The 134,229-nt window shown below is 47.5% G+C and overlaps 1 protein-coding gene across 1 annotated transcript; it reads left to right on the top strand.

Annotated features, from left to right (window-relative positions):
• Nucleotides 1-27,000: 27,000 nt before the first annotated feature.
• On the top strand, nt 27,001-89,396 carry LOC135915220 (uncharacterized). Its single transcript, XM_070528696.1, has 6 exons — nt 27,001-27,678; nt 31,479-31,760; nt 32,554-32,874; nt 67,699-68,542; nt 79,176-79,470; nt 88,913-89,396. Exons 1-6 carry the CDS (start codon nt 27,067-27,069, stop codon nt 89,268-89,270), a joined length of 2,712 nt encoding a protein of 903 aa, XP_070384797.1. The 5' UTR covers nt 27,001-27,066; the 3' UTR covers nt 89,271-89,396.
• Nucleotides 89,397-134,229: the final 44,833 nt, after the last annotated feature.

The raw sequence follows: 134,229 nt of genomic DNA, 5'->3' as shown, positions 1-134,229 counted from the left end.
CCGGCGGCCATATTGTTAGAGGAAAAGGAGCACGGCTACAGTACGTGGCTGCAAGCACGCGCGACGCACCTGTGCTTGCAGTTCTGCGATGAAAAATCAAATGAGACCCTTTTAGGAAGTATATCAGTCCGGCATTGTGTGTCGCTGTTGTAAAAAAAAAAGAATGTCATGATGGTGGGTGCCTTGTGTTCTGTGTACATTGTGTTGCGAGAACTGAAAAACAGTCGTTTCCTGTTTTCTTCATTCAGTAACCTGCCGCGTGCATCGGCACTGTGATGCCCTTTCGTCGATACGTGGTGCCGGGCCGTATTGACAAAACATGACCTTGAAATACAGTATCCTTACGCCATTTCTTAAACAAATCACTATTTGTGTTAATGAGCATTTTTGCTTTAAACCTTGAAAATAAGAAAAATATTCAACGATAGGTCTCATTTTTGTCTGGCGTTTCAGTTCTAGCTGAAAAGAGTTGGTGAAAGCAAATTTACATTAAAGCTAAGGCGACCCACAATCTGCACGAAGCCGCAAGCCTACATGCGATCCAATGAAGGTAACCTGCCAAAGTTAAAGTCATGCGTCACTGGCGGCTCAAGCAATCTTTACTTCTTTTTTCCGTTTCTGCATCCGTTCTTCCTGCGTCTGCGGCAAAAACGAGAAGTGGGAAGGCAGATAAACGGAAATTGGTGGAGGCAGGTGGTAGCGTAATGGTTAGAGTGCCCATCTCCCAAATGCAAGATGCTGCATTTGGGAGATGGGCTCGAATCCCGGTGGTTTGTTTGGGAAGACAGCTTTCTGTGCACTCTGGTGACTGCGACGCTCAGAATTAGGCGGCAGCCTGACGACAACGGTCGCCGTCAACGCAACAGAATAAGCGGGCGTGCAAGGTCCCACTTAAAGCGGAAGTACATTCAGAGGAGATACGCTATACTCTTGTCGGCAAAAAAAAAGTGATGAGTAACGAGCGGTGTTGTTGAGCGAAGCTGTAGACCGATAATGTCACCATAGACATGACCACGCTCCAATCCCGGTGCTCAGCGGAAATATACGTCGACAGCATGTCAACTAGCGTGTTATAGATACTTCATTAAGGTCGTTGCGTGTTTGTGTTGTGTCTAGCAGGAGCGAGTAGTGTAAGAGATGACACTGGAGGGAAGGCGGTGAGCGAAGTCCGCGAAAAGTAATTGAGGATAGCCGTATTGAACGTCGACGCCGTGTTGAAGAAAGCCTGCGACTTCAGTTGCTCTGCCCTTTTCAAGCTCTGCTTGAAAAATGCATGTGGCGAAGTATGACGCACCAAATAGTATATGCCAACCCAAATGAATCAGCGCGGTCATACTTGCGCGACATGCCATGGTGGCCTGCCACCAGGACATCATGAAGTTGCAGCGATTACAGTTTTCATTGGATACTTGAAAATAAAAACGAGCACATCAGAGAGGTCCGAGGGATGTTTCTATGGTATAAGAATACATCGCTCTCGCCCCTTCCCCCCCCCCCAATAATAATAATATTTGGGGTTTTACGTGCCAAAACCACTTTCTGATTATGAGGCACGCCGTAGTGGAGGACTCCGGAAATTTTGACTACCTGGGGTTCTTTAACGTGCACCTAAATCTAAGCACACGGGTGTTTTCGCATTTCGCCCCCATCGAAATGCGCCCCCCCCCCCCCAAGTAACTAAATCACGAATATAAGCTTACGAATAGGGGCATCATAAGATCGAGCACTAGGGCGCTTGTTGATCTTGTTCAGGATGACGTCAGCGTTTCATTCAGCGTTTATTTCTGAGAAAATGAGTTGGAGTTACGTTTATTTGCATCACAATGGTGGGCGTAATCAGGCAAACATTGACAGCATTTCATTAGAGGGTGCCCGACTACTCTGTGGAGATTACGTTTAACAATGACAACAAACACAGAAAGCTTTGCTTACATCGATTCGCACATACGCGGGATCCGCATAATTTTGTGACTATCAATTTAGGTCCCTTAGAATGGCGCTCATTAGCGCAACATTTCCATCCACAGTGAGCATAAGCGGCTGTCGTATCCACAGTAGAATTGATTTAAATGGCTTTCATCCCATGGACATATCGTCACCAACTTCCGTGGGAATGGAGTCGTCAAAATGGAATACAGGTGACAGGGAAATCAGGAGGTTGAGGAACGGCACGAAGGCGGAAGCTTGCGCATGACCTCAGGGATATAAAATGACTTTTTGAGCAGCTTGGCCAGGGGGCCATGCAATGGTTTCCACGTCTATTAAAAATCCTCCAAAATATTAAGAGGCCGATGAAAATGCGGGCATTTTGGGAAAGGTGAAACCGCTGGAAATTTCACGACAGCCTTAGCCTAAATATTGTCACGTGGTCGTGACGTTGAATAACACAGTAGCAGTACTGTGAACGACAAAACTAACTTTTATTGGGCGAACCTGTGCCCACAAAACAGGCTACACTTATAGCACAACGATAGCGGCGAACACGCTCGGCGATCGTCGAAAATATGATCAGCGGGTCAAGCGCGTCGGCTTCTTTAGAGCAGTCATCGAATGTTCCAGACTAATCGTTCGGACCCGCGTGCCTTCCACAAAGTTCTGCACCATTCGTGTCAGGTGATGAAATCAGATAACATAACGTTCGGCGACAACAGACAGCGGATAGAAGCATCGATAACGTTCCAGAAACTTCGGATACATACAGGCGCGTCCCACGCTGTGCGATTACGTTTTTTAGGCTGCGAAACGTGGTTGCCCGATAAAGATAAGTATACGTGTCACTATAAAAGATGAATTAACATAAGAAACCATAACGTTGACAGGGTGGCCAAATTCTGGCACAAATAAATCGGCTGTTGAAGCAGTTAAGCTGAAACGCAAAAGTGCGAAATAAGGCGAGAATGTCGGCAAGTGTTAAGAAATGGTCAAAGAGGTCCTGTGGCCGACGCCAGCGCTCGGCAGCTGTCAAACGACTGCACGTATTAGCGAGATGCCTGGTCGTCAGTAATTACAGTATGATTCGGGTCTGAAATATTGGACGCGGACTCCATCACATTGAATACAGTGCATTCTACGGTGTCATTCTTGGACAGATGGTACCCATTCTCCAGCAATGAGGATGGGAACAAATTGTCTCACGGGCCGGCCGTCACCTTCCTCCTACTGCCAACATTCCTTTCCCTCCGTAGTTGCTTAGCTTTTATTGTGTTCGGCTGCTAATCACGAGGTCTCGGTATCGAATCCCATCCACGGCAGCCGTATTTCAATGGGTGTGAAATGCGAAAACCCGCGTACTTAGGGTTAGGCGCAGGTTAAAAATCCCAAGTGGTCTAAATTATTCCCGAATCCTCCACTACGGCGTGCCTCATAATAAAATCGTGGTTTTGGCAAGTAAAACCTCATAATACGTTATGTAACATTCGTTGAGGATGTCCTGGGCAGTCGCACAACTCTTGAATTTGAATACAATTAAGTGTCAGGAGTTGCGCGTGAGGTCCTTGAATATGTCATCATCATCATCAGCAGCAGCAGCAGCATCATCAGCATCATCATCAGCCTGGTTACACCCACTGCAGGGCAAAGACCTCTCCCATACTTCTCCAACAACCCCGGTCACCTACTAACTGTGGCCATGTCATCCCTGCAAACTTCTTAATCTCATCCGCCCACCTAACTTTCTGCCTCCCCCTGCTACACTTCCCTTCCCTTGGAATCCAGTCTGTGTATAATAGCTGTGTCTTACCAGTACTCACCTACGGGGCAGAAACTTGGAGGCTTACGAAAAGGATTCTACTTAAATTATGGACGAGGCAACGAGCTATTGAAAGAAGAATGATGGGTGTAACGTTAAGGGATAAGAAAAGAGCAGATTGGGTGAGGGAACAAACGCGAGTTAATGACATCTTAGTTGAAATCAAGAAAAAGAAATTGGCATGGGCAGGACATGTATTGTCAGGATTGGGGGCTCAATCCCATCGTCCGTGGTCCTTTGCCAAGATTGGAGTACGGCATGAATTCGAAGGTAGCTGGCCCATGCCGTCGTCCAACTTATTTACGCTGAGATCGTTGATGAAGTGAAGAACTGCTTCTCATCGAGAACGAGGAAAAGGGTTTATTTACAGAAATTAAATCAGTCTAACATGACTGCTTGAGAAAAGTGTCCTCAGCATTCGCACAACCACAGTCTTTATACACTCGATCCGCCGGTCCTACGACGCGGCGACTGTTCGTTTACTCATCACCAACGCGCCGCTGCTCTGCAGACCAGTTTACGTACACAAAGGCAACCGCGCTCTGATGCCCGACGACGGCGTTGGCGGGTGCCGTTCCGGGAACTATCGTTGCCGATCGAAGGTCGCTCGTTGTTCCGTGCCACTCCGAACCGTGAGAAGCACAAAAATACGTCGTTCCCGCGGCATCTTGTCCATGCGTGTCAAATCAGCTCCGCGTTAGGGAACTCCGGAATCATTGTTCACGCACCGAACTAGTTCCGTCACAATGTCGAAGGGGCTGGAGGAAGGCGGCGGATTCCAGCGCAAAGGTCGCTTCTTTGAACGCCTCCCAGCTGCAGCGACGGAGAGGGAGAGGTGCGCGTCGTGTCGCCCTGTCGTAACTGTGTGGCAATCATGTTTCGCAACTCGCCATTCTTGACAGCGCCTCCATGGCCCCGAAAGTCTCGACTGTGTAGCGCTGACAACCGCTAGGCAGGAAGAGAACGGCTGCTGGTCAGGGGGGGATTGATGTCTAGGCTCGCAGCGACCACTTGTGCATTGATGTCACCGCCCCAAAACATCCAACAAGGACAGGCAACTGCAAAATGAACCCCACAACACGGCTCTGCGCCGAGATGACGTGCATTGGCTCTCACTTTAGACTCGCTAGGCTTCAAAAAAAAAAAAACAACATAAGTGCAGAAACAAAAAAAATGCTACATTTCACTATGCCAATTTCTGAAGCAAATTCCTGCTGACCAATTCAGCAATCATGGAGGGAATTCTGCTAAATGAGAGGGGATTTTCTTCGCCTAAAGAAAAGCTAACACTAGTAACCCTAAAATTTAGGTGGGACCCTCAAACGCAGAATTCAAATTAGCCTGCTCAAACCATCCGCATTGCTATGCAACTTTCCCTTCTTATATCTAACAGAGAAGTTGTACTCTTGGAGAGTGAGGCTCCATCAGAGCAAGCGGCCGTTTTTGTGTGACATTTGATTGAGCCACGTCAGAGGACAGTGGTCGGTCTCGAAGATGAACTTCGCTCCGTACAAGTAACACGACAACTTCTGGGCGGCCCAAACCAAACAAGCGCATTCCTTCTCTGAAGCGCTGTAGGCTTCCTCTCTTAGATTTAGTTTACGGCTGGCGTAGAGGATAGGATGCTCCTCGTTATCGTCGCCGACCTGACTAAGTACCACGCCCATACCTCTGTCGCTTGCGTCGCATTGAACTATGAATTCCTTTGTGTAGTCTGGCGCGCGAAGCACAGGGCGAGAATGTGTAACCAATAGCGTTTTCAAACTTTGAAAAGCGTTCTCTTTGTCCTTATCCCAGTGTACGTTACTCGGTGCTCCCTTTCGGAGGGCGTCTGTTGATGGACTTGCCAATTGCGAGTAATTCGGAATGCACCGTTGATAGTACCCCACAAATCCCAAAAATGAACGAAGGTCCATTTTCGTGCGCGGCTGAGAAAAATCTCCAATCGTCGCTATTTTCAGCTCAGCCGGCCGTCTCATGTCCTGACCGACAACATGGCCCAGATAAGTAACCTGCGAACAACCAAACCTACACTTTTCCGCTTTCACCGTTAAGCCGACTTTAAACGTACGAAGCCTCGCATTCTTGTCGTAATCGAATTTGGCGTTCCTTTGAGCTATTTCCAAGTTCTTTCCGACTAGTTCTCGGGTTGCGCTTAGCCGTTCCAGTAAATTTAGCACGTATTCAACCACTGTTGGACTCTCCCCTCTTTCCTCCCACATCTCTCTTAACATTCTCAGTGGAGAACAAAGTGTCCTCCCATACACTAGTTCTGCTGGTGAGAACCCTGTCGCCTCATGTGGAACCGTTCGCAAAGCAAACACAGTTGCCGGCAGACAGTTCTCCCAGTCCTCCTTGTGCTCGTAACAGAGCGCACGCAAAACTCGCTTAAGCACCGAATGCCACCTCTCTACACTGTTTGACTGAGGGTGATAGACAGAACTGTGTATTAACTTTACCCCGCACTTTTGCAAGAATGTGGAAGTCAGTGCGCTCGTGAATACTGACCCTTGATCTGCCTGAATTTCGGCTGGAAACCCAACTCGTGCAAACACTGTCAAAAGTGCGTCTACTACTTCGGTGGAGCTGAGCTCTTTCAAAGGGATTGTTTCTGGAAACTTGGTAGCCGGGCACAGCATGGTAAACAAGTACCTGTAGCCTGATTTTGTTTTTGGAAGAGGCCCTACCGTGTCTATTACCCGTCGTCTGAAAGGCTCTGTTATTAAGGGCACTACCTTCAGTGGAGCTTTCCATGTCTCTCCTGGTTTACCAGAACGCTGGCAGGCGTCGCATAATCTTACAAAGTTTTCTACATCCTTGAAACAGCCAGGCCAGTAGTATTCCATAAGCAATCTTTCCTTTGATTTGTTTATGCCTAGGTGGCCGGACCACCCATTTTCATGACAAAGACTCAAAAGGTCCTCCCTATACTTAGTAGGTATGACTAACTGATCTAAAATCTTACCCTTTCGATCTCTGTAATGCCGATACAACAATCCTCCTCTCTCATGTATCGTTACGTTGCGCCTAGCAATGCCTTCTTTAGCTGTGTCACGTAATTTAGCTAAGCTCTCATCATTCTTTTGCTCAGCTGCCAGTGACTCTCTATCCACGCGTAAGAGTTGATCAAAGTTCTTTGAGGCCGGTGATAATAACGACCCTGTCTCGCTTGTGAGCGCGTCTGCTTGCTCTTCCTGCAGGCTAGAACTCTGACACTCTAGTGCTACGCTCTCATTGAGCTGGCCAACTGGCAGGCTCTCCTCAACTGTTCTTTTGTCCCTCGGGCCTAGCTCGGATTCGGGTATTGAAGTTATCCCCTTTTCTGCTTCCGCTGGAGGAGCTTGAGCATTTTCAGCCGAAAGCGCCGCGATCTTACGAGCTTGGCCTCGGGTCAATGCCTGTACTATGCCCTCTCCCAGTTTGAGCCCTCTGTCACGCAGTAACTGATTCGAGCGATTCGAAAAGATGTAGGGATACTGCAGTGACAAAAATTTGGAAACTGCAGCCTCAGTCTCTAGCTCCCCGAATGGTCCACTGATTTTGACTTTGGCCATGGGCAGACACACGCTGTGTTCTTCTACAACCTGTTTTATCCACGCTACTTCTCCGGTGAAGTCATCTACCATCACGTAAGACGGATGGACAATGTCCAGCGTGGCGGCACTGTCTCTTAGCACACGGCATGGTTTTCCATTAACTTGCAGGTCGTGGAGATATGGACTTAAAAGTTCCATATTCTCATCCTTTTCCTCCACGTAGGAAAAAACTACGCTAGACTTCTCGCAGTTTACAGCTATATGTCCCAGTTTGTGGCATTTGTAACAGCGAATTGGTCTAACAGATTCGAATTTTCTTTTCTGTTCTTTTTGTGCGGTTTCTCCGTTAAGTTTCTCCTCGCTATTTTCTGCGGGCTTTTCCGCCATGTCTACAGGCTTTGATCGTCTAGTTTGCGCACCCTTTTTGAACGGAAATGGTTTCCGCGGTCCATTTCGACCGTCCCAGTTTCCCTCCTCGGCGTTCAACTTTCTACGGGTTGCGTACTCTTCGGCTAATTCAGCCGCCCTTTCCACAGTGTTTACATTACCTCTGTCTTGCACCCACAGTTTCACAGCTTGGGGGATGGTTTTGTAAAACTGCTCTAGACACATGCATTCAATGATCATGTCTCTGCTGTCGTACGCTTCCGCGCTTTTAAGCCACTCGATTAGGTTGGCCTTTAAGCTATATGCAAACTCCGGATAGCCCTCGCTATCTTTCTTGCCTGTGCTCCTAAACCTTTGCCGAAAAGCTTCGGCTGAAAGGCGGTATTTCTTCAGGAGACTAGCCTTAACTTTTGCATAATCATATGCATCCTGCACACTCAGTCTGGCGATTACTTCCGCCGCCTCACACGGCAACATAGACAGCAACCGCTGTGGCCATGTACTCGGGCCGAAGTTCATCTTCTCGCAAGTCCTTTCAAAATTGCTTAGGAACAAGCCTATGTCGGTCCCGACCTCAAATGGCTTTAATAGCCTGTCCATGCGGTACGATTCTGCCTCACTTGATCGACCCAGAGCGCCTTCACTTCCTTGAGGCAACTCCAAACGTTTGCTTTCAAGTTCAAGTTGCATTTTCCTTAACTGAAACTCGCGATCTTTATCGCGTTCCTCTCTCTCTCGCTTTTCTCTTTCTCTTTCCCGTTCTTCTCTTTCTCTTTCCCATTTCTCTCTCTTTTTGAGAAGTTCCATTCCCATTTCAATATCTTCCTCACTGGCCTGATTGGAAATTAGCTCCAATAATTCCAATTTGAGCATTTCCTTGCGTACATCTAGGCCCAGTTCCTCACCAACAATCAACAACTCGTCTCTCAGCAGTGTCCTTAACTCCATGACTGCTGCTTTACTGCCTTGATTCTGCTCTCTAAATCTAGCTAGGAAAACACAACCTAGCTAACACACAACAATCTAGCTTCCCTTCTGTTCTAAACAGAACAACCACAAAATGAAGCCTAGAGAGTCAAAGCAAAAACCAAGCACTCACCGCAGATACAGCACCATGTCGCAAAGTCCATCTCACCGCTGTCAGCCAGTTGTCAGGATTGGGGGCTCAATCCCATCGTCCGTGGTCCTTTGCCAAGATTGGAGTACGGCATGAATTCGAAGGTAGCTGGCCCATGCCGTCGTCCAACTTATTTACGCTGAGATCGTTGATGAAGTGAAGAACTGCTTCTCATCGAGAACGACGAAAAGGGTTTATTTACAGAAATTAAATCAGTCTAACATGACTGCTTGAGAAAAGTGTCCTCAGCATTGGCACAACCACAGTTTTTATACACTCGATCCGCCGGTCCTACGACGCGGCGACTGTTCGTTTACTCATCACCAACGCGCCGCCGCTCTGCAGACCAGTTTACGTACACAAAGGCAACCGCGCTCTGATGCCCGACGACGGCGTTAGCGGGTGCCGTTCCGGGAACTATCGTTGCCGATCGAAGGTCGCTCGTTGTTCCGTGCCACTCCGAACCGTGAGAAGCCCAAAAATACGTCGTTCCCGCGGCAGCTTGTCCATGCGTGTCAAATCAGCTCCGCGTTGGGGAACTCCGGAATCATTGTTCACGCACCGAACTAGTTCCGTCACAATGTCGAAGGGGCTGGAGGAAGGCGGCGGATTCCAGCGCAAAGGTCGCTTCTTTGAACGCCTCCCAGCTGCAGCGACGGAGAGGGAGAGGTGCGCGTCGTGTCGCCCTGTCGTAACTGTGTAGCAATCTTGTTTCGCAACTCGCCATTCTTGACAACATGTAATGAGGAGGGAAGATAACCGATGGTCATTAAGGGTTGAATATGTGGATAGCCTTTATGGCGTTCGATAGCTGCTAGTCTACATTGCGGTTATATAATAAAGGTGGAACGGCAACATGGTAGAAAATGTGGAGAACATACAAATCCCGCATATATTATTCCACAATAATTTTAAATAGCGTTCTTGCTTCACACACGTGGATAGCCGCCATAGGAGACTACTTTGGAAACTAACTGCAAGTACTGTATATGTCGTACCCAAGGGTGTACCTGGCCTGGTGGCCAGTAAATGTGACGTAATATTGCGAGCAGCTTCGGCCATAGCATGCTAACGTATGACGACACAGACTGAAGTGACTAGCGCAAGAGTGGACAATAGAGAGACGCTACAAGGACAAGCGCCCAGTTGGAAGTTTGCGCTTATCCTTGTCGCCTCTTTAGTGTCCCGTGTCCACTCTTGCGCTAGTCACTTTAGCATGGAATACCAACTAGCCCCCTCTCACACCCTGCGACGACACAGGGACAGTTTGCTGAACTCTTGTTTCGTGACTTTTGTGTCAAGGTGAAAAACCGACATATCCATGTATATGTCCTGATACTTAAGCACATCTAGATTTGCAGCTGCGTCGATAGCCCATGAGTGCGCATTGCAAAGTCGCTAGTGAAATAATTGTGTGCACCTTAACGAATTCGATAAGGGAAAATCAAAATCCATCCACGACGGCGTCTCTAGTAGGCGCGGTGCGATGTTCGGACGTTAGCAATGTATGCCGATTGAAGAAAGGCTGCCGCGAAGTGCTTCTGACGGTTAGGCTATCTTCTTAACTCCGTAGAATGAAAAAAAAGAAAAATAAAAGGAAAAGAGAAAAAAAGAACCGAATCAAAAGCCCAGAATCAACAATTGCTCGTCGCGAGTAAACGCTGGATGACGAGCAATTTCCAGGCGACGAGCGAATACGCTTGATCAAGAACACTGATAACGCCGGCGGGACAAGCATTGTGGCGAAGTTCAATGCACAGGGATAGCTTTTACTTTTTTTATTTTTGTTTGGTTGACGTCATCACGCGTCACCGCGGGAAGTTTGAAAAGTTTAAGGTGAGTACGCCACGTGGTGGCATTCACGCGAACTAAAGCCTCGTGTCCAGAAAAGCTGGATACGATCCCCGCGGATGAATCTCTGCATGGCTGCCATTGGCTGTTTTGAAGCCTACGCTCTTTTGACGCTAGCGCCAACGTCCCCTTCAGTTGCGGCCCTAACAGAAGGGCGATGCTGTAGCAAAATGGCGGCGCACACGATTGTTTACGTTGTCATGGCAACAGGAACAGCAGCCGCGCGGCGTCTTCTCTCCCTAGCGTTTTTTCTTTTTGTTTTTATTATGCCGACCAGCCCCGCTCCTTCTCCACCCTTCCCCATGTCCCATGCCCCCTGCGCCTTTACTTTTGCTTTCTTTTTGCCTGTCCACAGCATGCATTTTTTTTATCGCGCGTGTGTATTGTTTGTATTGTTTGTGAACTGGCGAGTAGTGCGCCGTGGCTTCTTTATGCGTTCGCATGCATGCAGTCTTGTCCATACATGTAGTATATGCCAGCATATGCCAGAACGTATGTCAATTCCACTTCGAACACAACAGATCTTTAGCCTCGTTTTATTGACTTCCGTTTCCGAAAACAAATATTTTTGTATAACTTGGTATGACACGCTCATAAACTGAACGTGAAAAAGGCATGACATGTACATGACTACCACACAAGAGAAAAGTTCACAGACAGGGGAATAACAGTACATAAAACTCGAGAAAACGCGAAGGCCTTTTCATGTACACACATATAACATATTTTTATACAGGGTGTCCCAGCTAACTTGGACCAAGGTTTCGAAAAATTCTATGCGTTCTTCAGAACAGAAATCGCGTGGAGGTTAGCGTTTATCTAAACTTACCGTACCATTTTTTGCTCGTATTTTTTTATTAATTAGCCGAGATAAATTATCTTTAAATATAGCTTGAAACGTTCAGGCGTCAATAGGAAAGTTGTCGAGCTCCATAAATATTGCCCAACCCAGGCACATTCAACGAGATAGACTTAGCGTAGCCGTTTTTATTCGGGAAAAACGGAGAGAGCGTAAACTTTTATTTCAAATCAGCAAGATGTGAGTCCGGCGTCTTTTAGTGGGTCTGGGCACCCGCCGCGGACGCGGTTCCGAGACCTTGTCTCGAAGCGGCTTCCTCGGCTCGCTGGACGGCCCAGAGTTGTGCTGTCAGGTCAGAGCTGAGCAGTGCGGTCATCCAGCGTGACTGGAGGCTGGCGGTGGAAGAGACGGAGGGGTCGGCACTGCCCGACTTGTTTGTTAGGTCCCGACACTCCCATAGCATGTGATTTAGTGTGGCAACCTCGCCACACGATGTGCATCTGTTTGTAGTGTATATGTCTGGATACATGGCGTGCATGAGTCTGGGGTTTCTGTAAGAGTCTGTTTGTAATTGTCTGAAGTGTACTGCTTGCGTCCTGTCTAACCTAGCGTGAGGGAATGGGTATATGCGTCTTTGTAATTGATAGTGTGCCGTGATGTCGTGAAAAGTGGTCATACGATCCTCCCATGCCCAGACGTTTGCAGTACCCCGCGGGGGCTCTTCCTCCGATGCTGCTCGGTGAGTCAGGCCTCGAGCAACGCCGTGAGCCGCTTCGTTGGGGGTGTTCATTCCAGTGTGTGCCGGGATCCATAGCAAATGCCTTCGTTTGTCAACGTCGGCCTCTCCCTGGTGTATGGGATGTCGCTGGAGTATCTGATACGCCTCTTGCGAGATGCGCCCATTTGCAAAATTGCGAATTGCCGTTTGCGAGTCACAGATCACGTATGTAGCTTTGGTTTGTGTGAGGGCGAAAATCTTCGATTAGGCCTTCCAAAATGTCGTTCACGTACCGCTTAGCAGTGAGCATGTGGTAAAAAAATATGGGGCCAATTATTCTTCCGTCAAAGGTACCGCACCACACACTGAATGACCATTAGTACTAGTATCTGGTCTACGCCACCTAATGCGGGTTCGTATCGATCCAGTAAAGTGCATTATTAATGTTGAGAATTTCTGGAGAAGGTTGTCTCATCTGTCCAGAGCATTTTGTTAACAAAACCCGGTATTTCGTCACTGTTCACAAGGAGCCAATTTGAGAAATCAAGCCGTCATTGTAAGTTTCTTGTAGCTTTTGATTTGGAGGTGATACGGATGCATTTCAACCTTCCTAAGAAATCGATCTTGACTCTGAAGGCTTTGAAATGCCGACCTCACCACTCACATCACGCATGCTGGAATGAGGGTTTGCAGTCGCGAAAGCCGAAATGTCTCCTTCAGCCTCTTCATTGATGGTCCCCTTTCTGTGCCGCGTCTTCTTGAAGCTACCTTTTTCTTTCGGCGTCAAGTAACGCCTCATAACTGTGTTCACGCTAGGTCTTCCCCCACATTGTCAATTTCGGTATACCTTAGCATATCTTTCCTCTTGTCGCCCCGCGCCGTTCCCAAGGCTAGACCATGTTCGCTTTCTGCTCGCTTGAGTACGGCATGCTTTAAAAACTTATGGGGTTTTACGTGCCAAAACCACTTTCTGATTATGAGGCACGCCGTAGTGGGGGACTCCGGAAATTTTGACCACCTGGGGTTCTTTAACGTGCACCTAAATCTAAGTACACGGGTGTTTTCGCATTTCGCCCCCATCGAAATCTGGCCGCCGTGGCCGGGATTCGATCCCGCGACCTCGTGCTCAGCAGCCTAACACCATAGCCACTGAGCAACCACGGCGGGTTCACGGCATGCTTTGGGCACTGCAAACAAATTCTTCGTGGAGCCCTGGAATAGGGGCCCACCCTTGCTGAAGAGAAGTCTCCAGTCGCCAGCGCCAAGAAGATGAAGACGACGGAGACCTCATAACCGCGAAACTCTCGAAAGACTCAAAAGTTTTCCCTCCCCTCCCTTCGAAACAGTTGCGCGGCGCGACAGTAATAGACAGTCGAGCTCACAGGCATCTAGCCGCTGGCACAGCATGGAAGAAAGCGGCGTTGTAACAAATGATGCTCTCTCAAACAGGTTCCAGATGTATGATGCATGTTTTGTGTGTATTTCTTCTATTCCGCATCGAATTGAACGCTGGAAAAAAAAATTGCTCTTCTCGTCATATCGGAACAAACGGCTGATGACGGCGCGTTCTTCGGTGACAGGCGCGAGAGGCTGCTGACGAAGCGCTTTTTCGGAGCACCGTCGCCAGCCGCTGCCGCTAATGTCAGAGCCGAGCAAAGGTTGAAGCCCATTCTCGTAAGCATAGAGTTTCTAAATAAATACCCTAGAGGGAAATGTGGCGCTATTGTCTACGGTGGTTCTCCTGAGCGTTGCCTCAACCTGCATGGGAATGATGGGAAGTACAGGCTTCGGATTGACTTCGATCTTTAGATTAGCGGCGTTTGCTTGCGGCGCAGTAAACAAAGCCATACTCAAATATTATCGCGTAAAATGTAATTTTATTTCTGCAGTATCTTATATAATGCACAACACGTTACATAAACTTTGTATGACTTTCAGATTGAAGCACGCTTTATTATGGTTTACACCAGGACTATGCATTCTTGTGCAATCCTGTTCCAGATTAAACGCCAGAGAATATTTATTTATTTTTACAACAGCAATGACAAACGTGCATGTACTTATATAAAAATGCTCATCAGGTATTTATTTAAATAGCAATTTTGTATTGTGAGAAAATGTTGCGCCCTTGAGAGGAATGCTACAAGTGTCGTCTTCTCCGACGCCTGCTCGCTATAAACACAAGACTTCTCGCAGACGACAGGATCTTGCGAACTCTCTCGTTCTTTCGAAAGGCTGCGTCGGTTGTCACGATTGCTGAACGTCTTCAAGTACTTTTAAGCACATCTGCTGCACTGCTAGCAGGGATGCTTGAGGCCTCCTACGAGTATGCTTCATTTTATTTTATGTTGGTGTACCGCTTTAGAAGCCTTACGGCGTGGCTTCGCACTTACTCATTTTGCGGAACTAGACTGCAGCCAGGAAGCAGCAACCATTCCTACCACAAGTAAGTTTGTGTTCTCAAAGTCCTAAAACAGGCATTTCAATGAGCACATAAACGAGCAATGCATAATGAATCCCTAAAAATTTTGATTATCGAGCCACTGGAAGTACAAATGTCTATGTCTTCTATCAGTAGTGCCCTCGTTTTCTTATTCTGAAGTTTCATAAAGCACGTAACGCTACAGCGCCAACCTAACACACTTAACAAACCAAGTTCCAAACGGTTAAATCATGTTCTTTCAACGTTTACGATGCCGTCGCTTTCTCGTCAGGGATCGACACCACACCACGACACAAACATCGTCCCAGCCGCTGGCCCAGCGCGCTATCGCCACTTCGAGCAACAGAACAAAGGCACAGAGCTTTGCGTTGCACTGTCCCACCGCAGGTTACAGCAATTGCGCTTGGAGCGAAACCAAAACTGCTAAAAAATACTTGTAGACTAGTTTGCCAGTCAACAGAATGCCAATCCGTAGCCTATACTTCCCATCATTCCCATGATGGGTGAACGATCGCAGCGCCAGATTTCCCTCTAGTTATACTACTATCAAACTCTGTGCTCGTAAGTGAAGAGAAGGCGCGGCGCTGGCAATGTTTTTACAAATCACTCATGCGAGCGCTGTAATCGCGGCGCATTCAGGCGCACAGAGCGCGCTGTGACGTAGTATTTTTTAAACTCTGCGGGGTTTCGTTTTTCCCGAATAAAAACGGCCACGCTGTCTATCTCGTTGGAAATACCTGTGTTGGGTAATATTCCTATAAAAACACTGGTAGTCAATGACCCATCTCCAGACCGGTGTCTACCTGCTTGCTCCCTTAGCTACGACGAAGTTTATGGAGGTCGGATAACCACAGTGTGAAAAAAAAAACAAAGTGTTTCATAGGTTACGATCACAGGATGAGGGTTTGTATAACCTTTCCCGCTGTCCGCTGGTCCTCAAGTGCATCTCCATTACGCTGAAGCCGGGCGTTTGTTTCGTGAGCTTTATCTCCGCTGTTGGCGCATTTCCGCCGGAAGTCCCCCATCTGCCGCAGCGTGGCGCACGTCATCCCACACACCTAGAGTTACTGTATGTGCTACCGCAGGTAGCACATACAGTAACTCTACACACACCGTGCCATTACGACCATACATCAAGTTGTGTTGTGCCAAGGGCACGATTGTATCTCAGTTTCATTCGTTGCGCCGGTGTTTCGCAACCGTAGGGGCTTCTTTGACGCGCAAAATTGCACACCGTCACCGCAGACGGGCTCCCGCACGAGACCGGGGCGCCACGCACGCTGGCTCCACCGCCACCTCTCGGTGATGCGCACCACCACCACTTGTGGGTGAGCCCGATTTCCCACTTGCGCGCTCTCGAAGGCACACGGGTCGTGCGAACGACGGTGCTCTCCCTCTTTCAAAGGTAAGCCGGGTTCTTGAGCACGCAAGCGGGAGTCGCAGACACTTGCACATCTTTGTCCAGGGCCGACAATAATCCTACGCGGATGAGCCGCGTGGAGTTTAATAGTGGATTACTTTTTTTTATCGAAATGAAAATAAAAGACAGAGACGTAGTCACCTTACAATGGAGACGGCTACTTCTTTTCGCATAGCGGAAACAACAATATAACAATATATGTGAGAAGAAAGAAAAAGAAGTAGTTTAATGATTGGAAAATGGAGAGAAGTCGGCCGGGAAATGGAGCATCTGGCCTGCTACTCTACGTAAGGGAAGAGGAAGAGGAGAAGAAAAGGGATGACAATGGGGGATGATAATGGGAGGAACGAGGTGAAGGACACATTGCATAGATGTTATCACAAGTGTGAGTCCAGGCCCGTGTCGCATAAGAAACGGGAAAGAGCACGCATTGTTTCTATCGTCTGCCAACTCTGTGGCCATGCGCCTAGCAACACGTCCTCCGACAGTAGGTGAACGCGACTGATATACGGCACGCATAAGTTTTCCGTTTCGCTTAGCGTTGCGCCAGCCGAGTGGACGGGCAACTTGCGCCGCAAATAGCACCCGTACGCCAGCCTGCAGCGTGAACCTGACATTCTCCGTCAGATGACATCTAAGTAACAGCAGAAGCGTGAGCCACAGCGGTTTACTGGAGGTCACATGCAGTTACCTATTTTCGTTCCTTCCCCCTATTTTACACCCGTCCGCATGTCTCAAGGTAGCTGCCATTGTCAGTCTTACGCGCGCATATTCAGGGCACACCACGTGCACATGGTCACTACAACGCCACACACTGAACAGTCCGGGGAGTCTGTCCGTCCAATGATGTCCGTCCACAGACTGCGATTAGGCCACGCCTAATCGCAGTTTGTGTATCAGGCATGTATGAGGGCGTGTAATTGCACGCAGAACAGGAAATTGCATCATCATCATCATCATCATCATCATCAGCCTGGTAACGCCCACTGCAGGGCAAAGGCCTCTCCCATACTACTCCAACTACCCCGGTCATGTACTAATTGTGGCCATGTTGTCCCTGCAAACTTCTTAATCTCATCTGCGAACCTTTCTGCCGCCCCCTGCTATGCTTCCCTTCCCTTGGAATTCAGTCCGTTATCCTTAATGACCATCAGTTACCTCCCCTCCTCATTACATGTCCTGCCCATTCTAATTTCTTTTTCTTGATTTCAACTAAGATGTCATTAACTCGCGTTTGTTCCCTCACCCAATCTGCTCTTTTCTTATCCCTTAACGGTACACCTATCATTCTTCTTTCCATAGCTCGTTGCGTCGTCCACAATTTGAGTAGAACCCTTTTCGTAAGATTCCAGGTTTCTGCCCCGTACTTGAGTACTGTTAAGACACAGCTGTTTTCCTTTTTCTCTTGAGGGATAATGGCAACATGCTGTTCATGATCTGAGAATGCCTGCCAAACGCACCCTAGACCATTCTTGTTGTTCTGATTATTTCAGTCTCATGCTCCGGATCCGCAGTCACTACCTGTCCTAAGTAGATGTATTCACCTACCACTTCCAGTGCCTCGCTACCTATCGTAAACTGCTGTTCTCTTCCGAGACTGTTAAACATTACTTTAGTTTTCTGCAGATTAAATTTTAGACCCACCCTTCTGCTTTGCCTCCCTAGGTCAGTGAGCATGCATTGCAATTGGTGCCCTGAGTTACTAAGCAACGCAATATCATCAGCGAATCGCAAGTTACTAAGATATTCTCCATTAACTCTTATCCTCAATTCTTCCCAATCCAGGTCTCTGAATACCTCCTGTAAACACGCTGTGAATAGCATTGGAGAGATCGTATCTCCCTGCCTGACGCCTTTCTTTATTGGGATTTTGTTGCTTTCTTTATGGAGGACTACGGTGGCTGTAGAGCCGCTATAGATATCTTTCAGTATTTTTACATACGGCTCGTCTACACCCTGATTCCGTAATGCCTCCATGACTGCTGCGGTTTCGACTGAATCAAACGCTTTCTCGTAACCAATGAAAGCTATATATAAGGATTGGTTATATTCCGCACATTCCTCTATCACCTGATTGATAGTGTGAATATGGTCTATTGTTGAGTAGCCTTTACGGAATCCTGCCCGGTCCTTTGGTTGACGGAAGTCTAAGGTGTTCCGGATTCTATATTCAATTACCTTAGTAAATACTTTGTAGGCAACGGACAGTAAACCGATCGGTCTATAATTTTTGAAGTCCTTGGTGTCCCCTTTCTTATGGATTAAGATTATTTTAGCGTTCTTCCAAGGTTCCGGTTCGCTCGAAGTCATGAGGCATTGCGTAAACAGGGCGGCCAGTTTTTCTAGAACAATCTGCCCACCATCCTTCAACAATTTAAGGAAATAGGAAATTGCACATCGGTATCCAGCCTTTTAAGCCGGACGGGACGAGCGTCTGGCTGGGCCCAGTATCCTCTTGTCGCACTCATTAATTCCGACAGGAGGCATGTGACGTCCGGTCTGGAGAATGGCACTACAGCTCGCAGGCCATTGCTGAGGGCGCGCCTTGCTGCAGCATCGGCCGTCTCATTACCATTGAGCCCACAGTGTCCCGGGATCCATTGGAACACTGCGGTGGTGCTTTTATTGAGCGCATGAAAGTAGCTCGGTGATCTGCAGTGCCAGAACCTGATATGCGGTGTGGGGCCGGAAGCATCCCAAAATTTGCAGCGCGGGTTTCGAGTCCGCTAAAATGCACCACTCTTGAGGTCTTTCTCCGCAGATGTGGTGAATTGCTTCCCGAATAGCCACAAGCTCTGCAACGGTTGATGTAGAATTATAATCTAGAATGAAACCTCGAGTTATCTGTTGGGCGCGTGTATCACCACAGCTGCTGTTGATGCCTTTGGTGACCCGGATTCGTCTGTGTAAACATGAACATATGTCTGGTATTTTGACCAGATGTGTGCCAGAACAAGTAGTTGTAGTCCGCTAACGGGACAATGCCGGGGGCATTCACGCAGTATGCCGGGGACATGCACGCATACGAAAGGTTGAACCATCACTCACGGTGGTTTGACGGGGTGATATGGAAGGGCATAGCCTGATGTTATGTTGGATAGATGACAGCGGAGTGCACTTGTGAAACTGCTGTCCGGCCGCTCATGTAGAATCAACGTCAATGGATGGCAATGGTGTCGTGTCAGTAAGCGTAAATATACACGAAGTGATTCGTGGGACAGGTATACTGATAATGGGCATACGCGGGCTTCCTCAATTGTGCCTTTGTTGGAGGCACGCCGTGGCAACACGAGGCATATTTTGAGTGCCTGTGCTTCAACGCCTCTAATGTCCGTAAGCAGGAAATGCTCAAGTTTGAGAGTATCGGGAGGCTGTATGGAATGTAGCCTACGAATAGAGACTCATAAAGTCATAGTAATGAGCCTTCCGTGGGGCCCCATTTTATGCCTGCCACGAAGCGAAGAACATGGCAAAACAGATTAAGTTTTGCTTCAACAGATTAGCATGCTTCGACCATGACAGACCGCGGTCAATGATAATGCCCAAGAATCTGGGTTGGGAGACATAAGATATTATAACACCACTAATGGAGATCGGGTAGCGGCAGGCGGATTTGCGCATGAATGCAATCACAGCACATTTTCCAGCAGCTAAGAGCAAACCCTGGCGCCGTATGTATTGTAAAGTAGATGACACAGCACGTTGTAATCTCGCAGGTTGTTGCGGGCGTGTTGTACTAGAAGCCCAGATGCAGATTTCATCTGCATATGCACTGATGTGGATGTGAGCTGGAAGTTTGCTCACCAGGCCAATCAGTGCCACATTAAATAATGTTGGGCTGAGAACTCCTCCCTGAGGAACTCCACGGCGTACCTGATGACGATTAGTCTCTCCGTCAGGCGTGGACATGTAAACGAAACGGCCGCTGAGGTAGCTCACAATCCACAGGTAGAGCCGTCCGCCAATACCCAAATCATCTAGGGCATCGAGAATGGCTTCATGAAGCATGTTGTCATAAGCCCCTTTGATATCTAAGAAAACAGCGGCGACGAGTCGGCGTCGACGTTTTTCATGTTCCACTGTCGTAACGAGGTCAAGGACGCTGTCAATCGAAGAACGACCCCGCTGAAAACCGGTCATCATGTTCGGATAACGATCATTTCTCTCCATCTAAAACCATTCGAGCCTCGCCACGACCTTTCGTTCCATAACTTTTCCAACACAGCTGCCTAATGCAACTGGCCGGTATGAGGTAAGCTCATAAGGAGTCTTTCGAGGCTTCAAGAGAGCTGCCAGGCGGCTGATCTTCCACTGCTCCGGAAAAATACCGGAGACCCATGTGTCATTCTAATAATTGAGCAGCGCAGTGCGACCAGCCCTGCCAAGGTGAGAGAGGGACGAGTACGAGATCCCGTCAGGGCCAGGGGCAGATGAATGCCGACACGACGCGACAGCAGCTTCTAACTCAGTCATCGTAAAGAGCAAGTCGTAATGGTCACTTGGGGAAGGTGGCGCAAAAAAACTTCAAATTGGATTGAGGCTGGCTGAGTTGTGCCCACAATCATCTTGCAGAAGTCGTCTGAAATAAAACCACGTCATGAGGTCAGAAATCCAAAGCACAGAGTCCCATACACCCATGAACATATCAATATAAAAGTGAAATTCAAGTTGCACCACAATGAGTTTGTAAATAAAGTCAAAACACACACAAGCGGCCGTGATGTCGACTGCGATTAGCATATAAACAGATGAGGAATCACACAGAGTTAAAGTAATGCACGTGCAGAATACAAAAATAAAGTATAACACGTAATATACAAGCACTAACAGTTACAAACAATAGAATCAAGTTATAGTGCCATCGTGTGACTATTCACTATGATATCTAGTTCTTGTTAAGGATGCCTGTCGCGTACACGTCAAAGTGACGCGTACGCGTTAAAGATGCTTTAATATGCCGAACAAAACTGAATGTTCTTCTGAATAGCCGGAAGCTGCCCCGTTCCGAAAGGAATAAAAGATGACTGCCGCCGATCGCTCCGGCACTGGCTACTCGCTCCTGCCGGAGAGCATTTGCGTGTAAAAAACTTTTTGCGTGGCCGTGTAACATTTTCCAGAAATTTCGGCACGTTTACGACCTCGTTCTGCCAACTCTTCTTTGCTGAGGATCCGTTTTAGCGTCATTCTTAAGCTTCCGTTGCATGCCGCCGCGGTAGTCGACGAGCCACCGCAAGCTAAGTAAGAGAAAGTGGACCAATCGCAGGCTCCGGCACCACCCTCTTCATGTGTGTATCGGTATTCAGCGCAGTGGCTCGGCCCATCGAATCCCTCTCCACTTGAGCATGCTGCTCGCCTCTTGTGAGCCAATTAGATAAGACGAGCCGCTCACTGCAGGCAATGTTATTCGTTTTTCAAGGAAACAAAGGTGACCTCCTATGAACAAGGGGAGCATTTGATTAGTCTGTTCAGGCAGCGCTGCGGGTGACCGCCCAATGCTTGCGTCGGCGGTTACGGAAATTTGACGTCAAGAGATTGGAATAAAAAACATATTGGCATAGTTTTACGTTATACGGCCCCAGGAGAGAAACACTTCATGGTAACTCAAAGGGCAGCTCATTACTTTTAGAATCGAGATCAGTGTGCCTTACAACACGCACCTCTAAAGCTAGATATAAGAAGGAAGAAGATGCATGTGCTTGCTTGCTGCGGTAAAGCTGGGGAAACCATGGAGCATGTTTTATTAGAATGTAAAGAATGTAAAATCCAGCGGTCCATTTAGGCACCATTGGCCTCCTTGAAGCCCTTGGGTTCAGCGAAGGCAGGGGAAAAGTAAACATATCCGCATTAGTAAGAGGCGATTAGAAGATTGGTGGAAGAAAATAGGGAAACGACAAAAAACGAAGATGTACAAAAACAAACTTCACAGTAGGGAGTCAGAAAATTTGGTTAGGGTAATTCATCGTGGGTTTTTTTCTTCGTTTTCTTCATTTTTTTACCCTGGGTAGAACATTAAGCAGTATAGCAATAGCTTCGTGGCGCAACCCACCACCCTGTTCCAAAGGAGAGGCTCATCAAATCCATCCATCCACCTCTTCTCTGTAGACGCCTCGCCTCCTTCCGGTAAGAATGGATGGACAGGGTTCACCGCACGTGTTTTAGAGGTAGCACGAACGTTCACCCATGCACACATTCGCTGCTGCCGCGTTCTACCAAGTATAGAGGACATGGGTCTTTATTTTTATGTGACTTCCTCAATTGATTGCTGGTTACGTTGTTAAACATTTTTCAGAGTGCTTCGTGTTAAATTGTTGCACGTGGACTGATCGGCAACCAAATGGTGCACTGCTGCGTTCCGTTTTGCCGCTCACGCTCTGGGAAATGCCCAGGACTGACATTTAATCACTTTCCAAGCGACGGACAGTTGTGGGCCAAATAGCAAAAAAAAAAGAGCATTGCAAGGAAGGATTTAACTATCAACGATAAGTCGCCGTCTACTGTCATGTGTAGCCAGCACTTTCCTTCGACCGACTACGCTGCACAGTGCCGCATCAAAGAACTTTCACCTGGCACTGTCCCCACCGTTTTCGAAGGCTATCCAATCTACCTGGCCCCTCCCGCGAAAAAGCCTCGCAAATGACCCCCTGCTCGGGCTGTTCTTGCTCCAAAACAAGCCAAGCGGTAAGCTGAGCCGCTTGAATCGCTGCCTGTGGAATGCAATTTGTCAGACTGCCTCGATGAACACACCAAAAGCGTCGGCACGCAAACCATAAACGATGGCCAGCGAGCAAGCCGGCACCTCTCTGTGATCCCAAAGCTTCGCTCTCAAGTTTCACCTCACCGTTCCAAGAGCCAGAAGTTTCTGGAAAAACTCACGACGGAAGAACAACGCACTGTATTCTATCGCAAAAGCAAACATCATGCTTCAGTCGGGAGAATTGTGGTGGACTCACAGAATGGAGACAAAAACGCCGTATTCCTGCTCCACTAAATACACTCTTAAATAAATGTGCACCCTTTGGGATGTATATTTGCAAAAAACAAAAAAAAACAATAATCGTCATCTGTCTTGCTTGCGTTGCCTCTCTTGAAAACGCTGCGCTCACTACTTTTCTGTCTAGAATGCTCTGTCATGCTGATAACGCGCATGCCGTTCGGGACTTGGAAGTACTGGTCTCGCAGCGTTAAAGAAAAAAAAATGCAGACAAGACAGATTACAATTATTGTTGCATGGCAAGCTACGACCCCAAGGGCGTAATTTTATTTAGGAGTGTAGAGCGATACGATAAAGCAACATCACACGTATCCTGAAGAGGTTAATCTAGAATGCGTCATATGGCGATTTCTCTCACCGAAGGATCATGCTTGAACGCCAAGGCACCTGAAATGGCCAGCAAAATGCATCCTCCAGAAATACGTGAGCCCAAGCCCAACCACGTCCGGAATGAGTGCTGCAATGCGAGCAAAAATGGTTCACGAGGCCAAGCCATTAAGCCCGAAGGAAGCCGAGACGTCCGGTATTGATGTTGAGCAAGTGGTTGCCACACTGTCTGAAAAGTTTCTCGATGAGCAGGAGGACCTAAAGGAATGTCAAGCCGCTACACCAAGGTAGGGGACTTACTCGGGCTTGTCGTATGTTGGTGGCTACATTGCTACGTTAATAACATATTTTGTTTGCGAGTCCTGTGAAATGCTTGTAACAACAACGTGCCACAAAAATAATCCTCCTGTACGCTCTGTTGCAATTGGCCAAGACAGGAGCGGGCTATGCTACCCAAGGCCAGAGTTTCTTGCTCTTTTGAACAATGTAGTCAATATTTTTTTTTGAGCGAGCTGCAAAGGCCTTGCCAAGAACGAATAAGCTCAAAGTTCAACTACTCTTCGAGGGTCGGCACGAACGCGTGCGAGTACGCTGTCCAGAGTGTGTTGACGACAAACACGCAAAGCGATCAGCGGCCTTAATTGCCGAAAAATTCATGCAAATACTTCTGATCAGCCACACAAACAAAATCACTGACGCACAAGGTAAGCCTTCCAAATATGTGAACAGTCCGTCCAGGAAATTAATCAGACTATGACCTTGACACATATGAACTCAGAATTTTTGACGAGGAAGAAAATATCCCACTACAAATTGCCTGTTTACGCAGCATTGAATGCCTCTTCTGAATGATTATTTTTAATCGGAGTTTGTAACAAACTTAGCTCAAGTAAACGCTTGAAAAGCAGCAAGTACTATTCAGTAGAAAGTATACAGAGGAGTAATTCGCATCGCATGCGGGATATCCTTTGCGTTAAGTGTTTCTTCCAAATTTTGATGATTGGAAGCTTCTCAAAGATAATTAAAGGCTGTTCAGCCCTATAAGCCAGGAATTCCAGGAAAAAAAAAGGGGGGGGGGAAAGGAATCACCCATTTCCGAGCCGCCCATGATAAAGGGAATGTAAATCAGTGTAAAGGGGTATCATCTGTTGGCGGGCGTCCGGTTCAACCAGCTGAACTGGCCAGGGTTGAGTAACAGCGCGACGAACTGGTGGCGGTGAAAGGCGGGAACTAGTCCCGAAGCGCAGGCCGCAACAAAGCGCGCGCGTCGCCCCTCTACCCCAGCCGCGGTTGAGCTTGCATTATTCTTTTATAACCACTTTTTTCAGATTGGAACAACTGCAGCGACAAAAGGGCGTTTTTGCTTTTATACACTCTTAGGCGAAGTTACACCCTTTGGGGTGTATATCTGCCACACAACGATAATCGTCATCTGCCATATACTTGCGTTTCCTGTCGGGAATTGACTTTCCTGTCGGGAATGCTATGTCATGCCGATAACGCGCATACCGTTCATTACTGGGAAGTACTGGGCTCTCCGCGTTAAAGAAAGGAAATGCGCACATCGTTGTGTAGCAATGCATGGCCCAAAGGGTGTAAACTTTTCTTACACTCTTAAAACGGTTGCACCCTTTGGGGTGTATATTTGTCCCACAACAATAATCGTCATCTGGCTTGCTTGCGTTTCCTTTCCTGAAAACGCGGCGCTCGCTACTTTCCTGTCGAGAATGCTGCGTCACACTGATAACGCGCATGCCGTTCGTGACTGGGAAGTACCGGACTCGCAGCGTTAAAGGAAGGAAACACGGGCAAGACAGATGACGATTATTGTTGTGGGACAAGATAAACCCCAAAGGTTGTACATTTTTCTAAGAGTGTAGAGTGTGGGACATCAGCTCAAGCTGCGCGACAATCCGATCGGACAAAAAAGTTGGACGAGGCATGGGATGCACAGAGTGGGATGAGGGGGGGGGGGTCGCTTTTTTGACATTCCGCACCCGCATTCTCGACGCGCAACCGAGCCTCTTGTACGCCTATTTGTTGTGGCCAAACTGCTGATTCACAGTCGACCCACCGGCCGCTCGCCTCATACGAGTGGCGGTTATCGGATCTGTGATTCCCGATTCTAGACCGGCGGTGTTGTGGTCGTACTTTTTTATGTGTATTCTATTTTTACTCAGTGCACTGCGTGCGTCATCACGCGAATATTGAAACCTGAAGCAGCACGCCACGTATGGTAAGAGAGGCGAAGTAGAAACGCTATCCGCAATTTCTGAAGTTTCGTGCATACTTTCTCTGCCGATTTATTTGTTTAGTATTTGTAAATCTTCGTGGACTTTTTTGTTCTCCATCCTTTGCATCCAATTTACTATATCTGTTTCTCTCACTTTCTTTTTGATGACTCCTAGTTGTCTACTTTTCTTAATTTCACGTACTTGTGTCAGGATGAAACTTGCTCTGTACTTTGTTGCCAATTTTCTTGGCCTCTTTCCCCATTCCGTGTCTACGCTTTCAGGTGCAGATATGTGTGCACTTTACCTGTATAATCATTTTCGTTCATATTCTTGAGAGTTCCTTCAAAAATAATTTTTTCTCCGGGTTTTTCTCCGGGGCTTCAAAAAAAAAAAATAAGACCCGAGCCATATCTCCCAGCACTGCTTTACTTGTGGTTTTTCCTTGGGCCCCCATTCGCAATGACCCACCGACATTTGGGTCAACTTAGTACCCTGAAAAGATTACTGTAGCCCCAAAGTGTAGTCCCTTTCATCCTGACATTCTTCTGGCTCAACCCATAGACCCGCATACCCGCCGTGGTTGCTCAGTGGCTATGGTGTTGGGCTGCTGAGCACGAGGTCGCGGGATCGAATCCCGACCACGGCGGCCGCATTTCGATGGGGGCGAAATGCGAAAACACCCGTGTACTTAGATTTAGGTCCACGTTAAAGAACCCCAGGTGGTCGAACTTTCCGGAGTCCTCCACTACGGCGTGCCTCATAATCAGAAAGTGGTTTTCGCACGCAAAACCCCATAATTAAATTATATAGAGCCGCATGTGGCGCCCCCCCCCCCCCCCCCAGACCCCCTGTCCGCCGGGCATAATTATAAAAAAAAGGGGGGGAGCTGTGAATTCGCCGCTCCTACTTCTGAGCGCATGTTCAGGAGTGCCTATGCGCGTTGAAGCTTCCAGGAGGGTGGAACTAGGACCCCTGTTGCATTAAGGGCCGCACATTTGCATCGCTCCCGCGCTCTAGACAGCCGTGACGGAGCTGTGCATACATTTGGAAAAGGCGTTCCATTCCATGTTTACTGTGTTTTTGTTTACCATGCTACTTTCTTCTTCATTAGGTGTCCCTGTTATCTCTCTTCCGAATTACTTTCTCTCTGAATCTTTGAGTGAGCCTTCTCCATCTTTGTCGTTAAAGTCCATTTATGTCAATTTAATAATGGATGACTTGGGTGTACTCTTGGTACTATTTTTACGTTTTTCTTCGTCTTCGTTTGATGTCTACAATTATTATTATTATTATTATTATCATCATTCCGTTTTCTAAAACCACCCCAATCTTGGCTCATCACACATTATGGGTACATGCCATATCTAACTCTCATAATGATCATAATCATCATGATCATACCAGAATTCAGGCGTTAGGAGCTGCGGAGAACGTAGGGTTCGCCGCACACGTTGGTTCTAACACGAGCGCCCAAAGAAGAGAAGCGAAGTGAACGATGCGGGCCCAAAAGCAAACCGCCGTCCCTGCGAAGACATCCAATGCTTCGGATGACAAAGATGAAAGGTACGTCCACGACGGCCCGTCCGAGAAAAGCAAGGGAAGTGCTGTCGGACACGAGCCAGGTGTAGAGGAGGAACCACGTCGGAAGGCAACGCCCGCGCCTTCCGCACACCAACCCGAGCCATCGGGAAAGCCCGAAGCGTCCCGCGAACGAGTCAAGAGGCGTGGCCGCCACGCCCGCCTCACGACCGGCGACAAAGTATCCTCACCGGACGATGCAGAACCCGGGTCTGCAATCAAGCGCCCCGCGGAGCAACCCGATTTACTGCCGCGGAAGAAACAAACCTCGGAGAACGACGAGCGGCGGTCCGAAGGCCGAGGCAGGCGCCACTCCGAGATGTCCCGTAGAACCAAGTCCCGTGGCAAGCGAACTGTGCCCGGCTTCCACCCTTCTGACCGAGGGGCTGCCCGCGACGCGCCTGGCGCAGTCGCAACGCCACTGAGGCACAGGCGATCGCTCGTCCCTCAGCTGCAGGATCAGGAGGTACAAACTGCCGAAATGGAGCTGCTCAGCTCAGCGACTGAGAAAGATAATTATTCCGAGCAGGTAAGCATTCCGAATAGGACTGCGGCTGACCACAAAAAAAGAGGAAAGAAAAAAAAAAGAAATCCGTTTACCACATTTCCTATTATATGCCTTCGTTTTTAAGCACTTAAAGATCACCGCCGTAGGGCAGATTTCGGCTTGTGGTTTCTATCTGTACTTTCTCGGCGTGCACGGCATAGGTGAACTAATATTCTGGCGAAAGCAATGGAATAAGTGGAGACATTTCTACGAGGAAACTATCCAACCCGCACACGACATTCTATGCTGTCCCTCTCGCATGCTTCGTTGATTGACTTCACTTCGTACGATTAACTGATGAAATGTCACTCGCGATGAAACCTGCGTTCAAATCGTTTATCAATCACTCGACATATCCCAGGACAGAGCTGTGGACAGGATACGCAAGTACTCCTGGAGGACATGTCTCACCGTCATTTAGAACATGGCCATGCCTAATCATTTCGGTGCCTCCGGCCTAGGCTATGTCTGTTGACTTAATTTGTCGCTCCATCTACTCGTATTGTCGCATTCTGGTGATGGATAAGAAGCAAACACTGCTAAGAATATCAGTTCAGAATCAACTCTCTGTTTAAGAAATACAATATACCCGTGACAATATGTTGATTCACTGGCTAAAAAATTGCATGTTTTCAATCGATGTTATTTCGCAACTCTTTCATACTAAACTATATAATTACTAATAGGAGACGATTTACATGAATGATAATCCCCCAGAAAGGGGTATAAAGTTTGTAAACAGGAATAAGATGCCTCAGAAGGGCTGGCCAACGTTTCGATAGCAGGACCTATCTTGGTCAAAGGCGGCGTCGTCATCCTCGGCATGTTAGTATTAAAGGGTTAGTGCAGTGACGTCACGTGCGGGTATTGTCGCTGGCGGCTGGTTTTAAAGGGAGAGACTTCAGAGGTAACGAGCGCTGTCGTCCGACGTCTGTGAGCTTCGTTCCCAAACGAGGGGACAAGAGCGGGAGAGTGGGAACGCGGGGAGGAAAGACAAGAAAGAAAAGCAGAGAAAAAAAAACAGGGCGACACCAAGACAAAAAAAAAAGACCGAGAGAGAGAGAAAGAACAAGAAAGAGAAGAAAAAAAATTTTAAGAAAGACGGGAGGCCTGGGAGCGCGTTGGGGAGGCGAGAGGTTAGGAAGCATTGACGGCATGTTCTTGTGGCATTAGAAGAGCCGGCATTAGAAAAGGCTGCCTTTGACGAAGATATATAGGTCCTCCTATCGAAACGTTGGCCAGCCTTTCTGAGGCACCTTAACCCTGTATACAAACTTTATACCACAGTGTGCTATTCCATCTGTCAGCCCCTTTCTTGATTTTGGAATCCCCCAGAAAAGCACTTTAATGTCGCCATGAGCGAAACCCTTGCGTGCTAGGTAATTTTGACAAGATTTACCGCGAAAAACTCTCACGAAGGGACACTGCATATAATTATGATGAAGACAGGTGACCGCGCATTCGAACTCGGCAACGTGCTGTTGGCGAATGAGTAGTCGTAACAATTGGTGCAACCATGCGCCAGCGTGCAATGCGGCTTCGACTGGGGTTAGTTGTTATATGCCATCGTTCTGTTTACTGCGCTATACTGTTATACAAAGGACAAAAGAAGACTGGCACACATTTGCGCAAACTTTCAACTGTTTATTATTCACTAGCGCACGTCAAATATATGCACGGTGGGGTGACTGAAAGCAAGTAGAAACCATAAAATGTAAGACGAAAAACAAGCTACTCTAAGCACATTTGATTTAACAATGACATCCATAGCTTGATCTGGCATCCGTCTGTGAATTTAAAAGCTGTTTCTCCCAGCGCCACCACAGGTGTGCTAACGTGGTTTCCCGGGTAATTTTTGAGCATGAAATACGATGGGCTTGCAGCCGCATCGTGCTCACTATATGTTGCCAAATGTCTTGTTGACTGGAGTATTCCTGTCGCATACCCGCGCTTTCTTAACCCAATATTAACACAGCAGCCTGACTGGCCAACGTGTGATTTTCCGCACGTGAAATGTATGTTTTAGTCAAGGCTGTCGACACATACCGAATCCCTGTTTTTTCTTGCGCACTTTAGTTGGCATTTGCTTCTGGCTGATATTTCGTGTGTGTGTGTGTGTGTGTGTGTGTGTGTGTCTGTGTCGTTAAGTACCTTTTTTTTACATCGAACTTTCATCTTTAGATGAGACGAAAAAACCGCCTTCGCCCCGTGCCTTTCACCAATCTGTTGGAGCCGATGCGAAATTCTCTGCATATAAGGTCATATCACAGTTACCTTCTTATGATCGCCGTCCTTTGCAGCTGCTTTCTTTTCGTTACTTTTAAAATTGTGGGGCTTTACGTGCCAAAACCACTTTCTGATTATGAGGCACGACGTATAGTGGAGGACTCCGGAAATTTCGACCACCTGGGGTTCTTTAACGTGCACCTAAATCTAAGTACACGGGTGTTTTCGCATTGCGCCCCCATCGAAATGCGGCCTCCGTGGCCGGGATTCGATCCCGTGACCTCGTGCTCAGCAGCCCAACACCATAGCCACGTTTTTTGTTGCTTGAACCTCTCAAGACTTTTTCGGCGATCGACGTTACAAGGGTGATAGGATAACCACTGTCCTTAAGCTTCGTGACCTTCCGCCGCATACTATCGTTGATCCTATGGTCACATGACTTTCTGATGGCTTGGTTAATGCTTGAGTTGTCAATTGCACTTTTCATTAGCTTATAATGCCCAGAATTGTAAAGGAGCAGACTTTTTTTCAGTCCTCAATTTTTGTACTCTCAACCAGTGCGAGTTGCACTGAACGTCAGTTTTAAGTCGAGGAATCGCAGTCATTGCATCTTTGCTTTCTTGCAGGGGTATGAGCCATTGCTGATGATGATATTTTTGTACCACTCCACTAGCCACGTTTTATAGATATAAAGTATTGCAATGAACCAATTAATGCTTTCACCTTTAAAACCATTGTGAACCCACGTACAGAAAAGTAAAAGAAAACCTGACACAACCACTGCTCCAGTATAATGGGCAACACCCCTTGTTTCTTCAATTCAAACTAACTTTTTCAGTTGTCCGGGACAGATAGTGCAGATATATATATGATTGTACGATGTACGCATGATACAATATGCGCACTTCTTATGCTATCGATCGAGAGTGACAATATTGTAAATAAGTGAATAAAAAAAACTACTCACTATCGTTACCTTTTATTTATTCATTTTGGGGCGCATGCTGCTATTGTGATATTTAAGCCGAACAGTTAGGAAGTCGTGTATGCCTTCAGAAGAAATCACCACTTCGGAGATATCGATCCCTCTAGCAGTTCGCGACGATCTTAAGTGAAACGCCAGTTGATGTATTCTTACGCAGACTGTGGGAGGGGCTACCCGGGAAGGCGTGCTAGAGTCACAATTTTCCCTAAGCCAACATCACTTCACGACTGCTCAGGATAAGGTTCGCAATCGCTAATCGTGCCTCAAAGGGAATAATAAAAACGTGATTCCTGAACGTAATTAATTAGCTACCTACATACTGGGACTCGTGCATGTAATGCCTGCATTTTCATGCAATCCACCTGAAGGCCTAGATTGCTATGTATGGTTCATGTGAATTGAATAATATATATGTATATGTTCGAAAGGAAAACATACGGGTGTTCGTCCCGCTTTTCTTTTTTTTAAGTGATCGGGAGCAAACTAGCCAAACGCTGTATTTTACTGAAATGTCCTCGGCTTTTCCCATTTGAAAGTAGCGTAACGGAATTGCCAAACTCGGGTCGTGCAGCACAAGGCGGCCACGGAGGTGGAGAGTCCGGCCACTGTCAAGGCTTCTCGGAGTGCGGCCGAGGTGTTGTCGGACGAAGGCGGCTCCAGCATCTCGGCTGACGGAGCTCGCAAGGGCGGCCAATCGACGGAAACCACAGGCCTTGACCGCACGGACATGAGCCCCACCGTCTTCGTCGCCGTCCTGTGTGCGGCGTTCGTGGTCATCGTGGCACTCCTTGCGCGGCACGTCGTGATGCACAGGTCGGATGGCGCCACCTTCAGGGCTTCTGCCTGGCTCAAGGTGCGCGACAACGCGTATACAACGAATTACGCGATGACGCCCATGCAGCGCCAAGATAACTGAACGAACTGCCAAGACTGTAGCGCGAGATTTCCGGGTTAAAGTTCCTGCTTGTTTCTGCCATTGCTGTAGTATATTATATACATACTCCTTACAATTGTAGAGCACTTGAAGGTTGGTTTTGTTCCATACGCGAACTGGCTAGAACGTTTCCTTTCGGGTGGGTCAAAGTGACCTGGGATATGTCTATTTACACTCCCTGAACTGGTTCAGCATGTGCACGTCGCTCTTTAATTTTTCACTGCAACTTATCGGAATCTGCACGCGCAGTCATTAATTTTACACGGTGCAGGCTTCGTACATAACGAGTTCACTGCCTTCCTCGCAATGATCGCCTCGGGCGACTCTACGAATTCGCGATGGCTATGTGACTGGCCCGCCACAGTGGCTCAGTAGTGGCTACGAAGCTCAGCTTCGGAGCACGATGTCCCTGGTTCCATTCCCGGGTGCCACAGCGACCGGAATCACGTGGGAGCGATATGCGGAGATCAGTTTATCAAACTTTTGGGGCACCTAATAAAAAGACTACTTGGCGAAATTTAATCCGGTGATCCCTCTACTACGACGTTTCCCATGGCTTCTGTGTTGCTTTGAGATGTGAAACGTGACGAATATTTTAGAGACTGTACCGATCGGTCGCCGTGTAATGACGGTGATACCGGCTTGGTTTACTTTTATTCATATCTTTGAGAACTCAGTAAGCTAAACGGCATCTTCTGCAACTACTGTTCAGGAAATGGACAAGCAGTGTAACTCTTCCGGCTGCCTTACTGCCGTGAAGTTCATCGCCGCCGCCATGAACGTTTCGGCCGACCCTTGCACCAACTTCTACGCGTTTGCCTGTGGTCACTGGCGGTCGTCCGCACCGGTCACGAAGAATGAGCCAGACTGGACGTGGCCCGCCGATCGCAACGTCTCCTACATGGCGTCCCTGAGGAGCGACTACGTGGCCGCCGCCAACGAGAGCCTGTTGCAGGGATCGGGGTCCTCTGACGAGCAGGTCAGTCACATGGGCAAGGTCTACGCATCGTGCCTGGCGTTCTTCGTTGACAAGGTGAGTACAAGCACGGTGCAAGTTAGTTCCTCCGAGTCGCAACACTGTACGCAGCTGCGCTTGTTCCACTAAAGCGGCCGGAAGCCGAGCTCAGAGACGGGTGGCGCTTCCTTGGCCCTTGGTGAAGGCAGCAAAATATTAGCAACGGTGGGTGTGTTGTTGTGAAGTGTTGAGAACCCCCTTGTGATAAAACAAATGCCAAAGGTTTCTTTCGAAGTGTCCTGTAGTATTGACCCAGTCTGCTGACTCGCCCGGGAAGGCTTTGCCAACCAGATAATCCCAGCAATCGAAGTGGAATCAACAGATCAATTTGCGGGCTGTTTATTTACTCGGTGGTTTATGAATGATGTAGGTGAGCATCACAGGATGCCTTCATTTCCTTAATCAGCTCGTTAGTTTATGCTAAGGTTCAGTTTAGCGGGAGAAAGAGTTTAGAAGGTTGGTTCACTATGATTGTGCCTAGTCGGCTGCCCTGCATCGAGGGAGGCGAAAGAGGCAAAAAGACAATGTAAAAATACTGTGAATGACAACTTCACGCTCCCTGGAAGACTCACCAACAAAGTTATGGCTGCCACAGTGTCTAGGTGTCGCTAGCTTTACTTTACCATTTTCCTCAGAATTGCTTGTACTGACATAAATTGGATGAATTACTCTGAAGAAAAAAAACATATTGTGAAGAAACCATCGACAATGATTGCTAATGTAAGCGAATAGCATGAACTAACGAGCGAGAGAGCGAACGGACAAGTGAAGGAGCGAGTGAAAGAACAAACTAACAAGAAAACCACCCAGCGAGTGAGCGAAGAACCGCTTTCTTTGCCAAAGCTTTGGCACGTAAAACCCCATAATTTAATTAATTAATTAAGCTCACGCTCCGCAAAGATCATGCACGACACTCGTGACGCTTACAGGGGACACTTCAGAGCGAAAGCTGGACGTTTAAGGCTAATAAAGTTACCAGTGTTGCAATTTTAGCGATATTGTCGCTAGATGTAGTGAGCTCTTGGTCTTTTATTTTAGCAACATTCTTTTAGCGCCTAACGAATTTTGTAGCGACACGACCGGATAATTTTGCGACATTTTAGCAAGTTCAAGGTTAAGAATGTTCGTTTGAAAAACAATTTTTTTAACGCAATTTTTCATTAATGGCTGCAGGTAGGCGGCCGAAATTGGGAGTTATAGTCGTATGCTCTAAGACCACAATGATTCTACAACGCCTCCACTAACGGAGACTGTACGCGGGCGTCCATTATTTTGATTTGACGTACCTGTTGTGATGGGTAGTGTAAAGAGCAATGATTAGAGGTGAGTGAGGGCTAGGATTCACTTCAATTTGAAGATAGAAAGAGTAAAATTGGTAAGAAGAAACAGGTCAACCTAAAGGCAGTTAGGGTAAAAGCAGACAAATTCGGGCTGGTACTTTCAAACAAATAAGCAGCCCTAGAACAGAGAAATGAAGATGACATACAGATAATGAACGAAACGGTAACTAGGCTGGCTTCAGAGGCAGCAATTGAAGTGAGAGGCAAGGCACCGAGGTAACCAGTAGGCAAGCTCTCCCAAGTAACAAAGCACCCAAAAAAGAAACGACAAAGAATGAAAGCGTCCAACTCAAGAGCTAAGATAAAATTCGCGTAACTGTCAAAACTGATCAACAAGGTGGAAATAAGTGATATTCGAATCTATAACGTGAGAAAGACTGAAGAAGCCGTAAAAATGGACGCAGCCTGAAATCAGTGAGGAAGAAACTTGTCACAGGACAAACCAAGATGTATGCACTAAAAGATAAGCAGGGTAATATCATCAGCAATCTCGATGTTATATAGTAAAAGCAGCGGTAGAATTCTATACTGACCTGCACAGTACCCAGAGGAGTCAGGATACCTCAATTAGAAACACTAATGAACAGGATACAGAAACGCCTCCTATAACTAGCGATGAGGTCAGAAGGGCCTTCTAGAGATGAAACGAGGAAGATCGGCAGGACAAAATGGAATAACAGTTGATTTATTCAAAGATGGAGGAGACATTATGCTTGGAAAACTGGCGGCTCTTTATACGAAGTGTCTATCGACTGCAAGGATCCCAGAAAACTGGAAGAATGCAAACATTATACTAATCCACAAAAAGGAAGACGTTAAAGAATTGAAAAGTAATAGGCTCCTTAGCTTACTTCCAGTATTATATAAAATATTTACCAAAATAATCTCCAATAGTATAAAGGCAACACTGGACTTTAGTCAACTCAGGGAACAGGCTGGCTTTAGGAAGGGATAATCTTCAGTGGATCACATCCATGTCATTAATCAGGTTATCGAGAAATACGCAGAATACAATAAGCCTCTGTATATGGCTTTCGTAGGTTACGAGAAGGCATTTGATTCAGTTAAGATACCAGCAGACATAGAGGCACTGCGTAATCAAGGAGTACAGAACGCTTATGTAATTGCCTTGGAAAATATCAACAGAGGTTCTACAGCTACCTTAATTCTGCACAAGAAAAGCAGAAAGGTACCTATAATGAAAGGGGTCAGACAGTAAGACACAATCTCTCCAATGCTATTCACTGCGTACTTAGAAGAAGTGTTCAAGCTACTAAACTGGGAAGGCTTAGGAGTAAGGACCGACGGCCAATATCTCGGCAACCTTCGCTTTGCCGATGACATTGTTCTATTCAGCAACAATGCAGACGAGTTAAAACAAATGATTGAGGACCTTAACAGAGAGAGTGTAAGAGTGGGGTTGAATATTATTATGCAGAAGACAAAGATAATGAGGAATAACCAGGCAAAGGAACAAGAGTTCAGGATCACCAGTCAGCCACTAGAGTCTGTGAAGGAGTACGTTTACCTAGGTCAATTAATCACAGGGCACCTTGATCATGAGACAGAAATTCATAGAAGAATAAAAATGGGTTGGATCGCATACGGCAAACACTGTCAGCTCCTGACTGGAAGCTCACCATTATCATTAAAAAGGAAGGTGGACAATCAGTAAATTTCACCAGTGCTGACATATAGGGCAGAGATTTGGAGACTGACAAAGAAGCTTGAGAACAAGTTAAGGGCCGCGCAAAGAGCAACATAGCGAAGATTGCTAGACATAACGTTAAGAGATAGAAAGAGAGCGGTTCGAATCAGAGAGCAAACCGTACAGACGATATTCGTATTGACGTGAAGAGAAAAAAAATGGACTAAGTGGGTCATGTAATGCGCCGGTTAGATAACCATTGGACTATTAGGGTTACAGAATTGGTACCAAGAGAAAGAAAACGCAATCGAGGACGACAAAAGACTAGGTGGAGCGATGAAATTAGGAAATTCGCGGGCGCTAGTTGGAATCGGTTGGCGCAGGACAGGGGTAATTGGAGATCGCAGAGAGAGGCCTTCGCTTTGCAGTGGACATAAAACAGGAGGATGATGATGATGATGATGATGATGATGATGATGATGATGTCACCACACACTACGTTTCGCTGGAAGATCATATTTTCGCTTCTGTAATATCACTTAACGGCGAGAGCTACTGTGGAGCTTTCGTGCATGTGATAGCACGCTGGGCATGGTGCCGAAATTGAAGCATGCTCAGAAATTCAGAGACCAGTGGCTCAAGGACCAACTTATATAATGGAACGCTTGCATCAAGAAGCATCAAGATGCTGCCGCACCTGGCGCGTCGAAGCAGCCGCAGATGATGTTTCCAAAAGCCCACGCCGCTTCTTGTAGTGTAGTTGAACGTGGAGTGCCGCTCCTTATCGCTTAACGCTGCAGCATGGCTACAGCTGATCATCTATCGCATGTGATAAAGGAATCCTTTTACGACAGATCTGCATCGACGGACTAAAAAGATGAAGCGCATGAAGACACTGCAACGCGGCAGTCTTGCAGAATTTACCTTCAATTTGAAGCGGATTTTGCTGAAGTCTTCGGACTGAGCAAGTGCAGCTTAATTATAGATGAGTCTGCTGACAGTAGCGTGACAAAGCACTTGCGTATGTCAGCTATTTATAACAGCGCAGTTGACGCGAAAATAATGAAGAGCTTTCTTTTTGAGCGTTTGAGGCCTGTAATGCGGACGGCATTGTTAAGGGAATCAGGAGCTCTCGCAATCACTTCAACCATGAGCTGCGCAGTCTGGTAGGAGTCAGCATGGACAATGCAAGTGTATTGACTGGAGTCTGTCATTCACTACAGCTAGCCGTATCTGCAACTGCAGTGTGGCGGGCGATTTTCCTGGGTAGCTTACATACCTGATTGATCACGCATATAATTGGTTTTCGAGGACACCTGCTCAACAGGTGGCTTACAAGAAACTCTTTAACAACCTGAACGAGGGTCACTACCCACTGAAATCTGTGCGCGGTGGCTGTCAATAAAGCAAGCTGTGTCAAGAATTTTTCATCATTGGCTGGAACATAGGACGCAGTTTCAGGTTGTAAGGTCAGCTGACAGGTGCAACAACGCGGATATTCTATACGCAATGCATTCAAACGACCTAAACCAGGCGTACCTTCTCATCCTGAAGCCTCCGCTCGCGGACGTGCTAGCGGTGAATAAGTAGTTTGAGGTGAAAGGTGCTGGTCGAACAAAGCTGAATATCAGGAGCAGGCACGTACGCAGGATTTTTTTTCGGGGGGGGGGGCAACCCCGAGGTAACCTTTCTATGCAAATGAGGGGGGGGGGGGGTTGCCTTTACTAGTACAAATGTGAATGACACCCACCATCGGTCATAAAAACGCCTAAACCCACAGAAGATAACTGAAATAAGTTGTATTTTACACGTGCGCCTGTGCGATTCACCTCTCCTTTACTTGGCAAACGTAGAACCATGTTAAATGAACACGCACAGGAAAGAAGCACCAAGAACAAATACAGAAGCAAAAGTGTAAAATAAAGATTACGTTGGTAAAATAGAACTAAAAAAGCAGCAGTTGGCAACAAAGGCACACTGACCGCGCGGAGTTAGGTTACTCCGCCAGCCAATCACAGAAGGAAACAAAATCGTCGTCATGCGGTCTTTTCAAAACGGCGTCGTACTTGATACCTCCGGAGCATCTGCTGCTCTTGAAGAGTCTTTTCATCAGCAGAAGCAATGAGCTGTGCAACAGACATGGACAAATTGTATGGAGTCTTCAAAAGTCTGCGGTGCTGTTTATTTCACTACTGCACCCGTTTCACGCATGAAACTTCACTGCCAACTGAAGTGAAACTTCACAACAGATAGTTGTAGCGAAGCAAGCATGTTATTTCAGTTCAATAAAGAATTTGGAATTCGCCATTCCACTATAATAGGCGAGGGAAAAGGTATAAAATTACCCGCTAATACTTTTATTTTTGTAGTTACCGCCTTATTTGGGTAACAGGAAAAGTTTCAAGTACGAAGTATTTGCAGCCTCGTGGAGGAACAGTGGCTGGCGGTTATGAGGGTGTGGGCGGGGCTTCATTGCAGACTTAATTTGTATGCGACTATAGCAGCGTTTCTCGAATTAGCTCTGGAATAATTATACAAAAATATGTATTTGCGGAACACTCGCAGTTCATTTGGATCCCTCGTTTACTGCTCTAACAAGTGCCACAACCGACTCGTATTGTTATTAGGGAATTTACGTAACGATGCGTGACCGCCAGTCGCGTACAACCGCGTTGAGCGCAGGAAACTGCGATTCTAGACGTACTGCGCCCACCGCGGAAGGTTAGAAAAACACCTACATAAGCACCGCAGAGAAGTGGCTACGTTGGGCGGCTCTAATGATAACTGCAGAATTGTCCTCCACTTCTGGCGGCGTTTTCTGTGTTTCCTTCTTAAACAAACAGGTGTTGATTCATGAATAGTTTAATAAACAATGGCTAAATTTGTTAATTTTCACGTTTTCTTCCTGTTTGGCTGTTGTCTCGGCCCTCTCCCTTAGAAGATCGCTTAATTCCTCAACTCCTTGAGACTCGTGTTTCCATTTGCCAATTGTACAGCACGAAAAGTGCTGTACAATTAGGGAAACACCAGATGAGTTAACGGACGACAGTCATATTGCCTATGAATTTAAGGGTTATTACAGGGTTTGATGATGGATTCTGTCTCACATTATTTTATTTTCCACCTTATCTAACCCTTATCACGGGTATATGGTTCCGAGGATCTGCCAGCGTCGCGGCGAGCCGTCACTCGAGGAAATAATCAAACAACAAGAAAAGTTAAACGCAATTGGCCTTTTCTCTGGCCGCAACTCGTTCCACGTGCATACAGACCAGCTGACCACGAACTGAATCCCTTTCCTGGTCCCTGGATCAGACTAGACGAAGAAGGTTGAACTAACGAAGCAACAACGATGCGCGTGACGGTTGAATAAATGGTGACAACTGAATGCATCTCGAGTTAATCGCGCGGGCACCGAATTGATGAGGAAACTGGCTTTCACGTCCCAGGAGACGCCGATAACTACCGCCATCCAAAAGCACTGAAAAAGGCAACAAAATGTTGACCACCGAATAGCTGTCAAGTCTCAACATTGATTTGGCGGTGCTTTATGAATGTGTGTGAGAAGTGGTCGCGTAGGCGAAGAGGAGGAGGGGGGGGTAGGTATGCGTCTTAATTTCGGGGGGGGGGGGGGGGGTGCCCGGGCCCCCCTGGGCCCCCCTTGGGTACGTGCCTGATCAGGAGACACTGCGGACACAGTGTGTGCAGTTTCTGACGTCCCTTGTGCAATATATATGCCTATAGCTTCCTGACAGTATTAAAATTTTGAGGAGCTGCTATGTTTAGTTGTTTACGAAAACACTGTCTATGTTAAAGCCGCCTCTCATTCCGGTACTCGTATCTATGAGCACGGACGCTTCTCACATAGAAAAAATAGAAAGTCAATGAGAGGTCACTACCTGCGTTAAATCGACAAACACGCACACACCAAAAACATTTTGGCCTGAGGTGATGGCGTTTACACGTGTCGTCTGAACAGAGCCCAATGAGTACCTGGCGAATTTTACGTTGATGATACTTACGATGTACCACTGAAATGCCGAAGTGGAGCAATCATTCGGAGGCCTCAAGCTAGTGAATACTAAGCTACGGAAGAAGTATATCCAGCATTCCTAAATGTCAGCGTTTAGTTTGCGTGAGGTCTACCACGTGGCGTATTGACTTTAAGCTTTTCAATATTCCCGTATTGACGTAGAGATGACGTCAACAAAACAAAAATGAGCTATAAAAGCTATCACTGCGCACAGAACATCATTACGAAGCTTATCCGGCCGGCGTTATCAGTTTCCTTCATAAGTAGTTGCCGCTCGTTGGCTGGAAGTGACGTATAATGCTAAGAGGGTTCATTCGCGACCAAGGAAAACCCAGTGTTGATTGAATCCAGGCTTTGCAGGGGCTTCTGAAAAGGCAGCCACAGTTATTATTGGGCGCGTTGAGTTAGCGCGCTCCGAACTCCAAAGGAGCACGCTCGAGTGCGCTCGAGTGCGATGCCTTCGGAGATTAACTTAACGGCGATTTTCGCCGACTGCTTTCGGGTGCACGAACGCGCCGTCTGGCTAACGTTATGTTGCTTTCGCATCCGCTATCGCCAGGCACGTACCCAGGATATTTTCTCGCGGGGGGGGGGGGGCACCACCATCATCATCATCATCATCATCATCATCATGTTTTATGTCCACTGCAGGAAGAAGGCCTCTCCCTGCGATCTCCAATTACCCCTGTCCTGCCGCCAACCGATTCCAACTAGCACCCGCGAAGTTCCTAATTTCATCGCACCATCTATAGTTTTCTGCCGTCTTCTACTGCGCTTCCCTTCTCTTGGTACCCATTCTGTAACCCTAATGGTCCAACGCTTATCTAACCGGCGCATTACATGACCTGCCCAGCTACATTTTGTCCTCTTGATGTCAATTAGAATATCGTCTATACCCGTTCGCTCTCTGATCCAAACCGCTCTCTTTCTCACTCTTAACGTTATGCCTAGCAATCTTCGTTCGATCGCTCTTTGCGCGGTCCTTAACTCATTCTCAAGTCTCGGCCCCATATGTCAGCACTGGCAAAATGCACTGATTGCACACCTTACTTTTCAATAATAATGGTAAGCTTCCAGTAAGGAGCTGGCAATGTCTGGCGTATGCGATCCAACCTATTTTTATTCTTCTGTGAATTTCCTTCTCATGATCAGGGTTTCCTGTGATTAATTGACCTAGGTAAACGAAGTCCTTCACAGTCTCTAGTGGCCGACTGGCGATCCTGATCTCTTGCTCCTTTGCCCGGCTATTTATCATTGTCGTCATCTTTTGCATATTAATATTAAACCCCATTCTTACACTCTCTCTGTTAAGGTCTCCAATCATTTGTTGTAACAAGTCTGCATTGTTGTTGAATAGAACAATCTCATCGGCAAACCGAAGGTTGCTGAGATATTTGCCGTCGATCTTTACTACTAAGCCTTCCCAGTTTAATAGCTTGACTTCTTCTAAGCACGCAGTGAATAGCTTTGGAGAAATTGTGTCTCCCTGTCTGACCCATTTCCCTATAGGTATCTCCCTGCTTTTCTTGTGCAGAATTAAGGAAGCTGTAGAACCTCTTTATATATTCTTACGCGAAGGACGAGCCAGTAAGACGAGAAACTATTTACAGATTATATTTACAACAACGGTTGCAGCGCTGACCGGTTAGATTCACAGCGCGAGCCCATGCAGTTCGTTCTTCCTCCTCTTTTCTGGAGTGATGGCGCCCACGCACCACGTTCAAACAAACAAATACCACACGCATGTAGCAATATTTTTCAAGCTTTTTACGTAAGATTCTGTAGTCCTTGATTACGTAGTGCCTCTAGGCTGCTGGTATCTCTACTGAATCAAATGCATTTTCGTAATCTATATAAGCCACATAGAGAGGCTTATTGTACTCTGCATATTTCGCGATAACCTGATTGATGACATGGATGTGATCCATTAAAAGGTATCTCTTCCCGAAGCCAGCCTGTTCCCTTGGTTGACAAAATCCAGTGTTGCCCTTATTATATTGGAGATTATTTTGGTAATTATCTTATATAATACTGGGAGCAAGCTGATGGTCCTATAATTTTTCAATTCTTTAACGTCTCCTTTTTTGTGGATTAGTATAATGTCTGCATTCTTCCAGTTTTCTGGGACCCTTGCAGTCGATATACGCTTCGTATAAAGAGCCGCCAGTTTTCTAAGCATTATGTTTCCTCCATCTTTGATTAAATGGACTGTTATTCCACCTTCTGCTCCCGCTCTTCATTGTTTCATGTCTTGCAGCACCCTTCTGACCTCATCGCTATATATAGGAGAGTTTCTGTATCCTGTTGATTACTGTTTATAAGTGAGGTATCGTGACTCCTCTGGGTACTGTATACAGGTCAGGTTAGAATTTTTCCGCTGTTTTTACTGTATCTTCGAGATTGCTTATGGTATTGTCCCTCTTATCTTTTAGTGCTTACATCATGGTTTATCCAATGCCAGGTTTCTTCTTTACTGATTTCAGGCTGCGTTCATTTTTTTACGGCTTCTTCAGTCTTTCACATGTTATAGTTTCGAATATCAGTTATTTTCGCCATGTGGATCAGTTTTGACAGTTCCGCGAATTGCGTAGCGCTGTGCGGCCGCCAGTCGCACACAACCGCGTTGAGCGCAGGACTCTGCGATTCTAGACGTACTGCGCTCACCGAGAAAAGTTAGATGAACACCCACATAAGCACAGCAGAGAAGTGGCTACGTGAGGTGGTTCGACCGATAACTGTAGAAGCGTCATTCAAAGCAAGTAATTATTCTCCACTTCCGGCGGCGTTTTCTCTACTTGCTTTTTAAATAAAAAGATGTTGATCCATAAATATTCTCATAAACAACGGTTAACATTTTTATTATTCGCTTTTGCTTGCAGTTTGGTTGTTGCGTTGGCTCTCTCCCTTAGTAGATCGCTTAATTTCTCAACTTGCGATTTTTGTTTCCGTTTTTCAATTTTGCACGAAAAGTGCTGTACAATTAAGGAAAAACAGACGAGGTAACTGGCGACAGTCATGTTGCTTATGCGTTTAAGGGTTATTGCAGGGTTTCATGATGGACGCTCTTTCACATCATTTAATTTCCCACCTTATCTAACCCATATCACGTGTATATGGTTTCGGGCATCTGCCAGCGTCGCGGCGAGCCGTAACTCAAGGAAATAATGAAGCAAAGGGAAAAGTTAAACGCAATTGGCGTTTACTCCGGCCGCAACTCGTTCCTTGAGAGTACAGACCAGCTGAGTAACAGCCGCATCCCTCTCCTGGTCCCAGGATCAGCCTAAACAAACCAGGTTGAACTAACAAAAGCAACAGCTATGCGCGTGACGGTTCAATAGATGGTGACAACTGAGCGCATCTCGAGTTAATCGCGCGGGTGCGGAATCTATGAGAAAACTGTCCTTCACATTACAAGAAATGCCGATAACTACCGCCATCTAAAAGGAGTGAAAAAGGCAGCATAAGGCTGACCGATGAACAGGTGCCAAGTCTCAACATGAATCTGGCGGCGCTTTAGGAATGTGTGAGGAGTGGTGGCGTGGGTGGGGAGAGGAGCGGTAGGCCACTTGATTTCGGGGGGGGGGGGGGGGGCGGGCCCCCCCGTGCCCCCTCCTGGGTACGTGCCTGGCTATCGCACTTCGCGCGCTTTTCAAAAATGGCCCCGCCGACCGTACTCCTGCAGCTCTTGTAGAAGAGGTAGAAGAACTTGACGCGCGGCGACGGAGTCAGCAGCAGTAAAATTACCTCATTGAAACCAATCAATTTCCATGTTAGATTGATCGTTCTCCCTCCCAACCATAGCTTTCTTTTATTTCTTATCTATTATTAATAATTATTGTTGTTATTATGTTATACCCGGTTTTCATCTTTGTTTTTTATTGCGATGAAGGCTTGCCCTTAAGGCATAATTCTTGGAGCGTATATGTGTATTATATGTGTGCTGTGAGGCCTGTGTTGTGTATGAATTGATGCAGTGTTTTGTGAAATCTGTTATCATGTATCCAGCGGTCATAGCTGGTTGTCACACTGTAGCGGAGGCCGGCGTGCAGTAGGAGACACGAGCGTTCCGATTGTAAACCCGTACATGTCCATATTAGGTGGTATGCATCTGATTCCACCACAGGAACGGAGCAGTATAGACATGTAGCACCCAGTGGTAAATGCGACCAGTTCCACCTTGAGACAACAGCTGGTGTAAGGGCCACCCCGGCCCGAAGCCTCCTAAGCACCACTTCCTCCGCCATAGTAAGGTGAAGGGGGAGGGAGCAGACCAACGGTGGGATAAGAGCGCGTGTGTCCTGCCGGAGAACTTTTTTACGGGCTCGCAGCGAGTTACGGGGTTGGGGTGGGAGGGGAACAGGTGGAGGATCAGGATTAGGAGGGCAGTGTGCCTGTTGGTCAGCAGCAATGTTGTGAGGGTTCGCTGAATGGCCTTGAATCCAGTGTACCTTGACGCAAGTAGCTGTCTTACTATTCATAGTGTGTATTCTCTCGCAGATTTCCATCGCCTTATCAACCTTCTTGAGTTCCTGAATAGCCGCTAAAGAATCCGTGAAGATATCTAGTTTCTTGATGGTAGGCAGCTTAGATGTCGCATCTTGCACAGCGTCGTGGATGGCTTGAAGTTCCATTACTAGAGCGCTGGCTTCCGTAGATAAATAGCGCTGGTGGCCGCTGATGAAATTATGCGTAGTACTCAGGAATGATGTCCTTCCACCGTCTGGGAGAATGGCAGCATCCGTATACACTTTGCAGGTGTTAACGCATGATGCATCGACGATGCTGTGTTCGTCAATAGTACCTGTTGTATCGCTGCGTCGTAATTTCGTTGGCTTATTAGTTGTGATGCTGGTGAATTCCCAGGGAGGCATTGGGTAGGGCTGATTGTCAATCCGAGAGCCGCGGTGAAAATGAATAATAATTAAAATAATATTTGGGGTTTTACGTGCCAAAACCACTTTCTGATTATGAGGCACGCCGTAGTGGAGGACTCCGGAAATTTTGACCACCTGTGGTTCTTTAACGTGCACCTAAATCTAAGCACACGGGTGTTTTCGCATTTCGCCCCCATCGAAATGCGGCCGCCGTGGCCGGGATTCGATCCCGCGACCTCGTGCTCAGCAGCCCAACACCATAGCCACTGAGCAACCATGGCGGTGAAAATGAGCATGCAACGCAGCGACAGCCGGAATAAGTTGCTTTTTTATTTCACGTGCTTTTTCACGTTGCAAATTAGCTCTGCAGTTGTTTTGAGCTGGGCATGTTCCTGTAAGGTTGGTATGGGAGTGATGCGGGGCAGTACTGTGATTGTGCGCATAGCATCGCGATTAATCGTCTCCAACTGTGCCAGCTGTGCCAAAGTCAGCCGTTGAAATTGTGCTTGATATAAAATTCGTGGCTGCAAGACTGCACGCACCAACCGTCGAGCTACGTCAGTACGAGCTCCAGCTCCTTTTGCTGCAATGTGACGAATAAGGTGAAGTGTTTTTGTCGAACTCTGTCTGGTTTTACGGAGCCAGTGTGCACCACTGCCGGATTGGTGAATATCGAGACCCAGTATGCGGACGTCAGAAGCCTCGGGGATTGTCACTGTGCCGAGTCTAAATGTAAAGGGGTGCTGCGTGATTCTTGTGCGTCCTTTCTTGTTGGCCACCACAACATAGCTTGATTTTTGGGCGGAAATTTCCAATCCTGCTTTCCGAGCGTAGTTGTTCAGCACATCAAGGGCTTCTTGAAGCTGTTGAGTTTGTCTAGATATATCTTTATGCACGGACCACAAAGTGACGTCATCCGCATAGATTAAGAACCTCACATCTGGAATCCGATGTAGTTGCCAGGCTAGAGGTATTAGAGCAACGTTGAAGAGAAGAGGAGCCAGAACCGAACCTTGTAGGACTCCTCTGTTCGATTTGAAGTATCCTTCTTGCCTTCCATCTACTCTAATCGCAAATGTGCGATTCTGAAGGAATGAGTAGATGAATCTTATCACTCGCGGTGGAAGTCCCAGGTCGATGAGGTTGGCTATAATGATTTCATGGTCTATATTGTCATAAGCTTTCGTTATGTCTGTTGCTACTACCGTGCGTACAGCGTGACTGTGTGGAGAAACCTGTAAAACATCGTCTGATAACATAGAAAGTCCGTCTTCAGTTCCGAAGTAAGAACAGAATCCAATTTGAGCAGGACGATACCTATCGTGGCGTTCAAGCCACCAGGAAACTCCTGTGGCCAGCATCTTTTCAGCGAGTTTGCAGACAGTTGAGGTTAGTGAAATTGGGCGTAAAGACTGCAGGCTATTTGGAAACTTTCCTGGTTTCGGAATCGCGACAACAATTGAATGCTTCCAATCAGGTGGAACGTTTCCAGTCTCCCATACTTTATTAATAGCCTGAAGAAGTGCGTCGAGAGCTGCTCCTTCCATGTTTTTGAAAACCTCATAAGGAATACCATCGGGACCAGGTGTTGTTCGTTGCTGCGAAGTTTCAATCGCCGCTATTAGTTCGGCCATGCTGAAAGGGCTGGAGATATCGGATTTGGAGGTTGTGTCAGACTCATCAATTTCGGGGCAGTTTATAGGTGACGCTTGATCGTATTTCGGGAAAAACGCTCTAGCAGCGTGTTCTGCAAATTGATGCGGTGAACTCTGCATCGCTAACCTAACGCTCGCTGCAGGGTCAGGTTGCTTATGACCGCGTTCCATTAACCGGAAAGTACGCCTAAGTGCTCTATTTCCAATGCCCGATCCAAGATTCTCGCACCACTCATACCATCGTCGTCGAGAAAGTTGCTTTTCGTGCTGACGCGCCTTCGCCGCAATATGGTTAGCACGTGCATGGCTACCTGGTGCATCGGGATTCCTCGACGCATACAATTCTGCCTGACGTCGCTTTGCCCAAAGTTGCAAAAGGGTGAGGTCCGGTTGAGGTTGTTCCTCGTCAACTGTGGTTACAGCGGTGTTCCTCCGTAGCAGTTCTTTCAAAGCGGGAAGAATTTCTGAGGGCTCTGAGGGTACTTTAATCGATGATTTCCGAAACTTATCCCAATGCGTGACTGTTACTCGTCGTCGAATTTTCTTTATGCTCGTTCTGTGCAAACCAATCATTATTGGCATATGATCACTGCCCCATGTATCTGGTTCCACCCGCCACTGCGGCATTCCAGGACCCAACAACCACGTGAGGTCCGGAGCGTTTGTTCTAGATACTGCGGGTACTGCACAGGTAGCCACAGCATGATGGTTCAGCAGTGTAAAAGTGGCATCGCTCATGATGTGTTTAACTTGGTATCCTCATCGGGAGTTGTACTTGTACCCCCATTCTGTATGTGGGGCATTGAAGTCTCCACCCACGAGAATAGGAATTCCCGGGTACATAGACCGGAGATGGGCTATTCACCCTGTTACGTTTCGCCTACGACGCGCGATATGGCCGGCGCGGATGCAACGGACGTCGGGGCTTCGTTCAAAGCGGCGGACATTTTGGCCCGTTCGGAGCGGCTGCGACGCATCCCCGCCGAGCGCGTCCCGGCATGTTCAGTGCCACGTGTCTTTGTGTGTGTGTGTGTGTGTGTGTGTGTGTGTGCCCACGCTTGTCAAAGCGCGGCAGCCGGGGAGAGGAGCTCCCCCAGTGTGAAGCGAGGAGGTCTGACCGGCGCCGGCCCGGCTGATGCGTCACCTTCTTGTCTCTACATGTCCCTCAGTCCGTCCGTGCCTCGCTGTCACGTGGTGTCATCTCGTGACCTTCCTTCTTGCCCGCGACGCCAAGAGTATAAAAGCAGCTGCTCCCGGACGCCAGGAGAGAGGCTCCGATTTCTTCTGTTGAGTAACGTGCTCTCCCGTCTCTCTACTTCGGTCGACCTGACCGCCCGCTCTTTGCGATGCTAGAATAAACAAGTTGTTCTGTTAGCAGTCGCCTCATGCTTTGCTGGGACCTTCGGATGCTTCCAGTGTGCCCCAGGCCGCCAGGCCAACGCTACCCTTGGGGCTTGCGACCCATTTGCAACAACGGGCGCCAACGGTCCGGTTGCAACAACGGGTGTCAGCACTGAGGTTCCAATAGCTGGTGGCAGCGCTGAGATTCCAACAGCCGGTGCCATCGGTGCGGATCAAACAACCCCAAGTTCAAACGTGTGCGCTGCGGTCTGGCGTAGAATGACACTAGAATGACAGGAGTCTTCACTGGTCGTGTCAGGACCCCGACAACTTCTTGATTACCACTACACCATGGCTCCAGGTCAATCACTGTGTGAGCAATATGCGATGATATATAAACTGCAGCTTTTCCCGGAGCTGAAGCCATTGATGTAGCACGTCTATCTCTAATCGATGGGTTATGGTACCCAGTAAAATTGGATAGGGAGCATAGCTTATTATACTCTTGAATGAGCAGTGCCCACACATGTAGCTTATTGTATTGAAGCTTGGTTTTAATTTCTCCTAACTTGGAGTTTAGGCCCCGACAATTCCACTGTAGAATTCCATCCTGTGACAGCTGCTGCAGAGAATTAGCCATGATGCAGGCAATTCTGAATGAGCAACGTTAGTTGAGCAAGTTGATCTAAAACTGCTGTCCAAACAGCTTGGTTGACCTGTGGTGCCGGACGGGATCCAGGCGTAACGGTGGCATTAGCAGTGGTTAATGCGTCACGTGGCGGTCCTATTTTCTGACGACGGAGAATTACCAATTCTTTATGTTTGCGTAGTCGCTCAATCTCTCTGGCCAGTGCGTCTATCCGAGCGTCAATGTCATCATGGTCATCATCTGACTGATGCAGAGGTTCCGGTAATTTCTGTTTCTTTGTCTGCGACTGCTTGCCACGTTTAAGAACAGAAGAATACAGTTGTCTTTCTGGGGCTTTTGCGTCTTCTGCCAGGATCATCTCTGGCTCTTCTGCAAGAACCGCATAACGATTGTGTGTTGTTACTATAGTCGTTTTTAGTATAGCCTTTCGTATCCGTATTGTGGCCTTCTGTTTAGTCGGACAATTTATGCTTGTCAGATCGTGCTCATTAGATTTACATAAGCCACATTGATATCGTGGTTGTCCTTCTGGTGTGAGCTTTTCTGGATCAATAGTACGCGGTGGGCAAAGTGCCTGCATGTGTCCACGTTGAAAGCAGCGGTAGCAGAATATTGCCCGAGGGAGGTAGGGTTTAGGTCGCAATATGCAACCATAGTAATAAAACCGCTCTGGGATACATTGAGGGCCCTGCACCGTCACTAAGCATGTACGGCTTTTGCCCATAAATCTAGCTGCGAGCACCTTGTGTGTCGTGGAGGTCAATTCACGACATATTATCTCAGGGGTGTCTTCTGGGTCAATGCCATAGACAACACACCTCGGTATATTAGGACCCGATGCAAAGTAGCACTGCACAGGCAGGTGTTGATCTTCTGACAGCGGGATAGATGTTAAAGTGCACATTTTCTGCACATCACTGAGAGATGCCAAGTGCACAGTGATCGAGTTGGTAGATTTATATGCTGCCAACCCTTTGTATCCGGTGGTTTCAAGAGATTGGTCGATGACCCTTTGGACATATTTTGTGGCTACTGAAGTTATGTCGCAGCATGAAAGGGGCCGTATATGAACTCGATATGATTGAGAAGGGGTGGGCGTTGGGTCTGATTATTTCCTTTTTTCTCCAAACACAAAACGTTTACTTTTAAACTCCAATGCTCAAATTGTTAACGCCCTTGTTATTAGAGAGTTTTAGAATAGGGGCCCGAAACATTTTGGGGCCCCAAAGAAATAGCGTCGAAGCCACTGCGCATGCGCAAGACGCAAACTGTCTTTGGGTTTTGTGTTGGGAACGCTTTCACCGATTTAGCGGGAGCCCAAATAGCGGCCCTAAAAGCTTTGCGTCGGCAAACATGGCGGCACCCATCGAAGCCACGGCTCTAACCTAGCACCAAACTGGTTTCGATTCGCGGTAACGCGTGAAGTTCGCAAGCTAGGAGAAGTGACTGCGGTTATCGCTTTCTCTCAACTAGCGTGTGTTATGAAGATTGACTCAGACGCCGCTGATTTTGAATTCGATTGTGGATTTTATGGCTCGTAGGCCTAACATGGCTAAGCTTGGCTGGTGAAGGCTAGTAAAGTTGGTTTGCTCAAAACTAAGCGCAACTAATTGTTTGCTGCTTACAGAATAACCTCTAAATTGTAATTAAACGCGTATACACGGAAGTCAAAATTAATATTCCTATCATAAAATGGTATATATTTTTAATTATTTCTAATGGCTTTTCTTTGACGCCGTTGTCAGCGCAAGACGCTATTCGCAAACGTAAAACCCTATTCTAAAACTCTTCACTCCAACGTGCCCCAACGCTAACACCCGCAAAGCTCTTTGGAGCCCCAAACTATTGGGGCCCCTATTCTAAAACTCTATTATTATTATTTTTATGCACCTAATTGAACCACACGATTATTGGCCAATCCCCACTGTGGGTATGTGCCACGGCCACTCAGGACAACAACAACAACAGCGGCTTACGTATGCGATGCAGGCTCAACGTTTGTGCCAAGCTCAAAGCGCGCCAACTCGTTCCCGATCTCGCCTGAGAGCAGCTTCAGCCGCCCGGCTGCGCGGCGGCGGGAGGAACGAGTGGGCAAGAGAGCGGACTTGCATCAGTGGAAAGAGTAGGAAACACGTCATCTTGCCGGAAGCCGTAGCAGGCGCGCGCCGTTTCCAGGACGGGGCGCGTAGAGCGCACTCCGTAATCGCGCACCGGAAGTCGCTTTTTAGCCGTTAAGTTTAAAGGAGCGCACTCTGCTGGCTAGAGCGCGCTCGAGTGCCTTAACTTAACGCACCCATTATTTTCTAATGCTTCGGAGTCAACGGGTCAAATAATCGTCGGGGGCACTCTGCGACTGCTTTTTTTTTAATCGGAACACATTCTTAGCGTTCGGATGTCGCACAGCGTCTACGAGAGACACCGTCATGCACGGCTTTTTATTTTAACCTATCGGTATTATTAAGGCGCCCCAATTATTTCCCTATCGGTATTCTTATCCGCACTCATGGGCAACCGCAACAGCTGCAAATCGAAAAAAGATGAACTGACGTATTAAGATGCAAACGTGAAGAAGTTAGTTCTGCGCCTTGAGGCAAAAGGCACAAAACAATAATTCTGCAAACTCTCTCTGTGTCGTCGACTGTTAGCTTGTTATGGCCGAAGCTGCTCACAATAATACGTCACATTTACTGGCCACCGGACCACGTACACCTTTGGGAATGCCATATACAATACTTGCATTTAGTTGTCAAAGTACTGTTTTGTCCGGGTTATCCAGGTCCGTGAAGGAAGGCCGCTATTTATGATTATTGTGCAGTAATACATGCAGAATTCGTCTGTTCTTCATATTGTCAACAATGTTGCCGTTCCGCCTTAATATTTCAGCTGCAGTGTGGGCTGGAGATATTGAAGGCCAAAATGGCTGCCCACATCTCAAAGGCCTTGCGCACAACTCTTCACACTTACTTGTATTCATTAGTTCTGCGACTGTCAACTACATTATTAAGGAATATTGGCAGGTCGAGTGGAGCGACAGTCGGCAAATGAGATCAGTTGTGCGCATCCTTATTACGCGAGAATCGGTACCAGCCGTCGAAGAATCACGCCGTAGAGTGCATTGTATTTATTGTGATGCAGTCCGCGTCCCAGATATAATGATGGTAGGCAGCGCAAATACTTTCAGAGACACTAAACAAAGAAACAAACACCACATGGGCTACGGACAACACTTCGGAAAGCATGAATCGCGGTAACATCGGCTTGATAAACAAAATATATACTTTCTTACAGATACGGCCGAACTTGTCGTCTGCTTCCCAACAATGCCGGTGTGTAATCGCTATCTGACTCACCTATCGCTGTTCTCGGCATGCTTCCAGTGAACGACTACAACCTCACTGCAGATCGAAAAATTCTGCTGAAAATTGTTCCAAGACGTTTGCCACGTTATCACTTCCTGATTAGACACTGATCAGTGCGCTTTCCGTTGCACTAAAAGCAAATGGGTACCAGGAAAGGTCGTTGTCAGTCCCTTAACGTGATCGTTCTTTTTGTGTGCAGTCACACGATAGTTTTCTTGCCGCGGTCATTCACTGCAACCCGTCCGAACCTCGTTAACTGGTTTCTCACCGCGCTCTTTATTCATTACGTATCCGCGCCATAACGCCCTTCTTTCTTCCGCTATAATTATCGAACTCTTCACTAAGCCTCACCATAAGTCTTGTCTTGTTTCCTCAACAGTGGCATAAGTCCTCCATTTACTTTTTATATCTTCTTGCTTTTTTTCACACGTGGAAATGATATGAAAGCGGATTCCTGTCTTGTACATTTTGTTTACATAAATGTCGGAATCTGGCCGAACATCAATTTCATGAGAGGGAAGTACTCATCTACCCAAGGGTGGCCTATATTCACAAAGGAAACTGAGTATGACTTTTCAGGGAAAAGCATCGCCGTCGAAACATTCGTGCTGGTCGAATCACCAAACCCGGGACCGATCGTCACTTACAGCGCATACGTAGACGAGGGACAAAAAGGACGACGAAGACAAGCGCTTGTCTTCGTCGTCCTTTTTCTCCCTCGTCTACGTATGCGCTGTAAGTGAGGATTGATACCATGGAATATTAACTAGCCCGTACCCAAACCTTGCCGGGACCAACGCTTTCTGGGGCGTTTGCTTCGCCATTTTAGTGAACCCTGCAGGAGGCCGGTAGGTCGTAGTGATTTCAGATTTGCCATATTCAGTGCCCTGCGGTTAGAGTTGTTGATTAATTCGACCTCGCCCTGTGATGTGCTAGCCTCTAGGTTAGCTCAGATGGTAGAGTTGCTTGCGGGCTTCCTCAGAACTTATTTGCCATGATAAACAGCTGTTTTGAGAAGCACATCAATTTCTTTATTTAAATTTCAGATTTCGATATCTTCAAATTAATAAGGCGTAGTTACCTTCAGCAAAACGTGAACAAGGTGAAAGCAGGAGCCAACGTTTCGACAAGTTGACTTGTCTTCTTCAAGGCGACGTGTGCTTTCCTCGCCACAGTCAGTCCGCATTCCCCGTGTTTTCCCTGTAGTTACCTTCAGTCACTTATATACGAAAGAAGCATAGAGATACAGGGCTGAAGCATTGAGATGAAATGCAATTACGGTGAACTTAATTTGCAAAAGGCAAAGATAAAAAAGTGAGGCTGAATGATGCAATGGATCTGTCAGGACATAAAGGAAATTCACATAACTGCTCCTTGAAAAGGCCCCTGACGAGGTTTGAACATTGCAAACAATCAAGATCGAAGCGTAGATCACTCGTTGTCGATCGTATCTGCAAAGGAAGAAATAGCTGAGTGGCAGTGAAAACGTCCGAAATTTGAAACAGGAGGTCGTGCGTCCTTCTCTCGAGGTAGCCGCGCTTCGAGCGAGAGATTCAAAGGTCCTCGAGGTCACACGCAAAAAATGTTTCTACGTAAGACGCACTGCTTGCAACGTCATGACCATGGCACGTTACTTTGGTTAACTAAACCACACGGAACGCGCACTGTCGCACTGAAAATGCGTCGCGCAGCTACACAGGCAGAGAAGGAAAAAAAATGCAGAAGCCATCGACGATGACTGTCAGTGTAAGCGAATAGCCCGAAAGGAAAGACGAACGAGCGATCTAGCCACTGTGTCCCCCCTCCTAGCAGCCCTTCCCCGCAACTCTTGCCCCAGAGCAGGTGCCATACCCATCGGCGCCTTCCTTCGCTTTCCCGCAGTTCCTTCGTGACAGCTGTGGCGAGTGAGCGCATCCATTTTAGGGCGCAGCTCTTAGACACGCGTTTCTGCGTTCCGCGTCCGTGTCGTCCCTCGGAGTCCTCGGCGTAACTGAGCGAACGAACACAGCGAAGGATGACAGACCGAATGCGGAGCGCAGCAAGGAATGAAAGGCGGCGATAGCGAAGAGAGCGTGAGGAGGAGCGTGCAGCGGATCCATGAGGCGGAAAGCGAAGGAGGGTATAACAAATGTGTGAGAAGGAAAGCGTAGTGCCGCGTAAGGCAGGCTCTGCGTCGATGATGGCTACGAGGTGAAGCCAGAGTAACGCGCGTCGTCTGTTCACCGATGACGCCACCGATACCATATATGGAAACAAAGCACTGCATGAGCAGAAGTCTGTCTGCGGCTGCTGCTGTGAATCGCCCTCACGCGTCACCCACGCGCTGCATGCCTCTCGCCATCTCCCGATTAGCGGGGACGTCGCACCCCACTTGCAACATGCTGCACGAGACAGATTGTCCGCGCCAGTCTGTATATCGCGAAAGGAAAACACGTATACAGCTGCGCTCAAATTTCGCACTAGGGAATATCGTCGGTGAATTATTTGCTCTCCTTGTCGTGTCAACGCCAACGCCGTCAGCTTTCGATGGAACGCTCGCCTGCGCTTCCGGTGTATACTTCGTTCGCGAGAATGCACTAAGGACTGCCTTTCACCGCGTGGTGACGACGCGGCGGACTCGCCCGGCGGTTCCGCTGGCCACAGCCGGGCGGCCAGCGAGGTGTGCGACGAATGAGCGAGCGACCACTTCTCCTCCTCCTTCATTTGGTTCCACCCTTCAAGGCGCCCCTCCTCCCTCTCTCCCCTTCTCACCGACCGATATGTTAGTCACTCTAAAAAAAATTGCAGATGCCACGCAATGTGGAAATCGACGTTTTGCGAAGCATTTTGCAGGTTATCCAGCATTGCCTTCGGTATCGCAAAGCAATACCACGTGAATGAATGTGCGTGTAAATTGAGTAGTCGTGTTTGAAGGTCGTGAGCGTACGTGCTTAGAATACAGCAGCACGACGACGGTCCTGTTGAAGACCATCGTATGGCGACAATGGCATGATTACTGCGCCCGCCGTTCGACGCGATATTACAGGGCATTTGTTGGTTTCTACATGTTAGTGGAGGAGCGTAAATGGTAGAAACAGAGAATGTGAGGTCATCAGCAAATCCGTGATATACAATTGTGCGTGTCTAGGACTGTGTCATGTGGTGTATGTAAAACGACGATTACATGCGTACCCCGGTGAGGAAATGTTCAGGCATGATTAACTTGGGCGATCGCGAAGGCCGTAAAACCTGGCACAGTTTCTACGTAGCATGCTACAAGGAAAGTACTGATCAATGTGAGCCAGTCCCTGAGATATTACAATCTGAGAGGGCGATTCAAAGCACGAACATTTACAAGGACATAAGACGAAGTATAGTGTGGCACGGAGCGCCACGACCGAGCATTTCAACGAGCTGGCTGGCTTGGGAACGAGAGAAATGTGCGTGCGATGGCGGCTTAAAGGCACAAAACGCGCTACAGCGGTATTCCGGAGTGAGTGCGACGTGTGAAAATCTTACTGCATACGAAGCCTTTCTTATTTCAACAACTTCAACTCATGTTGGGCTGCCATCCGAGGTATGTTGTAATTACTTTGGCATTTCCGCTTGAGTGTATTGATGTGCACTGAATTTTGCCGACAACGAAGACAGAAAAAAAAAACGCGATCTTGACAAAGCTGTTCGACCGACGCGGAGCATCGCACGCTCTATTACCGTCAGAAAATTAATCTGCTGTTGTCAAGAGTAGTTCGTTGTTCAGCTCTCTCAAGTAGTCGAGGTGCCCTTGCACAAGCACCACTGTGGACCTATAAATGGGTGCATATTCTTTCAACCGTTCGGGTGCGTCGGGTTCCTCATGGCCCATTCGTGGCTGTTGTGATGAGGTCGGTTTGTCCATGATAACGGCCCTTCCGGCTGAGTTATTTACATTTCTTCATTTTGCAAGGCATGATGCCCGGGCACCAAGTAATTAGTGCTTAGAAAACCGTACCGCGAAAATTTTAAGGGCACGAAAGCTAGCAAAGCGTGTGCTGTATGGGGATGTGCGCTATTGCGGCAAACCGCTGCACAGGGAGGCACCTCTGATTGTTGTCACCTTGGTGATACCTTAACAGAGTGAAAGGCTAGACATAAAATAATAACACGTTGCACTTTTGTTACTTATCGACAACGTTCAGACTTCACTCGCCTCCTACTTCAATTGCAGGCAGAGCTGCGGCAATGCCACTAGGCCCGTCGCCTTTCGATATTGTGGCTATATCGAAGCTTAGTAAAGACGCGCTAAGAAGTTTACCAGTCCGAAACACTTGTTGACACCTCTCAAGTAAACGCGAAAACTTGCCACTCGTCGTCAACATCACGTTCGCCGTGCACACTCCAGTGCGATGCCACATACGAGCATGGCGCCGGACGATATGCGGCGCTGCGATCGCAAAATAGCGGCGACCTCAATAAAATGGACTATAGCTTAGAACTCGTCCACAGGAAAGGCGACACAGGATTTCTAACGGAAATCCTGCGTTACTCGCTGTTTTTTGTCGTCTCTAGCTGCAGTAGCGCAATGCCTGGAAGCACAGCGAAGAACCAGCCCGTCTTTCAGCTTTAGCAGAAAACCGGTGCCACACGTAAGCTTTCGCACAGTGGCTGAAGAATTTTTTGCCTGGAACTGAAACTGGATTTGGACTTTTGCCGAAATCGGGCTTCAGCCGCTGTAGAAGCAAACGGCCATGATTATGCAGTGTGGTGCCTTCTGGTCTATGACATGCAGAATGCATGTTTTACGCCATCTATAGGTGATGAGGAAATCAGATGGGCCGAGAAGAAGCACGTGCGGACTTTGAAACCTCTGCTGATTTTGACGCGTTTACCGGAGTAGCGCCCTGCTCAGAGAATCTAACTGCGCCATCTACTCACCGCAATTCCTTGGTTGGAATGTGCAAATCTGGTGGCAAGCTATTTAAATCTTGCTGCCAGCGAACGGTCAGTGACCGTAGCTTCCATTTACTCGAGCTACTGCGCTCTGGTGCCAAGAGGACTCGCTTTGACACTTTTTCAACAGGCAAATCCTGTTATCACTTATCAGGGCTATGACTGGACACCGTATACAGAAATTAATCGAATTCTGGGGTTTTACGTGCCAAAACCACGATTTGATTATGAGGCACGTCGTTGTTTGGGACTCTGGATTCATTTTACCACAAGGGGATCGTTAACGTGCCCGCAATGCACGGAACACGGACGTATCTTTATTTTTATTTTGCCCCAATCGAGATGCAGCCGCCGCGGCCGGTATTGTATCCCTTCGTCCTCATGCGCACTAGTTCTATGCCATAGCCGCTAAGCCACTACGGTGCGTTGTTTGTTTGAGAAAATGTGCACGTACGTAGTGCACTAAGTAATCATTTTAAGCCCAATGGTTCAGAAGTAATTTGAATTTATTTGCGTTTCGTAGTACTCCTGTTCAAGCGCACACCTTTCGACAGCACACATTCAAAACACTTAGACAACACGTCATGCGGGAATCTGTAACGAGTGACGTCAAATTGCCGTGTAATGTTGCTGAGTCAAGGACGAACCCGTCGTACCCAGGGGCGTAGCCGGGGGGGGAGTGGCTTATGGGGCTTCAGTCGTCCCCCCCCTCCCGTCCCCCCCCGAAATTTTTCCTTTTGTGTTCCACTGCCGGCCAAAAGAGCCCCCGTCGCGGGAAATCAACCAGGATTTTGTCTAGAATGTCTTTTTTACGCTCGAAAGGGCATTTGGGCGCGATCATTGCGAACTCTGGCTGGATTTCGTGGCAAAGCCCATGCGCCGGGAGTAACATAACGCAAGGAGCGCCATCCAAGCACAAAGTTTCAAGGGCGTTTCGATGGCGAGCGGGCTTATACAGTGGAATTCGTGCCTTACATTTCGAATTCCGGAACTTTGTGGCTTTAACGCTCGTATAAACATATGACTCCAAAGGTGCCTTGACTTCTCTAAAGTAGTACATCGGACCATATAACAAGACAAGCCAAATTAACATACTGTCAGACAAGTTGACAAAGGACGCATAGAGGTCCGATGAGACAAAGCGTTGTGGTGGTTCACTTGTGCCGTCATGCCACAGAAAAGAATATTAACATTTTTTTTCACCTGCGCCTAAGTATCCATGTGAAGACACTAAAGCCAGCCAAGGTATTTATTTATTTTTCTACTTAGACTTATTCGCGAGGAAACATTTAGCCTCTTCAATTCTCTTGTTCGCGCCGCCCGCGGGCTGCCAGAGCCAGCCAGAGCGCATGCGTTTTCTCTCGTGTTGCGCCGACCACCGCGCGGCGCACTTCGATGCGCGTTCTTATTAATCTGGCCGACTGGATTTTCGCCTGGCAGAGTTTTGGACGCTTTCTAGCTAGCAGACGAGTGAAAGAAACAATGGTCGCTCCCCACCATCACTGTGGGGACTCGACGGATTGCAATGCGTTCGCTTGAGCGCAACCTCTCTGGAAAGTCTTGTCTCGCCGGTGTAGCATATACCGAACAGTATGTGTATGGTTCTCTGTGGACAAAGAGTCTCACGTTTTCTTCGATATTTCATCAGTAGGTGCCCAAAGTAGGCATTCGACTGTGGTCAACATGCTTTCCTTCATGTTTTTTTTTCGTTTCGGTGCCATCACCCAACAAAAGAAAAAGTAAAGACATGGTTGCGGCGCAGTGAATTGTCGCATGGTGAAAGTTCGATTTTCTTACTGCTTCTTCTTTTACGGAAAGTAATGGGCCACACGGATGCTTCAGCTGCCGTATACTCGTATTATATTATTGCGATAGCAATTATGTGGACACTCGAGGCGCTTTCCTGCCGTCGCCGTCTCCCTCATGTTCCCTATAATGTGCACGGGCACTAACATCGTGAACGTGCGCGGCATGCTGCATGGCCGAGTGAAAGCGTAGGGGAGGAGGAGGGGAGGTGGCAAGGGTGAGCCGACGATGGTGGTTCAGTCTTCTGTGCGCATGGGAGAAAAGCGGGGAGGAAGCGCGCCGCCTTCCGTCGCGCGCGGTTATCAGGGGAAGTGGAGTGGGGGAGGCAGCCCTTAGGTTCTTGTGATGTGTGAATCTGTGATTTCGCAATGTGTTTACTTGCCTTGTTTGATGCAGTATATATAATGACTTTTTCTTAAATACCTAGATCTATTGGAGACTTATGAATTAATTTTTTGTTGTTGCGAGGTTTTGTGTAAAAGTGCAGTGAACTTTGTTTCGACTGGCACTCTTTTTCGCTTCATCGAGCTGTATCTTCGCATTTGTATATTCCATTGTATTTTCCGATTTCGAATGTACGAAGGCGAGTTAAATGAATGTGAGCCAGCCCACCCCGTGCAATAATGGTTCGGGTGAGTATCTACGAGGCATGCGCGTAGCACACAGGCATCTCTCTTACAAAAGTGACATGCAGGTGTGAGGATAAATATTCTTTAATTCTCTCATACACTGGCTTGAACATGGTCACGTGACATAATTAGCGCTCAAAAAGTAAAAAAAAAGGGTGTCGTGAGGTTGACAGCTGAAGGTGTTTCCCAAAAAGGAATTAGTAGCCATATGACTGGCTTTTACGTTGAACATTGCACTTCATTAGCCACTGTGAAGCCTTGCATCGAACGGCTCAAAAAAGGACGTGAAAGTTGCAGAGACGATCCAAGACCGGGCCAAAGCCACCGTGCAATCACCCCCGACACAATTGCTAAGGTTGATGAGCTGATTAGACAAGAAGGGAGGATAAGCATCGAAAAACTGGCAGAGCGTGTGAACATCAGTCATGCTTCGGCTCGTGTGTACGCAATGGATGCCCAACGTTTTGAACCGCCACCAGAAGACTGAGAGGTTCGGCGCTGCCTTTACTCATCACATCCGGTGTCACAATGAGTGTGACGACTTCTTGTCTGCAACTGTGGCCGGGGACAAATCATGGTACCACTACTACGAGCCTGAAACTGCTTACAGTGGAAACATTCGAATTCACCAACCCCAAAGAAAGCAAAGGCCATAATTTCCACCGAAAAGGTGTTGATTTTTTTTTAGATCGTCAGGGGCCATTACTGATCGAAATTGCTAAACCTGGAGATACTATCAATCGTTTCTGTTATTGTGAAACGCAGGATCGGCTGCGTGTCACAATCAAGAACAAAAGACGTGGAAAATTGACGAATGGGGTCATCTTGCTCCACGAAAGCGTCCGTCCCCACGTCGCTGATGTGGTTAACAAAAAACTGGTGAATTTCAAGTGGGAAACGCTGCGACATCCGCTTTACAGCCCAGACTTGTCGCCTTGGGACTTCTACATTTTGGGGCAATTGAAAAAACAGCTCAAGGGAACCTGAATTCGTGTCGGACGATGACGTGAAATACTCAGTTACAGGCTTGTTGAAGCAGTAACCCAAGCACTTTCATAATACAGGAATCATGCGACGCGTTAGTCAGTGGGACAAATGTCTCTATGCTCATGGAGGCTACTTTTAAATAAAGTACCCCGTTTGTCATATATTCGAATTGGTTCACTTTCTATTGCCTCGCCCTCGTATATGTTGCAGAACTTCTGCTTTTTATATATTCTCTCTGTTGAGACTATAATTTCGGTGCAATTACTCACAATACACGACAGGTGACAGCTTTTCCTGCGCAGTACATTGGAACTAAGGAAAGCGTCATTGCGATTTTTTCCCTGGCCATTGCATATGTACAAATATGTAAGCAAAGTTGCTCAATGACAAAGTTTCATCAAAACATTTGTCCTCAACTTGTTCATTTTATGGCCTTTACATTTTTCATATCAGCAACATGCACTGCTTTGCTGGTTTCGAACTGATATATCTAGTTCGAGTGAAATTTTCTTTACTAATTAAATAGAGAAAAATAAAACATGGAAGCATTGATATCAGTTATTTCGGACGCAATTTTTCGGACATACGCGTACCTTCTTTTATAAAAATAAGTACATATTTTACTTCTCTTGACACTGCGTAGCGTTCAAGAATTCGTTTGCAGCATCTTTTGCAATGGCAATGCAGTTATTTGTTCATTTGATCCATCGACAAATTCAATAAGGAGGAGGCCGAGCTGCAACGTGAGACCCCCCCTGAACGATATTTCTGGCTACGCCACTGGTAGTACCGTGACCATTTCTAATTAATAAGGCACTGACGGCTACCCGCAAGGTAACCACCTCTTGCAAAAGCCGCGATGCAAGGGCGGAACTCCCGCATGCGTCACCCTGTTAGAAAGGGGTCCATCTCACGGAAGTCGTCCCATTCGGACGACCATTGTAAACAAAGCAACGTGGATGGATGGATGGAAGGTAGGAGCGTCCCCTTTGAAGCGGGGCGATGGCAGTTGCCACCATGCTCAGATTTTTATTTTGCCTTTTATTTTATGCGAAGCATACTAGCCGCACAACCACGCTCTTCCTTGCTGTGCCGCGCGCGGCCGCGTAGCTACCATATGACGTCATAACAGCTGCAAAAGCGGAGGCTCAACTCGTGCGCTCGCTTGCGGCCGCGTAGCTACATAGCCGGGTCTCAGCTCGTGCGCTCGCCTGCATGAGTTGTTTCTTCGTCTAGCCGAACCAAACATAGCCAAGCAACAGCAGTTAACAAGGCTAAAGAGTGGTTCAACAACTAAAATAAAGGCTAGTATGCTTCGCATCCTGGGCTTAACGTTAGGTAAGCCACAGCCATTTTTTATCTGTGTTGTGTGTTATTGAATTTATCGATTTTCTTTAAGTACGTCTTTCTACCCTTTTAACCTTACGTCACCTCTCTGCTTTTGAGCCACCAATCCTCCAATCGCCTTTTGCGAATTTCCACCGCATATTTATTTGCATGACTATCATTATCTCTGAACCCTAGGGCCTCAGGAAGGGTGACTGTGGCCGCATCGACATCGGGATTGATACCATCACATATTAGTATGAGGTGTTCCATTGTTTCTACATATTTACCGCACACAGTACATGTGTCTTCTTCGTTAAATTTCTTTTTATAGCTCCGCGTTCTAAGACATCCTGATCTAGCTTCAATGAGTAGGGCACGGCCTCTTGAGTTATCATAAAACGCTTCCTTCCTGATCTGCTGTTTCCAGTATCGATATAGTTCCACACTATGCTTCTTTTCCATTGAATTTATCCAATTTTTACCTTCCGGATTTTTAACCTGTCGTTTAATGTTCTGTCTTTCTTCGTCCTCGTGTCTGGCATACTTACTGGTTAGCTTCCTAGTTCTTTTCCGCCATTGTGAGTCAACGTTCTTTCTGTATAGGTATTTGAACACCTTAGCTGCCCACCTGTTATCGTCCAATTTCCTCCGACGTTTTTCGTATAGGATTTTACTCTGAGCTTCCCATGCTTCGAGCGATGCCCAGCCCATATCTCCCTGTACTGCTTCGTTTGTGGTTTTCCCGTGGGCACCTAGTGCTAACCTTCCCACAGCTCTCTGATTTACTTCTAATCTCGACTGAACCTCTGCCCTTAAACACAGCACCGCATTCCCGAAAGTAAGCCCCATCACCATTACTCCCTTCCAAATGCCTCTCAGTACCTCATACTTGTACCCCCACAATGCCTTATGTTTCATTATCGCGGCATCTCTTCGCCCTTTTGCTATGAGAGACTGTTCGCGCTTTTCCGTGTACATCTGCCCTTTGTTTATCCATACCCCGAGATATTTGTATTCGGCCACTCGGGGTATTTCATGGCCTTGTATTGTAAGCTCCTGATCAGTGGTATCGTTGAAAAACATCCCACCGTACTTAGCTGCACTAAATCTGAAACCTAAACTGTCTCCTTCGTCCCCACAGTAATTTACCAGGGTTTGCAAATCTTCCTGGCTATCTGCTAACAGTACAATATCGTCCGCATACATTAAACCTGGTAGTCGCTGCTTAACAACCTTTTCGCCTAATCCGTACGACAGATTATACCCTAGATTGCTTCGTTCTAACCTCCTTTCCATGCTTATCATATAAAGCATGAACAGCAGCGGTGATAGAGGACAACCTTGCCTTAATCCTTTGTGAACCTCGACAGCTGTCGTTCTCTTAATTCCTTCCCATGTTATTTTATTTTTATTTACAGCATACTGCAGGCCGTGTGGCCCAAGCAGGAGGGGCATGGTAACAAATAAAAGTACATGTATAAAAGGCAGAATTGCAAAAATATGAAATTCAGGAAATGAAACAATATAACACGAAACAGCAATGTTAGTTAGGAAATATTAATAATATGAGTTTGGATTGATTCAGGTGAGTTGAGATGATGGAAAGGGATGAGGTTCCATTCTTCTATGGTTCGAGGAAAGAATGAAAATTTAAAGAGGTTTGTCCTGGCAACGTAAGGGGAGAGAGCGAGGGGGTGAGAATGACGGGTTTTCCTGGATGCGGAAAGTGTTATGTATGGAGTAGGATCTAAAGAAAATTTACGGTTTATCAAGGAGTAGAGGAAATGCAGGCGTATTATTTTTCTCCTCGTTTGAAGGGTGTGAAAGCCATTTGTACGCAGTAATTCAGAAACAGACTCTTCTCGGCCGTATTTGGAAAAAATAAAACGTATGGCTCTTCTCTGTATCCTTTCAAGGGCGTAAATGTTGCTTTTGGTAAATGGGGTCCCAAATAACGCACGAGTATTCCAATTTCGGTCGAATAAATGTGGTATAGGCTAAGTATTTTACTTCATGGGATGCATGTTTAAGCTTATGGCAACGTAGACATAGCTTTCTGAAAGCAGCGGAGGCGGTAGCAGCAATATGGCTATTCCAATTTAGGTTGTTAGTAATTGTAATTCCAAGATACTTGTACTCGCTCACTTCGGCCAAGGGATCTTGGCCAATAGAATAAGAAAATTTTAGGGGTAGTTTTTTGTTTGTTATACGTAGAAGCACAAATTTGTCTGAGTTAAGTTTCATTCCCCACTTGTTGCTCCACTCAAGAATGTTGTTTAAGGCTAAATGAAGAGATAGTTGAACATGAACTGTATTAATATCGTTAAAAATGATACAGTCGTCTGCGAACAGACGAATATTGACAGGGGCCTCTATTACATCAACTATGTCGTTACAATAAATAAGAAATAGTAGCGGGCCAAGGACGCTGCCTTGAGGCACGCCAGAGGTTACCGAAAGAGAATCGGACTGCTGCCCATCAATCACTACGTACTGTTTGCGACGCGTCAAGTAAGCTGAGACCCAGGACAGGATAAAGGCAGGAAGACCAAGGAATTCTAATTTATAAATTAATTTGTCGTGAGGAACTACATCAAATGCTTTTTGAAAATCCAAAAATATCACATCCACTTGGCCAGCCTTGTCAAGGACAGAAGCAAACGAGTGAATGACTGTGCTTAATTGGGTGACTGTCGAGAGCCCCTTCCTGAAGCCATGTTGGAAAGGGGGTAAAATGTTACGCTTGTTTAAGAAATCATTAATGTAGTCAGCAACAATGTGTTCAATTAATTTACAAGAAGAGGATAATATGGAAATCGGACGGTAATTTAGGACTGAGCTTGGGTCACCTTTTTTTAATATAGGGACAACACGTGCTACTTTCCAATCGAGGGGAAGTACCACGGAATGTAGAGAGGCCTGAAAGATTACTACAAGGAATTTACTTAAATGTTCCGCATAACGCCGAAAGAAGGTGTTGGGAATGCCGTCTGGACCAACAGATGATTTTACTTTTAACCGGAGGAGCATGTTAAGTACACCTTCATGAGAAATGTTAACGTCAGAAGAGCAGGATGGTGAAGTTTGGAAAGAGGGTTCAGTTGGTGGTGAGAAGACACTGTGGAAGTGGTCATTTAAAAGGTTAGCAACAGCCTTGGGATCAGTTATTGGAATGTTATCATGGATAATGTTCGTTATGGATTTATTCCGTTCCTTAATAAAGTTCCAGAACTTCTGGGGATCGTCCTTAATAAAATTTGGTAAAGTGTTGCTGAAATGGCCTCTGAAAGGGCGACACGAACACTGGTTAAATTGTCAGTAGCTGGGCCTTTCTTTCTTAGGCGTTTGGCTTTACGTTTTAATTGAATAGTGCGTCTATTCATCCATGGTGTATGTTTAGCAGGCTTTTTAAGTTTGTTAGGTATAAATTGATCAATGCAGAATAAACACATTGCTTCAAACTTTTCCCAAAGCTGCAGAACGTCATTCTGGCGAAATTCAGAAAGACATGAGTCCAGATAATCTGTTATCCGCACATCATCAGCCTGCGCAAAATTTTTCACAATTGTAAGCGCATGCGTGCCATGCGCGCGGGTAACATTCAAGGGAAATGATGCAACAATAAGAGCATGGTCAGACAGCCCAGGTTCGATAGATACAGAATAATCGGAAAAGGAGCGTTCAAGAAAGACAAGGTCAAGGAGCGAACCAGGGCCATTACCAAATCTGGTAGGTTCACGAACTACTTGTACAAGGTTGTGGTCGAGCATCATATCAAAAAGCACATTTGCGTCGGTAACAGAACCGGCACTACACATAATACGATCCCAGTCAATGCCCGGCAAGTTAAAATCCCCAACCACTAAAAGCTTATTTCTATTGAACTGTGCCATCTGTTCACTTATCGTAAATAAATAATCGGGGGAAGAGTCAGGTGGTCTGTACACCGCACATAAAATAAAAACATGACCATAAATATTCAGTTTTACGAACAGACTTTCGGTGTTGCTTGACTCTGATAACAAAATGGCCTCCACGGACGACTTTACAATAACAGCTACCCCACCACCCCTAGTAGTCCTGTCTCTACGAATTATTTTGTAGGCAGGCGGGATTACGTCCTTGTCACTGATTTCGCTATGAAGCCAGGTTTCCGTTATAACTGCAACGTGTGGCGAGTGCGACAAAAGAATTGATTCTAGTTGAATTGTCTTATTCACGATGCTTCGTGCGTTAATGTTCAGTAATCTGATAAGTTTCTCGTTGACTGGTCAATCAGAATGTTGACCAGTACGTGAATTAGAGGCTATCTCGCGTTGCTTTGTTTTGTCATTCCAGATGAAGATATTGTTAATGCGTAGCTTATCATGGTGAAGTGAAACCTTCTTCCCGAGCGATTTGTCATGTTTGGCACTTTCCCATAATAGCTTGCGCTTCTTCAAAGTGACCTGCGAATAGTCATTTTGAACGAAAATGTTGGTTCCCTTCAGTTTAGAAACATTTTTAAATATTGTTACTTTCTCATTATAATCCTGAAGAAACATTATGACCGGTCTTTTAGGGACAGCCTTACCAAGTCTGTGAATACGGCCAATGGAAACACACTTAACACCTAGCTTATGCTCGAGCGTTTCTGTAATTACTTTGCGCTTTAGATCAGATTCAGTCTCATTTGGCTCTTCAGGGATACCATGAATAACTATGTTCGAACGCCTACTTCTATCTTCAATATCAATGAGCTTGCTAGCGTGAGTATTCACAGACTCTTGAAACGTTTTTACTGTGTTTTCAAGGCAGCCCAAGCTTGCCGTATTAGATTTAAGTTCCGATATTTGAACTCGAAGCCGCTGAAACAGTTCTCTTGTTTCAACTATCATGTTTTCTGTCTTTGTTTTCAAGTCGGCTAATTCCTCTCGCAGCAAATTTTGACCGTCAAGAACTTTATGCAATAAATCGGCGTTAGTGGGTCCAGGATTAGTTTACACATCCCCACACAACAAAAGCTTTAGAACATGAAAACACTCGCGACAGATTTTAGAACACTGTCGTGGGCACGGCAGTATAAGCAAGAAAGGACAGTCACTACCAAACGTACAATAGCAAGGACTAACCTGCACAAAGCAGAAGAACGGCTTGGTGAGTGACATGCCTCGGCCAGGCCCACCGTGCCCACTGAAGATAAATTTGTGCGCAGATTGTTTTATACGGGCAACGCTAGATGACGTCAAGAAACCAGGGGGCGTTGGAGCATGCTGGAGAGGGGCAGTATTTTCCAATAGCTTGACTTCGTGCCATGTGGGTGCCTCGATATGTTCGTCAGGTTGATGAAGCGGTGCCGGCATTTCACCATAGGGTAGGCGATGAACCGACGTTCCGGCGACCCAGAGAAGCAAGCCCTGCACAAAGCAGAAGAACGGCTTGATGAGTGACATGCCTCGGCCAGGCCCACCGTTCCTGTAGAAAATCAATTACCTCATTACTGATACCTCCAGCTTTTAATATGTTCCATAGAATTTCCCTGTTCACATTGTCGTATGCACCACTTATGTCCAGGAAGGCTAAATACAGAGGTCTATTTTCCGCCTTAGCTATTTCTATGCACTGGGTAAGCACAAACAGACTATTATCTAAGCGCCTACCACTTCTGAACCCGTTCTGAAGTTCTCCGAGTATTCTATTACTTTCTACCCATGACTGAATTTTTAATTTCACCGCCTGCATCGCCAGCCTATATATAACTGATGTTATCGTAATTGGTCGGAAGGATTGTATGTTCTTCTTATCACCTTTCCCTTTATAAATCAAATTAATTTTCCTCTGTTTCCAGCTGTGCGGAATTTGCTTATTTGTTATGACTGCCTCCAATGCTTTTATCAGCGTTTCCTTGCTTCTTGGGCCAAGTTCGTTAATTAACTTGATTGGAATTTCGTCTATCCCCGCGGACGCGCATTTTGGAACATTTGCTTCCGCCTTTTTCTAGTTAAGATTGGTCAGTTCTAAGCTGTTTTCTATTATGCTATTCTGTGTTACTCCCTCACTTTGGGCGATTACCCTATCGTCTTTCCTAAATGACTCTGCTATAACTGAACCAATGTAGTTCACAGCGTCATCTCCCTCTAAACAATTTCCTCCGGTATCGTGAATCTGTTCCTGTTTTCTGTGATTAGCTTTACCCAGCCAGCTTATATGGTTCCAGAATGTACGATTATCACGGCGCCATCTGCTGTTTTAAAATTGAAGGTGTGGTATCGCTTATCGAATATGCCCTTTTATTTCAATCGCAGCCGCTGAATTTGACTACTGCATGGCAAGCTGCCAACATCTACACCAACCTCTGGCTTGAGGCCAAGACGTTCCAGGACTCCCTCTTCTTGGCTGTTACCCACCTACTGCATTTTCGGCTAGGCTCAGTCCTCGACGTCACCTACGACGCTCAGGTTGTGCACATTTCACCGGGCACAGCCATGCTGCGTCACGTCCAAGCAGGGTTTCGTCGCGCCATCGCCATGCGCGCCGTCAAGACACTGCTCCCGAACAACAGCGTCCATCAACCCTCCGGTGGGATCGATGGCGTCGTAGGCGGCAGCCATTTGGTTGACGCCATAGTGAAACTGGACGACGTCGTGTTCAACCAGACGGATACTTTGCCTCCAGTGGAAATCGCGCTGAGTGAGTTGGACTCGTCCAAGTGGAATTTGACAGAAGTGTTTACTGCGCAGTCTTCCCACCAGCTGATGGCTTTGCCTATTAAGGCGCGCGTCACAAACATCGCCGGTGTGTGGGCAATCTTGGACTCGCTGTCCAGTCAAGAGGACGTGGTGGCGACCAAGATCTACCTGATGCTGGCGCCGTTCGCCAAGTTCTTCGGACTAGAAGAGCGGGCCAGAGTCCACCGTCGTCTGCCCAGGGACGACATCAGAAACGAGCTCTGCGTCACGGCGGTGGAGACGATGTTCGGAGATGTCTACCAGCGCTGGATGATGGCCGAGTTGGCAGGCTCGAATTCTGGCGCTGAATTGAGGCGTATACTCTACGGCGTGCTGAAGGCGGCTGACAAGGTGCTAAAGATAACCCGAAGTGCCGTCCTAGACTACGGCAAGATGGTCGCGGCCACCTACCCAGCGCGAAGTGAGTACTTTGTCTCTTTGCGAACATTGTCACTAAGACATTCTTCGACGCTATTGTACGGGGAAATGCGTAGAAGAAAAACATAATGTGGCAATGTGGGCAGGAATAGAGGAAGGTTAGAATCGAGTGGAATCTCCTGCGTTGAAAGTAGAAATTTCTTCAGAGACACAGGCCTATTTTCTTTCTTTCTTTCTTTCTTTCTTTCTTTCTTTCTTTCTTTCTTTCTTTCTTTCTTTCTTTCTTTCTTTCTTTCTTTCTTTCTTTCTTTCTTTCTTTCTTTAGTCCTCGTTACGCCTGCGTGCTTTGGGATTCTGATCAGCAGAAAATAAACGACTCTGCGCAAAGCAGACAAAATGTGTTGCAAGATTTATCGTCTCTAATTATCGCGTCACAGTGATGAAGGCCAATTTGCATGAGCCTTTACTAAGCCGGCGAACGCGCAGCCTTCGTATGAAGTTTTTTTCAACAATATCTACTACGAGCACACTGGTATCAACATAGCAAGATATACGTTCCGACCACACTACGTCTCTCAACGACAAGACCATGGCTTGAAACTTCGGGAAATAATATCTAGAATCAATTTACTAAAATGCTGCTTTGGCACTCGCTATCTCAGTGGTACTTATTTTCTGGGGAGGTTGTGAGTATTAAATATAATTAAGTATTTTACAATCGGATCTCATGTATGTAAGGACGGAATTGCGCTGAAATTTTGTTTTTTCTTGTTTTGATGTTCTGTATAACTGCGTTTCGCTATGCTGTGTTTCTGTAGGCGGTAATGTTATTGTACTAACTTTTTATTCTTCTTTCTTACAAGATCCCCCTTTTCTTCGCCTGGCACCTTTTGCCCCGTTGTTGTTCTAAAAAACTATAAAGACAACCACACCATCCCCCAAAGTAAGCAATACCGTTGAAGAGGCACAACATGTCACTTAGCGAATCTCATTAATGAAGGACAAGTTAGAACGACATTTTCCACCCACCGCGGTGGTGTATGGCTATGGCGTTGCGCTGCTGAGCTTGATGGCGCAGGAATCGAATCCCGGCCGCATAATGATGGGTTGAAATGCAAGAGCGCCCGTGTACCGTGAATCGGGTGGTGGTGGTGGTGGTGAAAAAGCCCAGAGTCCAGACTAGTTCGCTGAGAATATTTTGAGGCTGGAGATTCGGTTTATGGTAAATGGAAAAAATTATCCGACGATTACGATACTCCCTAATGCGAAATTTGAGCGCAGCTCTATACGTGTTTCCATTTCGCGATATTTTGAAGCAAAGAATTTGAGAGAGACATGTAGCAGAGTCGATAATGGTCGAAAATCTTATCTGCGGATCAAGCGAGCCGGCGTTTATACATGACTCGTCAAAGGTTCCAGTGTGATCGCTAGTGCCGCATGGCTTCCAGAAAGTACTATACAATTCGCATAGCGCATACAATCAGATTAAGAAACAATCTCACACAATAACAACCAAAACAAGCGCGAACGAGACCGACCCAACAGAACCAAACAGGCGCGGGCGAGAGCTTTGGCGCGAGCAGACGATAGTACGAAACGAGCGGATCGGCTGAGACCAGACACGAGTGCGCATCGAGCCGTAAGGAGGGTCCGCATGACACCAGCATCGCGCGCGCACGTCACTGAAGGGGCCGCTCTCATTGGTCTCCGCCATTCGCGGCTCGCGTCCTTCGTCTCCCACTCCAGCGAAGGGGGGCGGAGCTGGTTACGAGGCCGACAACGCCGACGACGACGCGAAACCCAGGAACGGACGCCAAAGAGCTGCGCTCTAAAACGTTTATTGATGAGAAGGCAAAAAGTAAAAACAAATTAAAAAGCAGCGTTGTGGGCGGCCTTCAGGCTGCCGGTTGTGGCGTCCAGGCCATGCCTAGTCGCGACGTCCTCCGCCCAGTTCACCAGCCGGAGTTGGATATCCGGCTTGGTGCTGGACAAAGCAGCCTCCCACTGCTGCGAATTGCTTAGGCGCCAAGAGGCGGGAGGCAAGTGTACCGGGCAGAATAGGACGTGAGCGTAATCGGCGAGGGAGCCGTCACATAAGCGGCAAACCGGCGAGTGCCTCCCGGGGTGGAGGAGGGCAAGACGTGCGGGAGTAAGATAGGTATGGCGCCACCTTCAGGCCCATAAGTGTTGGTGGTGCTGGGAAAGGGATTGATGCGGAGGTGGGAAGGTGAGACGAGAGAGGCGATAGTGCAACGTGATATCGCGGTACGTGAGGAGCGCTTCGCGCGTATCCATTCCCGGTGGGGGCGGGCTTGCTCGGTCAGTCGAATCTCGAGCGATGGAATTGGCCGCCTCGTTACCAGGATGGGCCACGTGAGTGTGCACCCATATGATTTGGATGGGGCGAGAGGGAACGGTATCGGAACGCAATATTCCGATGGCCGGGTGTGCCACGCGTCCAACCGCGTAGTTGTCGACCGCAGGTTTGGAGTAGCTGAAGATGTACTTCGCGAAGGTTTGCGTGATGGCAAAGGCAATAGCTGCCTCCTCGCCCTCGACAGAGGTAGAAGTGTAGACTGAGGCAATAAGAGTGGGTCGGAGAGAGTTGTCGGTGGCAGCAAGGGCATGTACTGGGTAGCGGCGGTACGGGGCAGCATCTACGTAAGAAAGGGCGGCCTGCCGTTCGTAATGACGCCAGAGCGCGGAGGCTCGCGCTGCTCTACGGGGGGGGGGGGGGGGGTTGTGTTCTGGATGCATATATTTAGGGAGGGGATTAACGGTTAGGAGGGTGGAAACATGGGAGAGATGGGCAATGATGTGGGAAGAGGAATAAGAGCGGAGAGGTTAAGGGCGCAGAGAAGTGCGCGACCCGGGCGGGTGCGGGAGAGACGGAGGAGCTGGGCCGTGCGATGGGCCTCCGTCAACTCCGTAAGGGAGTTGTGGACGCCCATCGACAGGGACCGAGCCGTAGACGTTAATGTGAGAAGGGACAGGGCTGACTTATATGCCTGGCGAACGAGGCTGTTGACTTTGTCTTTCTCGGTACGAGAAAGGTAGAGATACGGAAGAGAATAAATGAAGTGGCTGAGAACAAAGGCCTGGAACAGGCGGCCGAGGTCCGGTTCGCGCATGCCGTGGTGACGGTTTGCAATGCGGCGTATGAGGCGGACAGTGTAGTGTACAGTGTTTGTGAGTCCAGTGATAAGGGTCCTATACATGATGCGGTGATGTGAGTGATGAGGGTCCTCCTATATGAACACAACAATCAAACCCCGGCCCTCAGTCCCCAGCAGCTGCGAAGCAACTGACCACGGTGGCGGTCAGACCTGCGACGCAGCAGAGGGCGCTAAGAATCCCTGGCTCCGGAACGCCCGCCATTGGAATATGAACCTGGCAACGTTTAACGCTACAGCATTATCTAGTGAGGCGAGTCTAGCAGTGCTTTTGGAGGAATTAGAGGGCAGTAGATGGGATATAATAGGGCTCAGTGAAGTTAGGACGACAAAAGAAGCATATACAGTACTGAAAAGTGGACACGTCCTGTGCTACCGGAGCTTAGCGGAGAGATGAGAACTAGGACTCGGATTCCTGATTAATAAGGTTATAACTGGTAACATACATGGATTCTATAGAATTACCGAGATGGTGGCAGGCCTTGTTGTGAAACTTAATAAGTGCAAATTGAAGTTCATACAGGTCTACGCCCATACATCCAGTCATGATCACCAGAAAGTCGAAAGCTTCTATGAAGACGTGGAATCGGCGATGGGTAAAGTCAAAACAAAGTACACTATACTGATGGGCGACTTCAATGCCAGGGTAGGCAAGAAGCAGGCTGGAGACAAGTCAGTGGGGGAATATGGCATATGCTCTAGGAATAGCAGGGGAGAGTTATTAGTAGAGTTTGCAGAACAGAATAATAGGCGAATTATGAATACCTTCTTCCGCAAGCGGGATAGCCGAAAGTGGACGGAAGCCCGAATGGCGAGACTAGAAATGAAATAGACTTTATAATCTGCGCTAACCCTGGCATCATACAAGATGTGGACGGGCTCGGCAAGGTGCGATGCAGTGACCATAGGATGGTAAGAACTCGAATTAGCGTAGACTTGAGGAGGGAACGGAAAAAACTGGTACATAAGAAGCTGATCAATTAGTTAGCGGTAAGAAGGCAAATAGAGGAATTCCGGATCAAGCTACAGAACAGGTATTCGGCCTTAACTCAGGAAAAGGACCATAGTGATGAAGATATGAACGACAATCTTATGGGAGTCATTAAGGAATGTGCAATAGAAGTCGATGGTAACTCCGTTAGACAGGATGCCAGTAAGCTATCGCAGGAGACGAAATATCTAAGAAACGCCAATGTATAAAGGCCTCTAACCCTACAGCTAGAATAGAACTGGCAGAACTTTTGAAGTTAATCAACAAGCGTAAGACAGCTGACATAAGGAAGTATAATATGGATAGAATTGAACATGCTCTCAGGAACGCAGGAAGCCTGAAAGCAGTGAAGAAGAAACTAGAAATGGGCAAGAATCAGATGTATGCGTTAAGAGACAAAGCCAGCAATATCATTACTAATATCGATGAGATCGTTGAAGTGGCTGAGGAGTTCTATAGAGATTTATACAATACCAGTGGCACCCACGCCGATAATGGAAAGGAGAATAGTCTAGAGGAATTTGAAATTCCACAAGTAACGCCGGAAGAAGTAAAGAAAGCCTTAGGAGCTATGCAAAGGGGGAAGGCAGCTGGGTAAGATCAGGTAACAGCAGATTTGTTTAAGGATGGTGGGCAGATTGTTCTAGAAAAACTGGCCACCCTGTATACACAATGCCTCATGACTTCAAGCGTACCGGAATCTTGGAAGAACGCCAACATAATCCTAATCCATAAGGAAGGGTACGCCAAAGACTCGAAAAATTATAGACCGATCGGTTTACTGTCCGTTGCCTACAAAGTATTTACTAAGGTAATTGCAAATGGAATCAGAAACACCTTAGTCTTCCGTCAACCAAAGGACCAGGCAGGATTCCGTAAAGGCTACTCAACAATAAACCATATTCACACTACCAATCAGGTGATACAGAAATCTGCGGAATATAACCAACCCTTATATGTAGATTTCATTGATTACGAGAAAGCGTTCGATTCAGTCGAAACCTCAGCAGTCATGGAGGAATTACGGAATCAGGGTGTAGACGAGCCGTATGTAAAAATACTGAAAGATATCTATAGCGGCTCCACACCCACCGTAGTCCTAAATAAAGAAAGCAACAAAATCCCAATAAAGAAAGGCGTCAGGCAGCGAGATACGATCTCACCAATGCTATTCACAGCGTGTGTATACAGGAGGTATTCAGAGACCTGGATTGGAAAAAAATTGGGGATAAGAGTTGATGGAGAATACCTCAGTAACTTGCGATTCGCTGATGATATTGCCTGGCTTAGTAACTCAGGGAACAAATTGCAGTGCATGCTCACTGACCTGGAGAGGCAAAGCAGAAGGGTGGGTCTAAAATTTAATCTGCAGAAAACTAAAGTAATATTTAACAGTCTCGGAAGAGAACAGCAGTTTACGATAGGTAGCGAGGCACTGGAAGTGGTAAAGGAATACTTCTACTTAAGACAGGAAGTGACGGCGGATCCGGATCATGAGAGTGAAATAATCAGAAGAATAAGAATGGGCAGCGGTGCGTTTGGCAGGCATTCTCAGATCGTGAACAGCCGGTTGCCATTATCCCCCAAGAGAAAAGTGTATAATAGCTGTGTCTTACCAGTACTCACCTACGGGGCAGAAACCTGAAGGCTTACGAAAAGGGTTCTACTTAAATTGAGGACGACGCAACGTGCTATGGAAAGAAGAATGATGGCTGTAACGTTAAGGGATAAGAAAAGAGCAGTTTGGGTGAGGGAACAAACGCGAGCCAATGACATCTTAGGTGAAATCAAGAAAAAGAAATGGGCATTGGCAGGACATGTACTGAGGAGGGAAGATAACCGATGGTCATTAAGGGTTACGGATTGGATTCTAAGGGAGGGGAAGCGTAGCAGGGGGCGGCAGAAAGTTAGGTGGGCGGATGAGATGAAGAAGTTTGCAGGGACAACATGGCCACAATTAGTACATGACCGGGGTTGTTGGAGAAGTATGGGAGAGGCCTTTGCCCTGCAGTGGACGTAAGCAGGCTGATGATGATGATGATGGTGTGCTTGCCATTGGGCTGAAGAAAGCGTCCGGGGATGTGGAGGGTAGAGACGAGAGGAATGGGTGTTCAGTCAAGGTAGACGGTGAGTGGAGAAGGCGACAGGGGGGCCATCCGGCCAGGCCAAAGGAGCAAAAGCTGCGATTTGGTTGGGGAGCAGGTCAACCCGATAGCCCGGGTGTGAGTCGCTACCGCGTCCACACCTGCTTGTAGAGCAGTCTCCATGTCGCCAAGATTGCCGGTGGTCACCCAGAGGGTGATGTCATCGGCGTAGAAAGCATGAGACAGAGCTGGGATAGCTCGTTAAGCACGTGCCAGCGGGAATAGGGTGATGTGGAACAGAAGAGGGGACAAGACAGAGCCTTGGGGGGTACCCTTGTTGCCAAGGGAGAAGGAAGAAGAAAGTGAGCCGTATGAGATTTCGGCTGTGTGGTGGGCGAGGAACGTGGTGACGTAAGCATGGACACGGGGTCCGACATGGAGGGAGGAGAGAGCGTCCAGGATGGCGGTGTGGTGTACATTGTCGAATGCTTTGGTAAGTTTCAGTGCCAGGATAGCTCGAGTGTGTTTGTGGTGGGAGGGGTGTAGGACATCCTCGGAAAGTTGGAGCATGACATCCTGGGTGGACAGCTGGGGACGAAAACTGAACATAGAGTCTGGATATAAGTCATGCTCATCCAGATAGGCCAGGAGGACATGCTCGAACAGCTTTCCGAGACAGGGGGTGAGAGAGGTGGGGCGTAGGTGTTCGAGGGGAATAGGTTTGCCGGGTTTGGGGATGAATGAGACACGTGCATGGGTCCAGGAGGATGGAAGAGTACCAGCTTGCCAATGTGTATTCAGGAGGTCAGTAAGGGTTTCGAGGGATGGGGTATCTAGGTTGCGGAGTGCCTTGTTAGCGATGTGGTCCGCCCCGGGGCCGAGGTGGTGCGGGGTGTGAGTAGCGCCGCACGAACCTCGCCCACGGAGGCGTCCGCCTCAAGATCAGGGTTTGGGGAGCCGAAGTAGGTGGGAAGCGGAGTAAGGAGGTCTGTCCATAGATAGTGGTCCCGGAGGGCTGCCAGGAAGTCAGAATCGGTGAGGGGGGAGGAATGGAGGAGATGGGAGATATCGTTGCGCTGGCAAGTATGAGTGTGTGTAGGGTTTAGCAGCACCCTGAGAAGCGACCACGTGTCGTGGAGGCCCAGGTTGCCTGCCATGTGGTCGCAGGTCTGGCCCCACTGTTGTCTAAGGAGAGAGGTGCAGTGCTCCTCCATGTTCAACGCGAGTCGGCCCAAATGGAGGCCCAGGCGGCGATTGTATTTCTGAGCCTGTCGCCGGAGTTGGACAGCGTGATAGGCCTCCCAAAGTGGACCAGACGGCTGTCTGCCTTAGTGGAGTGTGGTGCTGTAGGGAGTGTGGATGTGGCAGTTCGGACGTATGCCAAAAGGGTCTCGGTCCAGGCAGAGATCGGTGATAGGAGCAGAGGAGGAAGTAGAGAGACGAGTGTGGCGGAAGCGGTCCCAGTCGACTATCTGGGTCAGACCAGTAGAGGCGCGAGCAAGGGAGGGGTTTGAGAAAGTTGTGCAGAGTACGGTAGTGATCGCTACCGATTAAAACCCCTGTATTAGTCCAGGTCAGATTGGGTACATGTTTGGCGAGGGTAAGGCCCGGATTGGTGTCTTGTTGAACACTGGATCCGATCCTGGTGGGGCAAGCGAAGTGATTAAGGACAGAAAGGCACTCGTTGTGGATGTAAGTCCAGAGTGAGTGGCCTTTGCGAGTGTTATGGGGGTAGCCCCAGCTGGTATGGGGGCATTGAAGTCGCTCAGAACGGGCAGGGCGTTGCGGCCGGCGCAGGAGAGCGCTCTGCGGAGGACCAGGAGGAGAGGAGCTGAAGGGCTTTGGGAGGACTGTATACATTGAGAACAAAGAGGCGTGTCTCAGTACGACGGCGAGGAAGGATTTCATGGAGGTGATGTGCACAGTCCGAAACGTCCAACTGGTGCAGCACGGCAGCAAGGTTGCACTGCAAGAGTGTGGCAACGTTTGGATGGACCACAGAAGGAGGATGGAAGGAGGTGTAGTCGCGCAGTTTCACAGGAGTTAGGCGTTCCTGGAGTGCTAGGATGGAGGGGAGAGTGTGGGGAGGGATATTCTGGAGGTGGAGCTGCACGGTGTTCCGCTTGTTGTGGAACCCCCGACAGTTTTACTTCCAGAAATTAAGGCGCGTGGGGTGTCTGGCCATGATGGATGGCGGAGTCCCCCGACAGAGTTGGGGTAGGTGCCGGGGTGAGTGGGGCAGGGAGAGACAGGTGTGGGACGGTGGCCTCAGTCGCGCTTTGGCGGGTCTCTAGAGCGGCAAGGTGGGATTCGATGGCGGCCACACGGGTGTCGATACTGGCGACGCGCTCCTCAAGTTGCGCAAAGCGGGCCATGACGCGCTGCTCAAACGCCTCCAAGGAGTAGGTTGTTTGGCACATGACGTCACGCTCGGGCGCGATGGGGTCGGAGGAAGGAGATCGGCTTTCGAGTGGGGGGCGGCGGTTGGGAGACGAGGCGCGCCATGAAGCAGCCGAGGATGCCGTATTCATCGGCTCTTCAGCTAGCGCCGGCGGCTGTGGGGGTGGGGGAGCTGGGGAAGGAGGAGGAGGAGCGGGGGAGATCAGACGCACTAGCGCGGCCTGCAGCTGGCGCGACAGCTTCTGAATTTGGAGCTGCTAGGCAGCGACAGCTCCTGAGTTTGGAGCTGCTAGGCAGCGATAGTGGCCTCGAGAGCCGCGGTTCGGGGGTCCGACGCCCGAGGCTGCGGTTTACAGCTAACCGGTGATTTGATGGTGATGGCGGGGGCGGTGGACGCCTCGGACCTAGGCAGAGGCGGGAAGGAGACGGAGAGGTGGCGGCTGGCAGACTGGGCACCACAGGAGACAGAGTGGCGGCGAGGGCGGGAAGGCCGGGAAGTATTGATGATGGGCCCGGTGGGTGGCGCTGGTGGGGGAGGCTGGTGCTTGGAGGTGGCCGGGGACGATGACGGGCCATACCGGTCGAACCGAAGCCCGCGACGTGGGCTCCCTTGCACAGGATGCAGCAGGGGATGCAGGTCGGGGGCTCGGCTGGCTTGTGGGCCTGGCCGCAGCGGTGACAGAGGGCGGACTTGGGCTTCGTGCACACATCCGCGCGGTGGCCAGGAGCCTAGCAGTGCGTGCAGGCCTCGGGTGGAACGGGTGGCAGCGGTAGACCCCGCAGTTGAAGACGATGGTGGAGGGGAGGGTAGAAGCGCAGACAAAGGTGATGCGGATGGATTTGGAGTGCCCCATCTGGCGTGCGTCAGCGATAGCGTAGGGGGTGTTTACGTTCAATAATTGGAGGCCTTGTACGATCTCGTCCTGGCTTTCGGAGTCTACTGCGTTGTATATGATGCCGCGAAGGGCGTTGTCGAGTGCGGCCGTGTAGGCCGCACCAGACAGGGAGTAAACGATGGCACCCAGGCGGAGTTCCAAGACCCGGAGGCAGAGGCGAGCGCATAGCTCAGATGGGGTGCTGACAGTAAGGGAGTTGTACGGATTTATCCGTACCGGTCGGCTGTGCATGCGGTGGCATAGTCGATGGTGGCATGAGTGAAAAGGATTTGGAGCAGGGCTCCGTTAGTGGTTGTGCGGAGGCCAAGCCCTCCTCCCGGTCTGAAGATGATCTTGAAGTCCTCCGCTTGGAGGCGAGGTAGGGGAGCGTGACGACGAAGAGTGGTAGTGCAGGGAGTCTTGCATGGTGGCGAGGCAGGTGGTGGCGAGAAGATGGGCTGGTGGGCCGCGGCGGCATGGAGTGCTTTCACGGCACGGATCCAGCGTGAGTCAGCTTCAACCTGGGCAGGGCTGATGAAGGCGTCTGCGACTTGTTATTGCATGTCGGTGGCTAGGGGGGAGTGAGCTGTATCGATGTAGGCGGCGAAACTGGGCGGCATCGACAGCAGGCGTTGCGCGGAACGCAGCTCCCACGTAACCAGAGTCCGATTCAAAAAGGCGGTCAGTGGGAAACGGCGGGAAGGCCGCTTCCCATACGACTCCCGACGATAGCGGCCCGGGCAAGGGCGGTCGGTCAAGGTCGCGTCGTGTCGGTGGTTGCGGAGCGCGCTGACGACACGTCCGTTCACTTCGGCTGACTGATTGGAACTCATGAATCGGGTGCACGTTAAAGAACCCCAGGTGGTCAAAAATAATTTGGAGGCCTCACACTGCGGCGTTCCTCATATAGTGAAGTCGTTGTTTCGGCACGTGAAATCCCAGAATATAATTGAACATCTCCTGGAATATATAGTATCTCTGCAGCTATCGGCCGCGGCACATTCAACCCTTAGCATTATCATATGTCCGTCATTTGCTTAAGTCCGCCCGCAAGAAAGAAGATTGATGAGGCCCAGTAATAGTTGAAATTTTACACTGCCTGTGGGTGACAGCGAGGACAGATTTGCAATCTCTCTCATTCTTCTCCTTATAGTGTATCCTCTGGACAATGACACGATAACAACGGTGGAGGCCAACTATGGGTCGGACTTCGTGGCTAACGCCATCCTCTTCGCGGCCGGCGGGACCAGTCCAGCAAGACCATTGCTGGACTTTGACGCGCTGTCGGCCGACTGGAGTGACCGAGAAGTGGCTCAACGCCTCCTGATACCCGACTTCTACTACGCGCATACGGCGCAGGTCGTGCTCAACTACGGCACTGTCGGGTACTACTTAGCCAGGCAAGCTTTTTGGGCAGGATCGCCGCGGCACGGCGCTGGGAACGACAGGTAACCCCCAACTTGGAAAGCATAAGGCTCAAGATTAATCATCAAGTACATGTTATAAGTGGGGTTCAGAGTTTTCGGCTCTTAAATTTCCGAAATTCGGCGTACTTCTTTCCTGTCTTCCACTCGAAAATTTGGCTTGATTTGGTTAATATGTTTTTCCATATGAAATTTCACCGACCTCCTTTCGATGGATAGTGTTTCGCATCAAGCGTACCGTGTTCTTCTTTCTTTCTGTGAATATCAGGCTCACTAGCTTTGTAGACTCTTAAACGTCCTGCAGGGCATTGTTTCCGCTCCTCAACGCCTTAGTTCCAGTCAAATGCATTGGATGACAAGGTTTTTCCAGAAGCAGTCTAGCGACGGCACAACGTCATACGGTGGTGTGACTATGCAGGAATAATAGGGCATTTCATGTTCGCACTAAAATATAACATGAGTTTATTTCGAGCATGTACATGCTCGAAAGGTACATGGCAGGTACATGGCCTCAAAGAATAAAAAGAAAATATCAGAGCCATTCCACTCTGTTAAGGTAGATGACCCGCGGAGCTGTAAATAAATATAAAGAAACAAAAATAACAATTTTATTAACAATTCAATGAATTAGGTATTATTATTAGTAGACACGATACAGTACAAGGGAACATTATAGAGCAGGAGGCCCCGAGGTCAAAGACTGTAATGGTACCTCCAGTACATCGTATAAGTAAATATATAAACAACAGCTGGAACAAATAATGTGAAATATTAAAAATGTAGCAAACGTAGTATTGATTTAGGTTTGGCAGTACTAATACAAATCATCGGCACAAGTGCTAGTACAAAAGTATAATAATTATTATTAGACTAATTACTGAACTATACCGCCAATATGAAAGCAAATGGATAAGGAAACAACCAAACGAACTTTTATTTGTGTAGCGTAACCAAATGTACATTTGGAAGGAAGAAAAGGGGAAAAAAACTTAACTGATTCGTTGCATATGATAAAATGTGGTCTTTCAGTTCTCGTTTATATTGAAATGATTTACATGACTTAGTAGTAGGATGTAGTGTGTTTGAGAAAGTAACGGACGAAAAATGGATACTCTGCTTACCGTAATTTGTGCATACCTTGAGAAGAATAAAATTATCGTTTAGCGCAAATCGCGTAAGATATTAGTATTCATTAGACAAGATTGAGGTATGAGACTGTTGCGGTGAGCGTTATCTATTCCTCGGTATAAAAACGTACCAATACTGAAGTTAATAAGTTCATTCACAGTAAGAATGTTATAGGTACGTAATAACTGTTTGGAATTGAAATGGTTAGGACTAAATGTAGTTATTTTAACAGCCTGGTTTTGTAATACTTGTAATGATTGTAAGTGGGTACGATGCGTATTGCCCCAGCATGCACTGCAATAGTTTAAATGTGAATGAATAAAGGAGTAGTATAAAGAGAGTAGCGTTTTCTGGTTAAATACATACCGAGCTTTTAAAAGTGTCCTTATTCCGTATGTTGCTCTCTGCCTAACGTTGGATGTGTGTTGATAGAATTTAAGGTTAGAATCAAGTTCTACGCCCAAGTAGTTACACGAAGTACTACGCGCGATAAGATTATTACCAAGGTGGAGCGAAAAAATGAATGCGAATGAGCGTTGGTGGAACGTGAATAAAACAAATTTAGTTTTAGACGAGTTTATATTGAGCTGGTTAATATTGCACCAATTTAATTCGTTGTTTAATTCGGCATTAAGTTTTGATACTAGGTTCCCTACACAAATGTCAGAGTTAAAGATAGTTGTGTCGTCCGCATAAAGAATGTAGTTAGAAGAAAGCAGGCAATTAGGCAGGTTGTTAACATATATTAAACAAGAGCGGGCCAAGTATGTATCCCTGATGTACATAAATGTTTGTTATCATTGATAGAGAATGGACACCAATAATTCTGACTCTTTGCGTACAATATTTAAGTAATTCGTATCAAAGTTAAAGCAGGACCTGTTATTCCGATATATTCAAGTTTAAAGGATAAAATGCGGTGATTAATTTTTTCAAAGGCTTTAGTTAGATCCACGAACACTGATCCAGCATACATGCCCTTATCGATTGCCATCTTTAATTGTTCAATTATGGCGATAAGAGCAAGTTCGGTTGAATAGCCATTGCGGAAGCCGAATTGGAATGGTGAAAGAATACTAAATTTAGATGGGCAGTTAGGCGCTTTTCTACCAGCCGTTCAATACCCGCCGTGGTTGCTCAGTGGCTATGGTGTTAGGCTGCTGAGCACGAGGTCGCGGGATTGAATCCCGGCCGCGGCGGCCGCGTTTCGATGGGGGCGAAAACACCCGTGTACGTAGATTTAGGTGCACGTTAAAGAACCCCAGGCGGTCGAAATTTCCGGAGTCCTCCACTACGGCGTGCCTCATAATCAGAAAGTGGTTTTGGCACGTAAAATCCCATAATTTAATTTCTTTTTTTACCAGCCGTTCAATAACTTTGCTAAAGTAGGATAGAATGCATATTGGCCTATAATTCGTAATCAAGACACTGTCACCCTTTTTAAATACAGGAGTAATTCTACCTTGCTTTAGTTCTTGTGGGAAGGTTCCAGTCTTGAACATTAGATTAATAATACTTGCGAAAACATCGGAGATTAGGTGCGCAATTAGCTTGATTTGATTCGAATGCATCTTATCACGATCTGCACTTGTTGCTTTTAAATATCTTCTAATGTTTTCTATTTCCTGTGATGTGGTTGGAAAAAAAAAAGAATGAGTCAGGTAGGCGTCGCATTAAATGGTTATAGTGCGTGGGTATATGCGAATCGTTGCTAAAGAAAAATTCTGCAAACGCATCAGCAATGTCTTGTGAGGAGGTGTAAGCTCTGTCGTTATGAATAATTTCCTTGAAAATATCGCGATTGTTTCGCCTATTTAAACAATCATTTACTATCTCCCATTTGTTATTAATGTATTTTCCGCATTCTAATAATTTTTTCTCGTAATAAGGTTTTTCAGCTTTCTTTTTGGTTTGATAGCAAGAGAGTTGGAAATTTTTTTTTCTACGGCCTAGTGAAATTGCCGTTAAATGGCCGTAATTTTGTTTTCTTATACAGATAGTCTTTTTTGCGCATCAAGGCTAGAATCTTATCTGACAGCCAAGGATTCTGTGGGGACGCAAACTTTTTTTTTTCATTTGACTTTCCGGGTTTGGCAGTCAAAATGCAATTTTAGTACAGATATAAAAAATGAGGAGGCCGTTTGTGGAGCTTTCATATCTGCAGTCAGCTTGGCTCAGTGAATAAATGAAAGCTTCTTTGTCAAGGGTCAGCTTTGTGTAAGTGGCTTAGACAGAGTTTTCGTTATTCTGAAAGTGTAAAAATATCAGGTAGTTATCAGTCAGATTTTGTAACAGGACGCCTGCGTCTTGTGGAGAGAGCGAATTCGAAAGCGCATGATCGATTATTGTACTATCTTCATAGCTAGTGCACCGCGTAGGCACTTTTATTAGGCATTCGTAAGCGAAGCTACTGAAACAATTTGAATATTGTAAGGCGTAGCCAGGTGGAGCTGTCTGCGAGGTTAATGTTGATGTCGCCTATAGTTATAGCGTTTTAATTCTCGTCTGCGAGGATATTCAGTACGTCATGAAGCACGGCGCAGAAATCACTCTCGATAAACCCAAGCTATTATTAGATTTTTGTTGACCACATTAATAAAGTCACATGTAAGCTCGACCCATACTGATTCACAGTCACGTACGCTGAGAAGAAGGTGGTGCGTTCTTTTGTACGTAAGAGCGCTTAAGATATAGACTGCGACACCGCCACGAGAGCTGTACGGACGATTCGAGTATTCTGCTTCGTAGTCAGGAAAGCAAAGCAAGTTCTTGTCGTGGTCACTAAGCCAAGTTTCCGAGATCCCAATTATTGAGCATGAGAATTGAAGGGTCCCAATCAGATTTGAAAGGTCATCGTAGTGTCTGCGTGTGCTTCGTGCGTTAAGATGAAGGATAGATTTGTGATTATGGGACATATAAATATTTAACTCGTTCGTTGTAAAATGTGATTGTGAATTTGTCTGGTGATGCGATTTGTCAAAGGCGAAGGCCGCTTTGTGATCACAGAAAGGTGTGCCTCCGTGACGATCCGAAGAACGCGGCTGCCAGCTGTTTTGCGAGCGTTTATTTGGCAGTTGTCAGTCCATGAGAATTGCCACTGTTATGTTTATTTGTATTTACGTTTATCTCGCGACCGCAGTGATTGCGTCTTTATGGTCGCTATTACAGACGGCCGTGGGTTCTGTGACGACACTGGAGATGTTCTTAGCGAACGTTAGGTCTGTGCACAACCGATGGTGCGTCGTGCAGGCATCGGTCACGGTGTAGCGTTGAAGGCCGAGCCTTTCGAAGGGGAACGCCAAGAACCGCTTTCCGTCGGGAGGAGACAGATCGGCGTTAAAGTCGCCCACAATGACGGTGGGACAGGGGCCCAGCGGCACGATCCACCCAAACGTTTCGCTCTCAAAACTTCCAAGGTCCCTCTCTGACGTGCCGCGGTGAACGCACACCGGCGGCGACAACGACGTCGGTCCCCAGTCTGTGCGCGGCGCACGCGTCGGCACACACACACGCCCTGTCCCGGCGTCGGTTAGGCATGGCGCGCAACGACCGCGCTGTCGCTGTTTGCGCAGATCGCGACGCACCTAGCCGGCTTTGACACGCCTGGCCTCGAACGCAGCTGGGACACGTACGCTGACACGATTTTGCCTTATCCTTGGGGTATTTGAGCTCTATAGACGCCGCCATCGTCTTCTTTTTTTTTGCTGACATCGCGAAACTCTGGAAACTAGCCCAAGACAGCTCCGCTGTTAAAGTCGACTAAGCGGGCTTGGTCCCGCGACACCACGTTGAACTTGTTCGTCCCACGCAGTGGCCGCTGTGCAGAAACTGGAACGGCCCTGGCCATGCCTTCCCCGATCCCTCCTCGTGTGCAACCGCGCTGCCGCCCTCCCTGCTGTTTTGTCCCGCTTCTATTCGTTGTCACAGCGGCTAGGCAAATCGTTGCAAGATAAGGAGAAATTAAAGATGGCTTGGGTGTCGCACTGAAACCCGACGCTGAGCTTGCGAGTGTCGGGCCATCAAAACGCATACAGGCTCGCAACTTCACGCCAATCGTCGTTGGGGCTGTCTGGTACATTTGGTTTCATTGACATGCTTCGTTTAAAAGAGAATTCCGAAAAAAAAAGAAATAGGAAATTGGCCTACTGCCTTCGTTTCTTTTTTTTTTTTCAAGACGCGTCCTTCTTGGTCACTTCAAGTCGATTTGGGGTCCAGAACGATTTACATTTCTGGCCACTTTCATGTCGTAAATTAGACAATTTGACGCCTTCTAAGGCACGCACGACAAGGAAAAGGGCGTCAAATAAAGCTTCTAATAAAAAAAAAGACGGACCATGTTATCTTAAGGATATGTACGGTATGGTAATGATGCGTAATTAGCGCGAGCAGGCCGAAATTAAACCCAGATGTTCCAGATGGGCCGATCCTGGAAATCGTGCAGTCTCTAATCTGGGCCGATCCCGACGCTAGTGCAGTCTCAGAAAGCCGCGTGGTACGCCAATGCGCCCCAGAAGACCTTGTCTTCGATGTCAACCGTTGTCAAGTCGCCTTGCTTTTCCTTTCGCTTTTGTTTTTTTTTGCTTTAAAGCAAAAGCTCTAAATCCTAGCTATAGAATCCAGCCACGTTACTATTCACAGGTTGTGTTCGCAGCTAGTGTACTATGGCATTAGAAGATCTAGGAGCCTTAACCAGCGCTTTGTCGACAATTCTTCACTGTCGGCTCTACGGTGCCGTCGAAGGAAGCGTCGCCATCCTTTCCGCCCTTATTACATGTGCGGTGCCTTGTCCACGCCTCCAGAAATGCGTCAGACGACGTCAGGGTCGCACGTCACGGCTGCGGTTTTTCTTCGTCATTTTTTTTTCATACACGTTGACTATGCACTGCCATGCGCAAGTGCTTCGCTCGCAGTGTTTTCACCGGCATCGCGAGCCTTGTCAGAAATCGTTGACGAAACAGCGTTTGCCTGGCTGACATATATACGCCAGTTCTGCAAGAACTGCGGCATCGTGGCGTCGACAGCAATGTAATTGTTAAGGAAATTTAAAAAAATAAATGAGACAAATACAAAAAAATTGTAGCTTCCCAAGAAAGGACAGCGACGTTTAGGCCTAGCTCGTTATGGCTACATATAGCCACTTGCAACTTTCAAAAGTAGCTCCTCAGGTATTTGTGTAGAATACATGTGCGAGCCAATCAGCGTCGATCATTGGAGCTCTGCGATCATCGTGTATCTTTGCGTTCCAGAAGTGTGCTACCAGACGTGGACTGTTTGCAGTTCGCAATTAAAATAAACTCTTAGGTTTTACATGCCGAAACCACGTTCTGATGAGCAGGAATAATGATGACCACCTGGGGTTCTTTACCATGCGCCGAATGCACGGGCGTTCTTGCATTTCGCTCCCATCTTGATGCGGCTGTCGCGGCCGGGATTTGATACCGCGACCTCGTGCTTAGCAGTGCAGCGCCGAAGCCATGTGCGCTAAGCAACCGCGGAGGGTGCTGTTCGCAGTTGCAGATCGTTCGTTTTGAATGGAAAACATATCCCTGTATACGCGCCATATTCTTAGCCAAAACAGGCATCAGTATGCAGTCCATTATCACGCCATCGTCGCCTTCGCAATCCGACTCCAATGCGTCTCTACTTTCTTTGGCGATCGCACGCTGGTGCTCGACTGCGCGTCGTCTTACATGCGCTGTGTTTATCAGTGGCTATCAGAGTTTAAATGAGGCGATTGTGAAGCGCGCGACACGTATGACTGGTGCTGGGACTCGGGGTAGCGTTAAGGCATAGAATCCTTCGGGCACAGCGATCAGTACGTCCATGAGTAGGAGTGAAAGATGAGTTTATTTTACCATATTTACATATTGAAACAAGCAGTCAGACTCTAGTCAGTGCGCACATGTCTACAGACGGCAGGACACCTCTCACTGCACCAACGATCTCCGCTTTTAAAGGAGCCTTCTTCCCTGGAAGACTAGAGAATCTGACGACTGTATCTCGGCCAATCACGACCGACGAATCGGTCGCAACATCCCTCCCGTGACGTCGATTTGTTCCGCCGGACTGCGCCTGCTATACTGCACCTTCGGCCCCGCATATTGCGTAACTGCGTAGTGATCTGGGAAACCGAGGTGGACGCTGTTCAGACCGTATGTCTTCGACGTTTGCCCATTTCGTCAATTGGTTCAGTTTCTCAGCGTCACGTTCAGGTAGAGGGGTCTTGGCGGGTAATCACCGCTTTCACGAAGGACGCCGGTTGCTGTCACCTCGAAGTTAGCTCCTTTGTTTGCGCGTCACCGTCCACGTCCGGACCCGTCGCCCTCTGGGCGCGCGCTGATGAACGGACTGCCTCCAAGGAGCGCTTGCCGCTGCCTTTAGACGCATCGCTCGCGTAGACCCGTGCACGCCGCTTTCCCGACACGAAACTCGCCGCCGCGAGCCGCCACACGAGAGCGCGCAGATGTTTGAGCCGCACTCGGGCTCAAGCTCTGCACACGCCGCGACGATGGGCAGCGTCGCGTGCTGGCCGGCTCCGCTGAGCCGTCGGCCATCGTTGCCCGTGCCCGCTCGTCGTCTGCGTGCGTTTGCGCCGCGTTTCCTTTGCAGCGCCCGCGCCGTCTCGTAAATGCTCAACCTATATGCGAGACCATTCTCTTTATGAGGAACACCGTTTCTTTAAAGTAAGCTCTCACGTCTATATAAGCCCCTACCGTTTTTGCAGGCAGGTGATGTGGTCAGATGTACAATAGGAACAGGAAACAGTGGAACAGTTATCTGGCTGAAGAAATAACACGTGCAAATTATTTGTCTCATTACTATCTTCACGACGCGTGTTGCAATTGCGAAACTGAAGCTGAAGAGTCTTGAAGTGCTGTCTGGTTATTAGAAATTCTACAACTAGCGCGACTTTCGTGATGCCCGTCCCTAGAATATGTTAAATATGCCTCGCCATTTAAGGCCGTCCCGAACTGTTAGAGGCACGCTTTTAGGAAGCTGCTAACTGGACCGCCCAATTATATCGTAGCACATATTAAGGTTGCATATATCCGAAGTGATGCCAGTTATTAGGATTTATGATAAGAAGACGTGACTTCACTACTCTTCAATTTCGCAATTTCATAACTCCTCAGGTGAATAACTTAAAACTAAAATAGCTAATCTCACCTAATTAGTAAAGTTATCGTCGACATAATCATTGTTGCTAATGTCTACCAAGACGTGTAGCGTATTAGAAAAAAACGGCAGGAGCCTAGACACTTCATAAAAAAAAGTGTTCCGCATAAAACGAAACACTGGGATTTATGTCATTGGATGATAACGATGACAGCGTGAGCATCCGTTTGAAACGGAGTGGTGGGACGTGTAATCGAGCTTGTTATGCCAACTTTTCCGGTGTATCGAAATCTTCAAAGATTTCTTTTCACAAATTTACAGTACTGCGCATAATGGAACGCCCGCTTCATTGCGCTTCACTACCTTTGCGCCACAAATATGCCAGCAGTATATTCAGTACTCCCTTCGGCTGTACGAATTGCCACATAGCCCCGACGGGCGCGTTTCGATGGGGGCGAAAGGCGAAAACACCCGTGTACTTAGGTTTAGGTGCAAGGTAAAGATCCCTAGGTGGTCGACATTTTCGGAGTCCTCCACTACGGCGTGCTTCATAATCAGAAAGTGCATTTAGCACGTAAAACTCCATAATTTAATTTTTATACAAAGTGCCACATACCCCAATATACCGATTACCTCAGCGGAAGGCTGTAGCCGCGTTTGTACGATATCGGTAATGGTGCACCGCATTGCATTTATAGCGAATCGCATCCATGAAAACGGCGAAAACCCGAAGCAAGGCGAATCACGTTAACGCGGCAGGCCAGGATAGGGCTAGGGTAAAGACAGGTGAATCTCCTCGCACTGTGCATGCAGACGCTCGTGTATCACACAGAGGCGGGAGATGAAGTGAGGCGGTTGCTGGTGTATGCTCTTCTTCGCCCACCGGGTGAACCAGGTCTCCGGAAAAGGTTCTAGCTTGTTTCGTACGAACGACCATGTGCCATATGCAAATGCAGAGGACACCCTTAGATCGCGCACTCTAAATAAAGTTGTGGGGACAAGATAAGCTCCCCAAAGGGTGGAAACATTGCTTAAAATGTACTCCAACGGCGAACGCTACGGGACAGTGCAGAAGTGTATGAAAGTGTTCGATCGAAAATGGTGGCGCCTCGCGTAAAATTTTCGGACAATTTGCGTTTGTCATTTCGGGAACCACAGCCCGCCTTCGTGCGACGTCATGCAGCCGGTTCTTCGCTTCCGTAACAACATCCTCTCGACGCAGCCACGGCACCTCGTCCTCGGCGTGGGACCTGACTGAGCACACGCGCTGCCTGGCGTCCTACGCGAAACACACCTCCGGCATCGAAGCGTCCGGCGACGAACCTTGGTGGCGGGACGCGGTCCAGGCCCGTTGGGCCGCCGAGGTCTCGTTCAGGGCGGCCGCTTTCCGAGACGCCAACATCGCGCAGGAGAGGTCGCTCAGGCAGCTCTTCTTCCTCCGCTTTGGCCACACCTTCTGCGCGGTGCCCCGCCGCAGCCCGTGGGACGCGGCAGCGACGGCGTGCCGCGTGGCCACCACGACGCTGCCCGCGTTCGCCGGAGCGTTCGGGTGCCCCGTCATGGTGGGCATCGGGTGCTGACCGCTGGGCGACTGCACGGTACAAGGAGCAAAGCGAGATTCACGTGCAGAGAGCAGCAGTGCGGCTTCGCACTGCGCGTCGGTTTCTTTTAAAAATGCGCAACATGTCGAAAGTCTTCGTGGCTGATTTTCCTCACCATACGTAGTGACTGCTGACAGGCCTGTGCATCGAGGTGACACGCGAGGGCTCGGTTGCGAATACACAGCCCGCTAAAGGAAAAACAAAAGGGCACCTTTTTTGCCGTCGTCGCCGTCGCCGTGATGGCCACGTGCGAATAAAATTCGGCCGAGCGCCGTAAGCCGTAGGCGCGAGTGAAAGCGTGCGAAGGTGTGCCGAGAAGGCTAGTGGCTTGATCTCGCTTGCGCGCATGGGAGAAAGGCGGGGAGTGATATCTTCCATCGCCCCCAGGGCAGCAGGAGGGGGGCCGGGCGTTGCATCCCGGCCGCGGCTGCGTATGGCGCGGCCGCGCTGCCGCATCTTCAAATAAATTTACGGTGGGTACTAAGGCGAGGCGCTCCGAGATCTCATGGCTTCGACTGCGCTGTGTTCGCGTTGAAAGGCAATTCGCTTGCTACTGCTGCGGCTCTTCTCCAGGCAGCGTTCAGACAGCGATTGCGCGCGGTCATCGAGTGAGTTGCGTCCATGCTTGCATGTGTGCGCGTAACACCATGCTTGTTAATTTAGTTAATAAGCGAACGTTCACAAGTTTTACGGACGATACAACTACTATCAATACTTCGGATACCTGTGCCATAATTTTCTATCGCAATTGACGCTTCGCCTTTCGGGACAAACTGCGACACTTCTATTTCGGTGCAGAGATTCTTGCGACGCACCACTTGCTTGATGGGCTGCACTCATTATTAATTGCATGGTTTCACGTGCCAAAACCATGATCGGATTACGAGGCACACCGTGGTGGCGGGGCTCCACACTAATTTTGGGCAACTGGGGTTTTTCAACGCGGCACCCGATGCACGGTACACAGGCGTTTTTGCATTTGACCCCCACCGAAAAGCGGCCGCCCCGGCTGGGGTTTGACCGCGTGACCCGGGCTTAGCAGAGGAACGCCAAAGCCATGGCTAGGTAACCACGGCGGGTTTGCACCCATCCTGGTGACTTCCCGGGAAGGGAGTAGGTTTCATTTGAGGAAAAGCAGAGATACTGGTTGGGTAGAGAAATTCACGATGAGGCCATGCCGATGCAGATAGTTTCACGATCCGTCTTTCCAAAGATGAAGAGCCGCGTCAAGAGCTTGAGAATTGGCAGAACGAATCAGGTTCGTGGTATACGCACAAAAGTTTCATAATAAGACTGGAAACTGCTGAAGTCTTGCAATATCCTAAGCACGGCTAATAAATATTCCCTAGCGTTCTCCTTTGAGCTCAGTTACCATGGAAGTGGCCAGCATATTAGGAAACTCTGGACATTTGTGTTCAATTATTTCGCTTCGCCACCACGAGGTGTACCGTGACCTTCACTATCACCCCGAAGGTTCCCAAATAAGAAATTCCAGTGAATTCACAAATAGCGAGATCGAGTTACCAGCCAGTGAGTTTATTAATCGACGCAGCAAAATAAAGAATATGTCGACAAGCACTGTGTTGCCGCCAAGTTATGCATCTGCGAGCGCAAAACCACTTGACGACCACGTGGCCAAGGACGTCGCGGCATAGAGCAGGACTATGTCTATAATGGCCGGGTGGATGCTTGTGGGGTATAACGTTCCGATGCAATACAGGCTTTAAGACGATGTGGATCGAGGCCACCGGATTAGTGTCGACTACCTGCGTTATATATGTCCAAAGCTAGGTCCAAGAGCATGGCTGCATTCCACCTCCGTTCGAATGCCGCCACCACGCTGTGAATGGAACCCAAGTATTCGTACTCTGCAGGAGAGCAGCTTAGTCATTGAGCCATCATGGCTGGTGCGAGATGCGCTGAAAACTGGGATTGAAAAAGAAATGCAGCTTACTTCGGCGCAGGAGTTGTTGATCCAACATGCGTACCAACTTCCAAAGACTACATCTCGAAATAGATTCCTCGGTTATCAATACTTTTCTACGTAAACTATTAACGTTTCCATAGGCTTCCGATGTTAAAATTTTGAAAGTGTTAGGACGAAAAATTTCTTTGACCACTTCTGAAAATTCCACCATGCTAACCTGCACTTGCATTCGTTAGGTCATGGTACGTCTACCTGCGCTTCTAGAGAGGTAGAGACGAAGGTAGAGGTAGACAGAGGTAGAGACGGAGAGACTGCGAGGCCCGGCGACAACCTATTCCCGGCAAGGAGGCGGCTCCGAATACTGTGGATATAGCTATTTCTTTACAGCGAAGCTGTATATGGTAACCAGATTCGTCCGTCCATCTGTATGTCGCCCGTACGCCGAAAACCCTTCCGCCGCAACCCAATGCGCATGTGCGAAAAAAAGAAAGAGGAGAGGCGCGCGGCTGCGTCAGTAGTGAGGTCGTTGCTCTCCGTCGCAGCCGAGCGCGCGCGCAGCAGTTTGGTAGCCACGCGTCATACGTACTCCCGAGGAGCAGGTAGCTCCTCGGTAGGTAGAAAACAATCATTTAGAATTATTAATTTCTCTAGCATATTCCTGCTCTATAAAGTCGACTTTCTTTCTGGAAAAGTTTCGTTTGGCTAAGTTCGCAAACAGCAAAGGTTTTGGTCCCGGGGCAAGCATCGAGATGCACCCCAGTTAATAAAAATTTTATATTCTACAGCACGTCCAGAGTATACGCTGCAAAAAAAATTTCCTTAAGGAAACAATCCTTCTGGATGCGGTCTAGTTATAAAATTTCGCTAAAGCGCTGTTTTCTATATTTGCTTTTTTGGTATTTAACAATTTTTCCGCTTTTGCATTAACATAATTTTGTGTTTAAATACGGCTGTTTGGTGTTACAGAAGAAGTTGTTTTCTATTTAAAATATTTTGGTTACTTTATTGACATTTTCTCTTTCAATTTATAGTGAAATTTGTGAGGGCAGTTGTCGCCCTCACGAAGAGAATTTCCTTTGTTGAAACGTTGGCTGCAGCCGAGAATCCTTGTTCGACTACTGTTTATCACGTCTAGCCTCCATTTTCCTGGGAAGTTCTGTGCTGTTCGAATTTTCTATCGTGCCTCACAGAGACATTTTAAAATAACAGATATGCTCTAAATATTCAGTGTGTCTCAAAATGAAAGTTTGGCCGTGTGGTCAAAACGGATTTTTTTTTTTTTTTGCTGTAGGGCAAAATGACAAAAGTCACACGTAGAGTTCGTGTGTGTCTCCGTTTCTTGTTTCTACTTTACTCAGCTTTGTTGCGCTGCTCTTAAAAATATTCAACACTTTTTCTCTCAATGGCTATAAGAAAGAATTTGTAATTTAGGATATTGTAGAAGCAAACAAGTTTTTGATTTATTTTACATCAAGAGATCCTTTGTCAGATAAATATGAAAACAAGAATATTAAAAGAACTGCTCCTCCACGCTAGATTCATAAAACAGGCAGCATCGGTTTTCCTCCAGTTGTTATAACAGTTTGAAAGTCAATTTCTCTGACTATAGAAAAGCTTCCGCTTTTCATGGATCGCAGCGTAAGTAGAAAGAACAGAAAACAGTTCATGGCCTTTCAAAGCAAAGTAAGCGACGTAAATGAATACGCACATCTTTGTGTATACTAGCCCATTAACTGAACTGCCGACCCCGTCAGCTATTTTTTTTTAATTAGTGACCGCATGTATTCACGCACAAATTTTCGACACACAATAGGATCAGCCTGAGTGTGCAGCGTGTGAAGGTGTCATGCTAGGTGTGCAGTGTGCATTATGTCACAGTGGCCAGATATTGTGAAGTGCACATTGAAGAGATGTGCGTATTTTCCAAATGAAAATACAACCGAATGCTTTTTTCACGTGAAAGGAAACTGTTGTAGAAAGTCAGATATTGCTTAAGGCATCGTCGGTGACTGGCAAAAAAACGAAAACTGTTCTTAACTGAAAATTGTTTTCTCTAATTTCATTTTAGCGCGGGCTTTTTTTCTATAAGCCAAGGAACCAGAGGTTTCATGGCGCCGCGGTTGACAAAAGCATGTGACAGTTCTAACACTCTGGTAAAGGATGCTACGAAGAACAGCCGGGCTGCGGTTCGTTTCGTAAGAAAAGAGAAAAATGTTTTAAAGCAATAAAGACTGATGGCTAAATAAGATACAAGAAACATAACAAAACAGCCAACTACTTACTACAGTACAAGAGACCCAGCTTACATATAAAACCATACTGGTACGGAAAAATTACTCAAAGCGGCCTCGGTGTTACATTGTTGAATTTTGCTTTGCAACTCAATCGTGAAGACGCGTGTTTATGGAGACAACTTTTGGTGCAAGGCCGTGCTGCTTGCTTGGGTGCAGGACCATCGCTCGTCGCTCAGGGCGTCATGCTGCGGTTGACCTGAAAAACACCAGTGCTGCTTTGATATACATATGGGAGCAGCATGATTGTACAGAGCTCAGTGAAGCACTCTCGCACAATGCTTTTTTGTGAAGAGTGGTAAAAAAAAAACCATGCAGTGTGTGTGCATCCGAGTACCGCGTGTGAGGCCACTTACAAATCATGTTTATTATACTTGCCCGACGATTCTATATTTTCATGGAACGGCAAAGTATTAGTACGTGGCCAGTCAGTGGCACCGTATGCACTTTGAAATAAACAGCACTGCCATGGGACAAAATGCACCCACACAGCACACACGCACGCAAAACGTGCACAACACACACGTACACACAACAAACGCACACACACCAAACACAGACACTATTCCAACGTTGGTGGTCTCTATTTTAGAAATGTAGAAGTATATACAGAACTTTGCACTGAGAAGTTTCATTTTATTGTTGTCAATATGCACTAAGATAAAAGATGTGTGAACCATAAGGTAATTGATGCTTCTGTAGTTTTCTTTTCTAAATACAGTTACGCATACAAAAAAGACACCCATAAAGACTACTCTTTCATTTTAAAGCAGCCAACGAACACAAAGAAAGCCAAAGGTCGCATATGGGGCTCCAGCGATTCAGTTGCAAGTGTAATTGCCACCCTCCCACTGCCTCGGTTGCCTTGTTGATTTTGTTTTCATGCAGGTCACCTATTCATGACAATATTAACGAACCGTCTATGCAACTATGGTTGATACAATCTGTTTAAAACATGCAGCCAGTTAGAACGTGATAATAAAAACGAATAGATTAGGAATGCAATTAGGGACCTAAAGGACACGGTAGACAGCGTTAACCTTAAGGTGGATAAAACATGGAAGTGGAAGTTAATAGCCGAGAAAAGGTTGAAAAAGCTAGAGGCCCAAGGAGAAGATGAAGAATATATGCCCTTGGAAGCCGAAAGCGCAAGAACACCCCCAGGAGCGGCAGGTGGTACAGTCAAGCGAACAGTGACAGGGGGTAGCAAGTCAGGAGGCAACGACAATAATAATGGATAACAGAAATAGACTTAGTGTGTGACAGTGGAACTGCAGAGGATTTCAGCAAAAAAGAGCGTCACTAGCACAGATAATCAAAACGGTTGAAAATAGGCCAAAATTAATAATGTTGCAGGAAACTCTAGCGGAGGAGATCGGGCTGTCCGGCTTCAACTCGGTCTGCAAAGGCAAAGAACCAGGCAGAGGAATTGCCACCCTAATTGACAAGAAAATTCCTTACATAGTGCACGATCTAAAATTAGGGGCGAGTAAAATTGAATACATATTTATAGAATTGGTCCTAAAATGGCACAGAGGTAAAGCGCAAAGCTTGTTCTGCCTCAACATATATAGCAGTCCCAGAGAGATGAGACAGAGCTTCAGAGCCATCTTTAATAAGACCATGAGGGTAGCCAGAATTGCGCCACTCATAATAGGAGGGGATTTCAACGCCCCACACCAATCTTGGGGTTACCGCTGGAGTAGTAAGAAAGGGGATGGAATCTGGCATCTCGCCACAGATTTAGGCCTTTCTCTTATCACGGACCCAGCCTTTCCTACCAGGTGTGGCAGTTCCACGTGTAGGGACACTACCCCGGACTTATCCTTTACTTATAACTTACCCAGGGCAGACTGGATAAACTCTGGCACGGACCTAGGAAGCGACCATTATATACTACACATAATGGTAGAAACGACGGGGGTGGATGTAAAGCATTTCACTTACATAGACTGGGATCACTTTAGAAAAATCAGAAAAGACAGAGCAGACACAGATAAAAAGGGGCGCATCAGACTACAAGAGTGGGTAGCTCAGCTTAGGGACGACTTGAATGCAGCAACTAAGGCTATAGAGACAGAGGAAGAGGTCGAACAAATTGATAGTAGATTGGCGCATTTGATCGAAGCCAAGCAATCGATTTTACAAAGATGGAAATCACAACGCTTAAACAGGAGACTTAGGAAGCGAATTGCTCAGCTCAATAAGAATATAGAGGAACACGCACGATACTTGCAGAAACAAAAATGGGATGAGGTGTGTAATTGTGTAGACGGAAGGATGAAACGTGGAGGCAATTGGAGTCTGCTCAGGCATCTGCTCAACGAAAAAGGCACTAAATCGAATAGACGCACGGCAGTGGCGAAACTGGTACACCAGGAAAGTCAGACTGCAAGCGCAGAGAGCATAATGGAGCGACTGGCTACTAAATACTTGCCTCTCAGGAAAGATCACGATGTGAGTTATCCCGATTACTTAGGGTTAGAATGCAAATATATGGATCAGGAATTCACCGAAAGTGAGGTACGCACGGCACTGTATGATCTGAATAGTAGGTCAGCAGCTGGCCCGGATGGAATCTCTAACAGATTGCTTAAGAATTTGGACGACGAATCAATAAAATATCTGACCACATACATTAATGACCTATGGAAAGATGGGGTATATCCAGAAGAATGGAGGACGGTCAGTACTATCTTAATACCAAAGCCGGGCAAGCAACTCAACTTGGATAATCTGAGGCCAATTTCTTTAACATGATGTCTAGGGAAGACAATGGAGCATGTCATATTGAACAGGTTAACGAAATATGTGGAGGACAATGACATCCTACCGTACAATCTGATTGGTTTCAGATCAGGCTTGTCCACACAAGATGCCATGTTGTTAATCAAACATCAACTGCTATTGGCTAAACCAAAAAACACTCGAGCTCTCTTGGGGTTGGATGTCGAAAAAGCTTTTGACAGAATTAAGCATAGAGCAATACTTGAAGTGATTTCCGAACTGGGATTGGGGAGAAAACTCTATGAAGTGGTTAAAGCCTTTCTTGGCAATCGTTCAGCTCATCTTAAATTCGGGGATATTATATCAAAGAAGATGGATCTCGGTGACAGAGGGACGCCACAAGGGTCGGTCTTGTCACCTATGCTTTTCAACCTGGCCATGTCAAAAGTGGCAAAGGGACTAAAAAGGATAGAGGGCATTCACTTTACCATTTATGCAGACGATGTGACGATATGGACCGCTGAAGGAAGTATGGGACATGCGGAAAGCAGACTTCAGAAGAGCATTTATGAGGTAGAGTCTATTTTAGAAGACATGGGACTCAAATGCTCTGCTAGTAAGTCTGAACTCCTTGTACTCAAGAACAGAAGAAGGGGTAGAAAACCGAGGGGATACGTTCCCGAGGAAGAACCCCGGTTAGTACTAACCACGAAGGCAGGCGAATCTATTAAGCAAGTAGAATCCATAAGAGTCTTAGGGTTATTCCTGGAGGCAAACGGGGCAAATGGAAGAACAATACGACACATCACAAGCAAGACTGTGGAGGTAATAAGACTGCTAAGGAGAATCACTAACAGACAAAGAGGGCTGGGAGAGGAGAGCGCCATGAGACTGGTCCACGCTTTCGCCTTGTGCCACTTCTCATATGTAGCTGGGATGCTCAGTTGGACACAGACAGAGCTAAACAAGTTGAACAGATTAATTAAAAGGCTTGTCAAAACAACAGTGGGGCTACCGATTAACACCCCGGATAACAAATTAATGAAACTGGGGCTCCACAACACAATAGACGAGATAATTGAAGCTCAGCAAATTGCCCACAGAGAGAGGCTCTCTGGAACAAGGCCAGGTAGAGCAATACTAGAAGAGGTAGGATGGTGCCCAACCGAATCCAAAATTTCAGGTGAAGGCACAGTAGAACTAAAAGATAGCATAAGAGAGATAATCAAGACGACTCCTTTCCCCAGAAATATGCACCCAGTGCACAACCTGGAAAGACGAAAGGCAAGGGCCAAAGCTCTCCTGCAAGAGATAGAACACGACAGAGAACATGCGGCATTTGTAGATGCTGCGTGGGTCAGAGGAAAGAAAGCCTTTACGGCAGTAGTAGTAGATGCAGATGGTCTCACTCGGGATGCTATTACAATCATGACTAAAGACACGACAGTCGCGGAACAAGTAGCGATAGCATTGGCTTTAAGGAATAATAAGTGGACGAAGATTTACAGCGACTCTAAGATGGCTATTAGACACTTTACCAATGGCTTTGTAACCAAAAGGGCTGCCCAGCTGATCGGTGAGTTGGACAGCCAAGAGATCGAAATCCGCTGGTTTCCTGCGCACATGGGGTCTGTCGATCCATCTCGGAAGAATTTAAACGAGATGGCTAACGCAGCTGCACGAGGGCTTACTATCCGTGCACTACGCGACCAGGACCTTAATAATATACAGGTGGAGAACAGGGACCAATTACTTACATATAATGAAATCACAAGGCATTGCTACATGAACAGAAGGGAATTCCCAGTGCCACACGCTAAGCTCAATAGAGCTCAAGCGGTGACTCTGAGATTGTTGCAAACAAGAACTTATCCAAGTCCAAACTTTATTAACAAGATATATCCTGAAAGAGAGATACCAATCAATTGCGAGAAGTGTAATGGCATCATTACTCTGGATCACATGCTTTGGCAGTGTCCTGTGACTTTCACAGACTGTGACAAGGAGAGAGACTGGTGGCAGCGAGTCCTACACAGTGGAGTTCTTTCCGATCAAGTACAGGCCGTCCAGAAGGCCCATGATACGGCGGTAAGGTTGAACCTTACTGTCCCGACGTGGGAGCCGCCTGCGTCAACCTAAGGGTTGATCTTCAGGACATTAAATAAAGTTCATCATACCATACCATACCATATATCCTCTCATGACTTCCTTCTTTATAACTGTTCTAAACTACCTTCTATGAAAAAGAGGACGATGTTGTCTACGTTCACCTCCATTATTTCTGTTCAACAAACTTTGATCAAACACGGAATAAAAATAACCAGGGAGCGAATCATAACGTTGGTAATATGGAGCCATGTAAAAGAGCGGTCGCGAGCAAAAACAACCCGAGTTCACATTTCTGCAGTTTCGTCTGTGCTTTCGCCACGTGCAGGTTGACGCCTCGCTTTTAGAGCGCAGCTCTTTGGCGTCCGTTCCTGGGTTTCGCGTCGTCGTCGGCGTTGTCGTCGGCCTCGTAACCAGCTCCGCCCCCCTTTCATCCCCCCAGCGCTAGCAGCGACCGATTGATACCGCTGGATGCCGCTGACGCCGCTAGAGAGTCAAGATAACGTGACTGCATAGAACACCGTCGCCGCCATGCAGAAAGAGGAGGAAAGGGTCCCCCCCCACTGTTCTTGTGTGGCGGATAGGGTGCTCTTCAGTTGCCGACGCGCCGGTTATTTCACGTAGGCCCCGCCACGTCGACGAATACGTGACCACCTTCCCACGGCTAGACCTGGTTCTTAGCGCTGCGGAAGCGAGGGTATCATATTGTTTGTGTCGGCATCGGCGGCGTTGTCCCTGAAACCAACTCCGCAGCTGGGGTTGACTCACTATCGGCGTCAGCGGCATCAGTCAGTCGCTGCTATCTCTTCCCTCCTCCCTTTATCGTGTTGTCCGCTTGCTGCGCGCGCTTCTGCCCCCATCGTTTGCCGCTGGGTGTACACGCCGCCCCCCTCCCCCCTCTTCCTGCGAGTCTCCGGTTGTCAAAGCGCCGGCTCGAACTTAATTCCTTTCTTCGCTCCTCCTCCAATGCAACCCCTGTGCGGTGGCAATCAGAGAGCCAGATCGGTGGCGGCGGATCTGTATATGTGCACCGCCCGAGCCGAAATTGCCGCTGCCGTTCGCCCTGTGCGGTGGCAATCAGAGAGCCAGATCGGTGGCGGCGGATCTGTATATGTGCACCGCCCGAGCCGAAATTGCCGCTGCCGTTCGCCACTGCGAAATTATCCGCCAGTTCTTTCTGAGCCATGAGCGAGACGACCATCCCGTTACAACACTTATGCGGGAGAACATCCCGTTCCTCTCGCTCGTAACGCGTCCCACGGCTGTGACAACCTCGCGAGGCACTTGTATAGATCTCGTCTTTGAGAATCAAGCATTGGTGTACCAAGTCGAACATATATCAGTCTATTTCTCTGACCACAAAGCTTCCTTCATGACTGTCAAGAACTGTTAGTGGAGTCTTTGTTAAAGGAATACGTGTGAAAAATTAAAAAAAAAATTCTGTGATAGCGCATACATGTGTTGCTCGATTTCTTTGCCTCAATCTATCGAAAAGGTGAAACAGCTTATTTGCTGCGCTCAAATTTCGCATTAGGAAGTAACGTAATCGTCGGTAATTTTTTTTCGTCGTCGTTTAAGACGCGTGTCATAGGCGTCATTTATTCATCCTTTTAGTGCTGGGAAGAAACATGCATGAGAAAGCATGTGAAGCAAGAGGTGCGGCTACTGCACACGTGACCAAATACGGTGAACATTCGAGGTACGATAACTCGTTGATCGTTTGAAGCTAGAGTTTCACGTCTTGCAGGCTGTAGTGCACCATATCAGTCCTTCAGGTGCCACACCGCTCCTGCATTTGAAAGTCATTTTATTGCGATAGCAATTCTATGGACACTTCGGTCGAATTCCTGACGTAAACCCCATCGCCGTGGTGTTCTGTATAAAGTTCAAGAGCGATAAGATCGTCGCCGCGCTCCTTATGCTGTGTGTGCGAGTGAAAGCGAGTGAGGGTGAGCCGACGATGGCGGCGTTATCTCTCGCGTGCAAAGGAGGAAAGAGGGGAGGAAGCGTACCGTCTTCCGTCTCGCGCAAGTCACCGGCTGGAGGGGAAGGTGGTGGTGGTATGTTCTACTCTGGCGGTTGCTGCGTATGGCGCGGCCGCGTGGACCCTATGTTGAAAGCGATCTGCGATGGATACAGAGTGTGCTGCCTGCTGATAGCTTCGTATGCGCTATGTTTTCACCACTTAGCGTTGTAGCGAGAGGCAGCCCGAAAGTCAGTTCGCTCGCTGCTGCTGCCGCGCTTCCTCACTCCAGCGTCTTGACAGCGATAGCGTACTGGGGTCGAGTGAGATGTGTTCACGTTTGCTTGTTCACGTGTGACAACATATGCTTGTTCACGTATGACAACATATGCTTGTTAATTTAGTTAGTAAGCGAATTTTAACGAGTTTATACGGCCGATAAAACTACTATCCTTACTTTGTATAGCTGTCTAATAATTTTCTATTGCAACCAATCCTTCGCCTTTCGGACGAAACTGTGAGTTTCTTTTAGTGAGCATCAGCAAGCTTATTTCACACGTTAATGGCTCGAATGTAAGCATTGTAAGCAAAAAGCGGATCCATTCCATATTATTTGGTCGTGTCCAGCCGAAAATCACACGAATCACGGAATAAGTAATACTGAGCAGAGGGAGGCCGTGTTTCTCAGCTGCGACCCTGACCTGCAGGCCAAGGTCATCGAGATAGCTGAAGAAGCCGCCCGGGCCCAGGGTCTCGTGGATGCCTAACAACAACGTGATCCGTCAATACCTTGTTTTTAAATAAACTTTTTACTCACTCACTCACTTATTTATTGATGGACATTATGTCAGTTTTATTTGCGCAAAGAAGGGTAAAAAGCTCGGGCGAAACTAATTTACGCTTACTATCCTATGGCGAATGCCGAAACACGCCATGTATGAGATGTGTCGTGCAACTGAGCTCCTCTATCGCGCTTCCCAATTAAACTTACTGCGTATGGCGCCCTCCCCGATGTGCACAATGCACCGTATACGGTGTTGTGAAGTCGGGGGTCCGTGCGGCCACCGAAGTTTCCATCGATGGTGCCGTGCAGGTGCCGGGAGAAAGATTTCCGAGCGACGCTTAAGAGAATGAAGAAAAACGAATATATTCAAGAAGGTACATGGTTGAGATTTACAAAACGGCTCCAACTAACGGAGCACACTATGGTAGCGTCTTAGCATGTCCGAATGTCACACTGTTTCCGAGCGCCCTCCTACCCCCAGCCATCTCGGTCCGCGTTTATACCCTGCGTCGTCACTGCCCAGTCACCTACCCAAGTCAGGCGTCGGGCGACTGATGGCATCAAGAGGTCGGTTTCCCTTTTCCTCCGAAGGGAGTTTGGTCGGAAACGCAGCCACATGACTCATCTCCGGCGTGGACAGGCCAATTTGGGCTGCTGACAAGTGCGAGGAATCGTAGCGTTAAGCGTGACAACTGCATTTCGTAGGGGTGGCATACCCCCTCTTAACCCCCGCAGGGGCGTCTGCGTCAGCAGGCGTTTGGTGCGTTGCGCCACCACGGACCCTAGCACATGAGGGTTGGACCCTCCCGCGTGTAGCCGTGCGCGGCTTAGCCGTGTCCGGGGAAAGGGGGATCCTGGAGGTTGAGCCGATGCCGGGTGCTCGGACCTTTAAGGCCCCCCGGCGGAGGCAACACACCTCTTTGGCCTCTGCTTCACGTAGACGGCACAGTCGCCTTTTCCTGTCCCCCTCTTCAATCTTTTTCTTTCGTATCTTCTTTCTTTTAACGCGATAGCGTTAAGGAGCTCGTGTCGCAGAAAAGCCGGTGTCGTCGGCGTCGGGTGTCGGCGTCGGCGTCAGCGTTTTTGCGGCGTTGACCGTGAGCGATAAATCACGGCAGGCACTCCATAAATAAAAAGCAACTTCCAAGATGGTCTGGGTGGGAATCGAACCAGGGTCTCCGGAGTGTGAGACGGAGACGCTACCACTCAGCCACGATTTCGATGCTTCCAAAAGGTACAAACGCGCCTCTAGTGAATGCGGTGTTGCCTTCGAAACGAGCCGTGGAAAGTTATACTGTGGTGTATATAGGTAATTATGAACATGTAACTTACAGAAGTCGCAATTACACGAGTAGCGAAGTGCGTTTCGCTGCATTTCTTCTGCGCTTTCCGCACACGGAGAGCCATCTTGCGGCAAACACAGAAGAGCCCCTCCTCTCCATGTACGGCGCTGCCCCGACAGATGGCGCGCCACGCGCGCATTGGAGCTGTCGCGGTTCGGACTCTCTCCCCTGACAACGCTTCGCCTCGCTCCCTCCGCAGAATCAAGCGTCCTTCCTTTCTTTAGATCACTATCTCTCTATCTCTCTGCCCGTGCCGATCACGGCGTTTGGCTGGCGTGCATCATTTCCCCCTCCGGGATACCGAGTTCTTTGGTTCGCTCCGCTTGCTCAGGCGCACGTTTCATTGCTGCGCCGAACGCCGCGTTGCTCGACCATATGGCTCGACGCTCACCGCGTCTGATGCGGGGCGCCTCGTAAGTGATGGCTGCCCTGTAGCCCATTGTCTTACACCCATTGGCGGGTCGACGGGAACGCTATCGCGTTCCACTCTTGAAGGCGAAGCTTAAGCGTCCTCCAATTTTTACTGTCCTATCATCTCTTCTCTTCCGTCACTTCCTAATTTCTCTAGGCGGCTAGGGTTAACCTTGTGTATGTGCCCTCCCTTGGGTATGTTATATTAGGTTATAGCAGCAATGCACGGCTGGCGTCTGAAGCCTTACAGGTTAAGTGCTACAGCGTCCCCCTGTTGGGCTCCATGGTGGGTGGCCGCCATTGCCGCCGAAAATGTCCGTAATATTATGGGAACACCTGCTTTTCCACGTCTGCTTGATCGTCACCCTCAAAAGAGGGGACGCACCGATGAAATTCTAAGCCTCTTCAAACCAAAAGAAATTTTCCCCCGATTCCAAGTCGTTCACAGCGAAAAAACAGAAAAACCAGCTAGAACAGTATCTCCTTTCCTTGTTGCTAAAGGCTTGACTGATGCACTTGGCCCAGGCTATAAGGTCACCAAAATGTCGAGCGGGGACCTCCTCCTTGAAATCCATGATAAGGACCAGCACAGCAAACTAAACAAACTCGTGGCATTTGGAGATATTCCTGTTACCGTTTCCCCTCATCGATCTATGAACACAGCACGCGGTGTAGTATCTGATGCAGATCTCATTGATTTGTCCGAAACAGAGCTGTTAGAGGGCTGGAAAGAGCAAAATGTCACTAACGTACAACGAATCATCATCCGAAGAGAAAATAAAGAAATTCCTACTAAGCACCTGATCCTCACATTTGCCACTTGCGATCTGCCACAAACAATAGAAACTGGATACACAAAGATAGCTGTCAGACCATACATCCCTAATCCAAGAAGATGCTTCCAATGTCAAAGATTTGGCCACGGATCGCAGAGCTGCCGTGGTAAACTCACGTGTGCGAAATGTGGAGTCCAAGGCCACGCCTCAGATAAATGTGAAGCAACGCCTCACTGTGTAAACTGTGAGGGTGAACATCCAGCATACTCCCGATCTTGTCCCAACTGGAAAAAAGAAAAGGAAATAATCACCCTAAAAGTAAAAGAAAACATCTCTTTCAAGGAAGCACGAAAAAGGTGCTCGCCATTCCACACCACAACATACGCCGATGCGACGCGTCAGGGGGCAGCGCCGCACCGGCCTGCGCCACCTGCCCGGCCCGCACACAGCGAGCTGTTGGCTGTGGCATCGCCCGCCCCCGAGGTGGAAGCAGTTAAACCTGCGCCACCTACCAAGACACAGAGGCCGGCTACCCCGAGTACGTCGGGCCTCAAGACCACGCCTCGCCAGGCGAGGTCTGACAAACAAACTAGAAGCCCGCACGCGCGGGCGTCCAGCGCTTCTCAGGAGGCAATGGACACGACACCGGCACGTTTGGTGCCGAAACACCGGCATGGCTCTCTCGAGCTTGCCAAAACAAACAAAAAACCCATAACAGGGCCAGACGACGGTCCTGTCACCTAAAGTACACTACTACACACCTGAACACGGAACATTTCTCATCCTAATAAAATGGCTGTGCAAATTATTGATTGGAATGTCCGTGGCATTCTAAACAACTTAGATGACATAAAAGAAATAATACAAGAGTTTAATCCTAGGCTGTTCTGCGTTCAGGAAACACACTTGAAAACATCAAATACAAATTTCTTAACACAACACACATTATTCCGGAAAGATCGCGATGATGGCCATGCCGCGTCTGGTGGCGTGGCTATTATAGCCCAGAAGTCAGTTGCTTGCCAACACCTCCACCTTAAAACTAATTTTGAGGCAGTAGCAGTTAGGGCGATTCTATTCGACAGGTTGGTTACGGTCTGTTCCCTCTACATACCACCTGAACATCGCTTGCAACTAAGAGATCTTGAAACTCTAGTCAATCAGCTTCCGGAACCATTCATTTTAACAGGTGATGTGAACGCCCATAATACGCTATGGGGCGACTTGCGCTGTGATGCAAGAGGGCGTACTATAGAAGACTTTCTTTTATGTACCGGTGCAGTTCTTCTGAACAAAAAAGAACCCACCTTTTATAGCACTACACACAAATCATATTCTTCAATAGACCTAACCATAGCCTCTCCATCTCTAATGCCGTACGTTGATTGGAAGGTCCTGAAAAACCCTTACGGAAGTGACCACTTTCCTATTCTCTTAAATTTAACAAAACGCGCTGAATGCCGTCCACAGATTCCCCGATGGAAAATCGACTCGTCGGATTGGGAACTGTTTCAGGAGATCACATATTTACAGTACGGCGATTTGAGTTCTTTAAACATAGACGATGCTGTGGCATATTTAACAGTTTTTATTATTGACACCGCTGAAAAATGCGTAAAACAAACTAACGGACTTGCTAATAAGCGTCGTTTGCCTTGGTGGAACGACGCATGCAAAGAAGCACGGAAAAAACAAAATAAAGCTTGGAGCCTGCTTCGTGACTCTCCAACTGCGGAGAACCTCATTAATTTCAAGAAGGCAAAATCACAGGGCAGGAGAACACGACGACGTGCTAAGCGAGAAAGCGGGGAAAGGTACATATGTAGTATCAATTCGTACAAGGATGAGGGTAAGGTATGGAACAGGGTAAACAGATTTAAGGGCAGGGAAACACAACCGCTTCCTTTAGTAAACGCTCAAGGCGACACCATGAAAGATCAGGCAGATTTCCTGGGCAAGCATTTTCAAAATATTTCTAGTGCATCACACTATATGCGCCAACTTTCCTAAAATTCAAGGAACGCATAGAGCGAGAACGCCTTGAACGAAAATGCGCACCAGATGAACCTTACAACCGTCCGTTTAGTCTCGCTGAACTGAAGGCTGCTCTAAATTCCTGCGGCAACTCAGCACCAGGTGGTGACCGCATAATGTATGCAATGATCAGGAATATGCATCCAGAAACATTGAACACACTTCTGTCCCTTTACAACTCCATGTGGGTATCTGGGCATATTCCATCCTCATGGAAAGAAGCGATTGTCATCCCAATTCATAAGCAAGGCAAAGACCCCGCATTAGCTAGTAGTTATAGGCCAATAGCACTAACAAGCTGCATGTGTAAATTATATGAAAAAATGGTAAATTGGCGTCTAATCTATTTCCTCGAAAGCAACCGTCTACTTGATCCCCTTCAATGTGGTTTCAGGGAGGGTAGGTCAACAATAGACCATCTTGTTCGCATTGAGGCAAATATTAGAGAGGCTTATATACACAAACAATTTTTTCTCTCTGTATTTCTTGACTTGGAGAAAGCTTATGACACAACATGGCGATTCGGAATCCTTCGAGACCTATCTGCGATGGGCGTACGCGGCAACATGCTAAATACGATAGAAAACTACTTGACTAACCGCACGTTCCGTGTTAGAGTGGGCAATGCCCTGTCCAAGCTATTCACTCAAGAGACTGGTGTGCCACAAGGAGGCGTGCTTAGCTGCACCCTCTTCATTGTGAAAATGAATTCCCTCCACAAAGTCATTCCATCCTCAATGTTTTATTCAATATATGTAGACGATGTACAATTAGGATTTAAGTCTTGTAATCTTGCTGTCTGCGAGCGCCAAGTACAACTCGGACTGAACAAGGTCTCACAATGGGCAAATGAAAATGGCTTCAAGCTAAACCCCCTCAAAAGCTACTGTGTACTTTTTTCTAGAAAGAGAGGTTTGATACAAGATCCTGATATTATGCTAGATGGACAACACATACCACTCAACACTGAACATAAATTTTTAGGCATATTACTCGACTCAAAACTAACCTTCATTCCTCATATCAAGTATTTGAAAGCTAAATGCTTCAAAACAATGAACATCCTGAAAATACTTTCACATACAACATGGGGAAGCGACAGGAAATGCCTCATGAACCTCTACAGGAGCCTTGTACGATCACGGTTAGACTACGGTGCCGTTGTGTATCACTCAGCTACACCCAGTGCTCTTAAGATGCTGGACCCTGTGCATCATCTTGGTATCCGCCTCGCCACCGGCGCCTTTAGGACGAGTCCGATTCAAAGCCTCTACGTCGAATCGAATGAATGGTCGCTCGATCTGCAGCGGTCATATTCAACATTTAATTATTTCCTGAAAGTACATTCTAACAAAAACCATCATTGTTATCCCACCATAAACGATATGACCTCTGCAACACTCTTTCATAACAAACCTACAGCCACAGAGCCATTCTCGATCCGTGCGACAAAGCTGAGCGAGGAGATGGATGTTCGTATCCGCGAAAATAGTCTAATGGCTTCTGCCAAGCCGTTTCCACCGTGGTTGTGGCGAATCATTGACTGTGACACGTCATTTGTGGAGGTAACGAAGCACGCTCCAGAGGCGCACATTCATATGCATTTTCTGGAATTACAATTTAAATACCCTTGTCCAGAGTATTACACAGATGCGTCTAAATCACACGCTGGCGTGTCATACGTAGCCGTCGGCCCATCCTTTTCCGAGTCTGATGTTCTGCACCCTCAAACAAGCATCTTTACAGCAGAGGCGTATGCACTGTGGTCGGCTGCGAAACACATTAAACAGTTAAAATTACATAAGGCGGTCATATACACAGACTCATTAAGCGTTGTGAAAACATTGATGTCATGCTTCAACCACACAAATCCAGTAATTGCAGATCTTTTCTCTCTCCTCTGTACCATTTATGCCTCTGGCCAACATGTAACGATATGCTGGGTGCCTGGACACAGAGGTATTGAAGGTAATGTCCTGGCAGACCGAATTGCTACCTCCTTAGATACAAAAGATTCCAACATGTCCGCAGCCGTTCCGGTCTCAGACCTAAAGCCATACTTACGGAAAAAACTCAGAACCTACTGGCAGCATAAATGGGACTCTGAAACCCATAATAAACTCCACACAGTTAAGCCACATTTAGGATACTGGCCATCACTGACCAAGTCCAGACGAAGTGATGTCCTATTCTGTCGTCTCAGAATAGGGCACACTTACGGTACACATAACTTTCTGTTGAGTGGCGGTGAACGTCCAATATGTAGTAGATGCGGGGAGACACTCAGTGTTCAGCATGTCTTCCTAGAATGCCGCGAAACACTAGTCGAGAGGAAAAAACACTTCCCTTTAGCATATAGTCAGTGTATACCACTTCACCTGGCACTGTTTCTAGGCAGAGAACCACTATTTCACATGCAATCTACCATAGCCTATTTAAACGACGTTGACACGCTGCACGTTTTCTGTGCAAGAAATTCGTAACACGGCCTCTTGCGAGAAGCCACTGTTGCGATGTGAACCTTAATTTGCTCTAGCACATGCCTCCAGGCCCTTGTACTCAAGGGATCAGCGGAGGCTGTTGTGCTATTCGTCAACAACAATCACCTTTCCATTTTTATTCATGTAACACTATTACACCACTCTTGTACATCCTATACTTATAGCATACCCTACTTCAGCCATTCTCATACTTTTATTCCTTGTGTATTTTATGCAACTTATAGCTCTTAGTTTTAGGCCTCTCTACAGCCACAACACATCAGCCATTAGTTCATTCAGTACTCGTCACCACTGCCTTGGCGCTCTTTGGCCACACTTGGCCCTTGCGCCAATAAACACTACATATCATCAACCCCCTCTTAACGGCCGCCGGGCACAAGACCCCCGCTACCAGATAGTGCATCGGGAGGCCGAGTTGTTCGATGCAGCTCGGCCGGCTTGATGCCTGCATGTCTCGAAGCCCTGGGCAGCAGGTTCTGAGAAATGACGATCTCTGGCCCAAGACCTCTTGGTAGGTGGGCTCTGACTGGACTGCATAACTGCAAGGGGACAAGCTCCAATGAGCGACCGTTGTCAGCCATGCACAATGGCTCATGCGCCACGTGCACGCAACTCTCATCACCAGACTATGAATTTTAAAAAATCTGACAACCCCCTTATCGCAAAACAAACCCTGAAACACAAGGTTCACGTTGATTTGGACAAGTACCCCAAAACTTCCATTTATGTGTTCTTGCAAATAGACGCAAACGGCTTTACGCAATCAGGCTAAGTAATCATGAATTAGCGTTTCCTCAGGTCAGGAAGGCGAAGGGAGAACTGGCCTTGATTACCTCATGTCCGTATCACTTAACATCAGATAGCCACATGATCATTACATAACGCCAAATTGCGAAATCAACAAAAGGGAAAACCATCTCAAAACCTTATCACGTGCCTTAATTGGCTCAGACGGCCTCACTTATTCCGTTCTTCTTCTAGCGCACTTTTAAATTATGCTAATATGACGTGATGTGACATCCTGCGAAAAGTGGCACCCTCTCTCCACAAGACAGCCCCTGCCTCACACAATCTAACAGCCGTTGTAGTGAACTGCAGAAGCATTGTGAACAAAATTAGCGGGCCTCATCGAATTTTAAAAGCTGACGTCGTATTTGGGACAGAATTGTGGGTGATCCCGTCCATCGGTGATAATGACGTGTTTCCTAACTTTACCGCTTATTGAAACGATAGGGCACGAACGGGCGGAGGGGTGTTCTTGTTAGTTTGTTCTTTTTTACGGTCAACTTTGCTTGGTATTGGGCACGATGACGTAGAATCAGTCTGGAGGAAAGTGACCCTTGCTGATAATACCTCCAGAAGAACTTCAGTTTGGCCTAGTTGGTATTTACTGCAAATCATATTGACCGCAAAAAAGACGGGGACATAGGAAGAAAACACATAAACAGCACAGGCGGTAACTTTCAACTGTTTTATTCATAGCAGCCAGTGGGCATATATAGGCAAAAGGAACATGCGCAGATCGCGGCAAACAAGAATGCACATCAGCTTAGCGTGGCAACCAATTATCAAAAAAATCTATTTCCGCTTGAAACAACCTAATGGAGGTATCGCTAACACAATCTTCGCCTTTCTTATTTATATGGTAAGCCTCCATCAGTTCACGTGCAGTCTGGTCATGGCTTCTGCCCAGAATCTTTATCTCCTCAAAAAGAGGTGCACAGCGACAGGCATTGCAGTGCGCAGGTAAGTGCGCCAACTCATCTTTCTTTAACTTTTGCTCATGCTCCCTGGCTCGATCATTTAGGCACCGTCCAGTCTGCCCTATGTAGGACTTGCCACAGGCCAGGGGGATTTCATACACAACTCCTACATTGCATTTGGCATACGGCTTGATGTGGTTCTTACCACAACCTAGCCTTCCTTTAGGATCACGGGAGGTGCGGGGGCAGAGCCGCGCCAGCTTAAAAGGGGCTGAAAAGACAAGGGGGACTCCAAACATGCCTGCCACCTTCCTTAGGTTGTGAGCGACCCTGTGGATATACGGTACTACTTCAGGTCTTATGGCCATAGAAGTCGTCCTCACCCTTGCTTTGCCCCTAGATCCTTTTACCTTCTGCAGGAGGGTTTCCACCACTGGCGTTACCATCGAGTCAGGGAACCCTGCCGTCTTAAGACGGGAAATCTGATTGTCAAAGGCAAGCTGCATCTTGTGCACACACGATTTGCGGAGAGCCGATTCTAAGCAGAGCATCGCTACTCCTCGCTTAACAATCTTTGACTGGGAGGAATCGTATGGCACCAAGCCCTTTTGTGCCCGAGGGAAGTACTGCCAGCACGCGTGACCTTTAGCAAAGGAAATGCGTAGGTCTAAAAAGCGCAGGGAATTGTCGAGTGGAAGTTCGCGAGTAAAAGAAAGCCCTTTGCCAAGTTGTTTAAAAACGGCTAAAATGCTGTCACAAGAAGTTAGACTTCCTTGCCCGTTAAAAACAATTAAAAAGTCATCCATATAATGTTTTCTTTACTGCGAAGACGCATAAACCCGGCATCCCATTCAGGACGATAGTTAGCGAGCGTGGAACGTGGCAGGTTCAAGTTAGCCGCTTCATTTTAAGGAGTTTAAAGACGCTTGTTATATCTGACCCCTTTGTAGCAAAAAGCTCTGACGAGGTTGTTGAGTTTCTAAGGGCTAACCAGGACATAGGTCCGGCTTTTTCGGTTGATGTGGAAGATCTTTTCTACTCCGTTCCTCATAGAGATTTGTTTGATGCTGTGAGGATGTGTATTGAAGAAAACGGCACCATTCACTTCCAGAACGCAGTTGGTATTTCGGTGGAAGATTTTTTAGCCCTTTTAGAAACCTATCTTAATAGCACTTTTATCAGGTATGACGAACAGTTCTATTTGCAGAAACGTGGAATCTGCATCGGCTCGTGCCTTGCGCCGCTTTTGTGTAACATTTTTTTAGCTACCATTGACAAAGCGCTTGATCAGGCGTTTGGGGGGGCCTTTTAAACATTTTAAAAGTTTTTAGGTATATGGATGACTTTTTAATTGAGGAGATTTTTTTTGAGGAGATAAAGATTCTGGGCAGAAGCCATGACCAGACTGCACGTGAACTGATGGAGGCTTACCATATAAATAAGAAAGGCGAAGATTGTGTTAGCGATACCTCCATTAGGTTGTTTCAAGCGGAAATAGATTTTTTTGATAATTGGTTGCCACGCTAAGCTGATGTGCATTCTTGTTTGCCGCGATCTGCGCATGTTCCTTTTGCCTATATATGCCCACTGGCTGCTATGAATAAAACAGTTGAAAGTTACCGCCTGTGCTGTTTATGTGTTTTCTTCCTATGTCCCCGTCTTTTTTGCGGTCAATATGATTTGCGATAATACCTCATTCATTGCCGGTGCACTTTATCATCCGCCAAGTTCTGATGCGACTACGTTGCAGCAACTGCATGAAATTGTCTCTAAAACATCGGACCAAATAAATCTTGCCGGCGATTTCAACCTTTCAGACTTTTTTTTTTATTTCGCAAGCATGCCCTTAGGCATAATACAAAGGATGTTAAAAGTACACGAACAGATTCGACTCGTGCAAAAAATCTAGGAGTGGACGATGATGCGGTCCATGAATCCAACGTTCAAGGTCGGATGGGCGGCCAGGCTGAAGGCCTGTTGCCCGGAGGTGGCGGAGACGGCTTAGATGAAGTCCTGGGCACGTCCATAGTAGGTGTGTGACTGTCACATTTTGGATTTCTGTGTTACAAAATGGGCATGATTAGCCGTAAGGACCGTGATACTGTTGTGGCCAGAGAGCGGTCACAGACGGGGTGTGCGCGACCCCGACACGTAGCCTCCTTAACATAACCTCCTCTCAGCAGGTTAACCCACCAGGGAGGTCTGACTCAGACGGAGGTATGAGAGCTCATGTGGTACGTCGGAGGTTTTCCTTTTCCCGGATCAGTCGTCCACAGGCGTCTTCAGGAAAATGTGGAAGTGGGTATGTTGTAATCTGTGGGTGGGTTGCCATATCTGCTTCAAGGAGACCCGGCAGGGCTACTCGAGGCACCAACTGGACGCGTATGAGGATATTCGTAGTGGCAGCAAGAGGGTGAATGCTATCTGAGAATAGAGTGGACCGAGATACCCTACCTATGTCGTGGATGGCTTGAGTAGAGTCTGTGCGATGGATGAGTTGATAGTATCGAGCAGCTTGAACAGTAGGTAGCAACGCGACCAAGCCGTTTCGTATGGCAGCAAGCTCGGCAAGGTAGGCCGGTGGGGCAGGATCGGCAACATACGAGCACGTCTGGCCTGCCTCTGATAGCAATGGACACACGAGAGCTGTGTGAATCATGGTGCCATTAACCAGGCATCAGTGTATGCTACAAGAGTCGCATCGTCTTGGTTATCATCGGCGCGACGAAGTAGGGAAACTTGGACATTCGCCTGGCGAGGAACCGGGCACTACAGACGAGCAAGAGGCTTATTGTCACTTAATTGTACCCTCTTCCACGGAACTACATCGGGTCTCGTAGGTGCTGGATTGTCTATTTCGTGCCCCATGTACCGGGCCAGTGAAGCAGCCGAGCAGAAATTTGATTGTTTTAGGGCGCGCACGCGTCGACGTTGGTGCACGAGTTCGTCGATAGTGTTTAGTCGGGACTCGGCCTGTAAGGTTGGCAACCGAGTGAGACGTGGTAGTCCCGTTATGGCCCACATGGCTTCGTTCTTAATGGCCTCAAGGCGGGCCCATTGTGCCTTCATGAGATGGTGAAACTGGGCTGTGTAGACAAGTCATGGTTGCAATGCAGAACGGACAAGAAGGCGAGCCATGTTGGTGCTCGCTCCGCCAGATTTCTTCGCAATTCGACGTATCAACTGTATCGTTTCTGCGCCCTGTTGCTTTGAATTCTGGACCCATGGTCCCCCAGATCCGAAGAAATCCATTTCAAGGCCGAGTACACGGAGAGTTGAAGCCTCGTGTCAGGCACGTACCCAGGATTTTTTTTCAGGGGAGGGGGGGCAACCTAAGGTAACTTCTATGGAAATGAGGGGGGGGGGGTACTTTTACTAGTACAAATGTGAATAACGTCCACCATTCGCTATAAAAACGCGTAAACTCACAAAACTGAAATGAAATAAGGTGTATTTTACAGGTACACCTGTGCGATACACCTCTCCTCTACTTGCCAAACAAGGAACTACGCCAAATGGACTTGCGCAGGAAAGAAGCGCAGGAAGAACACTGCCAAGAACAAGAAGCCCAAAGTGTAAAATAAAGATTACTTTAGCAGAGTGCAACTGAAAAAACAGCAGTTGGCAAACAAGGCACACAACCCGCGCGGAGTTGTGTTACTTCGCCAGCCAATCACAGACGCAAACAAAATCGTCGTCATGCGGCCTTTTCAAAATGGCGTCGTACTTGACCCCTCCGGAGCGTCTGCTGTTCTTGAAGATTCTTCATCTGCGGACGCAATGAGGTGTGCAACAGGCATGGACAAAGTGTATGGAGTCTGAGCATTTCCCTCTTCAAAAGTCTGCGGTGCCGTTCATTTCACTTCTGTACCCGTTTTACTCATGAAACTTCAGTGCGAACTGAAGTGAAACTTGACAATAAATAGTTGCAGCAAAGCAAGCATGTTATTTCAGTTCAATAAAGAATTAGGCTTTGGCCATTCCACTATAATAGGCGAGGGAAAAGGAATAAAATTACGCACTAATAATTGTATTTTCGTGGTTACCGCCTTATTTGGGTAACAGGAAAAGTTTGAAGTACGAATTATTTGCAGCCTCGCGAAGGAACAGGGGCTGGCGGTTATGAGGGCGGGGGTGGGGCTTCACTGCAGGCTTAATTTGCATCCTACTATAGTAATGTTTTTTTAATTAGCTCTGGAAGAGTTATGCAGAAATAAATATTTGTGGAACAATCACAGTTCTTTTGGATCCCTCGTTTATGCTCTACCAAGTGCCACAACCGACTCGTATTTTTATTAGCGAAGTTGCGTAACGATGCGTGGCTGCCAGTCCCGTACAACCACGTAGGGCGCAGGACGCTACGATTCTAGACGTACTACGCCCACTGCGGAAGGTTAGAAAAACACCTACATACGCACAGCGGAGAAGTGGCTACGTCACGCGGCTCGAATGATAGCTGTAGAAGCGTCGTTCAAAACACACGGAATTGTTCTCTACTTCCTTTTTCTGGTGTTGGGCTGCTGAGCACGAGGTCGCGGGATCGAATCCCGGCCACGGCGGCCGCATTTCGATGGGGGCGAAATGCGAAAACACCCGTGTGCTTCGATTTAGGTGCACGTTAAAGAACCCCAGGTGGTCAAAATTTCCGGAGTCCTCCACTACGGCGTGCCTCATAATCAGAAAGTGGTTTTGGCACGTTAAACCCCAAATATTATTATTATTATTCCTTTTTCTGTTCTACTTCCTTTTTAAATAAAAAATGTTGATCCCTAAATATTTTCATAAGCAACGGTGAAATTTGATAGTTTTCGCTTTTCATTCCTGTTTCGTTGTTGCCTTGGCTCTCTCCCTTAGTAGTTCACCTAATTTCTCAACTCCTTGCGACTCTTGTTTCCAGTTGGCAATTTTGCACGAGAACAGGTCTACAACTAGGGAAAAACCAGACGAGTTAAGTTGTGACAGTCACATTGCCTATGAGTTTAAGAGTTATTGCAGGGTTTGATGATGGACGCTGTCTCGCATTATTTTATTTTCCGCTTTACCTAACCCGTATCACGGGTAATGGTTACAATCGAGGAAATAATGAAGCAAAAGGAAAATTTAAACGAAATTGGCGTTTTCTCTGGCCGCAACTCGTTCCACGTGCATACAGACCAGCTGACCACGAACCGAATCCAGTTCCTGGTCCCTGAGTCAGTCGAAACAAACAAGGTTGAACTAACGAAGCAACAGCTATGCGCGTGACTGTCGAAAAGACGGTGACAACTGATTGCGCGCTCACCGAATCTGAGAAAACTGTCCTTCACATCCCAGGAGATGCCGATATAACTACCGCCATCTAAAAGGAGTGAAAAAGGCAGCAAAAGGTTGACCGCCGAATAGTTGTCATGTTTCAACATTGATTTGGCGGCGCTTTAGGAATGTGCGTGAGAAGTGGTGGCATGGGCGGGCAGTGGGGGGGGGGGGAGGTGAGGGGGGTATGCGTCTTAATTTCAGGGGGGGGGGGGCCGGGCCCCCGCGGGCCCCCCCTTGGGTACGTGCCTGCCTCGTGTTATGGTTGCTGATCCAGAGTTTACTGAAGAGGCCGGAGTGCCAGTAGACGGCGCCCATACTTGTTCGCTACTGACATGTACGTCGTCTTGTCCTTGGAAATGTCAAGGCCTATCTGAGCACACCAGTTGTGCGTCACGTTCAGGGCCTCTTGGAGCGCTTGTTCTTGGTGGCAGATTTCAGGATCAACTGACCAGACAGTGATGCCATCTGCCTACATTATGTACTGTGCGTTATGCATCGTCGCTAGCTTCCAAGCTAGTGGAAGGAGAGCAATATTGAAAAGGACTGGTGCGAGCGCAGATCCTTGTGGGACACCCCGATGTGCGACGAACTGACCTGTTGCTTGGCCAGCCACGCGAATTGAGAAGGTGCAAGCGCGCAGGAAGGCTTCGACGAATGTGCAGACATGGCTATGGAACTGAAGCCAATGGAGAATTCCGACAATTGCTTTGTGACTCAGATGGTCGTACGCTCTACGAATATCTATTGCTAGAATGGTGCGAATTTTTAGGTAGCGGCCGCCGATGAGAACCATAGAAGGTAGGTACTCAAGGCCATCCTCTGCGCCTAAATGAGCATGGAAACCGATTTGGCCAGTGTGATACCATGAGTACCGCTCGAGCCACCATGCAATACGTGTCGCTAGCATACACTCCATCAGCTTGCCTAACGTTGAGGTTAGTGCTATTGGGTGCATATGAACGATATTATCTTGGGGTTTTCCGAGTTTGGGAATAGACCTTTTCTGCATACCGCCATGAATCGGGCATGACTCCTGTAGCCCAAGCTTCGTTTATGGCCCCCAACAGCACTTCGAGAACCTTGCCTTCCGTGATTTTATAAAGTTCATACGGTGTGCCATCCGGTCCTGGTGCCTCGCATGGCTTCGTCAGGTCGATTGCCGCTAAAAATTCCGCCATGGTGAAGACAGCCTGTATACCCTCGATGTCGGAGAGCGTAGGCGGCGTGCCTGCGTCCGCGGGAAGGCAGTTTTGAACAACGAAGGGAGGCGGTGCTGTGTCCAAAGCCGGAGAAAAAGGTGTGGGCGACAGTTTCTGCGAATACTGCTGGTGTCTGGCCCGATGCTAACAAGGCGCAAGCTGCGGGCTCTGGAGGGCGCCGACCACGTTCCATTACTCGGAAGGTGCGCCAAATGGAGGCATTGGATGACGAAGGTCCGAGAGAAGAGCACCAGTCCATCCAGCGGCCACGTTCTAAGCGGTGTTCAAGGCGCCGAGCTACTGCAGTAAGGCGTTGGGCCTCTAAGGGAAGGGTATTTGATGCAGGGTCGCGTGCTGATGCAAGTTCTGCTTGGCGGCGCGACGCCCAGAGACGCAGAAGTTGCAAATCAGGAGCGGTTCGCGATTCATCAACCCACGACGCACCTGTCGCCTCAACTAATGCCGCCTTAAGACAATGGGACGGGTCCACCATGAAGTTGGATACATTGCTTTCTGATACCGCCCTGTATCGATCCCAGTCCACCACTCGACATAGTCGGCGGAGGCGGCCTGTTCCGCCCGAAGATAAGCCAAGGTAAATCGGATGATGGTCGCTACTCCAGCAGTCGGGTTCACATGACCTTGAAACGGTCGTCGTTCCTAGCCACCAAGTCTGGTGAGTGTGGCGGCGCGCGCGGGTGGCCACGCCGACGAGTAGGAATTGACACATTATTAATCAGAGTGAATTGGGCGTCCATAAATGAATATAAAACTAAAGTTCACCTTGCGAAAGACCAGTACTTCAATCGACTTAATGATAATATGAAAACAAATCCGGAGCCTTTTTGGAAATACGTAAAAGGATGCGGATCTGACTCAACGCAAGTAAATGAAGTTGTTCACCACGATAAGGTCCTATCCGATGATACAGCTAAGGCAGCTTGCTTTAATGATTTTTTCATTCCGTATTTTTGCCCAAAACAACCTTTGGAAAATTTCATGGGAGAAAGTGCTGAGAAAGTGCATGAGAAAGCGCTGTGCCTGGCCAATCGCATCCTACCTCTATCTAATCTACACTAAATCTGTTTCTACTGGAGTGCTGCCGGAGGACTGGAAAATGGCACATGTATCTCCGGTTCATAAGGGTGGTCCGAAAAAATACGCAAACAATTATACGCCTATCTCTTTAACATCCATTCCGATTAAAATATTAGAGCATATTTTGTACGAAGACATAATGAAACATTTATTACAACAACATTAATAATTGATAATCAACATGGTTTTCGCAAGGGACTGTCCTGTACAACACAGCTAATTGAATTCTATCACGACCTAGTGGCTGAGGTGGATCAGAACGGGCAAACAGATTGTGTCTTAGATTTTCGAAAGGCGTTTGAGACGGTTTGTCACTCATTGCTCTTTCAAAAACTTCATGAGGCAAATGTCAATCAAGAAGTGTGTAACTGGATTGCCAATTACTTGTCGCAGCGTCGGCAATGCGTAATACTGAATGGCGTTACTTCTCCTTGGGTCGTGGTCACATCGGGTGTTCCTCAAGGGTCTGTTTTAGGGCCGCTATTGTTTTTAGTTTATATTAGCGATATTCCTGCCGGGATATCTTCGCGTTTACGCTTGTTTGCCGACGACTGCGTAGTGTATAGAAAAATAAAAAAATGAACAGGACTCCATCGATATGCAAGCTGATCTTACTAACATTGTTTCATGGTGTGAGAAGTGGAAAATGCAACTAAATACAAAACAAATGTCTTCATGTGTCTATCACGAAAAAAAACGAAAATAATAGAAACCCGTTATTTTTTTAACACTGATATTATTGACCAGCAATCTATGTATAAATATTTGGGTGTCACGCTTTCAAGTAATTGTTTTTGGAACGCACATGTGAGTAATGTAGTTGCAAATGGTGCCAGTATGCTAAATGTTATTCAGCGAAATTTGAAATCTTTACCTTTTGCCCTAAAAATCTGCTTATATTTCATTCGTTCGTCCGATCTTGGAGTATGCGTGTTGTGTTTCGGACCTTCGCCAGAAAACCTTGATCGACCAAATCGAGCGAATACAAAACAGAGCGGCAAGGTTCGTTCATGGGCGATACAAGCGAGAGGAGAGCTGCACTGCAATGAAAAGTGAGCTCGGATGGGAAGCGCTCTCGTCTCGCCGAAGGAAACTGCGACTAAAATTGCTATTGAGCACATATAATAACAAAACCGGTATTAATAGAGACACTTATTTTAAACCACCGCACCATGTATGTAAGAGAACATATCATGACTTTAAAATTCGAGAATACTGAGCTAGAACGAACCTTTATGCTAATTCATTCTTTGTCCAAACTGTAACAGAGTGGAATCGATTATCTTGTGACCAAGTGTGCTGTGCGAATGAAGATGTCTTTTGTTCGAAGTTGTAACCCCCCCCTGCTTGCACGCCCCCGGGCAAAGCGGGGTATCTCTGAATAAAGAATAAAGAATAAAGACGCAGCGTGATTAGATTATATCACCAAATCCGACCAATAATAACAAGAGCAAAAAAATTGTGCCGATTATCCAAAACAAATCGCGATTAAACTCACATTGAGGCTTTTTATCTTCAGCCTTCATCTATCTCCGTGTAAGGAAAGAAACTAAAACACTGACGGCTTTCCTTTCTCCAGTGTTATTCAGCTGTCACATTTTCATGGAAGTAAAGAAATTAACTAAAAACAATCAGCCATATCACGTCTTTTGTCTCACAAAAATTCCTGAAACTTAAACGTTCCAAAATATTAATGTCATCGAAGAATTTAAAGATCATGAACGCAATCTAAAAAACGTGCCTGCAGAAGCACTCCTGCCAAATCAAACATGACTCGTTATGAAGTCCCGCTAAAGCATAACATATCATTTGCGCAACTTGCGCGTGACCTTCCAAACTGTATGCAGCAATGACCCTGTTTGCCCTGCAATTCTACACTTGTCACGTAAACTTTCCACTTCAAACTATGGAACTAACCTGAGTCGAAAATGAGATTGTGCTATATTGTGCTTGTGCTAAAGAGATTGTGCTATTCTTTACGAATTGTCAAGCGCTCAGCGCGCAACTAATCTCCTACAAAAAGAATACGAAAGAACAAAACAGCTTGCAAAGCTTCTTCCCGATGTTTTTTTAGGCCTTAACACATCCATTCAGACAAGCTCGAGAGAGTCGCGCCTTCTAGAGTTCTCGCAAAGTGCGGTCGCAAAGACCGCAAAACTCGTTATTTGCCTGACACACCTGGTACCTACGACTTTAGAACAAGAGCCTCCACGCACTAGTAGAGGGGTACAATCAAAGACACGCGCGTGCACTGTTCCCCTAGGTGCCAGGCAGTGGACTTTCTTTGCCCTCGCGAGTGACCAGCGCTTGTAGCAGCCACCAGGACGCTTCCCTTTGGCCCTCTGCTTATAACGAGGCGCCCTCAATGCGTTTAAGAGACGGTTACTACGCCTGAATCTTCGCGAAACTCTCTTTTTCACGGCGGACATCACGCCGATCCCCGATCTCTGAAAACGCCTAAGCTCGGAAGTTACCGTCCTTCACTTTTTCACAGTCTTCGGCTGGATCTTGACTTTCGCGCCTTTGTCTATGTTGCCTTGGCGCTTCGCACGTTTGATTCTAGGCGCCTAGACCACGTCCGTCTTTCTCCTGCTGTGCCTACGCCTTCTATTCACAATCTGTTCTGACCTATGCGAACAGCCATAGGTGACCTATTGCGGCAGGCTGATCGCACTTGCCACCTCCTTACACACTTGGCCCTAACGAGTCCTCCGTTTCTTGTGCGGGAAAACCGCCGCTCTCTACTGCATTCTCTTCGCTTCCGGCTACTAACACGTCTGACTCGTCACTGCACGCAACTGCCTCGGAAACCGTTCCATGGTCCTCTGACCGCTGCTCAATAGGAGACAAACCCATCAGTCTCTGAGTCTCCTCCGGTGTTTTCGCCCTGAAAGCTTCCGTATCGGAGAAGGGTTCTCCTCGATCCGTCAGTGTTTGCTCCGAACCATTCGAAGAGCCATAGCTGACTTGCTCTTGCAGGCTGGCCGAAATTGCCGCCTTCTTGCATATTTCCTCTGATTGAGGTGCGTAGGTCCTCTTTCTCCAGATGCGTCCCCGGGGAATTTAAAGTCTCCGGTTGGAAATTCCTACGGACAGAATTGCTACCCTTTTGCTTCCCGGCAACATATCGCGCTTTGTCGCTTCTCTCCGATTGTCGCGGCGCACTGCGGAAACTTTGTCGCGTGCGTCTATCCTCGGCGAATTCTGCCACCCTTTGTTCTCAGCCTTCGATGTCGGCGCGAAATTCCAGACTAAAGTGTCTGAACAAAGCCTGGGTTAGCCCTATCGTAGTCTCTTGCTTTCTCCTCGGACAAGCAGTTCATGAAGCACTTAGCGACACTCCACGGGATTAGCGCGGGTAATCTCTCGGTCCAAAAGTCCCGGCTGACACCATCTTTCTCGGGCACACTTTCGAAATGAGCGAAGAAATTAACTATGCTTTCGCCTGCCTCGAAAGTGTGGAGCTGACGTCGCGCTATCTGCCATCTGAGTACCTGACTTTCGCGCTCAAGCTCTGGCATCGTATAGGAGCGTGCCGTTGCGCTGCCTCCTGCTCGCGCCTCTCGCACTCCTCTGCTTTTTGTTTTCTTTCAGTAATGTTTTCTCAAGCTTCGTCAGCCTCCCTCGACCGTCACCTCTTCTAGGGCCGTGACGTCGAGAACTGCAACTTTTGTTTTTGCGAAGCCGATGCAAATACCCAACTCCTCGCAAATTAGAAGGAGGCCCTGCACTTCAAATTTCTCCATAGCGAATTCTTTTGTCTTCAATATTCACCCTTCCTTAAAACTGAAATCCCTCATTTAATGAAACTGAATTTCCAAATCTGTGCCCACCAGCGTAGCCTCTGAGATATCACGTCGCTTCTGAGATCGCGTAGCATCGGCGATTGCACCGGTGGCCCGCCGGTACGTATGTGCCGTGTACTGCATCCGGGCTACTTTCCCTGCACACTCCTCACTTGAACGTCCGGTGATGTTAAAATTCCACTGAATTTACTGCCTCTGGACACGTTGCAGCATCCAGCAGTGCGCCGGCGAAGTCTGGGCGTGACCTCAGGGAACCATCGCGCGCCGCTGGACATGAACACTCAGAATTAATCCCCCATTTCCAGGGAGTATTCGTGGTGCAGTGCGTAAAGACATCGGGCTGCTGTGTTTGAGGAAACCATGTGGCACTGCTTCGATTCTACCCAGCACTCGAGAAATGTCAAAGAACCTTCATTTGTGTTGAAAAGCACCGTGACCGAAGTCAAGCGCACATTTTTAGAGTGCACTAAATTTGGGGTCGTCACACATTTTTTACTCTCTATCTTCGAGATCGGCCCACATTTTTGGTTATCTAGATAGTCGGAAAGATAGCTGATGTGACAATCCAAGAATGCTATTTGTATTGAAAGGAACTGCAAGGATCGCCAACACAGCAATCCCACAGTAGAACTATAATCGGCACGCAAAAAGCACCGATGTCAGATAGACCAAGCGCAGATGCGCTCTCAGTAATGTATTGCCGTTCAGCAATTCATTTTCGGCCACTGCAGTATGCTGATTATATTCTTGGCTCTTGTGACCTGACAATAATTGCATACGAAATAATGTCTCCATCTTGCTGGAGAAATATATGGGCTCCAAATTCTAAGAACCCGGAGAGGCAGCATTCCAAGAAGCAAAAGGTGTGATCGCTTATTTGACGGTGCACTTATGTAGGCAAGGGATCACATGGTCCACCACAATAGGAATGCGCGCACTGGATGCGCAGTGATGTGCGACGTCAAGCTACAACGCGTGTTCCCATTTAGAATAATTCCGAAAATCACTGAGTTGGTATCTGTAAGGGGGATGTCGCACACGTGCACTACGACGCAGAGTTTGCGGCTCGGTTGTAGGTGCAGCGTCTGGTTGCTCCAAAGAGCCGGCGACAGCTGTTCCGGGCGTGGGCAGCTCGGATGCCGGAAGCGATATTTTGCGGACTCTGTCGCGCCACTACAGCATGCCTGATAACAACGTCTTGGTTTTGGCACATTAAACCTGTGAATTTTTAATTGGCGTCAATTGAACTTCAGGGTTTTAGATGCTAAAACAGCTATCTCATTAGGAGGTTTGCCGTATTGGGAAGGGGGGGGGGGGACTCCAGACTAATTTTGGTTACGTGGGGGACCTTACCGTGCACTGCAACGTAAGTACACAAGTGCGTTTGCAATTCACCGCCATCGAAATTATTAAACTAAATTATGCGATTTTACGCGACAAAATCACGACCTGATTATGAGGCACGCAGTAGTGGGGGACTCAGGAGTAATTTTGCTCTACGTAGGGTTCTTTACCGTCCACCTTAATCTAAGTGCACGGGTGTTTTCGCGTTTCGCCCCCATCGGAATGTGGCTGCCGTGGCCGGGGTTCGATCCCGCGACCTCTTGCTTAGCAGCCCAACACCGTAGTCATTAAGCAACCACGATGGGTTCCAACGAAACTTGGCCACCACAGGCAGTATTTCACCTGCAACTTCGAGCTGAGCTTTGAAACCGTTACTAAGAAGCTGCGCCGGATCCGGCCGTGGCTTCCATTAACTCTCGTGAAAGCCGACTCTTGTCACAAACGATGAAGCTTAAGTAATTGCATTTGCGCTGTAGTTAAGTGGCGAGACAAACGGACCCCTGAAACCGATTTAATTAAAGCTGTGTGCCCGCCAATTCATTAACCCTTGAACTGCGGAGCATGTCTACAGATGCTCGAGTCTCTCGCTGCATTGAAAAGCACGATTCAATGTTAACATACTTTCATTCCACCAGAATATGTGCTTATCATCTCTCGGAAAAAATAATTAACGGTGGTGACATGCTTGTTTTTTACATGGTGCGGGCGCGTCTACAGACGACTCTCACGCCACGCAAAGCAGAATATGCACTTAGGTCTCATGTATAACATTGCGCGGTTTCTGATGAATAAACTGCTGGAAAATGGCGCCTCTAATGCCATTTGTGTCTCACTTCTTCCTCGTCTGCTTAGCGCCGTAACCATTGCTTTTGAGTCGTGAACCAACAAGCTCAGCAACAAGTTTTGAAGATATCTGCCTAGCTGTCGGTTTAGGTTCCTCTGTCCTTCTTGAAGCCCCTGAGTTCAGTGATAGCAAGGATAAAGTAAACATGTCCACAATAGAGATTAGTAAGAGGCGATAGGGAGTTTGGTGGCATAAAATTAGGGAGACCGCAAACAACGAAAGCGTGAAAAGCAAAGTTCCCAACAGTGGTTCACAAAGTTTTATGCGGGGGAATTCTTATTGTTCTTTTTTTCTAAAGATAGGTAGGACATTAGTCAGAATATTAACAAGAGCTTCGTGGCGCCACTCACGGCCCCGTTTCAAAGGGGACGGCCATAGTGTGCATCCGTCCATCCATCCATCTTTTCCGCAGATAGCATTGGCAACGAGCTTTCGCCTGTGATAAAAATTACGCAGTCTGTCATTGGGACCGCGGCACTGGAAAAGAGGGGTAGCGTTCTTATAGCTGTAGCCGATTTCCTGACAACAAATATGGTTTCTCTTTATTCTGCCTTAGAATTTGTTTGTGTGCACACAGCACTAGGCCATCGACACGCTGTCTTTTGTGCGTACTACAGGCCTCCTTCCGCAGCATCTGATTTTGTGAACCATTTCATGGTGTGTTAAATTCCTTAGTTACAAAATTGCCGCAATCTCCTTTGTGTCTCTTACGAGACTTCAATTTACCTAAAATTTATTTTCCGGTATTTGCCCCATAATTACTGATATGTCGGTCGAGAACAAGTCCGTTGTCAATTTATGCTTAGGTTTTAATTTCTTTCATCTGATCACATAATCAACCAGGATAGGCTCTTCGTCAGCTAAGGATTCCGATGGCGGTGTACTGCGCAACGAACATTGATGTGCTCTCCTCAACTATTTTTTTTAAATCTTTTTTCCAGTTAATACACTGTATGAGTGCCCCAGCTGAGCAATAGTAGCTTTCTTCCAATAGACATCTTAGTAATCGTTCCCGAAAGAATTATGGACATAATTCGAAAGCGTAAACAGTCGTCAAGCTGTGGTACTGACAAGATAAATGCAAACTTTCTCAAGAACACTGACGTGTACTCCTCCATGTTCTTGTCGTACGTTTTCACGCAGTCTTTTCAGGGCTACACATTGCCACTTGATTAGAAGGTGGGGAAGCTGATTCCCGTCTTTAAATGCTGAAACCAACATGCTCCCTAAAACTATAAACCATCCTTCTTAACGGGTATCCCCAGCAAAATCTTTGAGCGTGTAATATTTACTAACCTGACGACATTTCTGGAATCAAATTCGTTGGTTAGCAAGTTTCAACATAGTTTTCGTACGCAGTATTCTTGCGAAACTCAGCTTCTATCATTCACCCATAATGTTATTCTAGCTTTGGATAAGTGAATACCAATTCAGTGTATATTCTTGGAGTTTGTGGGAGCGTTTGACAAGGTTTTGACAAGGTTTTGACAATTGCGCTTTCTAAACTTAGCACATTAAAGGGAAGCTGAAACACTTTTCGAAAAAAATGAGGGCCAAACAATGAAACCCTCCTTTCCTCACTAAGGAAGCCTTCATTGCGGTGAGGCCACCTTATGTCACTTTGAAAGCTTCCTAACTGAGGCCCCCTAGGTGAAGGCTTCCTTGGTACTTCCTCAGCATAAGCAGCCAAACAATGAAATCTTCCTTTACCTCACTAAGGAAGCCTTCATTGCGGTGAGGCTACCTTATGTCACTCTGAAAGCTTCCTTACTGAGGGGCCCTCGGTGAAGGCTTCCTTGGTGCTTCCTCAGTGTAAGGTAGCTCCAAAGCTACCTTCATGCGTCCTTACGCCGCTACTGGCCCTGAACGAGCGCTTCACCTCACTGCTTAACCACGTGGCATTCGCTTGCGCATGCGCACTGTCGCCCACCTGCGGAGAAGCGCGAGCACGGTACGTCTTGCCAGGCATGTTCGTTTCAGTCACGCGTGCGGCATGAAAGCATTGCTAGGCGTTGCTAGGCGTTGCAAGACGCCGGCGTGCCAGCGTTGCTGGAGCACATCAAGTTTTGCACTGTAATGCTCAACTTTTTTTTAACTTTAGTAAACAAAACTAGAAGAAAGCGTCCACGTTTCTCTATATTAGCTATTCAATTTAAAGATTGTGCGACGATACAACATTTTTAATAGAATAATGGTGTTCGCGGAAAGATTCGAAGAAATAATCTCGAACTCAGGCACGCGGCAACCGCTCCTTAGGTGAGGACGGGTGAAGGGAGCTTTCAGAGTACGCTTGCTTCCTCCACCGGTCCTTCGCTGTAAGGAGGCCTCACGTAAGGTTAGGAAGCGCTCGAAGGAAAGGAACGTTTTATTGTTTGGGCCAAGCTACCTTCATGGGTCCTTACGCCGCTCCTGCCCCTGAACGAGCGCTTCGCCTCACTGCTTAACCACGTGACGTTTGCTTGCGCATGCGCGCTGTCGGCCACCTTCGGAGAAGTGCGAGCACGGACGGTACGTTTCGCCAGGCACGTTCGTTTCAGTCACGCGTGCGGCATAAAAGCGTTGCTAGGCGTTGCACGACGCCGGCGTGCCAGCGTTGCTGGAGCACATCAAGTTTTGCACTGTAATGCGCTACTTCTTTAGGTTTAGCAAACAAAATTAGAAAAAAGCGTCCACGCTTCTCTATATTAGCTCATCAACTTAAAGATTGTGCGACGATACAACCTTTTTTATTGAATAGTGGTGTTCGGGTGTTCGCCTAAAGCTTTAAGAGATAATCTCGAACCCAGGCGTGGCGGCAACCGCTCCTTACGTGAGGACGGGTGAAGGGAGCTTTCAGAGTATGCTTGCTTCCTCCATCGGGCCTTCGCTGTAAGGAGGCCTCACGTAAGGTTAGGAAGCGCTCGAAGGAAAGGAACGTTTCATTGTTTGGGCCTGAGTTCTCTGCGGCATTCTACAGTTTTGAGTCCCCTGAACACGAATATCTCGTTCAAAAAGGGCGGAAACAAGCGCAAGCGGCTGTTTTTTCATGAAAACGCGCACCAGCGCCTCAGGGTATCGCGCGAACGCCGCTGTTGCCCGTGATTGGTCGGAGCCGCTGTGACGTCAGTGGCGGCAGTCGCCGGTCGGCGCCGCCGTTTGAGAGCGTAGCACGCTGTTCTGTTCTGGCTGCATAGCTGAGTTGTAAGCATTATGGAACGTTCTCGCTGTCTCGAACAGCTTGTATTTTCGCCGTACATGTTCGAACCGACAGCCGATACGGAAAACGATGGCGGCAACGGCGGCAACGACGATGTTGAGTGTGCCAAAAGCGAGAGCGATGTGTACACCTTCTCGCGCGCTGGAAATGTTTGCTGTTACGTATGCTTTTTTTGTTTTTTCATGTAGCTGCACGTTTCAATGACGGGAGAAAAAATGCGCTAAAGTGTCACTGGGAACTTGCTGCTGGAAGAATGCCGAAGCACTAACTTCTCATTAGATTGTAAACACGGGTACGATTCCGCGATGTCAAGCACCTTTCCGCTGCTTGTCTGAAGTCCCGTGGTTTTCTGAGCGTTGATACACGATCGCGAACATAAGTGCCGCGTTTCAAAGCGCGCACATGCAGTGCTGCGAGGTACAGTCATGGAAGTTGCTTATCATACACATCCAGATCGAGATGGTCAGGGGGATTATATGTGCAATATTCAGAATATGGTTCGACGACTTTGCGATTGTGGCTCGATCAAGAATCGGTATGCGCGCTCCATGCTAGTGTTGACATAAAGATATTAGGCAGTTTTAGCACCGCCGTGTGGTAAACATGATAACTGCAACCGTACGTCGAATGTCACTAGGCAAGCCTATACTCCAATTTATACCTCAGGTGCAACGCTGTGGAAGCTACGCACGAAGTCCGGTTACGAAAATTTATTACTGCGCGAGCGGCGTTTGCTCGCGCGAGCATGCACGTGAAGCTGCCGCGACGGGCTGCAATTAAAAAATGCCGAAAAGAAAATTGATTTAAAAGAACGTGTTAGCAGCCGTATAAGTACACGGATTATTTCTATGGGTAAATTCTTTTTTTTTTCATTCAGAACTGAGCTTATATATGAAAAGTTTTCTCAAAAATCGGGTCAAGAAACACCGAACTTTTTCTAAGTGCGAACGCAGCCACTGCAAGAAGTATCTCAAGCCTCCACAGCGTTGCACCTGCAGGCGGAGTATAGCAACGCTAGCAACAACGCGTTTTCGCATTTGTCGTAAGGCTATCCGGCTATCGCGGAAATGGTCCGAGCACAGCACAGGTGATTTTGTCGGCACGAACTTATCTCCCCTCACCGCACTGCGCTGCAAGCTTCTTGTGCTTCGGGAACCTGTGAAACACCACATCGTCTCACCCGCGTGTGTTCGCGCAGCCGATTGCTGCACAGAACGAGGGCATGTTCGGCGCCCTTGGCTGTAGGCACTCACGCAGCACAGAAGGAAAGAACAGTTTACGAAAATCGCAAAAGAAACGTGAGCGGCGGCGGCGGCAAATCTCTCGTAGCGTCGTTCAGTAAAGCGCAGGACGGAAAGAGGCATGCCAGCGCATGCCAGCACGCCGGTCCGGCAGCTCGGTCCCCGCCAGTGACGTCACTCTCGCCGGTTCTCTCCTCTGGTAACCTCCTCACATGGCGCTCCGGGAAGCGATGGGGGCGTGTCCGCGGGGGTGATTTAGAAAGCGATTTCCGCCCCTTATATTAACAAAACTAAGAAAAAAATTTCGGAACCGTAAATTATTGGGTCTGTTCTTCCCAATCCCAGCAATTCATGGAAATTGAAAACCGCTTCAGCTTCCCTTTAAACATCGACCCGAGAATCATGAAGTGGATAGAATATTTATCGACTAACCACTTTCGGTATGTATTAGCTAATAATTGATCCCCCCACCTATGAGTAGTTAAATTTGGCGTTCCACAAGATTCAGTACTATGTACAGTACTATCTTTAATGTATGTTAATGACGTTCTAGATAAACGTATCTCTTTTGGTGAGCTATTTTCTTGTGACTGTGCCCTATACCGCAGTATAACCAATAAAAATGATAACTACCTTCTTCAAACCGATCTTGACTGTATATTTAATTGGTGTAATGCGTGGGTAATGACTCTTAACCCCACGAAGTGTAAAAGCATGTAAATCTCGCCATCTTCGAACTGTTCTGGACTTTTTGAATGCAATGTCAATGGAAGCAAACGTGAAGACGTTAGTATAGTTATAAATACTTTGGTATTCATATAACCAACGATTTCTCCTGGCACTCTCAGATGAATTACATCACTAGCAATCGAGGGCAAGCACTGGGAAGGTGGGAGATGGAAATTCAAGATGATGAGCAAAACGAGAACAAGGTGAAAGCAGGAGCCAACGTTTCGACAAGTGGACTTGTCTTCTTCAAGGCTAGCGTTACTAGCAATGCTAGTCGTACTTTGGGTTACCTACGCCCAAACTTTTGTGAAGCACCCGCGCGCCTTAAATTAACACCTTATGAAGCTTTAATCCGTCCAAAGCTCGAATGCATTTGAGCCATATGGGATTCTACGCAAACTACGTTAACTAATATTTTAGAGTTTGTTCAGAAGCGACCAGTTTGTTTTATTCTTAATACCTATGATCGTACTGCTGACGGCGCATTGATGAAGCCGACATTCGGCCTCCCCTGCTTGGCAATGAGAACAATTTCCCGTATTAAGCTTTTAGAGCGCGACCCTTAAGGTCGAGCCACTGGCACGCGTCTGCAAGCTTCGGCGCGCGCCGACAAGCGAACGCGTCACTTCGCGTCGGTTGGAGGAAGAGGGCATGCAACCACTGGACAAAAGCTCTGACGCGCGCCGACGCTTGCTCCTCGACGGCGACGCACTGTTGCTGGACTATTTTGTCTTCAAGCGTTCAAGTCCGACCTAAAACGACCTGCTGTAAACTAAGCTTGAAACAATAAGTTCGTGATCTGTATGCTTTTTTAGATATGAAAAACACGTTTGATTAATGAACCAACGCCTGTCGCAACAGTTTCTCTTTACCTTTTCGGTAACAATAGTGCGCAAAATATAGACATCAGCGCTCGCGCCTCGTCTGCCTACAAGGGCGCTAATCTGGGGCCGAATCTTTTAACGGTTCGGAATACGAACCGTTCGCTTCGCCGCTTACGTGACTAAATGTGCCACTGCCAAGCCGGTGGTGGAACAATGGGAGGACGCGACCAATACATGAAAGTGTGCCACCTCTGCCGTGTACGTCATTATATGACGAGCTAATCGAGGAATTGCACAATGTTTCTGCTTGCTAAATAAATGTAAAATATAAATAAAATAATATACCGCAAGTTGTAAAGTATAAGTGTGGCAGTGGCGTAGCCAGAAATTTCATTCGGGGGGGGGGGGGGGGCGGTGTCACGTTGTAGCTCGGCATCCTCCTTAAGAGGAAGCTTTAGCTCGGGTGCTCCTATCTAAATACGTGTAGAAGGGGAATTCGTTTTTCTCGGCAACCACAGCACTAAATTTGACGATGTTTGTTACATTTAAGAAAAACTTGAATTCTAGTGACTGCTCGTTTCGAATTTTTCATTAAGGTTGTAAATTTTTTATTATAAATTTGCCAAAATTGCAAATTTTCAGAAAACGAGACAATCAAGTTTCAAACTCTGTAACTGAACAATGTAAAATGATATCACAATGTTGCGCATTTCTGCTAATAGCACATCTACAGCGGACAAAATTGATATGTTACACATGAATCGAAAAAATATAGTGTTATGGAAATACGGCTTTTGCAGAACCCTTGTACACATCGTAACCAATTCACGTAAGATACAAATTGACATACCAAATTTGTCCGGTTTGACTGTTATAATAGATGCCGTTGACAGAACCGCGATATCTCTTATTGATGCAGAGCTATCAGATTGTAAACGTCGTGCTTCTATTCTTTTCGAACTTTCGAAATATTTTTAACGAAATTCGGGCCCTAAATCGAGATTCCACTTCCAACAGACACTAGAATTTAGTTTTCTCTCTCAAATGCAACACATTTCATTAAAAGCGATCTAGAGGCTATCTCAGAAAAGCGATTCTCTGTTTTACGTGTATTTGAATAGGCCGCGTCGGAGTTCGGCCCGAGCTAATCGTTTCTCTTAAATAATTTGTCGAGGGGTAAAATACATGAATAATAATTGCATTGCCATTGCCAATGGTGCTGCAAATGAATTCCAGAACGCTACGCACTGTCAAAATAAGTAGAATAGGTCATTTTTCATAAAAGAATATACTCGTATGTGCCAAAAATTGTGCCCGAAATAACTGATATTAATGCTTCCATTTTTTTTCTATTTATTAAGTAACGAAAATATCCCTCACTCTTTAGAACTATTCCAGTTCGAAATCAGCAAAGAAGTGCATGCCGCTAATATGAAAAATATAAAGGCCATGAAATAAACAAGTGGAGCTCAAATATGTTAATGTCATTCTCTGTCATATATCTTTGTGATTCAAGAACCTTGTTTACGTTCTGGTACATATGCAACAGCCAGTGAAAAATCTCAATGATGTGGTCATTTGTTCCAAGGTATTACGCAGTAGCAGGTGTCACCGGTCGTGTATCGGGAGTAATTGCACCGAAATTATAGTCGCAACAGAGAGCACGTATAAAAAGCAGGAGTTCTGCAAAACGTACGAGGGCGAGTCAATTGAAATTGAGCCAATGCGAATATATGACAAACGGGGTACTTTATTTAAAAGTAGTCTCCATGAGCATTTAGACGTCGGTCCCATTGACTAACGAGTCGCGTGATTCCCGCCTGATAACACTCCTTGGGTAGCTGCTTCAAAAAGTCTGTAGCTGACTCTTTCACGTCATCGTCCTAGACGAATCTGGTTCCCTTGAGCTGTTTTTTCGGTTGCCCCAAAATGTGGAAGTCGCAAGGTGACAGGTCTGAGCTGCATGGCAGATGTTACAGCTTTTCCCACTTGAACTTTCCCAGTTTTGTATAGAACACACCAGCGATGTGGGGACGGGTATTCTCGTGGAACAAAATGACCGCATTCATCAATTTTCCACGTCGTTTGTTGTTTATTGCAACACTCAGCCGTTCCGGCGTTTCACAGTATAGGAAATAATTGATAGACTCTCAAGATTTAGCAAATTCTATCCGTAATGGTCCCTGACGATCGAAAAAAAGAAGTCAACAACACCTTTCCGGCAGAAATGACGGCCTTTGCTTTCTTTGGGCGTGGTGAATTTGAATGTTTCCACTGTGAGCTTTGCCGTTATGTTTCAGGCTCATGATAGCGACACCATGGTTCGTCCCTGATCACAATTGCAGACAAGTCGCCACCATCATTTTGATACCGGATCAGGTGAGTCAAGGCAGCGCTGAACCTCTCCGTCTTCTGGTGGTGGTTCAAAGCCTTGGGCATCCATTTCGCACACAAAAGCCGATAACACAGATGTTCATGAATTATGGCGTGAGCCGAACCTTGACTTATGTTCACACGCTCTGCCAGTTCATCGATGCTTATCCTCCGTTCTCGTCTCATCAGCTCATCAATCTTTGCAATTTTGTTAAGGGTGATTTCATGATGGAATTCAGCCCGTTTTGAATCGTCTTTGCAATTGTCACGTCCTTCTTTGAACCGTGTGCTCCAAAGCTTCACAGTGGCCAATGAAATGCAATGTTCAACGTACACGGCAGCCATACCGCGTCTAATTTCTTTTTGGGACATACCTTCCGCAGTCAAAAACTTCACGGCACCACGCTGCTCAACTTTTGGAGTTTCCACTGTGTCACGCAACCATGTCCAACCCAGCGTTTGAGAGCCTTACAGAACCCTTATCCTCACACCTGCGTGTCACTTTTGTGAATGAGACATCCCTCTCTTCCACGCACATGCCTCGCAGATAATGAACCGAACTATTATTGCGCGAGGTGGGTAGGCTCACTTTCATTTGACTCGCCCTGGTACATTAAAGATTCGAAGATACAATGGGATACACAAATGCGAAGATAGAGCTTGATAAAGGGCAAGAAAGTGTCACTGGAAAAAAAGTTCACTGCACGTATATACACGAAACCTCGCAACAAGATACTTAAATACACGTACAAGTCTCCAATAAATCTACGTATCTAAGTCATGGTATATAATGCGTCAAACAGGGCAAATAAACATGCTGTGCAATCACAGATTCACAGAATCCTAGATGCCGCCCCCATTCCATTCACTCCCGCCAATGTATCGCGCGCGACGGAAGATGGCTAGCTTGCTCTCCGCTTTTCTCCTTTGCGCACACAAGACAGCCACCATCGTCGGCTCACCCATTCCAGCCCCCCCTCCCCTTGCACTTTCACTCGCACCTACAGCATGCGGCGCTCGGTAGCGTTGTTATCGCTCTTGGTCTTTATACGAAACACGAGGGCGACGATGACGGCAGGAATGCGCCTAGAGTGTCCATATAATTGCTATCGCAATAATATAATAAGAGTATCCGGCAACTGAAGCGTCCCGTGGCCCATTACTTTCCGCAAAGGAAGAAGAAAGAAAATCGAACTTTCACCATGCGACAATTCGCTGCGCCGCAACAATGTATATATATTTTTTTTTCCTTTTGTGGGGCGGGGGCACCAAAGTGAAAATGCGCAAAGGAAAATATGTTGGCCACAATCGAATGCCTATACTGCGCACCTAATGTGGCTACCGAAGAAATATCGAAAAAAGAAACGTGAGATGTTTGGTCCACCAAGAACCATACGCATACTGCTCGGTATCCTACACCGGCGAGACAAGACTTTCTGGAGAGGTTGCGCTCAAGCGAACGCGGTGCATTCCGCTGAGTCCCCACAGTGATGGCGGCGAGTGATCATTGCTTCTTTTTCTCGCGTGCTAGCCAGAAAGCGTCCGAAACTCTGGCAGGCAAAAGTCCACTCGGCCAGGGCAAACCGAATGCGCACCGAAGTGCGCTGCGCGGTGGTGGAGGCAACACGAGAAAAACGTATGCGCTCTAGCTGCCTCTGGCAGCCCGCGGGTAGAGTAGTGAGAACAAAAAAATTGAAGACGCTCAATGTGTCCTCGCGAATAAAAAATTTTGGGCAGGGGAGGCTGAAGCCCCATAACCCCCCCCCCCCCCCCGGCTACGCCCCTGACCTGTGGTGCCGGGCGTTTGCGCAATGCAAAAGTACTTTAATAATGTCATTCTTTTTCATTCTCAGCTGACCGCTGCCATCGCAAGTGCAAATACGTTGGCAGAGTGCAACGCTATGTCAAGCCCGTGACATTCCCATAGACCCAATAGGGCCGATTTTCATAGGCGACGTTAGCGCCGCCTGGATTCTAACGGTAGTTGCACTAATACCCGAAAAATGTTTACTTGCAAATAATATATAATGTTCTGAATATTATTCACTTAAAATATAAATTTAAAAACGACAGGCGACGTTTGAATAATTTCTAGTTACCTAGAAAGTTAAATGTGTACCGAAAGCGCAATGACGCTTGTGGTGAGTACCGCACAGCAGACGACCGACGCCGGTGTCGTCTGCTTCTGCTAGTGCTGTTGCGCTGCCCGCTTGCTTTGGCCAGGTATATCCCAATATATATATATATATATATATATATATATATATATATATATATATATATATATATATATATATATATATATATATATATATATATATATATATATATATATATTGTTATGTAGGACTCAGTATTAGCTTGTACATTTACCTTTGAAGGTTGGCACAGCTGCATAGGCCGGGCGACATCACGATGCTAAA

Source organism: Dermacentor albipictus, unplaced genomic scaffold (genome assembly GCF_038994185.2).
Source record: "Dermacentor albipictus isolate Rhodes 1998 colony unplaced genomic scaffold, USDA_Dalb.pri_finalv2 scaffold_14, whole genome shotgun sequence".
Taxonomy (NCBI): Eukaryota; Metazoa; Arthropoda; class Arachnida; order Ixodida; family Ixodidae; genus Dermacentor; species Dermacentor albipictus.
The sequence above is the reverse complement of the archived record's forward strand: the minus strand, read 5'-3'. Positions and strand labels throughout refer to the sequence as shown.

Bases quoted from the DNA above. Each gene is read 5' to 3' on its own strand.
- LOC135915220 (XM_070528696.1), top strand. From the start codon at position 27,067: ATGCGGGCCCAAAAGCAAACCGCCGTCCCTGCGAAGACATCCAATGCT. The intron at 27,679-31,478 runs GTAAGCATTCCG...CGGGTCGTGCAG, and splicing joins AAGATAATTATTCCGAGCAG to CACAAGGCGGCCACGGAGGT. The intron at 31,761-32,553 runs GTGCGCGACAAC...ACTACTGTTCAG, and splicing joins GGGCTTCTGCCTGGCTCAAG to GAAATGGACAAGCAGTGTAA.